This window comes from Falco peregrinus, chromosome Z (genome assembly GCF_023634155.1).
Source record: "Falco peregrinus isolate bFalPer1 chromosome Z, bFalPer1.pri, whole genome shotgun sequence".
Taxonomy (NCBI): Eukaryota; Metazoa; Chordata; class Aves; order Falconiformes; family Falconidae; genus Falco; species Falco peregrinus.
Window position 1 is genome coordinate 8,106,599 of NC_073739.1, and position 144,179 is coordinate 8,250,777.

The 144,179-nt window shown below is 42.9% G+C and overlaps 1 protein-coding gene across 1 annotated transcript; it reads right to left on the reverse strand.

Moving 5' to 3' along the window:
* Positions 1-7,235: 7,235 nt before the first annotated feature.
* On the reverse strand, positions 7,236-43,892 carry ELL2 (elongation factor for RNA polymerase II 2). The gene is made up of 12 exons (XM_055790995.1): positions 43,764-43,892; positions 36,071-36,118; positions 24,145-24,266; positions 21,965-22,128; positions 19,971-20,230; positions 17,106-17,230; positions 16,868-16,967; positions 14,492-15,053; positions 12,124-12,193; positions 8,571-8,742; positions 7,515-7,559; positions 7,236-7,376 (listed from the first exon to the last, which is right to left on the reverse strand). The coding sequence occupies exons 1-12, from the start codon at positions 43,890-43,892 to the stop codon at positions 7,236-7,238; spliced, it is 1,938 nt and encodes a 645-aa protein (XP_055646970.1).
* Positions 43,893-144,179: the final 100,287 nt, after the last annotated feature.

The following is a 144,179-nucleotide window of genomic DNA, read 5'->3' on the forward strand; positions in this document are numbered from 1 at the left end:
TTTGCCAATAAAAAGATAACATGTTCTTTAGAAATTTCTCGTGTGTGAACTGGAACTTCTCTGTCTTTCACAGATGATGGTGCTGTTGTGGTCCAGGCTTGTCCAGCTATTTGTTGATGTTAACAGAGCAAGGCCAGACCTTTAAAAGAATTTCTGTAGCTGTTGATTGTGCACTTACTGCCCATAGCAACCCCCCAAGACTTTATTCTGAGCAAAGAACAGTGAGAACTTCATGCGTTCATCTTCATCTTGGAGCTCCCAGGTAAATTTCCAGATCACATGAAAAATCTTTTTAGGTTACGGAACATTCAGCTTTCTCCCTGCCAGCCACAGAAGTCAGAATCAGGGCTGCCTTTCCTCCAGCCTCATCTACCTCCACAGGGACTCAGCCAGCAGCCTGCAGAAGATGGATGGAGGGATGCCTGTGTTAGGTTCAGCCATCATTTTTAGCTCTGCTGGTCGGGTGTCTTGCAGACCACAGCTCCACTGCTCCCCCTCCCTGTTGAAGGCTCTGTCCATCTCCAAGCATCCTTGTGAGTACACAGCTTCAGCTTTGAGAAGAAAAGCATCAAAACTCACTTGCACGTAACGCACTTCCTCAGCCTGTGCAGAGATGGAGACGTGCAATCCTGCAAGCTGTCTGCTGTGCTGGTCTGACAAAGATGACTGAAAATGCTCCACCTCAGACAAGCAGTTACTCTCTGTAGAAAGCTGCATGCCATGCTTGGTCCCAGCCCTGGCTGATGCTCTGGGTGCACCCAGCTCTCAGCGTTCCAGGTGCTCAGCAGGGATGGGGTGAGATAAATAGACCCTCTCCACTCTCCTTGGGTAGCTGTGCTTAGACAAGCAGCTGGGAGCAGAGCAGAACTGGGGAAAGCGAAGGGTCTCAGTACTGGAGGATGGTTTTTTTTCCCTCTCCATCACTAAGCCTGAACCTCCTCCTTCTTTCTGAATATGACAGCCATATGGACACACTGTGAACAGCTTTGAGACCCAACAAAATCCATGCTTTCAAAATAGCCATTTTTCTAGTAATAACATGGAATACTAAACACACACAGTAAAAAACTCTACAAGGACATTTCTTCACTGGAAAGCCAAAAATACTGACCTGGAGAGGAGGAATAACTGCAAGCCTTTTAAAAAGAAAGCCTGAACCAGAACTCAGCCTGTCACCCCAGACAACCCACTGTACTTGGGTCAAATGTCACTGCCTTGGGGGTTTGTCTTCCCTGTCTTGCAGTCAGAGGCTTATGGAACAGATCAGGACTGGTTGATCTGTCTGCCTTCATGCTGACACCACTTTCTGCAGCATTTTCTAAAAGAGACTGCAGTCTTCTAGATAAGACTGCTAAGGACAACAACTACTCTTTTACTTGCTGGCCACTAGTGGAGCTTTGCTTGCTGCTGCTGCTGTAGTGAAATGGGCACAAACTACCACCAGGTAACCCTTGATGGCTGAATACCATGTCACAACAACAGAAACAAGGTGCCAGCTGTTGTCACTGTGATCTGCAGCAAACCTAATGCCAATCCACTGCGCTTTCTAACCATCCATCCACCCATCCATCCATCCATCCACCCATCCATCCATCCATCCATCCACCCATCCATCCACCCATCCATCCACCCATCCATCCATCCACCCATCCATCCATCCATCCATCCATCCATCCACCCAACCATCCACCCACCCATCCATCCACCCCTCCATCCATCCACCCATCCATCCATCCATCCATCCATCCACCCAACCATCCACCCACCCATCCATCCACCCATCCATCCATCCACCCATCCATCCATCCACCCATCCATCCACCCAACCATCCACCCACCCATCCATCCATCCATCCATCCATCCATCCATCCATCCATCCATCCACCCATCCATCCATCCATCCATCCATCCACCCATCCATCCATCTATCCATCCATCCCTTCCCACAGTAAATTGCATGCAGTTGCTCTCATTGTACATGACCTGCTCATTTGCTCATAGTAGTAACTTAGCTGTGGCCATAGCCACACTCCTGTTGGAGTTACAAAATTCTTTAAAGTTTGCAAAAACAGAAGGATGCGGCCACGTATCATGCAGTCACAGGTCACCCAAAAGGATGTTCAGCATCCATTCCAGAGGCCAGACCTGAAGGACTGTGGGAATTTTAATGGTACAAAAATAAAGGAGACACGTGAGTTATTGATAAGAGAAACATAAAATTGTAGAAGCCTTCTGGTGATGCCAGCGGGGCTGCCAGCCTGCCATCACCGCCAGGGACACCATGCCCTGCCCCAGTCCCAAGGATCTCCAGCAGCCTCCTGGCCTTCAGGGATGTTCCTGGTTTGTTCCCCTGCTACTACCATGCATCAGCAGAGTCTGAGAGTTTGAAAAGTTAAGTCATTATAAAAATCCCACTAAACTCTTGATCACAGTTGTATCTTGCAGCATGATTCCCAGAGAATAATTTCACATTTACTTAACATCATATTTTCAACCAGGCTTTAGAGGAAGTACTCATGGAAATGCCTTTGGCACTGTAGGAGCTGATGCAAGCCCACCCATGCATCTCATTGGAAGCGCCCAGCTGGCCATCAAGTAAGTGAAAAACCAGAGGCAGGGATCTCTGCTCCAGAATATATGACCAGCACGGAGCTGGGCGGCCAGACACGGCCAAGGTACAACACTCATAGTGCTCCCAGCCCTCTGCTTTCTGCTGGGATGCTAATCTTTCTGCATACAGTTTGTCTAAATGAAAACAGGAATATTTCTGTATCAGTTCAATATCAAACTTTTGCATATAGCTTTCAGGAAAATGTAAACTTGCTCCAGGATTAGGGCTCAAATAGAAAACTGTATACAGGAGTACCTGGAGTTCAGAATCTGGAAGAGTTAGGTACAAGCCATTCTGAGCCTACTGAGATTATAGAATTATTTTTAACAGGGATGCACAGCAGCTTTCCACCCTTCAGGTGACTCTGAACGTGCTGGATTCATGACTTCTTCACTGAAAAATTTGGAAGAGTTTTCTGGTTTAGGGTTTGAAAGAGTGGTGATTTTTGTTTTCCCTGTTTGGGGGGTGGGTGGGTGGGTGTGTGTTGTTTTCTTTCTGGTTTGTGTTTTGGGGATCTGGATCGAAACGACAGCCAGAAATCACACAGGCATATTAAGTGTGTGGGAACCACATATCCTAAGGGCAGTTTACAGGCATGGTGAAACATGAAGCAGAGTAAGGATATCTGCTTGTTAAACCTTCATCCATCCACCAGTTTCATATTTATAACTAACAATTAACTGCTGAGAGTGATGCAACCATCTCAAACCAACACTCAGTGAGCAACAGATCAGTGATTTCTGTTGAAGAGAAAGCCCTGAAGATTCAGACAACAGCCTGACCCGAGGTCGCACTGCTTGCTTCCTTCCCTGCATGGTGCCGTTCGTGTTGGCAGAGGAAAAAAAAACCCTGGCCTGCAAATTTCCCAGATGCTTGAATTTGATGGATATAGAAGTGTTTTGCCAGGTCTATGTCCTGTGCTTTGTGGTGCAAGAAGCACAGACAGGAGCCTGAAAGTTGGAAAAGAGAGGAAAAATAAGAAATGCCATTTTAGCATGTGAACATTTTTCTTTTAGGTTAGAAATTGGTCCCAGCATCAGACAATAAGGAACAGGGCTCATCTGCCAGTGTAGGAAAGGGAAGTGGAAGAGACAGGATATTAAACTTGAGGCCCAAAGAAAGAAAGCAGTAAGAAACAGAGGACAAACCTGCAGGAAAACACCTACACACATTTGCTCTCGGCTCTAACCGAAGCCACACACTCACTCAAACGGGCCAGAGCCCATCATCTCCTGTTCACCAGCAGTATTGCAATGCACATCTTTTTCATTTCTCTATATATACTTGGCAGCAGCACCCCCGCAGGCTTCATAAGCTAGTGGCAGGATGCACGGCCCCTCACCGCATCAGCAGGATTTTCCCTGCAGCCCCACGGTAAAGGCAGCATTTATGTCACTGCTTGGTTGCGGAGATGCAGAAGGACACCCTCAGCCCCAGACAAGGAAAGACCAAAGTCTCAGGATTGCAAACTTAACATTTTATTGAACTTAAATTTATGTAGAACAGAAAGGCAACAATGGCCTAAGTGTTCATTAAGAAAATGCCTTAGGACGTTTCACATACAGTCTTAATACAGTTTGAAAAGAAACAATTTTAAAAAGATGTAAAATACTCTCAAAGTCAGAAAGGGGGATCCACAGCCCCATTTTAATCTTTCATGTTCACAAATATTGTCTTTTCTCAATCTGTTCCATATCCTTCCCCAAAAGGAGGTTATGGAACTGCTGGCCATGTCCGTCCCCCATCAGCTACAGAAACAAATGATAGTCAATTTATGAAAAGAACTATACTTCAAAGGAGCCATAGGTCTTCGCATGAATCAACATTTATGCATCTAGAAAGACTGGTTGTCACATTACTATTTAAAAAAAGGCTAACAAGTGAGCAGAGTTACAATTATCAACACTGTAAGCCAATTTCTGTTTAAAATCTGTTGAAGAAAAGCTACATCAAAACTTCTCTACATGTTCTACAAAACACTTCCAAAAGATTTGAAGATTACTGTTGTTTTTTTTGTTGTGTTTTGTTTTTGTTTTTGTTTTTTTTTAATATAACTGACAAGGTGAACTGAAAACTTAAAAGCAGGCAAGTCAGCTGTTTCAAGCGACAGTTTAGAGAATATCTACAATTACAAAAAAATAATTTACTTAGGCTGCAGTTTTTCTCCCTCAAATATCCCCAAGTTTTTCCAGCCAACTGGGAAGGGCTATCACCTCCCTTTCAATCAAGTGCTTTTATTTTTATAAACTGTAGTGACATTCACAATTTCCACGAAGGAGACATGCAGTTGCCCCTTCTCTACATCAATCATTTGCTTCAGATCTGTAGTAGTATAACCCCAGCCCAAATGCCACCACAGGCAATGTTTGTTTCTCTGAGTGAGCAGGCCAGTTCTACAGGAAAGGCAAACACACTGTCAGAGGCCTTACTCCAGCTTCAGCATTTGCTGAACAGGAATGTCAATGCCAAGGAAACAAGAGAAGTGTAGATTTACTGCACAATTTTGCAATACACAGGCTTTCAGGTATACTTGCAAGGCTTCAGAAATGCTCAAGGCAAATGGGCAAAACTTTCAATTAAGGCCTTTACAGTAGCTTGCCAGGTCTGATGATGATATGCAGTTCTGGACCTCTAAACTAACATCCAGCTGCAACACATACACAGCCTGTAAGCCAGATGATGCATGCAAATACAGGCCAATGGTAAAAGGTGTAAAGGTAAAAAAGAAAAGTCAATTAACTGCACTGAGTCTCAGTTATTGCAACACATTGAGACAGCTGTAGCAGCACTGTGTGTCCCATGATGGCAGTTGATGTCAGATCCAGGCACAGAGTTCAGATAAAGAGCACAGAACTGCCAAAATGGGTCCCAATAATGGGGAACTTCACACCGTTTTAATCTGAACAGCCACTTTATTTCTGGGTTGAAGGCTAACAACCCAGCGCAGCTGCATCCAGACCTGCAACGATTTGAATGCCCCCATGCTGACACCTGGGCACTACTGTGGGTGTACGCTCAGCACTGAATTCCAGCATTCAACCCAGATGAATGCAGAACGGGAAGCAAGAAACCTTCTCTTCATATTGCTGTTTGAAATGTGGAGTTGAAAACTACTGTGCTAATTTGAGAGACCCAAAGCCAACCTGGTCTCAAGGAGGTAACACAAGTATTGGACATGTAACAGAAAGGGAGGCACCTTGCTTGTCGTTCCATCATCATGAATGTGATGTCTTTGAACCAAGAAATTTAAGGCAAATACTCCATTGCTCCCGTTTACCTGAATGCATGTTTTCTGGCAATTGCACATTTTCTGGTTTACAGTGATACACAACATTTTTTGGATGCTGGATATAAAACGTATTAGCAATGCTACCAAAATTTTGGCAAAACCTCCAGATTTGTAAACATAATGCTTCCCTTTTCAATTGGCAGCATTTTGAAAAGAGAAACACATTAAGACACACAAAGGTTTTCCTCAGTTTTGACCAAATAACCTGTGTTTTCACATGATAAAGTAAGCGTGGTTTACATCAAAATAAACCTAAAAACTGCATGAAATGGAAGTTTGTGCTGTTTGATGATCACAGTATTTTAAAGTTAAATACATCTGTTCTTTGTTATATTCCTGGTATCCAGGACAAAAATCTTTAAATATATATCTTTCATGTAGGCAGTAGCTTCTTTGCATATCTCTCTTCAAAAAATACTTTGTAGTAGTATATAAATAGGTAACCTACATGTTTAATTTTATAATCTTGCCCCAAAACTGTATTTTATTTTAATAATCTCCCCAATATTATTAAAGCTGACAAACTATTGAAATGAAATGCTCTCATCTTCCACAATAGAAGGAGCATTTTTATAGGAAAAACCTATAGCAACACTGATCAGTTGTTTTAACCTAAGCGCCTACGTAAAGTAGCAGCTTTTTTTGTGTGTTTCTTTTATTTTCCCCATCACACATGCTCACACCCACACATTCTTACACACACACAGTAAACGCACACACTTCCAGACACTGGTAGGCCACACAGTGCTTCCCAGGTGCAAAGTGGGAAGCAGTGTAGCTGATAATTTAATGCATTAAATACACACAAACAAACACCTTAAGGCAACCACTGCAATGGATGGTTGAAGTTGCAGTGGTGAGTTTCTGTTGTAACAAAATGGGCTGTATACAGCACATACATATACATGCCTCTTTAACCCTCCAAAAAAATTTTTTTTTTTAACTTTGTGCAAATTTCTAAAGTTTCTACCATTTAAGGCAAAGAGTTTGCATTAACAAGGAAGGGCAGAAAACAGGCTTATACCTACCCAAACACATTTCAGTTTAAGACAATATTTTCTTAAAGTGTCACAATTTCATAGTAAAGGCACTGGGTCCCCAGCATCTACTGACAGAATTACTTCAATGGACAAACGTAACTCTTGAAGAAAAGGGACCAGAAAAAGCAGCTTCAAATATGAAAAAAAACCCAACAAACAAACAAACAATAAAACACCACCAACACCACAAGTAGTTAACTTAAGTCTACTAATACTGAAATTTATGTAATGCAGAGGTTTGATACTAACTTGGAGAATCTTTGAGCAACTAAGTTTTAAATAAACAGGCTTCATTCAACTGTGCTGGCCAAATAAGGCGTAGTGCCACGTCTCTGCCTGCTGTCTGTCGAATTCCACTACCATTCTCTTGATGTGAGACAGCTTCTTGTGGAGGTACTCACATCTGTGTTTCTCTTCATAGTAGCTGGGATAAGACTGTAAAGATGAGGTAAAATGAAAATCTGGGCATGAAAACATTTCTGCAGAGTTTAGTATTTCATCTTCTTTGCTTAAAAATAGCCTTGAGCCAGTCTTGGTGACTGCTACCTTCCACAAATCTGGTGTTACACATACCTCTTTTACCTTTTGATACTCTTCTAAGACTTCCTCACAAAAGACCTTCAAGGAAAAAAAAGTACATGAAGACAATATGAGGAACATTTCACCACTGTCAGAAAATGCAAATTTATGTAAAATGCTAAAAATATACTCAGTTTTCCTCTAGATATTTCGCTATCCATGAGCCACCACTCTCCTGGCACTGCAAAAATAAACCCTCAACTCCCCATATCACGCAAAATCTGCAATTAAACCTCTAAATAGACAACAAAGGGAGCATGTGTTTGAAGATTCCCTTTGAGCAGTCACTTAAGCTGCTGTGCATTCACAGACAGCTCAAATAGGTAGAGTTTCAGGGCTGAACAACTTTTTGCAGGGTTTCCTCAAACTTCAAAAATCAGAGCTAGCCCACGCAGGGCCCGAGCATGGTCTGGGTCTGAGCAGGGTCTACAAGACTTCCCTTTGTCTGATCGAGCAGTACCAGGGATTTTAAAATACTCCCTCTGCTCACAAACACATCTGCAATCTGGCCAAAAATGCAATAAAAGCCAACCCAAAATCCTCAGCGTGCACAGAGAATTAAAGAACCCTAATACCAAATATCTGAAATTTGTATGTCCAACACAGAGAAGTCCAGGTTGGAAAACCAGAATATCAGGTGTTTAACTCTCTTTGTGAAAACTGTAGCTAGGATCAGCCACCTGGGAGATGAGTAAGTTGTGGCAGTAGGTTTAGTTAAGTGTATAAAATCATGGGAAACAGAGGGGCAGGAAAGCTTTGGTATTATGGACGCTGGTTTCCATGTGCTTCCAATCCTCTCCCTACTCTGTGTAACAGCAACCACCTTGGAAGGATGCTAAGGCAGTCAGCAAAGTCTGAGCCACTCTGGTAATTCCAGCTACGTGACCTATTACTCAGTCTCAGACATTGAACCTGACAAGTCTTTTAAAATGATATTAATCTAATTTAATAGATTAATATACTGAAGAGTCTGCCCTGCTGAAAATGTGGGCTTTTGGAAGGGCTAAGAGAGCGATGAAACACAATCTTCACAGTTTTATCCTTCTTTACCTCATATTCTTTGGACCCTGGAGAAAGACTCTTCCGCAGTTCATCAAGCTGCGTGAATCTCTTGATGACACTGTCTATTCGAGCATGCAAAGTCCTGTATTCATCAAACTCCGCATTGAAGTCATCCTCGTAACTCTGGCGTTGATTGTATGAGCCTATAGCTGTGTATTTTCTAATGGAAAAATAAGTACATGTGAAATTTTACATCACGGTCAGTGAATATCAAGTGTAGATACCCAAAGCATTAAGTCAGTTAACTATGCGACTGACTGCTTCCACAGATAAGCACATGTGCTCCAAGAGAACATATTTATGTAATTACAGAAATCTACCATATTTTTATGACAGTTGCCAATATTGTACTTTTTAGAGTTTTTATTCAGAAGCTGGCAAAGAAAAATATATGTGGCATACTTAGAAAACATTAGCAATCATACAAATATAGAAGGACCAATAAACACATCAGCTTCACTGAGGGAGAGAAACTGCTAGATTATAAACTCCATGAAAGGACAGGTTAGTTAAGTAACATTTACTTTTGAAAATTCATTTTCATTATATTTTTGTAAGTGACTCCAATTATGGAGTTGGATGCAGCTAGGTTTTTGGCTACATTAGTGCCTAACAGCAAAGCCTAGTTAAGGATAAAATTAATTATTTTCATGAAAACCAGTTCCATTGCTGTCCACTCAACTAAGGCATTTGCAAAACAGCAACAGAAACAAACTGCAGACAAGTTGGGAACAAAAGAAAAAAAAAATCTCATCACCTCACCTCCTAAGGAGGGCAAATCCCATGACTGATGTGATTGAAACTTGCTTCATTCCCCTCTCCCTCAGGTCAACATGAGTGAATTTAACAAGCTCATTAGACAAATCCAGCACAAAGTGGCAATGTGAGTAACAGATACCACTTTGCACCGCCATCACACCAATACTTCTGGCTCCCCTAGCCAGAAGACCTGGTTCTCTTTGGATAACACAGGCACCTCCACACAGGGACAAATCCTTCAAACGACCCTTAGGTTGATTTTCATAAGCAATAAAAAATTAACAAGTTGAAAGTCTGTACCAATGCAGACAACGTTTTTTGTCAGTGATGTGTCCCAGGTCAGATGAACCTGATTAGAGCACTAGAGGGTTTTTAAAGGAAAACTGCAGGTGCCCTTCAACATTTTGGGAGGTACCTGTAAAGTGACAGGCGGACTACCGGCTACAGCCCACAGCAAGAGTCCTAGCATAGGGCAAGAGCCCAGCAAAGCACTTGCAATCGAAGTGTGTGGAGAGGGAAGAAATGAGTAGAAATGGAAAGAAACAGGAATCCATTTTTGTTTTCTTCTAAGCAAAGTTTAAGCAAAAAGAAAGCTTGAGTTCCTTTACTCTCATAATCTTTATATTAAGATGGAAAGTACCTTCACTCATGAATTATGCAGCATTTGAGAGACAGGAAGAGAAGCTGGAATAAACTACCAAAGTCCTTTAAACTGGATCAAATTGCAAGTCAGCTGCTCTCAGGTTTCAATCTTTCTGTAGTGATCAGGCAGATGTCTGAAACAGCTCGACCTCATTTTTTTCCAGGACACTACAGCCAGCTGATTATCTCTGAGATTGCTCCAGATGTTGCCCCTTTCACAGGGATTCTTCATTAAAGCTTTTAATCCCAATCAGAACTAAACCAACTTCATGAAAACTTGCATGAAGGCTTTTTTCTTTTCGTTTCTTTTTTTTTTTTTTTTTTAAGCTTGTAGCAATGGCTATTGACATGCAACTTTAATAGTAGATTACCAAAACCCACATACCTTACTCCTCAGTGTCACCGCCCTCAGCTGATTGAGAAGCGGACAGCAAAGAGCTGAATCTGCTCATTTTCACCCAGCAGAGGCTGGGAATTAAACACAGGTTTGAGTTCTTAGCTAATGCACGAAGGACTAGACTGCTTCCCTGCAGGACCAGACTAACTTTCAGTCTTTTCACAAAGCATCACTCACGGCATTAAATATGACGCAGGGTGCTACCACCCCATCTGCTCTAATGCAGATGGAAGATGCACCCAGGCGCTATGGGGAGGTCTGACCACCCTTGCTGACCTTACTCCTTGGGCAGAAGCTGGGGAACCTGGCAATGTGTAGCATTTTAACAGATAGACACGCTTCTCCCTCCACTCCTTCACTGCAAATACAACGAGGGGACTCAACAACGCTGCTTCTGCAGCTGGTGCCACACAACTGCACTGCCCGCAAGCGTCAGGCTCATCCTGGCTTTACCTATCATGGTGCTCGTTTCAGCTCTGAGCACTGAAGGCCCATCAAAACCTTCTCAATCTCATACTTCCAGCAAAGGAAAGAGGTGAGATTGCTCCCCACTGTGCCTATCCTCCCACTAGAAGAGCATTTTACTAGAAATTCAGGTTGCACTGACCAAGTTATTCCAGTTATTCTACTGCAGCCTCTTTCAACATTCACATTTTCAAAAAAGCCCACTGATAAAACAGTGAGGGAAAAGCCCAGACACTGGGCATTTGCGGAAGCTATTTCTCTTTTTACAACAGTAATGAAAACTCTTCCTGGTAGAAAAGTTTAAATATTCTAAAAAAGGATTTAGGCAACCAAATGATTCTGTTATTAGAGCTATTTAATTTTAAAGTTCTTTAATACTTGATATAGATTAAAAACTTTTTTATATAGAAGGAAAATTTTATCTTTTGGGAATTTTAATCTAATGTGTGCCAGCTTGTTAAGGAGTTAAAATTAAACTCACCAGGAAGCCCTTCTGTAATTCCATAGGCTGCAAAATGCCAGTCATTGTAGATATGTAACATTTGATGTGCAAGTCAAATAATGCATTTTTATCTTGCTTTGTAGTCAAAATTAAGCAGCTAAAATTTAAAATCTGAATTTGAGATTTTTCTGTTTGCTCTAGCTCTTCAGTCTGCAATTCTATGGTGTAATTGGACAATTTTCCTGTAACTTCAAGTTAGTCAGTGGCCATTCTACACCAAAGTTTTAGAAATAACTTTGATAGTTAACTCCTGTTAGCTCATATAAAGGCTTTGTAATGCTGGACTTCAATGTCTGCCATCTTCCCTCCCCAGCTTTCCAGCTTAGAAACACTAAGCAGTGAAAACACAGGAAAGATGTTCAAATTTACATATTCAGTATTTTGCATTCAGCTTTCCTCCTGTATTGCCTGACCTCTACAAAGAAAACAGCACAGGTTCGTTGTTTTTTTTAATTGTGTTCTTATAGAAGAATGTAATCAAGCATTTCAAATCTTCTTCTACAGTATAATCTTCTTCTACAGTATATCAAAAATTCTTTTTACACTTCTTTTCCCCTGCAATAATTAAGGGACAATCTCAGTGTTTAAAACTCACCAGTACTTGAATAAGGCAGCTGAGTGACTTAAAGAAACTTGTCATTATTCTAAAATTACATGTCATTCTTCTAAATTTACATTTTGGTAAATTTTTGATTTTGCAGCTAAATGAGAGTTTTTATATGTGATTTTTCAACTACTTCCATCTGTGGCAAGAGAGTTTTCATCATTTTACTCACAGGATGTAGTCTGGCTGTTCAGATGTTGAGGAAGGAGATTCTACAGAGGCAGTGCAAGTTTCTGTAAGTCCTACAGAAAAACAGAATTTTGATACTTGTGATAAAACAGATTTTTAATATAGCTGAACAATACTAACCTGACAGGCTTGAAAACATAATCCTTTAGAGTTTTATTCTCACAGTAAATTACTCTGAATAAGCACTGTAAGTTAATAATAGGGCTCACATGACCTTCTCCACAGTAGGCAGTCCCGGGGTTTAGAAAGAGGGCACGGCTACTTTATTCTACAGGTTCTGTGCTACCACAGTATTCATCCAAGGTCAGTTTTTCTTATTTGAAGACGTGATGTGGCATCTGCACAGCAATTCAAATTATGCAGCAACAAATGTAGCTGCACAAAAGACAACAGCTTGACACAGAGGTAGACAGATATGTATCTATTCCAACATGCGAGTTCCAGTGAGAAATAGAGTAGAAAGCTTAAGTTCTTTTCATGCCATGTTTTTTATTCCTCCTTCCTTGCCAATTACAGATATCCAAAGTTAGATTTAACTTCAGCACTCTTCGAAGTGGGAAAGTCAATACTATTGTATATGGGTTACTGGCACTCAGGCTTCAATAACCTGCAACAAAGACTTGCTCCTCATTAACATGGCAATACTGGGTTTGAAAGTTATTTGCACTTGTAAATTGCTCTTTAGCTCTTTTAAATGGCATTTAGAAAGCACAGTATGCTAAATCTCTAATCCCTGTTTTTAAAGGAATATTTCAGGAGCCTCCTATCTTTCTGATAAATAAGAACATTAGCTGCTGTAAGAAAAAGTTAGCTGGGACAAGGAGGAACACTCAAGTGTCCTGGTAATCTCTGCTTTTCATTTGGGGTTTTGCGGCGAGCTTAAAAAACACACAATCCTTTATATTCACTATTAACTTACATGGCCACTGTGTAAACACAGTATTTCTGCTAACACTCAACATTCTTGCCAATCTCTAAGCTATCTCAGCTTTAAGCCATGGGGGGAGAAAAGAGCTATCATGTGATGTTCTACTCAATTTTTCTGCTTTTAATATTACGATTATTACATGGCACAGCAGAGTATAAAGAGAAGGGCAGAAGTGGGAACAAAATTTGAGAAAAAAGCAAACAGTAATACTAATAGTCACAGTATGTAAAACCAACTTATGTGAACAGTTTTCCTGCAAGCATTTGATTTCCAAAAATTCAAGTTCATTCTGGCTTGGACCATTTGAAACCTTCAGGGTAAGCACTAACTTGAAACGCTGTACAGATTTTTTCCTTCCCTAGCTGTTCAAAATTTTGTTACCAGCTTCTGGAGAAAGACGGGTCAGATGTTTACGAATTCAAAGCAATCCCAAACCATGCAGGCACTTGAGGTATGTCCAGGCTAATGTGGAAAGACCATCCCAAAGCACACCATCAGTTCAAAGAGGCACCTTGCATACTCTAAAGATGCCTCCCAAGCTGTGACAGCAGAGAGCTAAACCTGACTTCTAATCTGCGAGTCAAACCACTGAAATTAGTTAACACGCAGATTTAACACAGGAGCTGAACTCTGCCCAATTTTGTGTGTGTGTGCATGTTAAGAAATCAAGTACTCTTTGTGCACTTCTGTTAAGCTTTTCAATGCCATTTTAAGCGTGTACCATTTCTACATCTTTTGAAGTAATAAATTCTGCAGCTAAGATGGAGAGGAGCCCACAGCCCAGTTCAAATCAGAACTCTAGTAAACCACATCAGTTTATGTAGGTTTTAGACTCTGAGAGTTTGATGAACCTTGTGTTGTGATACACAATGAAATACATTTACATCTGTGTGTTTAAGTAAACTAGTATGCTATAAATACGCATCACAGGTTTTTATTTTCAGCATACAGACTTTACAATTGGCTGATGGGAAAAAGTGGATTAAGCTTCAGTAAACTGTCAGTTTACTGGAAATCAAGCTAAACAAAAAAAAATCCATTCCTTGTGTTGTTCTAGCACCTAGCTCTTCCTCTTCACCAGTTTCTGCCCAACAGCAATCCATTTAATGTTTCTAATTATTTTTGTACTACACAGTGAGAATTCTTTAAAATGAACCTAAATTTAGATGAAGTTCCAGGAGGACAGATTCTGGGTTTTGTTGTGGTTTTTGTTGTTTGGGGTTTTTTTTCCTTCTTTTTTTCAAACTAACATTTACAAGGTAATGCAATGGCAAAAACAAAAAAATGATTCTTCATGACCATAAAGTAGGGATAATGGCAAAGCACTTAACATACAGCAAATGAAAAAACAGACCATTTTCTTGGCGGTCCCTTTTCACCAGGATTACCCATACAGCAGTTAGGAAAAGCAGTGTGTTAATACCATCACCTGAATCCAGATCGGAGGATTTTTTCCAGTTGCTAGTTTCTTCTTCACTAGCGTTTTTCTTCTCCTCACTTGCCCTAACATCCTGTGTATTGCTTTTGTTCTTCTCATGCTCTTTCACATTACAGGACTTTTTGTGCAACACCACAGGCTTCTTGCCGGCAGACACAGGAGGCTTCACCTGCACGGCGGGAGCCACTGGGGTTCCACAAGGAGTCAGAGAGGTATGTTTTTCCTGCTGCACTTCACAGGCGATACTTCCATTTTGACTGAAGGTGGCCACCGGCAGCTTTTGTGACCCCTGCCCCTTAGGGGTGCTGGGGGATTTGTACAAGGCAACTTGAGGAGTGCTGGAAATGAGGCATGTGGAAGGTAGCAACGCAGAAGAGGGAGTCAAGATGGTTGTGGTGGTGGTGGTGGACAGCAGAGGGGCAGTGGTGGCTTTTGCACTGAGGGCTGGCAGGTGGCTGCTGAGCAAGGGGTACATTCGATTGCTCTGATGAGCTATCCTCTGCTTTTTGCCCATGTGACGGACAGAAATGGGACTCGAATGCCGTTTCTGTAATAATTAAAAAAACACCAACAAACCAACCAAAAAAACAAGATCAGAATTAAGTTTTGCTGCCGTTCTGCAAAAGGAGCATTTCTTAACAGGCAATTGTTGAAAACACACATTCCCTAACAAGAGCTGTCAAACAAAGAAGTACTACAGCTAAATACATGGTGTATTACATCCCAGGTTTCTAATCTTATGACTTTGCAAGTTGCTCTTCAAATCTACAGCTAAAAGTCTTTGGGAGAAAGATGCTCTCTACAGCAGCTCTACTACCAAAGGCGTCACCGAAATGAGGTCAGGTGGTTATTGCTCAGGTACCAATCCCTGTTTGGAAACACCAGGTCAAGAGCCAGCCTTTGCTGTCACACAGCCACACAGCTGACTACAGCAGCCCCAAGAAGCATACGGCAGTGAGCTTACCAGGGTGTGTGAAGTGCAAAGCTGATAAGAACAGGTAAAGCCCCTGGTTCCCCTAAGCTGTCATCCCAGCTGTTCTCCAGGTGCAACGCTGGCTCACATCACCTTGCCTAGCAAACATATGCTGCTCAGGTTGATGTATAAGCGACAGCTTGGACCAGGAGTGCCAGACACAGCTCTGTGCCACCCTGCTGAAATAAATCCAGACTCCGTGTGTACAGAGGCAAGCGCACAGAGGTCGCTGGGACCTGTAGCATTTCATGCTCTGACTGGAAGAAAATCAGGGGGAAAAAACAGAGGTGTGCCCTCCCTCCTCCATTTAAATGTGGTTATCTCGGTGATAAAGGACTTTCTGTACCTCCCAGTTTACCCCTGTACACTGTGTGCACTGAAGTGTGCAGTTTTAGCCATAGAAGGTATCAAATTTCTCCTTAAAGTGGTGCCTTTTAAGCAAAATCTTCCAAACTTCTTCTAAAAGCGTTTGCCTCATCCTCTTGTATTGATAGGAAAACAGGACACGTGCATTTTAAGTCTGAAAAGGCTGTGGGGAGGCAGATGTACCTGCTGATTCAGATCTGCCTTTTCATACCTGGGCTACCCTAAATCAAAACAGGTGCTTAAATGATGCCTGTATGGAAAAATAATTAAAAACATATTCCTCCAAGTGGATCACCACTGTAATTTGTCTTTATTCTAGACCTTCCTAAGCTTTAAACAGTAGCACAAGGATGTTTGTGCATATTTTGTGTATTATTAACTACCATACCACAAAAACCTTGAACACATACAGCCATGTAACAAAAACATACATGTCTTGTCTTTAGAAGACCTTCAGGCACATCAAGATAAACAAGTTATGTGGCAATACAAAACAGTTTTAAGTATTTAACCATAGTACAGGGTTGTGTAACAGTAACGGTAACCAAGAAGTTCAGCAGGTGAGTTGAAACTCTACAAGGCTTCTGCAAGGTCAACATGCGATGCATGGTCAGTTGTGATTTAGGCCAAGGTGTTGGCTGTTCAAACATGACAAGGCTCATCTTTGTCAGAGACCTAGGTGTGTTTACAAAATACTGTGTAGAGAGCAATTGTTTATTTTCCCAAATATTTTAATAAACATTCTGAAATACAGAATGATAAATATAGCGGCCCTTAAGCTACGTGACTGTAAGGGTTTTGACATTTTGTCAAATCTCTCTGACAGTGCAAACCTCCCTCTATAAAAAAATAAACCAATTAGAAATAAAAGTTTCAGTTTTTCATGTGTTAAAAAGTCTGTTAGTGCTTCACAACTTTATATAGTGTTCTATAAAGTGTGATGAATCTTTATATAAAGTGTGCTAAATCTTAATACATTGTAAATAATGTTAAACACACACACACACACCCCAAAAACATACCTGAGTAGTTGATTTATCATTGTTCTTAGAAGTTGCAGCAGAGACCGAATCGCTGCTGGTAGTGGTGGCAGTGGCGGCACTCTGAGGTGGATTTAACTTCCTGTAAGGATGACCCAACATCAGGTTACAAGCAGAAATGTCTATGTCACAGTTATTTCATTATAGGGAAGACAGACATTCATCTCCCAGAGAAAGTTTTTTAGAAGGCTATTTTCCTTCCCCTGGAAACTGAGCTTACTTTGAAAGTATTAACTCCAATGACTGTCTTTCTTCTTCAGTGTATCCAGGCCAATCTTTCTGAATGTCTTTAAATAAGTAATCCCTCAGAACGTAGCAGTTATCCTTTGGATTCAAGCTGGCTACCTACAGGCAGACATTTAAGAAAATAAACACTCATTATACCTAAACGCGAACTACAGAAATAAGACTGGTACTGCAAAGCTAAATCAAAGCTGAAAAGGCAATCATACACCAGTTTTCCAGGTTTGTCAGATGTGAAGGTCAAAAGTGGCTCTCACGTAATGAGCACCAATTTAAAAAAAATGCGACCCATTTGAGAGGTAGGAATTTGGATGTAAGAAAATCCCACACTGCTGCTGTATGAAACATACTCCATGAAAACCTCTCTCCTCACCATATTGTCTTTAATACAGCCAATACTACGCCAAAACTTTACATTAAGAGGCCTAGTTGTTTATTTATGTTTCTTTTTTTAACAACTGAAGAATGCTATCTCCACATACAAATTCAGATTTGTTCAACTGCAGGAGGAAACCTGCTGTTCTTTCGTTTTGCACAGCTATACTGGGATGGCAGAGCAGACTATCCATGGAACAATGCATTTTTTCCATCATCCAATTAATGACCACAGTATGTCATCATTTGGCTTGAGAAAGAAAAGCAATTCTGTTTAAAAGCCACACAAAAGCTTTCTACTGCACAGTGTTTTGCGATAACCCAACTAGCCCTGAACTACTTCAAGTACAAAGATTAATTATTTAATCTATGCCATTAGTTTTAAGCCATATCAATGTTTTGCCAATTGGGGAAAAAAAGTAACTCTACTCATATCTAGCAAGTTACTTTTTGAAAACAAGGTTTAGTGCTAAAACATTTAAGGAGTGCTAAAAATTAAGGAGAAGCACTCTTAATTTTGCAGACACAGGATTCGTTACAGCAAAGTATTGTCGCGAGAAGGCTGCGTGCATGCCTTGCTGTACACTTTTGAAAATAAAATGGGTTTATATCTTCCTCATAATCAAAAAGTTAAAATGAGTTAGTAAAACCCTGAGACTGCTGACCACTAAAGTGGTGGTTTAGACTTCATCACTTGACACCTGTTCAGAGTTTCAGAGAAAACCTCAAAGAAAAGCTCTCCATTAATACAAAATGCCGAATAACTCGCCTTTTCACAGCTTTGCCTATTTTTTCCTCCAAAACATGAAAAGTGATAAATACTAATTCATGTCTGTCTGTGTGCCTGTCTGTTCCCAGCTTAAAACTAACAAACAAACCAACCCAAAGTAACCAAGATACCCTGAAACAGTAATTCACTCATTAAAAAGAGAACGAAGGCTAGATTCTAAGAGAAGCAAATCTGTGTGTATTAGATCTTACCAAGTTCTGGCTGCTGCTTTTAGATCTGTACAAAAAAACACACACACAGCTTCCCCCCCCGCCTCCCCCCACCCCCCCCAAAAAAAAAAAAAAAAGCCCCAAACCCCCTAAAACCCCTTATTACGAAGCTGGAAAAAAGAGTCAGCAAGGCTTTTCAGGGTTTAGTGCTGCTAACACAACCATTTCTGAGTGCAAACCAACAGCCTGGGGTAGTCTACTCCACATAAAGGGAACAGACTCCAAGAAAGTGTCCTTAAACATTGCCAAGAGAAACAGGACACAAAGTTTTTGCACCTTTTACCCTCTTGAGAACTGATCTTTTGGAATTTTATAATTGACTTAATAAATTGACTGCTTCAATCTGTATGTAAGAACACGGATCTCGTTCAATTGTGTATGTCTTCAGGGTAAAAAAACCACTATTGCACCGTGTAAACAAAGCAACAACACTTGACATATTCAAGGAATGAGTTTCTAAAATTCAGTGTAGGATCAAAGCTGCATAAATGTAGAATTTTACTCACTTTAATAGGTTCTAAAACACTTCTTTCCCTTGATAAATGAGAAATATTCCTTCTTTATATATTAATTCATGCACAATTCAGCCACAGTCTACTGATACAGCAAATATTTAAAAAGTAAGGGAGAAGCCACTGCCATCTTATACATCAAAAAGCCTTTTCTGAACGGTTGTTGTAGAAAATTACTAAGTGATGCTCTCAAACACACAGCTTAAAACTTTCACCTGTACCACATTATAGGCTTACCAATACCACATTATAAGCTTACCAATAATTTTGATGGATGTGATAAAGAAATACAAGTGGAACTTAATGGAGCACTGGAAAAGTCACTGAATATAAAAAAAGGTTTAAAGTAAGATAAAGACAAAATCCACATGACACCAAAGAAAGGCTATGCTCAAAATTGGACCACCACCACCTATTTCATTTATGATTTGGCTGTAACACCCTTCCCTGCATCACAATTCTAACAGTTCCCAAGAGAAGCCAAGTACCTTTACAGGTCACCAGCTACATTCAATTGAAATTCTAACCTATGCAATTACCAAACTTCTCTCCTCATAAACTTGTCACAAGAAATACTAAATACTATGACAAACTACTTCACAGAATTGAGAGTACATGTGGTCAGTTTCTCTCAATTGAGCAGCTGAACAGTCCAAGTAAGAGCTAGGAAAAACTAAGACATCAGGACGAACAGAGCTAGAAATAGTTAATTATTGCCTGCCATTCTAGCAAAACAAAACCACTCCACAAAATTTTTTTAATTTGCCCTTCCCCTCATCATGCTGACTTGCAGTCTGGGGCATCTGTGTAAAGGTTACTGAAAAACTTAAAAACAGGGACAATTACCCAAGTTGTTTATTATTTTCTAATTTAAACACTGGAGTAACACAGCTCGAAACTCCAATTAAAAGAACAGCAGGAGGGAAAAACTGCTGGCACAAACTCTGTGACCTCACCTGCTTGAGGATAATTCCAAGGGAATTCCTGTCCTTTTGGTTGACACCATCTCGCTGCAAGCGAGCAAGTAGCTCTGGTTTCTTGTAATTCTTCAGTGCCAGTAAGTGAACCACCCTGTCCTTGTATGGTCTGTGGGAAACACTACTGTGTTTTTGAGACCTCCGTGATGTTTTGCCGCAGTTTGTGGATGTCACTTTATTCCGCACTAGCACAGGACTTGAACCACACCGTATTAGTTTTTTGATCGGTACTCTTCTGCCTAAAGTAAGGGTTAAGAAAAAAAAAAAAAGAAAGAAAAAACCAGGGTGACATGGGAGGTTAGAAGACAAGAAAGTTGATTTAAAAGAATTTACGAAACTAGATAAACTCTAAAAACTATTTAGATAGCATTTCAAGATCTATAAGAATACAGGTAGTAAAGATACATCAAGATAGACATTAACAAATATCCAATATTAAAAAATGCTAGTAAATGAGGGATACTAGTAAGAAGACTTTATTGATTATTTATATAGATGGTGCTGTTATTATTTTTCCAGTTTATAAGCTCAAGCACTGATACCGAAAATCTGGCATTTTTTTAGAAGTGCACTCTAAAGTGTGATGCAAAAGTCTTCCATATCATTAAAAGATTCCCCACTGATGTCTAGGGAGACCAAGTCTAAACCTTTACCTGCATCACTGCTTAAAGAAACTACCAACACTTGGTGTTAATCACTTGACTTACCATAAGTTACCCCACATTTTAAGCTGAAATGTTCCCCACTTAATTAATAAGCCCAGGTTTGTCAGAAACAATACACCAAGAATTCAACAGTTCTTGGGAGCCAGGCCAGAGAAGTTTTAAAACACAGCCTGCACAGCACTTTGGATCATACTCTACAAAAAATACACAACCCATCTTTCTCAGCTGGAGGAACAATGCAAGTGTTTGCCAGTGATGCGTTCAGAATTTTACAGTAATTCCACCCAACCTGAATCTCAGTTTTCCAGTGTTTTTAAACTGGAAACTTTTGTTTTCAACTCCCTTGTTTTTAAACTCCTCTGTATTTTTAGTCAGCATTTGCTGTTGGACAGAAAAAAAAAAAAATAAATCAGAATACTACAGAACATTATTCTAGTAAATACTGTTAGCAGTCCAACAGAGGATGTGACAGAAACCAGGCATTTTTCTGAAATCAACAGCTCATGTTTGGTACATGAGGGAGCCTTAATGAGTACTGATGACACAATCTGGAGCTTGCTCTCTTCTATCAAAAACACAGACTGAGCTGTGCTTACGTACTGCTTGTCCTCCGGAATAGCAAAAATTTGTTTCCATCTTGCAGTGGAGGCCAAATCTTTCCCACCTCAACTGCTCCCCCAGAGTCTGTCCTTCTGGTTTCCAAGAACAAATCCAATCATGCAAACACACACAAATTTTTTTTACAACAGTATGAACTTGCCAGTCTATTAAACACATTACAAACTTTCTGACAAGGTAAATTCAATGTAGATACACACCCCTCCTCCACAGATGATACTGTAAGCATTTAAATCAGCATTAGCAAGTGTGAAAAGCAAAGTCTTTCACATTAAGCTATGAATTTGCATATAAGACCTTCTCAATGTTAAATTTTTTAGATTACAAATTAAGGTTAATAGTTTAGCACAGTATTCAGGGACTCAAAACTGCTGTTACACAAACAAAGCATTAGCTAGTAAACCAGAGAATTTAGGTGCGTGGGGTGGTAAAACCCCTTAGCTCAATGGCCAAAATTTCAACCAGTCAAGCAATATGGAACAAGGAAGGACTGGCAGGTTTCTGGGAGTGAAAAAGAATGTCTGAACGCAGCAACAGGAGACTGCAAACCTGTCACATGAGAGGCAAGCTATGTACAACCAAGACCTTACCCAAGGTAACAACCACTTTACCCAAGAATATGCTGAAAAGACAAACTACTGCATTTAAAAATCTTACAGACATCTAGTAGAAAATGAAATACAACCATACCTAGAAATGGTCCACCAGCTTTAATGACCTTTAGATTTCTATTGCATGACTCCTCTTCTACCTGGGTCAAGCGTGCTTTAGTCGTCTGACAGGAATCACTAGTTGCACGTACGGCGATTTTATTCTGTGTAACTCCCAGGCTAGTGAGTTTTGAGTCTCCGGAACTATAAAAACATTGAAAAAGGTTAAGCCCAAGCACTAGTTCAGGTTTATAAATATGGTTGTATCAGGAACTTTAAAACCTGTCTTTATAGGTGAAGAAAAACATTTTCAGGTTCTGACAGCTAGCTAGGGCACACATATATTTCAAATTGTCTCTACACGTCCAAATTGCATCAGTTTTGCCAGCAGTGCACCCCAACTAACAGCGGCTTTGTTTAAGCTGTCCTATCATCACCCTTAACAAGTACCCTGCATGGCACCCGCCATGGCAACAGCTCCACCAAAGAAAGGACACTGGCTCCAGCTAACCCGAAATGCCTTAAGTGCTCTAAAACTCCCCCTCAATGCTCCAAGAAGGGTCAAGAATCCCACATTCCCAATTTATTGCATTGTTTCCGAAGTCAAAGCTGGACCAAGCCACTGACCAAATACTGCAAGATGATACAGCTACAGTTTTGCCCATAGCCTAGAGCTACATATTGATTCCTTTCCGAAATCACCACATTTACAACAGGACAAAAAGGTCCTTACTGCCATCTAAAGCACAGCTTTTACCCATTGCCCATTTTCTTGAACATCACTGCCTTTATGTGTTTTGTCACCATGAGAAGAGCCAAGGACTGACCGAAACACTGTTATCCCATCCTCTAGCTAGGCATTTTCAAAATCCGAGCCAGTTTTGAAGACAGACCTGCCTTAAGCACAAAATTACAGGTAGAGGCTCTGAGGAGGTCCTTTCTGGTGTTGTTTTTTGTTTTTTGTTTATTTTTTTAATTAACTGTCTGTAACATGTCACAAATTTTGCATTAACTTTGCCAGTTAATTAATTTAGCACAAACAAAGCTGGCTAGCTAGTCTGGATTAGATTTTGAAGAAGGTTGGTAAAATCACATTAAAACTACCTAGGCATGTTATTTGGAATTATTCACAGTTAAAGCTGCATAAATTTAATCTTACTTTAAAAATACTGTTTAATTCAACTGAAGGTGCTCCTTACCGAATAGAAGAGCTCTTAGAGGTGCTTGGGAGAGACAAGTCAGGAGCGGAGGCAGAACCTCTTACCCCAGCTTGCACTCCTGTCGCTTGCTTTCTGCCAGCCATGGCAGCTGCCCGGCCCCTTTCAGACATATTTTAGTAATAATAAAAAAAAAAAAAAAGCCAAACAAAACCAAGAAAACCCCAAAGCCACACTGCCTCAGGCTCCCCCAGGAGGGAGAAAGAGGAGGATGATGAGAGATCTCCTGTTAGGCAAAAAGCTATTATATTAGCAGTTTTCTTATTGCTCCAAAAGCCCGCTATCTAGACACATCTCTGTTTTGAAATTGAGAGCAGCAGCTCTCCTGTAACCTAGAACCTGAGCAGCGCCTTTTGGAGACGTCTGTTGGTGTGCCTGCCCACTACCAGCTTCCCATATCAACACACAAGCTCTGCCTGTGACGTCATAGTAACGGCGCAGTTACCCAGCACCACGGTTACTATGCAGAAGGAAGAGTCTAGAACCTGAAGCAAACAATGCAAAACACAGAACCTTCCCAACTTCCGCAGACATTAACACTGTCCACTGACTTAAAGGACCAGAACAAGGTGCTGCTGTATTACTTCTGGGTTCTGAAACAGCACAGTCATGCAATTATGAATAAGGTCACTGATTTATGTGGCTCTTGAAGTAAGACAAATCCATCATGACCAGCATGCTTGCATGCTGCAAGCCATAATCATATTTACATATTGTTGCAGAATGGATGTGGTCTAGCTCAGGTGATGCTGAGCTCAAAATGCTTTTAAAAATAGCACCAAGAGGTAAGAAAGTACTCAAAAGGTTACTCTTTAAAGAGCAAAACCCAAAAGAATTCTATGTAAAAGTCAGTATTTACAATTAGCAAGAAACCACACTGTTGCTAGAAATTTTCTACTGCAACTCATCACTAGGAGCACGCTTCTGTTACAAGTTTTTGCTATATGCTCAAAGCCACAGACTCTAAAATTTGCCGTTAAAGAAAATGTCAAGCAAAACTTACCTTGAGTTCATTTGCTGGACACAGTCTAAGCTTCCCTGAGGATTATCTTTGCCAACATTTGACGAGCTGAAGCTAAATGTCTTCACTTCATTTGAGGAATCAACTTTGGGAATTTTAACATGCTAAAAGGGAAGAAAAAGTTTACATAAAAACTTCAATCTACATTCTTTTGCTTGCAATTAACTAGGTCCAAGCTGTTAAATGAGAAACTATTTTCACAAGTTTTGATATGATTTTAGTCATATCACAAAAAAAGGCTCCTTTGGCACAATTCTCCTGCTGAAAGCAGCTCTGGCTACATGTCTGCCACAGCAGTACCTGCACTGGAAAAGCTACAGTCCCTCAGCCTCCAATTCAGCAAAGCATTCAAGTAGCAAGTAATCTCGTCCCATTTGGCGGAATCAGCATAATGTGCTTGACTTTAAATGCAAGCACCTGAGTACAATAAAAAGGACCAAAGCCCATCTAACAAAACAGATGATAGCATTTCACACAGACCACAGCGGACACTGCCCCAAATTTTGTCATTTATTTGGTCCTAATGAAGCACATACAGGAGTCAGCTCCAAGAAGGAAAAAACCAGCAACCCCTAAATTACAAGAGTAAAACTTCCTAAACTGTAAAAGATTAATTTCAACTCCAGCAGGCACTAAAAGCCTTCATCTTTTACTCAGCTCTAGATGTGACTATTTGCATAAATGTGAAATGTAAATAGTTACATCTGACTAAACTTACAAAAAACAAAACTTGATTTCCTTGGCCGAACTAATAGTTTAGTACAGAACGTGCTGCATTCTGCTAGAGCTTAAAAATGTAAATATGAGAAATCATTCCAATGTGTATTGGCACAAGGACATATTTCAGTGTGCTGCTACACAAAACAATACTGAAGCACAACAAAACTACTGCCAGCCAACTACTTTATTCCGAAGGTGAAACTAGCTTGCAGTAAATCTAAAAAGCTATTCTTCTGAGATTTGCTTGAATTTTTAATGGAGTATTAAACACAACTGACAAAGATATGTAAAAGCAATATCCAACTGCCTCTTAGAAATCTTTCTCTCAATATTTCGCTTGTGAGATTGGCCAGTCTTCATAAATCCCAATGTCATTTGCACAAAGTGATACTACAACACCATTGCATTACGATTTATATTTTAATCATCAGTACCTGGCAGAGCTTCCCAGCAGCTTGGGACAGTGGCTTGTCTGTCTGAAGGAGAAAGACAAGTCATCTTAACACCATATTCTTTTACTTACTTTAAGCCACTAGTATGCTTAAAAGAGCAATCTGTGCATTTTGTATAAGAATGGAAATAAATTGTTTAAGTTACCAAACACGTGAACTTGGATTATATACTCACCTTTTAATTATTATGAAGGTTACTACAGAGAAGCCATCAACCTACGAAGACCATAGGGGCCCAAATGACACTAAAATTCATCTACACTCTGTAACAAATTAAGTACCACTGACTGAATGTTTCAGCATACTGATTTTACTGTAAATACAGCAGGTGTGTATGTATTTGACAATTTGAATTCAACTCACTGTAGAAGAGGTAATGCTTTTCAGTCTGACAGACTTTTTGGAAAGCCAACAAATATACACTATGATCAATCTAAGGCTGGCTCTCAAGAAATAACAGCAGAGCAGAGGGAAGCAGGTGACTGTTGCTTCATTCTCTAGGCTTATTTTGAGAAAGTCTTCATTTTCCATTAATCAGTCTACAGAATGTACGTGCATAAAGTCACCTTACACATCAGGAATTTCTATAACCTAATATTTATAATTCAAATTCTGGTAGAATTGCTGTGGTTATTAAACCATGGAGTGGCTCGATGCATTTTCACACAGTAACATGAAGGCAGAAGCTGGCGTCAGAGCACATTTAAAAATATGTTTGTTGCTGTTCCACTCTCATCAACAAGGTCCCATTTACCACAAATACTGAAAAAGACGCTGATGAAAGTATGGGGAAAGACAAGACTGCCTCCACAGGCAAATGCCTGTGAAGTTTAATATCAACAATGATTTCCAAGGATCAGTCTCAAATGGAAAAAACAAAAATGTTTTACAGCTCCATTCCTCCACCCAACAAACTTGGCAAGAAAGAGACCTGAGGTCTAGAAATGTACTTGCATTCTCAAATTTTTTAATGGAAATTTTCAGGTACATTTTTCACGCACTTCAGAAGAACTAGATGACTGTTCCTTGGGTATTCATTAATTTAGATTAAGAGAATGCAGGAATGGTGGGGGAATATTGCTCTGCTAGTCAAAAGTGGCAGTGCAACTAACCTGAGGATAGAATTTAACTCTTTCATCCCTGGTTCCAAAGTTTTATTATGCAATTTGTTGTAATGCAGCAGACACAAGCCTTTGATTTTTGTCAACTTTTTTGGGGAACCCATTCAGAGTATCCACACAACCAAAAGCTGTGTCCCTCAAACAAGCAAATGTACTTGTCTGTAGTAATTCAGATAATCCAGTCTAAAAAACTTGGGACAAGGTCCAACGGAAAAAAACAAGTTTTTTAAAGTTGTATCAAATGTAATTAAATCAGATAAGCCCATTTCCCATATTATGGATCAAAACTGAAAGCCTAAACACTTATGAAATGGAATGGAGTACAATTATTGAATCTGTGGGTAATACGAAGCTGTCAGGGACAAAATGCATGAGGATGGAGTAAAATTCACAGCAGCCTTGAAAAACTGGAATGGAGTCTGGGAACAGGTGTATAATACCCTTTGACAGAGGCTTTGCAAGGTACCTTATCTGAAGTAAACCAAACATGGGGCAGCAGGTGTACAGAAAATTACCTGCGGATTACAGTCAAATGTCCCACCAACACAAGTGTACCATATCATGCTTTTGCAGTACTGGCATGCACCAAGGTGACTACAGCAACAAGAAAGAGCAGGTTAAACACCAGGATGATGATGCAAGACTTGCAACTGGGAGCTGCCACTCTTGATCCACTTGCCAGCTCACCGGAGGTTTCCACCACGTTTGCCCCCTCCCACTACTGCTCCAGAGAAGGACAATGCTTCAGCAGCCTGCCATGCAGAGCAAACCCCACCCTGGTGCACTGTCCTCTACCAAATGCCACCCACCAGCTTCGGCCTGAAGAGATTTCAAGGCTTCCCCCCTGCTTCTTTGCAAAAATGATCTCATCCCTTGATAAATCAAGTAAACATCTTGCAGGCGCACACTTGTATAGCACAGGGTTTTTGCTAGGCAATACGCAGTGTAGAAACTGTTTCTCAGATATTAATACATTTCCAGTAACCTAGAGAAAGCAGTACTTCATCTGGATAAACGTGCTGACAATACCTACGTTTGCAAAAGGCTACTGTCACCCCCAACCCTTAAGAACAAGTTTTACTGCTGTTGACATATCTGCCATTTCTTTCTTTACCTTGAAAGAAAAAATAACACTTTCAAGTAGTTTACAGACTCAGAAACTTCTGAAAATAAGCCTTCTGTTTCGAATAAACAGTCCTGGTTTTACACTGTATACTTATATTGCACAGTTCTGAAAAGCTCAATAGGCAGTTCAAGAATTTTTGACTTAATTAATCAACGGAATTAAGATACTGCATTCAGTTTGAGACAAGCATAGTGACAAAAAGTTTGGTTTTCCTATTTGAGTGATACTTGGAGAAGGTCGAGGGAGCCCTTACTAAGAATACACATTGCAACTACATTAATCCATAATAGAAAATAAACTTCTGCTTGCATCAGAAAGTAGCACTGTGAGGCCACTGTGAGCATGTTCATTTCGGACAAGCTGCTTTTGATCTGTATTCAACCTTCTAAACATAAAAGAGCATCCTGGCTGGTACATAGCATGTAATACACTGACAAGAAATTTGTTATATTCTTTTACAGCAAAAAGGGGGATTTCTCAACAGCAAACTGACCATCGTTTGTAGCTGATACACATGGTTCTTCCAGAAACAGCAAGGTCCTTGCCATAATCCTTTGTTAGATCTACCAGATCCTTACCAGCAGCCAACCAAATCAGGCAATGAGAGGAGATGAGAGAGCCCTGAAGAGAAGCTCCACGTTTGCACATCTTACCTGAAGAGCTGCCCCAGTCGTGTTCAGACAAGGGAAGATGCCACCTTGAAAATGGATGTATATGAACACAACACCTTTCACAACAACCTTTCCCCCTGTTCTAGGCACCATCCTTATACAATGAACCCTGCAGCCTTCCCCTAACACTGCCTGACTTCAAACACCTTAACTAAGGGGTCTGAGTTGGCAAGTCCACTGCCTATATACTTCCCAGAAGAGGTACTAGCATAGAAAGGCAAGGCATCATTTTTCTTTTCACATGCCCAAGCACATTTATCCTTGCACATGCTTCCTTCCCCACTTAAGCAAGAAGGCTGTCACATGAAAGACTCTCCCTGAAGCCAGAAGATGCATCCATGCAAGCAGCTGCTCTACGCCTTGCGCCAGCTCCCCTGTACATCCTACCCAACACGCACAGCCCTCACTGCTCTTCCCACTGCTTGGCAGCCTTCAGGCAAGTGACCCAGTTTCAGCTAACACCCAGGTCAGCCCTTAATACCCCTCTTAGCCACTAGCTTCTAGCTAAGCCCACAACTGATAAACACCTGAAGAATATCACCAGTCTGTTTCATATGATAACCCAATTAGTTTGCGATGGATGAGGATTTACAAAGCAGTAAACTACATCCATTCATGCTTAAAAGCCTTAGCATCCCTGGGATGCTATCAGTACCACCAGCAGGTGTTTCTCCTGCATGGCCAGGAAACAATCACAACAATGCAGGCACTGAAGTGTGGAAAAAAAGACACAAGCCAAGATGCACCTAAGGCACAGACAGGTAAACACTCTGTTTTCCCCGCCAGGTTTGACCACATTTTCTGCTCTGTAGTGACCAGCTGTTTGTTTCAATCCCTTCCCTTCTGCATTCCCTCTCTGCTTTACTTCACAGCTGCCTTCTCACACCACTTTACCATCTGTGCCATCATCCTTCTTCTTTCCTTTTTTTTAAAAAAAATATATTTAAAAAAACCCTCTATCTTTGATGAATCCACTGATTAATACTTTGTCAAAGGTGACATGAAAAAGGTAGTGTCAGAAGCCACTTCAGGAGAGTTATTTTCCAGTTCTGGAAATTGAGTAATTGCTTGTTTAGGCTACAGAATTTGCGTTATTTTAACAGAAGCATGCAGGAATTCTTGCCATTAATGTCAAAAGCTTCCCCCTAGGCTAATGGAGATGCAGAAAACCTATATTCTAGATCCACTCTGAAAAGACAGGAGTGGCTGATCATCCTTAATTGACAGCAGCTGCAGGAAATTTGCTCCTACTGCCTCTGCTCTAAGGGTCCATAAAGAAAATAACTTTGTCTATGTTTGCATACAATTCAAAGAAAAATTTAATCAACCCTCAGAATCTTCCCTCACTGGCACATTTTTTGCCTGAATTATGTAGTGGATGATGGGATAACAGATGTCCTGCTTTCAAGCATCCAAATCTCCAGTACTGAGGTGACTTTAGGACACAAATATTAGCAGAGACTTTAACAATGCTAGTGTTGGTTTCATGTGATATGGCGTGCTCTTAAAACACAGCGAAGCCAACCTAACAGGCAGCTGCCACCAAGAAGTCTGGCTCCATGAGCATGCTCCTACTGCTTTCCCCAGGCCAGCCAGGGCATTTGACTGTGTCAGTCCCACAGGGGTGCAGAGAGCTATCCTTGCAGAAAACTACATAAGAAATTTTAAAAAAAGTTTTCTTCTAGGCCATCTTCATGAACATCACTGCTGCAGCAAATGCACAGTGACAGCATTCACAGCAGGGTCCTCCTTTCCTAGAGCATCACTACCTGAAACACAAACCGACAACCGCTTTGTTGCAGTTAGATTGAGCACCAGAGGGCAGAGAGTGTTGGTAAGTATAGCAGTGCACAGGACAGTAAGGACACCAAATCTGTTTATCTATAGGTAAACACAGTGAAATTTGTAAAGATGCCAGCTTGTATATGCTAAAGGAAATCTCAGGAAGGAAGGACTGAGTTGGTACAGGGTCCTCTTCAATTAAAAATAACAAGTCTTAGCACAGGATATAGAAAACAAAAGTGGAAGAACAGATGTTCTGTAGAGATTGAGTCTTCTAATTTTTATGCTTTTGAAATTTGAGACTTTAGGATAAAATTGTAAAGTTTTCTTATCCAAGCTGCCTGGAAACAAAAGAATGCAGAGAAGACTTCAAATCTTCTCAAATGAAAACAAGCTTCTACTTTTAACTGAAAAGAAGGGGAAAAAAAAGGAAGAAAAAAACCTTCAAGACTTAAAACAAACTCAGATGAACTCTGGCAAGCTCCAGTCAAGCATGTGTGCAACCTGGGGAGAGCCAGGAGGTGAGGGTACCAACAGAAGTGTGCTTTGTGGCACAAAGGGGTACCCTGTTCCTGCCTCCTGCCTTTCACTCCTTTACTGGAGGAGGTTCCCCAGCAAAGCCCACAGCTGCAGACCCTTACGCATGCACCAGCACACTGGACCAACACATACACAGAGCAGGGTTCTGTGCTTTGACCTGGTCCCAGTGTTGCTACTGCCCCAGCTGGAGCACTTCAGGACAAGTATGAAGTCCTCTTGACCCTCTGCAGCCTACTTCAAAATCACAGAATCACAGAATGGTTTGCACTGGGGGGGGGGGGGGGGATGAAAAACTCCCCCCAGTCCCACCCCCGTCCCCCCAGCCCAGGCTGCTCCCAGCCCCGTCCAGCCTGGCCTTGAGCCCTGCCAGGGATGGGGCACCCACAGCTGCTCTGGGCAGCCTGGGCCAGCGCCTCGCCGCCCTCACAGGGAGAATTTCTTCCTAATTTTAATTTAAATTCTACACCCTCAAACTGGCTTGCCATTTCTTACTAAAGCACTTAGTAATAGAGAATACATACTAGAACAACTCAGACTCTTGACTTTAATCCCTTCCTCTCGGTGACTGATTTCCGGATCTATCATTACCCTCTCTCACTCTGACATATCATCCTCACTGCCTCTCCAACGCAGAAGTAGTTCTCATAATTCTCTCCTGAAGCTCTTGTGTGGACTCACTGCAATTTTTCTGGCTTGTAGTTTTTGCCACTTCTATCCTCCTCTTTTCCATCATTCTCACTGATACTGTGTGCTGTTAAGAATACTCCTCAATTCAGGCTTGACGTATTTCGCTCTCCAAGTCCGAGTCACTTAATCTCTTCTCTTTCTAAACACATCTACCCACTCCTCTTGTTCTTCCACTGTACAGCATCACATCATCAGGCTAATATGAGCACTGGTTTCTTAGGTGCCTGCTCAGCAGCTGTGTTAAACCCTCTTTCTCCTTTGCCTCTTCTCAGAATCATTTCAATCTTGCCATCGCACAAGTGGTTTTCCCCCACAGCCTTTCCTTTAAGGATAAGATTTGGCTGCTCCCAAGCCTGAGCTGGAATCTGCTTCCAGCCCTATATGGGCAGCCATGCCAGCACCCAGCTCACGCCACAAGCCTCTAGAACAGGACTAAAGGATTTTTTAAAAATAAAATTTGCAGGGCCCTCCAAGTCAGGCTCCGACTACTTTTTTGAGAGACATTTCCAATTAATCCATTTCTAAGCTGAAGTTTGTTCACAGTTTCTTTGGAGCAATGCCAAAAGGCAAACCCCTGCTACTGGCGAAAGGCACTCTTCTGCTCAGCCCGGACACTCTGCCATGTTTCATCTAACTTCCACTTTTACAAATCCCCAAAGGAACGATTTTTGCCATAGCATCATTTGGATCTTTGCTGCAGTGTCTTCTGCCCAGTTAAGCTTGCTCCTGACCCTAAACCTTGCTCCTCTGCGTTACAGCAGAAGGGTCCAGCCTGCACCTTCAAGGAGACAAAAGTGCTCCAGAAACTTATTTGACCAATTTGAAACTCTGAAAAACTGCTCTTAAACATGAGAAAAATCTCAGTGCTGATTTCTTGTGTGTTCATTTCAATAAGTGACAATCTTTTTGCAAAATGCTGTTTCCTTCAAGTACTAAACGTCCTCCTCCTCTGTTAAATTCACACTACAGGACATAAACGGCCAATATGCCTTTCAAAAAGGAAATAAAGATGCCTTTTTACAGAAAAAATGTGACTACACACGGCTGCCTTGCAAAAAGAAATATTTTGCTACATAAAAAAACACTGCAATTGTATATGTTTTACCTATTATGCTGACCTGTAGACAACTGGACAACCTTCAGGGGAAGGACTTTCTTTTAGTTTCAGTTCTTCTGCCTCTTTCCTTCCTATTTTTCTGCTGGCCTTTTTTCCCAAGAAATTAACATTTGCTCCCCCAAATCCATGCAGTTCGCCTTTATGCATCAGTTTACCAGTGTGAACCCACGTGCTGGCCACCCTGGTGGTTTCATTGCCAACCAGCAGGAATCTGTCACCACCCTGCTGCAGAAAAGCGGGGGCTGCAACAGCTGTCGCTGACACCCATGCTGCTGCACCCTCCTCCAGGGCAGGGACCAAAGGTTTGCAACAACTGTCCCTAAACTGGAGCTGGAGGATTCAGCAGGCTGCTGAATTTCCCTAACTGGGCGACTGGTTTTGTACACTCACTGTTGGAAGGAGAGATTGCGGCGGCTGCCCCACAGCAGCCTGGATACCTGTACATCGCAGGAGCAGATCGAGGATGTTACCAGCTGTGAGTATGGTACATGCTTCACAAAGCTTGTCTCTATATCAGAAATGTATTTGCAATCTGCAGGACATGGCAAAGTTAAAAATACAGGTCACAAGCCATAGCAGGGAAAGTGCAGTTGTTTGAAGTATCACTGCAGAAGTACACTGGAGTATAAGTAGCCTTTTTTTTTTCTTTTTCTTTTCTGTACGTATATGCCTACTGCATGACAATTCAATTGCTAATATTCAGGTTCCTCAGGGCTATTGTATCTAGCAACACAGCTGCTATGTTCTGCAGGATGCCTAGATGTACTCCAAAATGTTTAATTTCAAGGTATTTCTTAAAAATTAATCTGTATCACCGTAACGGTCCGTTTCTTGCAGTCCCTCGGTATCCTCCAGCTATCCTGGCTATCTGCAGACATTACTGTGCATACAGTTTGGGAGTAAGATGTTCCAGGAGGAAAAGTTCTCCTTCTCAGGGTCTGACTTGTGCTCTGGTGCAAATGTTTTTTTCAACAATCACTGATATTTTATAAATACACAAATCACGGAGTTCTTAGCCATGTTTTGTGCAAACTGTTCCAGCACGGTTTCAGTGGTTCTTGTACTGAAGACCATCTAAAGGATAACTATGCAGCACGCAGAGATAATTTATTATCATACCAAATGCAAACCATCTTACCACCACATTCGATTTGCTATTGTGCCCTCCTGAGACCATCTATATACTTCCAACACTTTTCAGATCTCTTCAGAACAGCATTACTGTACAACAGAAATAAATTTGGCTTGCCTTTTTTTTTTTTTTTTGTGCAAAGTGACTGTTGAGCCCATTTGACACCAATCTCGTCTTCTTGTTAAACACACACATGAAATAAAAGCTCCTCCCTTGCCTCTGCTAGTGTAAGGCTCTTTTCTCAATTCCCACATCTAACGCAAAACTCTAGACCACTCCAAGCCAGAAAACTGGAAAGCTACCTCTATTTCTCCACTCCAGCTCTTCCCAACATCCACAGATGACTGCGACTAGAATGTGTAGAGATGGAATATCTTTTTTTTTTAAAAAAAAAAAAAAAAAAAAAAGCAGCCTTCCCCCCACTACTGTTTTATCCTCACCTGGGAGTTAGATAGCTGCCTGAATTGCAGAGGAAGTACTCTCAAGAGACAAATAAAATCACTATTTGTTTTCAGCAGCATTTAAGGAAATGTCTTGCAGTCAGAGGTAACCTGCAAAGCCTTGGCACTGACAAACACACCTTGAAAGCTCTTCACTCTGGAAAGCACCAAATGGAAACCAGTCCAGAAGAGGAAGGAAGGCCTTTCAAAGGGCCAGGTCAGTCCTCCACCATGCAGTTTGTGTACTATGGGAATACTCAGAACATGGTGCACAATATACAGAAATAACAAGTTAACCATTTCCCTCCTGCTCTATGTACAGTAGTACGTGCCCTGTTTTAATTTAACATCTATGTTAATGACCTTAAATTCCTCTCCCTATTGCAGAGACTTGGGATATAGGAACCTCCTGCAATAAATTCCTTGGTTTGCATTTCCTTAATTATGGACAGACTGGAAAAGTACCGTAAGAGGTTATTGCTTCTGCAGCAAGCAGCAAAGTCCCTGCAGATGTTTCCATCTTATAGAGCATGGGAACAGATTTTACTGTTGAGTTTCATCGTGAAAAAGCACAGACCTGAATTAACTGTTTAACAAAAACAAGGGCGACACCATTGTGAGTTAACATTTGGCTCTTCAGCAGTCTTGTGCCCCCCAGATTGTGACACCTTTTGATAAAATCCCGACTTTTTAAATCAGAAAAAGAAGGTCTCTCCCAGCCTAGTAACACCTCAAGCCTCATACACCACTGCTTTAAAGCTGCTACTAGAGACACGGGGGAAAGCAGCACATGAATTTTTGCAGAGAGAGGGTTCAGAGTAGATAAAGTATGCTGGTAATTATTCTTTCACAGCATACTACTTGCAGAACTTCACATTAACAGCTAGGTTAATTACTTATACTCCCAGAGCTTATTTTGGAGTGGGCTCCGGATCCATCCCTTGCAGTGCTCGCACACCTGCTCCCATGGCTGGTGGGTCAGGAAGCTGGCCAGAAGGGCTGCACAGGCCATTTTACTGGACCACTTCCCAGCCAAATTGGCAAGTATGACTTCCCTCTTGATGGCAGCAGGGATTCAAACTTATCTGTGCTCCCAGCCACTCTTTTCTCGTACAGCTATTTTGGCTGACTCTCTTAGCTAAGATGGTTATTCATTCTAGCAAGGAAATCCTTTTGCCCCTATAGTTGAAATATTTGCCAGTATAGTTTAAACTATGAATAAGCTATAAGGAGAAAGGTTTTTCTAACAAGTGCAGTGTTAAAGAGACTTTTGTCTACACATGTAGCTTTGTTATAGATATGACTCTCCCAGCATCTGAGCACCCTTCAGCCAAACTGGATGCTGGACCAGGGCTGTAGTTTCACACCTGTGGGCAGGAGTACCTCCTCACAGATTTACCTATCCTTCTCTCATCCGTTCCTGGCCATCTCTACACAATCACCATGCAGCTGCATGGAAAACTGGATCAGTTAATGGATCTGAATTAAGCACAAAAGGCACAATCCATACCTTAGCGTTTAAAAATGAGTCTTTAGCCATCTTTTAAAATCCAAATATTAAACCCAAAATCATTTGATTTATAGAGACCCCACAGCCTGTATCAAATTTTACCTTCAGCTTTAGTTCTGCGGTTTGCACTCCTGATTGCTTAACAGGACCTGTGGCCTTTAGGAAGCCACATTTCCTTGTATTTTCCTTCAATAGGCTTGAAATATTCTGTTTTATTAGAGTTTCAGAAAAGGGTCAAGAACCATCAGTAGTCTGTGGTATACAAAACCCTGCCCCACCAGAACTGCAGTCCTACCTCATACCTCGAAACCAACCACCTGAAGTCCATTTTAAAATATTAAATCTGCACCGCTCAGTTGATGACTTACAAGTTATTCCCACAGCTTTCACGTTTAAGCTAAATGATGACAAAAGATAACAAAGCATACCTAAAGCATGACTCTCTTCAACTTTCAGCTACAGCTCTTAAGTAAATATAGACCAAAACATATCCAGCATTAAGCAGATCTTAAGAACATCTGTAGGATTTTTTTTAATAGGATTTTTTTTTTAAAGAAGTGGTTAATCTACACTGCATTTATTTTCCTATATAAGACTACAAAATACTCACTCCTTGAGATCCTTGGAAACAAACTGAAGGTTGAGAAGAAGTACGGTCCTACAAAAGAAAGAAAATAAGTATAAGTAAAATGACAAACCTCCACACTTGTGCAGAAGTTTTTTGGCTGCAGAAAGAGAAGGTGATGTGCCCACAGCAAGTCGGAGGGCTCCTCCCAGTTGTACCATGGTGCAGACCCATCAGGTCAGGGCTCCTCGCAGCACCTGCGATTTCTTCTCTTCTAGGTGAGAAGCCCAAGAGCCTGTGTTTTATCCTGGCCAGCAAGGACACTGGGGGACCATGGGAGTCTGAGAAAATGCCACAGAGTGCACAGTATCTGCTGGCACTGAAAGGAAAAACAACCCCTTCTCTGCCCAAAGTATCACTGAAACATGGGAGTCCCAAGCAGTGTGCTTCCCCCACCTGCCCCCTTGTCTCAGTTACGGATTGGGGTTGGCTTTGTTTCTGGAGACACAACTCAGGAACGAATTAAGTGATTAACACAGGCAACCAGCCTACTTGAAAGGTCTTGGTAACAACGGCTTTCCTCATTAGGACAATGCTCAGGCCTCCATCGCTTCCCACTCTCTCAGATGACTGCTCTCTGCCTGGCCCCCCATGCACGCACCAGTCCTGCCAGTGGAAACCAGGCTTCCCACCACGGCACCAGTGTGTGCTCCCCGCAGCGCTGACAGCCCTGCTGACCTCAGGAAGGCAGGGGATAACACCCCTCTTCTTCTTCTTCTACACTCTTAAGCTAATTAACCTCAGCTACTAAGTGTCTTACTGGTGAAAAAGAGATTCAGTACAATCAAACTGGCCCTAAAAAACTTCAGATCTCACCCAAACAATCCTCACCTCTTCAGCTACTTACCTGCCACGGGAAGCATGGCTGAAAATAATGAAAGCCACCTGCACCCTGTCTCTATAATTGCACAGCACCAAGTGCAGTCTGTTCCTGACCTGCAAGGCTGGAAGTGACCTGCACTGCTGCTATGCTGACACCACAGCCCATGAAGACATAAAAAGTAAAAATCAAGGAGCTTGCCAGTTGGAAACTACTTTTCTCTCTCACAAGCTGGCTCCTGGTCACATCTGCTCCTTGGCACAGCCCAAACAGCAACACCACCAGTGCCAGCAGGAGCTCACTGATAAGAATATCCCATTTTAGCAGCAATGCTGACTTTGCTCAGCTTTACTGAATCCTGAAATTATGCTGCTGGACACAAAAACGTAGGGCAGCTATGCTGACTAGCTCAATTTGCGCGGCTTTGTCCACAGAGTGTTACAGGGAGTTTGCCAACCCTCTGCAAACACTTACACTAAACAAGCTGCACCAAAAGATTAAATCCTAATGAATACAGACTTTATTCCAGCAAAAGAAGTGCTTATGGATTAACATTTAGGTGCTATTCAGGACTCGGCATCACTGGAAAGGTGAGCTAGATCCAGCCCCTGTTGTCCCCTCCCTCCAGCCACAGGTTCCTCCTCCTTGACTTGCACTTGCCTCGCCCTTTTGCAGTAATACCTCTCACTCGTCCAGCAGAAAACTGCCCCCGCTGGGCTGCGCGACAAGTTGATGGCGCTCACACGGGTGCCAGCAAGCGCTGGAGCCTGCAGAGAGGGGGCAGCAGGAGCGCACAACGAAGTGGAGCCTCACCGGTGCTCCATGTCACCTGCGAGCATCACCCAATGCTGCAAAACCCCAGAGCGGGGCTCAGGCAGAAATAATACCACTGGAGAGCTGCAGTCCCCACACGAGTTGGCAGTGGGGTCTTCAAAAATCCCTATGCATGACTTGCAGTGATTGGAGGCTTACACGCTATCTCAAGCTATGCAGCAGCTGATAACACAGACAACCTTAAGCCCTGAAGCGGCTTGCTGCAAATTTGTCTGCTCCGCAATACCTCCTGACTTAAAGCCAGGAAGTTTTAGAAGTGAGCAGAATTTGACCTGTCTGCTTAACTAGCACATACAAGTAAACTCCCTTTACAAATGCCATGGGTTACACGTGCAAAGTCTGGCACACAGTTATAAGTCCTAAACATTGTCTGAGGTTTTCCAGAACAAAGTTTAATGTTCCACACAGAAATGAACATATGAAGGCACTTCACAAAACACTGAGGCAGACAGGTGATGCAGCGGTTGCATAGGACCACACAGCAGCCATCACCTTCTTACAGCAGCTCACAGAATTTGACACAAGCTGGTTTTTGACCTGGAGAAACTGTGCTGGTGTAACCAGCTGCCTCCCCTGCTTCAGTGTGAGAAAATGCCTTTTAAAAAAATAATCTGAATTTAGCAGGGCATCAGGCAGAAAGGTCTCACCTACCCGCTGGCAGGTAAGCAGAAAACAGCTCTCTTCCCTTGCATCCCTCACAAACCAGGACTGTACAGGGGACTCAAAACGTGGGGGCCCAAGAGCTTTACACAGCACCAAAGCGACCCTCTCCATCACTCAGCACCCCCCCAGATGGTGCCTGGCTCTCTGCTAGCTTTTCTGGCTAGTGATGCACACCGAACAAACAAGTTCCAAGGACTGGAAACAGCAACTCCAGGATCTCTCAGCCTGTAATTGCAATTGCCCATTCCAAGTTTCATGTTATACAGAGCTTATTTTCCCCCTGCATGTTACTTTACCTAAGGTGAAAACCATATGCCACCTTTTTTGCCACTGATCCAGATTGGCAAGGTCTTTCTGGAGCTCCTCAGTATCACTTTCTGATCACCTGAAAAATCCAAGTATCACCTCCAAGCTGTGACATCTCAGTACCTTCTCCAAGCCACACCTGAAACTTTAGGTGAAACTGGCTCCAGAACTGACTCAACCGGGGAAATCAGAGGTGGGCTCACTTCCACCACTGCTAAGCCAGACCCCTTTCTGCACATCATTCCTCTCACCTAACATGTCAGCTGACAACTTTTCCCAATCCACTCTCACCAGTTTGGCCAGGTGAGCCCAACACTTCTGAAACACTGCGAACTTGAAAACCCTGTGATCCCACACCTGGGGCATAAACTCCAGAGTCCCACCCAGTTAGCCCAAGGAAGTGATCATGGAAAAAACTGTTAGCCCCCTTAACAGCTGGAGCAACATCCACATTGGAGGGCTAAGGAGTAGCAATAATCAGGTATCAACTCAGCTGAAAACCAAGTTACAGCTCCAGGCACACTTCACTTAAGTAACTACTCTTTATTTGCCTCTGAAGATTTTATTTAAGATAACAAATGTTCTCCTACACAAGACTGGTTAAAAAAAAAAACACATTACAAGAGGAGCTGCGACAGTCAGGTCTTGAATCTCAAATTGTGGAGGGCAAGAACTCAAGACCTAGCCAGCTTTCTTATCCAAATCCACTATTTTGCTTAATAGTCTTTGGGCAGGGACTGCATCTGCTCACAAGACTCAAGATCTGCACGCACACACCGCACACGGCAAATAACTTCAATATTTGTAAGGCATCACTCTTGCATATAAATACTGCTTTTCAGGCATGCTGACTCCGAGTGAGCAGAAGATGCCTTCATATCAGCACATTAGACACTGTGATGTATAATAAAACTTTTCATATGCTTCAATAATTTTTAAAGAGCTATGTATTACATAGGAGGAGGCGAGAACAAGGTACTGGTGCTCCCTGGCAATGCCATCCTAAGGATTTTCCTGCTCCCCTCCTCCTCTTTTCAGCCTCGGCGTTTACAGCCACCCTCTGAGCCCAAAAAAGTTATCTGTCAGTTTGGAGCACTGTTGTGTCAACGAGCGCAACTTAAGCTGAGGAACTCCTCACAAGCAGAAGAAAAAATAGGGAAGAAAGACTACCTGCACTGAAAAAGTCCACTGAATTACTACAGACAGTGTTATCACTGCCACAGAGGATCCCTCCTTACGTAAACACTGCAGCGAGCACATCGGTCACATCAGGCCTGCCAACAGCTGCAAGGACCAAGGAGCCAAAGCAGCCAGCAAGGCTGCACTTAATGAAGTTCAGATCACCAGCTCTGACCTCCAAATGCATAGTATATTGAAACAACCATGCTGTGGGGTGGCACAGTCATTCTGATACATGGATATGGATATGTAATGGGAATTTAGCCTGCTTTGGTGGCTCTTGATTAGTTTTGATTCATCTCCTTAGGTGGCTCCTAATCCTCCCAATTAGTTTTGAAGTTTTGTTTTGTTGGTGTGGTTTTTTGTTGTGTAGGTTTTTGGGGTTTTTTTTAATACACCATGTCTTCATACAATCTAGACAGTATTAAGTGAGCAGGAAAACCCAAAACACTGTAAAAAACTTAGCACATGGCTGTGCAACCAGCGCTCATCATTACACAGAGAGTGCTTCACAAATACCAGTGCATTTATCCTCTATTCACCATAAGCAGGCATTACGACCATCTAACAAGCAGTAAAAGAGAGACAGGATTATGATCTGTGGTACCTGCCAGTTTTGGGGGTCAACTGTGAAAAGTCAAAAGTTCTGATCTTCACTGAGACTCACTGGCACTTGATATTCTCACCTGTAGCTCCTGGTTCCCTCCACTTTACCCACAACCAGTGCGCAGCAGCAGCAGTTTGCATGAAGGATGCTGCCAAAGGGAGCACTCGATCGCCTGGTGCCAAAATCAGACTGCCAGCACCAGCAGCAGCACCAGGTGACCAGAAGCAGCGTGCAGAGGCAGACGGGAACGGGACTCCCTGGTGCACCTCATCAGTTCACCCCATCTCCTGGAGCCACAGCTCTGATGTTGCAGCCCTGGGGCTCAACAGGTGCAGCCTTGGGAGAGGGAAATTGCTTGGAGATGCTGGCTCCGAAGGCAGGATTGCCTCTCGTAGGGAAGCTGACAAATAGATTTACTTAGCTGTATTGGATAACAAAGTTGTACTCTTGTCACATGGCCATCAGCTGCTAAACAGCTCACGTGTCTGAAAAAGCAAGGTCAAGCTCCTTTCTCTACCCATTTCCTCCAGCACTTGTGTGTCTCTTCCGGACCCTCATTCAGCTTGCTAACCTAGAAGATGATGTTCCCCAAAAAATAGTTAAATGGGTATTTTGCTCCAGTGGAAAGAAGTGGAATAGGACTTTCCCCTTTCAGGAGTCAGGAAACCTCAAACCTGTCCAAGCCATCTCAAAATCCCACTCTGGACTTTCACAGCTCAGTTGTGTCTCTGCTGATCACCTGTGCAGGGTGCAGGTGAAGCACTATGATCAGGCCATCATATTTGCTATGACAGAATTTAGCTGCCCTAAGTTTTTCCTGCAGTCTGGTGTCTTGTTAGCCATGACCCCCTGACATCTGAAACAGGATACACATCTTAGTCACTTCATACCAGACCTCTGACTTGTCCAGGGCAGTCCTGTGCCCTAGAGGAGGTTGGAATTCCGCAGGAAGGTAATGCAGTTGACTGCTCACTCATTCTCTCTCCCAGTCTTCTCCATCACTCCCAGTTAACTCCAGTCTGCTCTTCTGTTTCCCTAGGGCTTATCTTCCCATCTTCTCCAGCCAAGTCTCACATCATGAACTTCCCAGCTGCCCATCATCAATCACCCCACCACAGGTGCCAAAGCCCATACTTGTATACCTTAATCAAAATTAATAGTGCCACAGACGATGCTCTGGGATCTTGAAGCATGCTGGTCACTATGGTTGAAGGAAATCTAGTCAAGAATGTCCTGTCACCTGAATGTGGTCAACCCCAGACCAAGATGATGGAGCACATAAAATGAGCAGGAGATCAGGGTTTGTTCTCACCTACACTAAGCTGCAGAGATCAGGTCTGCCAAAGAGATAAAATTTCTATCCTGTGTTTCTGAAGGTGGAGGTGAAGTTAGATGTTTTCAATGTAAGAATTTAATTGCCTCTCAAGTTTTAACTGACACACAAGCCAAGAAAATTCTTAGCAGAGTTAACAACAAGAAGCAAGCACTTAGTTTTTTATGCAGACTGTTTAAATTTGAGCCTTAAGTGATTAAGTATACAGACCCTGATTACATGCTCCCTAGGTTCTACAGGTTATGGGGTAAGCAGGTCATCAGAGGGTTATCCTGACACACACTTTTTGCGATATTACTTGTGTTACACAGATAAGATCACCCAGCACAGAACAGAGGCAGCAGTGGAGCTGTATGTTACCTTCCTTGCATTCCCTTCACTGCGTCCACCATTATCACTAATTGCTGATTTTAAGTCTTCATTGCAAATTTTTCAGTTGCACCATCAGAACTGAAATGGGTCTGCAAGGTAGCTGAACATTAAGGTAGTGAGAGGGAAGGTATCACCAGATACGGACCATCAATCCTGTCCTCCTCCGGCATCTGGCACCGCACAAACACGGTGAGCTAGCAGATCGCACCCAGACCTACCTAAAATGGAGACAACAGAAAGAGACAATTTCTTCTCCTTCCTCCCCCTGATGCCAACGTTCTCGTCAACTATTAATAAAACAAACCAAAAAAGCATCTGCAATGAGGTGACTGAGGATCACATCCTGAATAGTTCTGCGGGAGGTTTTTCTGTCAGTGCAAAAGTTAGCAATGTGTGATTTGGTTGAAGAGTTTAAAAGACGACCCTTTCTAAACCCAGAAATTCCAGAAGCTAGAGTAAGAAAGCTCGAAGTTTTTATGTCCCATTATTCTTCCACTTGTCGCTGCTCAAATGGCACATTCAAACTCCAGCAGGGCGAGATTACGGAAAGCAGACCTGCAGGAAGAATCACAGCGTCATTGACCGTCAGGGAGATGAAGAAATAGTCAAATAGGGAAAAGAATTTTAGTTGTTTTCTTTTATCATAATGACCACCAATAGCTCTTTATTTAGTTTGCAATATCCTGATGATTAGGCATGTATTGCTCATTTTTCATGCAAAATTACATTAACTTGGAAATTTATCCTGGTTTGGAAAGAGAAAAACGCAGGGCAATAATTAAGTTGTTTCATAAATCAGAAATAATTAAACCTCTTCCGAGACACATATACCTGCAAGTAAAGAAAATACTTTTACTACAGGCAGCACAATTTCCAACTCGTCAAGTGCTGAAAGGCGCAGAAGTGTTGGGACGTCAAACCGCAGCCTCGCGTGTGGCACCTGCTCTCCGCTGCCACCGGCGGAGCGCGAGGGATGCGCTCCGGTCCCGGGCGCGCCGGTCGCACCTGCACCCCGCTGCCGGCGGGAGAGCATCCCCTCCCGGGAGCACGGAGCTCGCCTGTCCTAGTGACTTCCAGGCTCTCTGCGCGGACGCCGGCACCACGAGCAAACGCCAAATCGCCCGAGTCACTTCCAAAGGACGGCACCTGGCGCACGCGGCTCCACGGCGGGGCAGCCCAACGGGCACCCGTCCCCGCCGTGGGGATGCTGCACCCGCCGGGACAGCCCCGCGGCGCGGGGACGCGGGCTCGGGTCCGTCAGGTATAACGACAAAGCAGCTGATGCTCGCCGGGCGGCACGCCAAAGGGCTGCGGAAAGTTTACCAAGTGTCACGCAGCGCGGAGAAGGTGCGACGACCTCCAACTTCCACCGGGCGCTCCGCACCCGTTCCCCGCCGGCGGCGGCTGCGTCCCGGGGCGCCCACGGAGCACGACGCGCGGGGATCGGTCCCCACGGCACCTGCCCGCCGCCACCGCCGGCGGGAGGCAGGAGCGCCGGGATGCGCACCGAGCACGGGCGGCGTAACGACGCGAACCCGCGGGGCTCGGCAGCCGCCGCGCTCACCTTGCCACCCGGGCAGCTCTCCAGCGCTCGCTGGGCCGTCTCGGTCAGCTTGACGTGCGGCACCTTGACATTCGGTCTCCCCGTCCCGCAGGACACGCCGTGCCTCGCCCCGTCCCTCAGTCCCGCCATCTTACACGCCCCTCAACTGCCGCCGCCGCCGGCCGCTCCGGCCACTCGCGCGCTACAGCCATGCCCGCGCAGCCGCGCCGCGCCCATTGGCCGGGCCGGGCGGAGCCCCCCGCTGAGGGGCGGGGCGGGGCGGGGCCGCGGGGCCGGCGCGCGCTGCGCGCCAGTCTCGGTAAACGGCCGTTGGGCCGGGCCGCGCCGGGCCGTCGTCTTAGCGCAGAGAGCGGGGTGAGGGCCCGGCTGGCCGCGTCCCGCCGAGGCTGCGCCTCCCGCCGGGCCTGAGGGGGAGCACGGGGAGCGCCGCCGCGCCCTGTGCCGGGAGGAGCCGGCCTCGGGCGGGGAAAGTGAGGCGGCGCAGGTGCGGACACCGGGAGGCACGGTGCCCTGCGCGCTCCGGACGCGTCACCGTGCCCCGGGCGGTGCTGGTCCCGCAGGCCGGTTGGCCGGTTCACCTGCCGCACCGCCACCGCTAAGTAGTGTTTTTTTAAAAAACAAAAAAGGAGGGCGCTGGCCGTTGGAGCTGCGGAAGCAGCGGTGCAGCGCGAACCAGGGCTCACCGGGTGCTGCCGCAGACAGCTGCCCGCCTTCGCTGCCTCACCGGTGGCGGAGCAGCTGCAACGCCGGGCGCGGCCGCGGCGCGCTGCCCCTGGCACGGCTGGCCCGGCGCCGGGCGCTCAGCCCGCAAGGGTGCTGCGGGGCCGCGGCTGTGCGGGAACTGTCCGAGGAGCCCCCGGGCCTTCCGGCACCCCACGGCTCCCTAAAAAGAGGCGAGCCGACAGCATCCAGGGGCTCCCGTGTGCTCCGCGCTGACGTGCAAGGGTGATCAGTTTTGCGCTGGCCAAAATTACAGGCTGATAGTTCTGCTGACTGCAGGTTGCCATTTAAGTTACTTACATGCGTGCGAAATACTTTATAGGCAGCTTAAAATCGTTGTGCTTTCATTTTCCCCATACCCAATCTTACTCCTGGTTCCACAATTCATCTCAGTCAGCCGGCACACAAAAAACCCCCGTGACCCAAAACCTTGTCCATTCTTTACAGAGTGAAGGTTTAAAAGCAAACTAGTTAAAATGCATTGACTGTTATCTTCCAAAGCACATTCTTAATGTCACAAATTAAAATCTTGTCTTTACCTTCAAGAGCATGTCCGTATCTGCCCTGATCTGGTCTTCTGACTGCCATGCTGAGATTGTAATTTGCTGTTTTGGTTTTCTTCTCCACCAATATTGTTCTTTTCTTCCACTAGTAGTTGCTCTTTGTTCTGTACTGCCCTGGACCAAAACAACTTTCTGATATATGTATATACACATATATATATACACACACACCCCTATATGCATGTATATGTATATATACACACATATATACATGCATATACAAATAGATACACACACACATACCCTCATAGAGACCCCTTTCTTCAGGTCATTTCTTACCTGTTTGGCTTCACCTTTTTATGGTTGTTATTTCCTGGCCAAACTAAGTAAACAAAATGCGTAATAATAAGAGAACTAAATGGTAATCTCTTGACCATATAATGCATAATTCTATCTATATTGTATCATTTCGTGTTTAGGGAAGGCTTAATTAAGTCCTATAACTGTAATAGGTGTGTCTATGCAGTGTTCTGTTGCAATCAAGGTTGCCTGTATAAGTTTCTTTGCAAGACTGGTTCTCTGGAATGTGAATCTTTCTTAACTTTTTTATAACTTTATAACTACTTTATTATATAAATAATAACATCTCAGGGACCAATAGGGTATGGAGAGTAGACATCAGTGATTTCTTCAAAATGTCCTGAAGTTCTCACCAGGTCATAATATGTACAGCAAAGTCGTAACACAGAGTCTGTACAAAAACAAAGTAGAAGGCAAAATGTTTGTGTGAGCACCTTGAAGAGAGCTCATGGTATTAGTGAGGCAGTACCTTCATTCTCATCCTCCTCTGAGCTTGCAGTTCCTGTAATATGTTCTGCCATTGCTCAGCCCTTTAGAGAGTTTTCTGCTTTTTGCTTTCCTTCTGTTTGGTTGGTTGGGGTTTTTTTTGTTTGGGGGGTGTGTGTGAGGTGTATAATAATTTTCTCTGTATTTCTAGATACCAGGTGAATTAAAAACTGAGAATAGAACTGTCTGCTTCAGCTCCTGACTTTGAGACTTTCCCATCCATTTCCCCTATATTAAGCTCCCAAACATCACTGCAGGAAGAAGGCAGCAGATCTTCTTCCCCCTGCCAACAGCCCCAGGAAAAGCAGAGAGAACCTCAGCTGTAAGACACACAGCCAGGAGCTTTAGTAAAGCAAGCCAAAGCTTTACAGTGGAAAAAATAAACACCTTTCAGCAACTGCAGAAACAAAGCTTAATTTATGCTCATTTTGCCTGCTTGCAGATTTTCTTTCTGCTGTTAGTTTTCATGTGTTACAATATGGAGAATGTAAATAATCTTTGGTAGGAAATGAAACATTTCTGGTTATTCAGTTAATTTAGGATCTAGTCCAGCTCCTGTTATCAGGATCGAAGTGAACAAGGATACAATACGAGACTCGCAAAAAAATAATGGACAGCTTACCAGGTTGATAATGGTCCCGCAGCTCACTCCTTGGTTTCACAAAATGAGTTCACAGGCCCTGCTCCTGAAAACAGCCCCCAGAAGAAAACCCTGTGTGCATTCCACAGGAGTCAGAAGCCTTGCATTCCCCACACTGCAGTATTTTTTGCTTTTTAGGGCTTGCCTGTGTAGGGAAGAACCTGTGGTCTTGCCAATGTATGGAGTTGAACCTTTTTAATTAAAGGTGTGATTGCATGCTGAGCTACTTAAACCAGTGCAGCTTTGTAAGTGGACACCTTTGGGCTAATGAGAGAGGCTTCTTTCACAGTAAATCGTTTTAAGCTTATCTTGCAGAAGTGAATTAAGAAATGTTGACACAACCTGCTTTGGTGGCAAGTAACAAGTGATATAATTTCTTCCACCAGCGCAGGTAGATATGGAAGAAGGCTTTTTTTCTTTCTCTTCCTTGTTTTAAATGCAAATTCCATGCATGGATGAGCTTTAACATTTGTGCAGTTTCTAGATCTTCTGATGATTAGATTTTTTTTCATACAGATTCTGCAATTGTCAAGGTGAGAAATATAATTTCATCTTAAAATGCTGAAACTATTGCTTCTTCCTGACAGCGGCTTTCTATAGGCAGAGGCTAGTACATGTATGTGAAGTTTGGGAGGTATTTTTGTTACTGTTTGAACTGGAGAGTGTGTGAAGGAGAGGAGCTGACTATACTGGTAGTTTTGTATGCTGTTTCCTCTTCCATAGTCTGCTTTGCCGTAGAAGAGCTGCTTGGAGAAAGGAGCTGTAAAATAAGAAGCTTGGTAGCTGGGCAACAGTGTTATTCATCCCTTGCCTAGTGAGGTGTGACAGAGCAGCCTATGTGCCGAAAGGAGTCAGGGTTGCATATGGAAAAAAACTGATGTGATTCAGAGGTGCACCATTATGCTTATAGAAAACACAACAACCAAAGGGAAGTGACAGATAAAAGCAGACCATTTTCTTTCCTTCTACTGCTTTGCCTACATTTCATTCCATACTGAAATGAGCACAAATGCTTTGCGGTTTCTTAGTGCTGTAGTGCAGTTACATGCATGCACACATGCACAAAATTGGAGAACACTCATTACCAATGTTTTTAAGGTATATGGTGCGTTAGCTTGCACGCTACTGTGACACATGGTTTAGCTGACCAGTAGTAGGAATTGGGCTGTTGCTCCTGTGATGCTGTTGCTGAAAATCAGCAGTGCTTTGCTCTCTGTTCAGGAAGGGAGGAAGGAGATAGCGATGCTTTGGAAACCCTTCCATTTCTGACAAGGGTTCCTCCGGACCCCTGTGCGGATGAGCAGACGGTGGCTCAGCACACCTGAAGTGCCACTGTGGAGCACTAGGCAGGGCAGGCTGCTTGGAGCCTGAGGAAGGCAACTAACTGCAAAGGACTTTCACAACTACAAGTTTTTGACATGAACTTCCTCTCGCTAATGTCACTGGTAGGACATCCCCATGCTCCTGTTCAGTAAGACTGGGTCTCCCAGGTGGTTGCCATGACCCAGCTTGTGGGTTTTGGGGGTTTTCTTTGTTTATGCTTGGTAACTGATGTTACTATAACCAGAGTTTAGATGGCTTCAGTCCTGCACACTCCTGCTGTAAAATTGAACCTACTGAAACACGTGGCTCACTTGGATAAACAGGACTCCTCAAGGTCTTAACATCTAGCACTTCCTCTAACAATTGTACTTAAAAACACATAAAGTAGCCAGCATTTGGGGAAAAACATCCAATTACTGCTGCGAAGCAGCCGTTCACGTTATTTGTTCTTTCTTTAATGCGTAGTGAGTTCTTTGTAGTTTATGGGGCAATGGAGGCTACAGTGGCACTTGATGCTGCTGGAAGAGAGGTGAATGTTTTAGGCCCATTTTGTGGTCTGCCAAGAAAAATCACCATTTCCTCATTATGAAGGCTAAAAATATACTTCCAGAGATAGTGGGAACAAAATCTTTAAGTGTACCTGAGAAATGGTTGTATTTAGTTTTCAGTAGTCTTCAACAGTAAATTAGTTACAAGAACGTCAAAAGGTTGCTTTCAGATTCAGTGCAGTGTTGAGTTATTAATCTGCTTAACCACTTAAGTGGTTCTTTCCCTACATTCATAAAACATTAGTGTCAATTAGTGAAATACTGTCTGTCATACAGGCTATGTCAAATTACATGTTATATATGTATGTGTGTATAAAAACATGCATGTTTTTATAGCTGTATCCCTTACCCCTGTTCTACACAGGATCACTGTGTCAAAAAGTGAAACCTCATCCCTTCTCATGAACCCCACAACAGGTATCATATAGGGTCCAGTGCATAATTCCTGTGCAATCCTAGTCCTTTGTACAGCAGCCTTCTGCATCTGCCTAGTGCCAAGGTTGAGTTGGCAAATTTTTATTTTTTACTATTACTCACTGCCTGTGTGAGACTGAGAGGTGTACCATTTTCAAATTGCCCAAACAAATTATTTAGGTATATTATTGGTCTATATGAGGCACAGGAAAGATCAGGAAGTGTTTAGAAAGTAGAATTATTTTGTGTAACCTCTATGCAGTCTTAAGCTAATGGCTGTTTTCTGTTGGTCCTAAAGCTATGCTTTTGCCTGTGTGTTTGTGTGCGCATATATATGTATGTATGTATATGTGTATGTATGTATGTATAATCATAGAATGGTTTGGGTTGAAAACAACCTTAAAGACCACCCAGTCCCACCCCCTTGCTATGGGCAGGGACACTTTCCACTACCTCAGGTCACTCCCAGCCCCGTCCAGCCTGGCCTTGAGCCCTGCCAGGGATGGGGCACCCACAGCTGCTCTGGGCAGCCTGGGCCAGCGCCTTGCCGCCCTCACAGTAAAAAAAAAAAAAAAAAAAAAAAAAGTATTAAATATATATATACACACACACACACATATACATACACACACATGTATGGTCTTTATTTTATATATGCATGTAAATATATATATGGTATTTATTTCTGTGGCATATGTATCAAAGCATAGGCAAGATTTCTGTTTTCAAAATGCTGTTGAAAATATAGAAGCATGTAAAAATGTTTTGTGATAACTTAAATCTACTAATCATCACTGTTACTTTTCCCCCTGAAATTCAGCAGAATTGTGAAACAGAGATATACCTGCACAATGTATGCTGTAGTTATTCTTGACTCCTGCAGTCTTCCCTGCCTGTAAACACAATCCTTTCTTTATCCTGCTTAAAGAAAAAAACATATTATAGGCAAAGAACTAGTTGGATAGACACTGTCCATGTATTGGCAACATGCCATGCAGGCATGGAAGCACCCACCGCATACAGCACAGCATGCTGCCTTTGTTTTATCAGAAGTTGCATGGCTGTGATGTGTTTTAAATTCCCCTGGATAACAGGAAGTTGCTAAGGTAACTGAGATTTGGATGAAGATGTAGGAGAACGAGTTAGTAATTTATTTGGCTGAAGGACATTATCCACTTCTGTAATCAATTATACAGAAATGTAATCATGTCATGACAGTCTGACATTTCTGAAGCAAATGCTGTACTTCTGTTAAGGCATAGCTTCAGATGCAAAAGGATGAATGTGTATGCTTCTCTGAAATTTTCTAGTGATTTTAAACCAAATTACTGCTTATTATGAGATAGAAGGGATGACGCTAGCATAATTATTCTGTATACAGCCAAGATAGGAAGAAACTATGATTTGACTTAATATCAATATTAAAAAAATTGACTTTGCAACTTTGTTGACTTTATGATTAATGTTTGAAGGAGGTGAATAGAGTGACAGAGTAGTACACAGAAAGGTCTGTAAGATTTTTTGTTGTTGTTGCTGCTCTGTTTTATATATGTTTGTGTGTTTTAGTCCATGACTCCAAAAGACCATTTCTGCTGATAGTTCAATATGCATGTAAGGGTTTGTGGGATGAAAGGTAAACCAAAGTCATGTATGTCTAAAGCAGAATCACTATCAAGTGCTTGCTCTCTGCTGTGAAAAATTAGTTTAATTAGTCCGGCGTTGGTAATGTTAACATGCTGTTTCCAAATCTCATTCATTTTCTTGGTCAGTCATCAAGGCATGAAATCTGTTTCCCTGGCTGGTTAAGGTGTTTTTACTGGGTAAAATGATGCACGGGCTTTTTTCATAGTCAACAAAATGGTCCAGAGCCATGGTGGATGCTTTGAATGGCAAATGCTTTGGATGGCAGATGCTTTGGGTGCCATCAGAGGGGTCCTCTGCTCTTCAGGCTGTTGTCTGAGTGTCTCGTCCCTGTGCAGGGCCCACGTGGGAGCCCCAGCCTCAGCTCCCAGTCCTGAAGCGGGCAGGCATTGTGGGGGGACCTGCCTGTGACATGAGGGGCTCTGCGCGCCACATCAGCACCTGAAACTGAAGCTGATAACAGGTGGTTTTCCCACACCTGAACTCTGCCTGCCTCACTCACTGTTGCAAAGGGTTAAAATGCAAAAACAAAAAGCACCATCTAAAGTCCCTCCAACATTAGTGGGGCTTGTCTGGCTACCTGTCTCTTTCCTGCTCCCTTCCCTCTTTCCTTCTTTGAACAAAATCTGGCAGTAGGGACAGTTATTGATGTGTTTGCCCAAAATTAAGTTTTTTTAATGGTCCTGCCTGGACTGAGGTCATTTTCCTGTTTCTCAAAGAGAAGGAGGTTGGGTGTCCCTCCCTGCTTTCCAGGCGCGGTGCTGTTGGAGGAGCATCACTTCAGAGCAGCCAGCCATCTAGGAGGTGGCTCTCCCTCTGTGCAGCTGCAATAGGAAGAAGAGCTCATGTGCCACACTCTGTGGTTTAGAAACCTTGTGCATTTGCAATGAAAATTCATCTCATTTGGTACATTAATTGCTGTCGAAATAAATATAATTAAAACAAGCGTGTCCCAGTCCTAGAGGTTTACAGCAGTTCAGCTGAATTACTCCATGGCTCTGCGCAATACTACATCCACTGAACCAAAACCACTTTGCCTCCCTGGTGAAATACACTAAACCCAAACATTAAATCACTGTGATGATTTGAGGGAAATAAAATCTGGAAACAATGTAGGAAAGAGGTGTTTTCTTTCTGTAGGACAGCCAGCTGGGGAGTCCAGCAGCCAGCGCAGAGCCAGTGCCAGCACAGCGCGGTGTCTGCTGGCTGTGTGTCCGTATGGTGGTGCCAGCACCCTGGCACTTGCATGGGGAGGAAAAGTGAACAATACAAACTGCTGAATACAAGCTGGCCTGTGCTCTGAAATTACCTAGTGATTTTTAACTAAGTTATTGCTTAATATTAGATAGAAGGGATAGCGCTGGGACAGCATTGCTCCAGGCTGAGCAGTGAGACTACTACAAACATTCCTTTTTGTGTTTTCTTGGCTATACTTCTGCTTAACCCAGACCAAGTTTAAAGGGTCAGCTTGTCCACGAATGCACCAGTGTGACTACATGGGAGTGCACAAGCACGGGCCATGCTACCTGCTGCAGATTTTCCCACTGAGTGGAAGAGAGCTCACCCTAAGAGTCTCTTCACATCCTCAGTCCTTCAAACAGCTCTGATCATCTTCCCGGCATCCCTGGATCCTGTCTAGTATTTCCAGACTTAAAAATAAGCATAAAATTAAATCAGAAGCTGTCTTGTTGATTCATGAAAAGCAGTAGAAAGAATGGACCTAAACTTTGGTTTCCATTCCCTTTAAAAGTGTGAGTAATAATCTGTAATATGCTTGGTTTCTCTCATGAATGAACTCTTGGTGATTATACTTTCTGTAAATAGCTAAGTACAAGGCAAATGTTCTTAGAAGAAAATAAACACAACTTTTGCTTTCTCTACTTGCTTTTGTCTTTAGAGATGAAAAGAGACTGTAATTGTGTACTTTTCCCAAAATGGGGAAAACAGGACTGAGAAAGCAAACTGTAAGAAGTAAAACTTTGTTACTCATGAGAACGACACCTGCTTTCCTCATGAGAACGACACCTGCTTTCCAAATTTTCCTCTTTATTTTGAGGTTATAAAACGATTAAAAGCTTTCAGATTTCATGAAATTTCTTTTTATGTCATTTTTTATCATACTTCATATCAGGTATCTTTTGTTTCATTGCTTGAGTAAAATATAGAGAATTATGAATGTGAAGGATTTTTTACTCTGCACTACTTTTGCATAGTTTGACAGACACCAGCCTTGATGTGCTTTCTTATGGAAGAGTTCAGCTGCTAAACTCCTTATTAAAGCATATGATTGAGCCCTTATTGTAGTTTTAGCCCTTATTGTAATTTTATTCTATAAATAGAAATACAGCCTCTTTCCAATATAATACATGTCTTATATGCCTCTGTTATGACAGAGAATCATTAAACCAATTAGAGCCATGTTTTTGCTGACTATAATTTCTTTGAGACTTGCAACCATAAATTTATATGTAACATAGTATGTAGCAAGATGTTTAGGGTTTTTTTTTACCTTCTTTATCACTGCACCATTCTTAAAAGTATAATTGTCCCGGATGTTTAGATACAGCTCTTGGAATAGGTACATGCATGCAGCACTGGCTTTCTTTACAAATAGCACTGTTAAATGCTGTAGTAATAAGATTTGTTTACCCTATTTGCTAGAAATAGTCACAGTCACCATTCAGACACCTTCAGCTCTGTCAAAATACCACAGTTACTGTAATTTTGACAATTAGCCTTGTGCATCCCACTTTGCTATTGTTTATACTATCAAGTAATTGTTAGCTAGTCACCCCTTCCAATTTTACATTGCACAGTTTAAAATGTTTTTTTCCTTTCTTGTATTTTAAACTTGGCCCCCCTCCCCCCCCCCCCTTTTTTGTTTGGTTTGGTTTGGGGTTTTTTTTCGTCTTTTAATTGCAAGCTTGGAGTTTTTTCTACTTCATTGAAGAGAAGTTTAAATTTAGATGTAGGCTGGAACTGCTGGAAGCAGCTTATTTATGTTCAGTTAGTTTTGTTTTACATTTGCTCTGTAAAGCTTATTCATTCATTCAGAACAGTTAAGTATGACTTGGAATGTTTGCCTTCCACATTAGTTTCCAGTCTTTAAATTTCTGTCATGCATTTGAAATGAAGACATGAGTTTTGGTGGAGAAATCAGGTACTCCATGTGATCCACTGCATTAGACAGTGGATTACACTATACTGTATAAATAAAAAATAAATTAATGTCCACACTCAAAAACAAGAAAGGAAGGGGAAAAGTGCCATATACCAGTACCGCTATTATTTGCTGTTGGCTGGAATTAATGATTCCACTTAAACTGTTGTGAAAGCTGCTGTTGACTGCATAGGAACAGATATCACCCTAGGGACCCTAAGGACATTGCAAAAGAAAACAAAACCAGCTCATTTCACTGTGATCTTTTTTCCTGCCACCCCCTGACCCACTGAAAAAAATGCTTTTTGGCTCAGACTGAAGCAGAGGCAAAGGCAATTCAGTTTCATGGCAAAAAGAAACAAAATGCCAGATTTGGGACTAGGGGTTCAGTGATGTTCAGTGTGAGGGAAAACTGGCTTATGACTAGGAGCTGGTAGATGCTACAATAATACAAGTATATAATAGCAAAAAGATCGGGGCTTTGTTCCTGCTCCTGGCAGTAACTTGAAAGAAACATAATTTTTTGGCGCGTAATACTGATTTAGCTACCTTTGCAGTGTCTTGAATTCCTATAATGGAAGTTACTCTGTAAATGCAAAAATGCAACTACTATACAATGTCTCTCTTACTATGAAGCAAAACTGGAGAACAAGAAGTTAGGATTAACAGTATTCTTGTGCCTGGCAATAATTAATTTAGCCTTAATCCTGAAAACTTTTTCACACATGATTTATCTTTTCTGGGAGTAGTTTTCTTGCTGGAAAGCCACCAAATTGAAGACCGCACTGGGATTAATTAGTAATTATTTCTCCAGACAGTGTGAGATGATCATGAAGAAACGACCAGTCCTCAGAAGGGGAATTTCTCGCAATGATATTGTTCATGAGTGATGCGTGTTGCCCAGGTGGTGTGTATGCTGGGGCAGAAGGAGGGCTGTTTCACCAGGGAAGACTGAAATGTTCACAAGTGGCCTGAGGTTTTATTTTGCAAATAATTCCAAGAAAGAAAAATACACAAGCCCTTTCCTGTTATAAGACATCCCTTTTAGGCCACTCCACAGCTTACACTGCTGGATGTCATTGCTACAGCGCTGCAGGAACTAAAAAGCAGCTTCTTGGGGAGCTTCCAAAATGAATAGAGTAGAAAAATTAATAAGCGGCTGCCACTAAGTCATCCTGTCAGCTAGCGCTTCTTTAGTATCCTGAGGCAAATTCTCCATCAGACTATTAGACTGATACAGTCCCCAGAAGTCTGTTGGACCGCTTCCTTGGATATATCTATGTATAGAAATATCAAGCGTGCAGGCTCTCATTTAAAAGCCAACACACACACGCACGCACACATGCACACATATATGCTGTCTATTTCCTGGACAACCCAGAAATAAATCTCACAGCTTTGGTTGCATAGTAGGTCCCTGTGGCATCTCATTAGCATCTTTCTGAGTCACTTACTGTCATCAAAACCCTTAATGACTTTGCTCAGGATTTCATTAAGTTAGGAGCAAATCTAATTAGCTCCTTGGTGTTAACCAGAAGGGCTGTGTAGCTCTTTCTCTGGACCAAAGACTTCACTGACAAGATAAAATTAATGTCCTCACCTTTCAAGGGCACCTGGCATGCGGGGGATGCAAATGCTGCCAGGCACTGTTCTGAAGGGATCCTTGCAGGGAGCCCCAATTCCTAGCGGGATCCTCCCATCGCTCTCAATGCCTGTTCCAGGCACACATGGCCTGATTTCTCAGTCTGAAGCTTTTCTGTGTGGAGCAGAGTCTCCAGTCCCTTTAAGGGTCGCTCAGCCATCCCACCCATGTGAGCAGGCGTGCAACAAATCTCCCAGCTCATTCCTCAGAGGAAGCAGGGGTTCAAACGCCAGAAAGGGTTCCTTTTTTAAAGTTTGGGGTGGTTTGGTGACATTTTCTTTTTCTTTCTGAGCAGCATTTTATTGCTCCTAGCACTACATAAGGCTCAGGGGGCACCTTCTCATTCTCTTTGACTACCTCACAGGAGCTGTAGGCAGCTGCGGGTTGGTCTCTTCTCCCAAGTAACAAGCAACAGGACAAGAGGAAATGGCCTCAAGTTGCTCCAGGGGAGGTTTAGGTTGGGTATTAGGAAAAAATTCTTCATGGAAAGGGTGGTCAGGCTTCAGCACAGGCTGCCTGGGGTGGTGATGGAGTCACCATCCCTGGGGGAGTTTAAAAAAAATGCATAGATGTGCTTAGGGACAGGGTTTAGTGATGGACTTGGGAGTGCTGGGTTAACGGTTGGACTTACAAGTCTTTACCAACCTAAATGATTCTATAACCTTCTTATAATAAAAGTTTTCTTTCTGGATACTGTTCAGCTACTCCTAGAAAGGCTGCCATGGGGCCAGCCCTGCTAGGATGTGCAGCTGCCAGGATTTGGCCTGACCTGGACTGTTATGAAACAGTTTGGTGATGCCCACATTGTCAGAGAAAAGTCACCTGTTGTTGACTGAATGCTATGACCTCTTGCCAGCACCTGAGATTTGATTTTTGCATGGTGGTAGGATGCAACAACAGCTGCTGCAATGGCACAGGCATGCTTGCAATGATCCATGCCTAGCCGTGCATTTCTGCTGGGTGCACAGCAGATGCACAAACACTGTTGTGACTTTCCATGTGAGTCTGGGTGTTGCAGAGCATGGCGGTGTGAGCCAACGTTCATGTATTCTCTTAGGAGAGATGCATTTTTCCTGTCCTGACTCTGATGGTTGCTAGCATTGGCTCTGCCACCTGCCCAGCCAGAGCGATGGAGTATGTGAAGCTGCAAAGTACAACCTCATGTTAGTGATGCTGTATATGACAAGAGCAGATATAGATATAGATATATAGATATATACACACACACACATATACAGACACCTAATTAACTTTTACCTGAAAAACGTGGAGGAAACATGAATTACTAGTCACCAGCTGTTCTCTAGCCACTTACATCTGGTGCCTCCAAGGGAAATGCAAACACATGTTCTCAGGGTTGGTTTAGACACATTGATCCTCCTCCACTCCTTTGAACAGCACATTGCTTGTGCCTCAGTAATGGTGTGTGTGACTGCGTGATTATCCAGATCAGTTCACCAACCCCACTGAAAACTTGCCTTTCCAAAAGTTCTAGTTTCCACCTCAGTCAGGAAGCTGAGCTGTGTCACTGTGACAGTAAATGATTGCTAATGCAATACCAGGCAAAAGAGTTGCAATTTACAGCTGGAGACTGAGCAGAAAAACGCATCCAGACCTTTTCTAAAAGTCCTTATTTGGTTTAGGTTGAGGTAGTGGACAAACCTCAGCCACAAGAAGAAGCAGGTAGAAATGATAACTACAACACTTAACGTGAAAGTAGGTCTCAAGTAAATGAGATTGAGCTTTTGTACTTTCTCCCATGATGTCACTTCACTTTCTTTTCCTTGTGTTGCTACTCTATACAAAAAATGAGCTTCCAGACTTACAAAAGAGCTTTTGCAGAGCCCTCTGGATCTTTTTATATGAAAGAACTAAGGTGAATGTCTGTGGGAGAATAATAAGTCTAAGTTATAGAGTGGTGTGAGTAGACACACAAATTTTTGGGGAGTCACGGCAAGAGAATTGGTAGAGATAAAGTGTAAGTCCTACATTGCTTGTAGTGAGTGCCAAGTCTGGGTGCAATACGCTTGCCAAACCAGAGTGGTTTGTAAGCCAAAGTTTTTTCTGATGCTCTGGCAAGCTTGCATCTAGCTAATCACTGGCAATTGCATCAATAGGGACTAGGTTAAGAGAACACCTCAAAAATTACTATTGCTGCCCAGAAATATGTATTTGGCAGAGAGCTGGTAAGACACTTGTTATCTTTTCAGCTGATTACTTGTGCAAGACCCCCTGTAAAACATCTGGTGCAACCAGTTTTGGAGGTTGTATGAGATACTCTGGCAGGTGGCTTGCTGTAGTCAGAGTGACCATTGCTTTGGAATGGCATCCTTAAGGGTTTCCTAGGGTCTTTGCATAGGGTTGAGACCACAAGGTGCATAAGAGCCACTTTGGGAACAGCTCAGAAGGAGACAAAATTGGTTCCTACTCCATGGTGGGAAGGGACTGTGCTGGCTGTGCTCCTGGGTAAGCTGTTGATGCTGAAAGGAGCTTCCTCCCCGAGCTGGGGTGTGCTGTATCCAAGAGTCCCCAGTGATCTCGTGCCATGACACCATCTGAACTACTAATGAGCTCCATAAAGCTCAGAAACCTGCCAGTGCACCAAACTGTATATTTTTATGTATATATTATATAAAGTCTCTAGGTCAGCATCTAAGTTCCTAGACAAACTCCTCTGCACTTTTTCCAGAGAATACCAACCTGAATGCAGTTATGGTGACAATGAAGTCAGACTCTTGCTAGTCCACCACCATTTGATTAATTGCAATAGTTTCAGGTGTTTGCAGCTGTAGGCGATGTCTGTCTTTTGGCTTAGGCTTTGTAAGATTAATTGCAGTGAAATTCTGTCAGGAGAGGGCTGATGTGTCAGAGTAATTCAGCAAAACTTGGCAATATTTTTAATAAGGACAGTGTTCTTTCTCTAGAAAATTCAGTCACCTGGGTGCTCAGACACTCACAACTGCCAGCTAGGTATTAGCATTTTTAACAACCAAGTCCTTTTTGTGTTAGGAAGCCTTCCTTCCATTAGCTATAGAGAGCATTCTACACATTGTGATTGCATGATAATAATAAATATCAGTTTAAAAAGATGGCCATTGTTTGCAAGTACAGAAAATACATGATTATAAACCTTTCAGCTATAATGTCCTCATTTTGGGATCTGGTGCATAACCATAGCTGAGTGATGTCAAAATAGCTGTTGCTTGGAAATCTGCACTAGGTTCCATGTTCCTTTGTGGATGCTCCTCAGTGGAACTTACAGTAGCTTTATTGCAATCAAATTCCTGCATGACAGTTTGTAGGCTGAGCCTTTGGCCGAGTATGAAAACATCTTGAGTGTTAGACCAAATCTGTCTTCTAATTTTGGCCTCGAGATTACAGGTCACTTTGACAGCAAATTATAAACCAGTTAATGATGTTCCAGTTAGTAGGCTGAAAGTTAAGGCATCAATTTCTTGATGTTTCAAATAAACTTGAATAACACATCAGGTAACAGAGGTGGAATTGGACAGTGCAACAAGTTGACAAGTGAGACACCTCTGAAAAAATGCACGTCTTAGGGAGTGTCATATCTCCTTACATGAGTTAGAGCACAGCTCCTCTGCTCATTTGCTCTGAGCAGGAGAAGAGGAACCTCCCCTGCCCTGCTAACCCACATGTGCACAAGCCCACCACCTCCCACGATGCCCACATGTCTTGAATCCTGAATCCTCCAATCTCTGTGCAGGGGTGAGTAGCATATACCTCAGTTTATGACCTTTCATCTTTGTTTTCCCTGTGACCTGTACTAAAATCCACATATTGGTACCTTTTCAAATGAAAGGACCACCACAACTGATTTAGGTGTCTCCAGCCCTAACAAATGCACACTGGTTCTGGAACAGAGTTGAGCTGTGAAACAGTTAACGTTATTGCCAATTAAGCTGTCATGATTAGACTTCAGAGCTGAGATCCCACGTATGGGAGCAATCCACACAATTTGCTGCTGTTGTTTCAATCGGCTGGATTGCCAGATGAAAAGACAACAGTGCTTCAATCTGCATTGCCATCAGGGACGGGCTCTGGTGCTGGAGGCAAAGGGCTTCCAGAGGGAAGTTGCCCAAATATCTGTGGCGGAGCTGCCAGATAAAGGCCGTTTTCCCAGCAGCTGGTCCAGTAATGTGTCACATTATTACGGCTTGGTTTGAGGTATGGGAGAATTTTTATGGCTTGCCACTGGGGATTGCTGAGGGCTATTGTATTAGCAGCTCTGTGCTGAGGGATTATTGAACTAGCACTGTGCGAACAGGTAATGGACCATAGCCCATGGTTTTTGTGCTCTAAACACAAGACACAATGAGGAGTTATTATTATTATTAATATTAATATTATTATTATTAATGTTAATATAAAATATTATTAATATTAATATTGGTTTTTTAATGGGAGGGATGGTGGATTATTTTGCAGACATGCTGCTACCTCTCCCATGAAGTAAGCTCTGGTTAGAAAATAGTAAGTTCTTCACCTCTTTACCCAGCCATGGGCTGCTCCCCAGCCAGCTCCCTGCAGCCCTCCCCAGATTTCTCATGCAGGATGACATCATGGGACCCAGTCCAGGGGTGTAACTTCACTCTGTACACACATCTCTTTCTTTCTGTGCTGAATGACAGAGATCAGTGTGACTGAGGGTTGTTTCGGTCATGTGTAAAGGTGACGCCTCGCCAGCTAACTGGCGATTCAAAACTGTTACGGATATCAAGTAAGCAAATCTGTTGTTTATAACAGAAAAAGTAGTTACTTTTTAAATTACCCAGCAGCATAACCATATAGGAATAAATTCTAAGCACCCTGTCTGTCTCCCAAGGGTTACTATTATACTGATATTGTATTATTACTCTTTATTAATCTTGGAAACATTTCCATGTTGACAATCTGCACGTTGCCAGAGTGTCTGTTGCTGTCCCTCATTCTGGGATACTTGCCACTCTGCAGTTAGATTGTGCCTATGGCGAAAAATCCCCCATCCAAGAGTGAAGGGCTTTTTGCAGATGGGGAGGATGCCGTTGGTGTGGACATCTCCCCAGCCCCAGTGCTGCAGCTTTGGGGCACTTGGAGGCACAGGAGGGCTGCGGGGGGATGGGCACAGGACTGTCCACATGGCCCTCCCTGGTTCATGGTGCAGGGTAGGTATCAGAGAAGCATCTGTCTTGGCAAGGAAAGGCAGTGGAAGAGTGGCTGGCGGATGCCCAGCAGCCCAGGCAGGTGACTGTCAGCAGGAGCAACCCTGGAGTGGGCATGGGGATGTGCTGTGGACCACTGCTCCTGGCAAGTGGGTGGGATGCAGGGTAGAACATCCCCAACTCCCTGCTGATCCCCTGCCCTCGTTGGGCACGTGCCTCCTCACATGCTCATAACTTTGGTAAAAACCTCCATGTTTTTCCACCGCCATTCCCTCCCATTTGCTTGAAATACCAAGGCAAGTGGCTGGGTGTACCGTACATAAGTACATACACACGTCAAGTCCCATAACTTCACTGATTGACAAGTCAGTTTCTAAGCTGTGTGTACCAGCTGCAATTCCTTTGCACATCACAAACTGTGAGCTGTGCAAGGAGTGGGGTCTGTATCAGCACATGCAGGACAAACTAGCCAGCTAAGAGTAGATGCAGTATGTGGAAGAGCAGGTAGCATGGGAAACGAGTAAAAGTTTAACTGACATATTTTGGGGTATAGAAGAGTTACAGATACATGAAAACTGTATGTCAGAGCTAAACAGAGCACATTAGATCTCATCTATCAGCTATATCTGTTTAGAATGGATTTTTAAAACAAAAATTGAAAAATAACAAAGAAAATGTATGCAAAAAATTTGCTAAACAACTTCATTGGCTTAATCTAGAACAGTAAAGGAGCCAGAGTTAAAATTAACTCATTTTGTTTGGGCTGGAGATTTCAGTAGTCTCCAAACAGCAGGACATCTCACATACCACGTACTTCATGCTGCAGCAATTAGAGACACAGAGCTAAGGAGGGAATTTCAGCCTCTTATTGAAAAAAAGAAAGAAAAAAGGAAAAAAGAATAAAGAAAAAACTGACTTCTCTGCTAGTTATGCTTTTAATGATGTACTGTGGCTTTTTCAAGTATTGGCATTGTGCTGGTATGGTCCCTGATGATAGATATGATTTACGGTTCATTTGGAAGAAGCGTAAAATATTAATTTAGGTAGCCACCTTGCTATGTTAAAGTTTTGATTAGCTTTTTAAAGGCTCCTGTTGCTTTAAACCGTTTCACACATCATCTTTTAAAAACATTCTGTGTAAAGGAATTTATTCCAGCTGCTCATGAGGGTTTGGCTTGCAGTATGTGTAGCAGCTTCAGAAATCCTCATTCAGTTTGTGTCACAACATGCACAGGAAAAAAGTAGCAGCTGTACTGCAGTCTGGTGAAAAACTGGACAGCAGCACACTGGAAAAAATAATTGCTAAATATAAGATTAAGCAATATTATTTGTATTTTTATTCCTTTCAGCAGGAAAAATGGTGATGGGTTTGCTGGAAGGATGTTTGTATTATGTTAGCTTTTGCCAGGACCTTTACACACCTAAGCAGTGATTTGTGACTGGGCTGTGTGTGAGCTGGATGCCTGCAGCACAGGGAAGAGTGTCAGGGCTGCTTCTCCAAAAACGATCCTTCATGTTGAAAACAGGGGGTAGGCATGGCCACAGTGGTCCCGCTCCCCCCGGGCTGGGGAGAGCAAACAGGATGAGGCAGAGCAAAGCAAAGACTCACAGAGAACTCTGCCTGGTGCTGCCATTCTTTACATCTCTTTTGAAAGCTTTTAAGAGTTGCAAGACTTTTCATTTTGCATTGGAAGAACGCATCCCACTCCATCCTTCCACGGTCTTGTTTGTGAGGGTAGAGGAGCAGCTCTGGGGAAAAGTGATGGAATGAAAGCAGTAATTGTCAATAATGATGTGCATCTGAGAAGAGAAAGAAATAGCAATCAGAAAGAGAAAAAAAAAAGTTGCTATGCTACATACTCTATGCAAATGAACTAACCTGTTTATATGTAAATTATATTAATTTACACCCCATTTTATTTTTTCACAGCATTGCTGAAACTGGCAGAAGTTGCTAGGAGAATTCATGTTTACTTTCCAAATACAAAGTAAGGTATTCAAGGAGAATTTTGATTTTTCAGACAAATTGTGCTGTTAGGCTGTATCCCATTGTCCAGCAGAACAACGCACCATGAAGACCAAAGCCAGGCTTCCTGCTGATTGTGTCAAGTGGAATGTGGGACTCATCTTGAACCAGTGACAGTTCTCTGTGCTGGCTTGCCAGCTGAAAAAATATAGCAGATAGATGCTGTTTGATCACTGCCAAATACCAGCCTGAGATTTACAGCAGCCAGGATCAAGGATTAACAAGCAGCACTCAGCCTGCTTACCTGTCTGTGGCACCATCGATGCGGTGATGGAGGTGGAATTCCCCACTAACGTCAGTGGATTACCAGAACCTTACAGGACATTCTAAATAAAGGATTAGGGACAGTTTGTGCGGTAGAAGTAAATGGGAAGGCATTACAGTGCATAGGACTTCAATTAGCACAATTTCATCTGGCTATTTGAAAGGTCATATGTTTGGTTCATGTTTAATATTCATCCAGTTGTTGCTTTGTTGTCGTGTGATCATTTGTCTTGTGCCAACTTGCATGGATCACCGTGCAGTGACGTTGCTGCCTTCATAATTCCCTGTATTAAGACAAGAAACCAAATAAAGCTGTATTATTTTTCTTTTTGCTTTATACTGAAAAACACAAATACTTTTTTCACTTCCCACCCCCGACACTCACAGGTGGGGGCACCTTCCTTTAAGGTAACTTAAGTGGCTCCCACTCGGTTGCTGGGGAGTTGGTTTAGCAGCTTTGTATTTTTGTTTTTTTTATATTTTTTAATCCTTGAGTCAGAATTTTTCCTAAGTCACCAGCCCTGAGGGATGCCACAGACTTCAAAATGAACCTCTTGATGTTGTTAAGATCCTTTTAAACTAGAAATTTAGGGTGTTGTCAAGAATAGTTTTAAAAATGTAATACCGTTTATTTTGCTTCAAAAACATTCCAGCATTCAGCAGCAGAGAGCAGCCCCTGAGCTGCTGTAGTTTTCAGACTAATGTGTTAATTGTTTTTAGGGTAGGCTGTAATTTGCATGACTTCAGTAGCTGCAGGTGACTCATCCCCATAGGAGGAGCAGAGACAGGGAGATGTTGGGAAGAGGATCGACAATACAGTAAACGTGGACTGTAAAAGCAGAGCCATGAGAGTCTGTGCCCTCTTCCCATCCACCCAGAATGGGAGGGGGGAGCCCGACAAACTGAGATGGCTCTGTAGCCTAATCTAGAAGGTTTTAGCTTATTTTTTTTGTTGATTTATTGTGTCCTTTATGCTTCTTAGCAGAACACAAATATAAACACTTATGCTGAATCTTTTGAAAGATTGTGTATTTATTTTATGCGTGACCATGCCGGGAGAAGGATAGCCAGTGGAGTGGTACTGATAGTTCCAGAGCCTGAGAGGCATCCTGTGAGATTATAGCTTTATAAATACAGAAACATAACAAACAACATAATAAATGTTATTACATTTTTGATAATAAAAGTAGTGTTGTCAGCCATCAAGAAAAGCTTAAAAGTAAATAAAAATAGAAGTAAAAATTAAAAAAAATAAAGTACAAATTGCTGGCTGCACAGAAGAGTTTGTTCTATATTACCAAGATTTTTTTTGTTGATTTATTGTGTCCTTTATGCTTCTTAGCAGAACACAAATATAAACACTTATGCTGAATCTTTTGAAAGATTGTGTATTTATTTTATGCGTGACCATGCCGGGAGAAGGATAGCCAGTGGAGTGGTACTGATAGTTCCAGAGCCTGAGAGAAACCCTGGTTTCTTTGTGGGGTTGCAGCAGGACTGAGGGCGGCTCTTCTTAAAGGCAAGCTGAGGAGTCCTCAGCCCCAGGGCATATGCGAGTGAGTGGTGAAGCCTCCTTATCTCAGTGCTGAAACCTGCCAGCTCAGGGAGGGTGACCAAAGGAACACTGTATTCTTTCACTTTGGGAGACCTTGGGCAGCTTCTGGAGACATTATCTGTTGCCTGTGCCAGTGCCTTAAACTGTGCAGCTTTCTCCCAGAGCAGACCAGATCTGGAAGGCTGGTCTGCCAAAATTTCTTTTTTCCAGGTACAAATCAGAATTTTGTCTTCCAAAAGTGGCTTGTGAGTGAAAGGGTTAAAACCACTTGTCTTTATGCTCCTCTTTTTAGTGTAACATACGTCTTTGAAAGACTTCTGGTAGGCTTATTTTTCATCTAAAATCTCTGAAGAAAGATCACCAGTGTTAGTCCTACCTGCCATAGCTGAAGGACCTGGGTCTGGAGGGCAGAGGAATATCTGAGACCTGCCCCGGGGGACTTCTACTCCCCCACGCAGGGACCATGGTGTCTTTGAAGAAAATATAATTATCTGGGGTTTCCTCCTCATCTTTTTCTCTTGCTTTTTCTCCAAGTAATTCATTAGGCACTGGGGTTTAATATGTGCTAGAAAGAAAGGGCAAGATTAGAACAGCAGCTGAAAGTCTTCCTTTAACTAATCAACTTCTATGAACCATCTCTGGGGATGTTCTGCAGGTTTGGCCCTGTCCTGTCATTTCTAAGGTGACTAACATGTATACAGTTGGTGAGCTAAACATGGTGAAAAAGCTGGTCATCTTGTAAAGATTTTATTTATTTGTTTGTTTGTTTAGTTATTTATTTCCAGCTAGCCCTTTCACAGTGTAAAACTGAAATGTTGCTTCAAACAGTTGCATTTTTTTGACTGGTTATTAAGGGTGCTTAAAAGTCTGGTCTACAGGAAGCACATCTTCCTGTCTTAGCTTATACACCTGAAAAAATAAGTGACCACCACAGACCCAGAGGCAGCATGTGCTTGCACACTCAGCCTTGCCAGCCAGCTTTTTATTTCTAAGGTTTAACAGGCAAAGTGGGGTCCAAAACATGTAATTTTTTTAGACACATGAGGTGCCTGCTGCCTTACTCAAATTCCTTAGCCAAAAATGATCCGGATGCTCACCTGCCTTCACTGCATCAGAAACCCAGGCATCCTTGATTTAGAGTGCCCTTGTTCAGGGCAAAACTTTCTACCCATCAAATCTGGCAGAGGGTTTTCAAGAGCTGTATGTCCTTCCTGTGCAAGCAGGCTGTGCTGCACCTTGCAGACAGCGAGGCAGAAGGACAAGTTTATAAAGCTGGGTGGCAAAATTTTGGCAGTAATTAGCAAGTGCTTTTTGTAACAGAAAATCTTATCCGTTCATTTGAGCATATTGATGTACCTTGGTTGTACATCCTGCCCAGGGAAAAATGATCTGTACAAGCCAAGTAGTCACATACAGCCAGGTCATAGCCTTAGCTCTGTTGTACTTCTGTTACAGCTAGGTTGTATATAGTGCACAAATTTGGAATATTAAGCATTTGATTTTTCTTTTACAGCGTTGGTTCATTCTTAATATGACACAGCTGGATTCATTTTAGCACAATACTTTATTAAGCCCTCAGATCAGGCTGGTTTCCTGGAAGAAGGACACCTAGTACAGGTGTGGAGAGTTCAATAAAGCTTGAACACACTATTTAATTAATTGCTGTGTCACATATTGCATATTTTTATGGTCTAATAAACCCAGTGATCTGTCAACCAGGATGCTCTGATGTTTTTTTTCAGCTTTCTAAAAACTTACTGCTCTTTACCCTGTGTTTTATTCCTTAGTGTTTTAATGTCAGGCATACCTAGCTGACTTAATTGGGAAATGGGTTTGCATCTCTCCATGCGATTATAGAGCCTGAAGGATATTACTGTGAAGTGAAAGCCCTGAAGCCAATGCTCTGACCTGTCCATCTTCCTCTGGGAATGAAGATGATGGAAGGATGAGAATGTGGTTCCTTGTGGACTTTCTGCAAACCAAGCTGATCTGGGTCTTTTACAAGGGCATTACTAGAAAAGCCTGAATAAATCAAATTTAAGCCCCCCAAATTTATAAAAAATACCTATTTTCAAATAATGTGTCTATTTAGGAGGAAGGGGAAGGACCCTCAAGCAGGTGAATGTGTGCTAGAAGAGAAAAAGCACAATTGCAAAAGCTGAAATTCTTGGAAACCACTGCTTTCTAGTGCCTAGAAGATGTGTTCCTTCAGCAGTGTTATTCCTGCCTGGGAGACTTGTTTTTCCTTGACATTTGTTTGCACAATATCCACTAAGATGGGGTCAAGATTGCTGTGTGCCTGTGGCTTGCTGTTTTCAGTAGTTTTGTATTTTCTCGGTGTGAAGGAGACAGGAAAGTTTTTCTGAACCTTGTTAGGGCTATGCAGGATTTTTGAGTCCTGCAAACTATGTTCTTCAGCTGGGGCATTAGTTTTTTTTTAGTTGGAATTTAGAATTAGATGTCTTAAAAGAAATTTTATTCTCAAAAGAGGTTTATGGAAAGTGTTCCATCAGAACAGTTTTCTCCAGAGAAAACACTGATTTTTCAACAAAGTTAGGAGAAAAAAGTACTGACTAGCCCTCAAAATATTTTGATTTGGCGTAAAAAATCAGATAACGTCATACCTCTGTGTTTCAGTAAGCCAGCTGCCCTGATCTACTAAGCTAAGACCTTCCAGATTTCTTGCAGCGAGGTCACAGCCTGTTATGGGTGATATGAGGCGTTAGGGAATCTGGCCTGGAGATAGCAGGATCAAGAGACATAAGGCTGTGCTTCTGGTGAGTCATGGTTTCAAGATCAGCTCCTTTGGTTTCAAATTGAAATGTTTTGCTTTTCACTGCAAAGGAAAACTGTTCATTGGAAAGCATTCTACTTGTCAAGTGATTCTTTCGCCTGAGATCCTTTCCTAAAAATGCTGCTGAAGAAATCAAGGCTTGCATAGGCATGTGCTAAGGTTTGTAGCAATGCCTCCTCGATGTTAACCCATTTTGTGTATTTTTCCTGAATGTTGATTGGCATGATGAATACTGACCTCTGTGTTAGTAATCATCATCTCACACTACATTTGCAAAAAACAGTTTCTAGGATTGTTGCCCAGCTGTCTAGTAATTTAAGGAGCCTTGAAAAATGTTTCCTGAACCTGAGATGATTCCAGTTTGGGAATAGTTAGATAGGAGATTTCTGTCTGGAACTGTTTCTAGACTTAAGATGCTCAACTAACTGTGTACAAAACATTTGTTGCTCAAAAAAGTGAGATTAAAAAAAGGATGGAGGAGCCTTGTAGTGTCACAGTAAAACACAGGCAGTATGGTTGTTTCATAGTGGTATCTGATGATGTCTTTTGTGGTGTCAGCTGGTATCATTTACAAAGCATAGCTCGTTTTCAGTGGGATTGGACACTGTCTAAGATGTTTGGTTCCCACTGATTATGCAAAGTCAATAAACATGAAGGTAACAAGAAAAAGAACAGCTAAACCTTGTACTTTTCTTTTTGCTAAGAATACCTGAAAATATCTGTGAATTTAACTCCTTTGTTTAAATTCTTAGCTAGAGGCTCAAGCCTTAGAGAAGCATAAGGCTTGTGACCTTGTACATACCCGGGAAGTACATGAACATCCCCATGATGAGACTGAAAGTTAAAGATTACAATATTTGCAGACCCTGGAGTGACACTGCTTTGCCTCCTAGGACAGTGAAGGATTTTTAGCATGTGAAACTGCAGGACCCGTGATGCTGAGACAGGTGTGAAATGAGGAGCGATGCTTTGTGGCTGCAGAAACTGTCTGTCAGTTTATCAAAGCAATCACTGGCAACAGTGCTGATAGTACGCTGGAGCTAGAAAACAAGTAGCAAGGCATGGAATTACATAAAAAACTATGCAAGTGGCATGGTTTTACTGTATGATCGATTATGCCAAGCTTACCTGACAGCCTTCCCTGATAGAAATGTTCATGTTTTATGTAAAAGATAGGCAGTTGATCTAACCTGTTCGGGCTTAGATAAAATGCTGGCTATCATAATACATTGAACATCAGACATAATAAATACACAACAAACTGGTCAGTGCAAAGATTAGTAGAAAAAGCTGTAAATTGGGAAAGAGATAGGTTAAAAAAGACATGACAATGCTTTGCACTGAAGGAACTATTGAGCTGAAGATTTGCCACTGGCAAAGCTGCACAGGCATTGGTTTTTGGAAGCAGTGTTATTTAATACTTTCATTAGTGACCTTGGCACAAAAAAAAAAAGGAAGAATGGAATGAAGAAATTTGGTGATCGTGATACTGCAAAATTAGAAGTTACTGTCATTTTAGAGAGCATTGCTGCAAGTATCATGCAAGTGAGGTGAGTGGGTTTGAAGGACTGGAGCAACAGGTACAGAAAAATGCCCTAAACAACCTGGTTGCCCATGATAAGAGGATGCAAATGTCACATCAGGATAGATGCGTGGAAAGGTTCAGTGTGGAATGAAAATTACTTCTGTGAAGCACAGTGGTTGCCTTGTGAAAGAAATTGCTTGCTTAGCTGAGCACAGTGCAAGGGGATCATGCCCTATAAATTCATCAGTGCCGATGTCCAGGAGGAAAAAAAGCTGTTTAAATGAATGGGCATTGTTGGCAAAAGAACAAATGGCTTTAAATTAGCTGTGATAAATTTCATTTGGAAACACTGAGAAAGCAAAAACCCATTTATATTTTATTTTGGGTCAACTTGAACTGTAAACATGCAGAAAGGCTTTTCTAGTGACCTTGGATATTAAAAAAAAAACCTGAGGCTCAGCTGTTCATGCAGCATGTTGTATTCTTATTACTCTTATGGTTCCCTGAAGCAGCTCCAATAATTGCAGGAGTGGAGTCCAGCATCCCCAGTGCAAACAATAAATGCTCTACTAAAAACAATACCTTTGTTAATACTTACAGATTCACAGAATCATAGAATCGTTTAGGTTGGAAAATTCCTGAAATGGAAACTTTAAGATCATGTACTGGTTGGCTTTGGTCACTATGTTTTGTAGAAGTTGTGAAACATACCTTGGCTAAAAAGAAAACATCCAAAAAGTCTCTGTGAGAAGCTCATATACATTTTGGGTTAGGTTGCCCAAGGAGCTTGGCAGTAGGGTAGTAGCAGCCTCAGCTGCTGGGTTTAACTCCGTTCAAAACCAGCTGCAGGAGCACCAGTGAGCTCCACAGAGAGCTCAGGGGAGTGAACATGGGGCTGTGTTAGCTGCCTTTGGTGGTTCAGGAGAACATGCTGGGATTTTGTCTGTGTGGGGTAAACTGCCTGGACAAGTCCCATAATTTAGCTGGACCTGCTTGGGAGCAGGAGGTTGGACCATATGACTTACAAGGATCCCTCCCAGCCTCAATTGTTCAGTGATTTTAAATAATGGATTGGTTTTTGCAGGTGGCAACTGTACTTTTTTCCTGTGCTGATGCCTTTTCCCCCAAGGACAGATTTACACTGGTTTGAATATTTCCACATGCCAAGCAAGGTGGTGTGCTAATATAAGTATTGCAGCTTAAAAACGAAATCATTCTGTTGTCCTAAATAATTGTGTTTGTACAAATGCCATGCGCCTGAGTTGTTCCTCATGCTATCTGAGGGCTCTTTGCAAATTCCAGCCTTAAGCTGCTCCTTTTCTTTCTCCAGTCTGCACTGAACTTGCTGACACCACGAAGATGTTCCCCAGCAGCAGCACAGTTACAGAGTGGACATCATTAGCAAAGACTAGGCAAAAACTGAAATGTAACTTGTGTTGTGACTGGGGACAAATCTTTGCAATTAATTGCTTTGATTATGGAGAATTACAGTCAATAAGCATTGTTTCTGAAGCCAAAGGCTTGTTCTTCAAACCCCTATGAGTCTACTAACACTACTTCTGATTTTTTGGTGCTTATTTTTGGTCGGTTGCTTCAAGATAACTCCCAAAGCCAGCCCAGTCAATGTTAAGTGATTTTTTTGAAGTCGTCCAGAAGTGATCTGTGGAATGCCACATTTTGCTTTTCAGTGCTGCCTCCATCTCCTCTCAGAATGGTATTTCATGGTGCAAGGACAGAAGTAGATATGTGGTAGAAATCAGACACCATTGTGATAAGATAAATATGCTTTGCAGAAGTAAGCTAGAGTTGTGGCCATGATGCTGTTGCAGTTTTTTTACTAACTTATTAACCAAGCTGTGAAATTAAGAAGTAAGCAGAGGCCACATGTTTCCCACAGGCTCATAAACAGAAAGATTGGGAAGTTTATGTGTTAATTAGGCAGCCTGCAGTATGTTTATCTATTTTTTAAACTGTCCTTCAAAACTTGGAGATGTTTATGACCATTTACTGCCTCTGAAAATGTGTCAGCTGACTACTGTGAACCTACTGAGTGTTGTAAAATTCAACTGAATTAGGAAAAGAGGCTAAATCTCAGTTAGAGTAGTAAGGGATGGTTTTTCTTCAGTGTAGAAGTCAAAAACGTTTATCCTAAGCTTAAATGATTGTGGCTAATTCTGATGGAGATAGGCACAGAATAAAACACTGACCCACACAGCATCTGTTTTCTGCTGTCAAGCTCCTGGTGCCTTTTCTGCGGCCAGACCCTGCGGCATGAGACCTGCACTGTTGCTTTGCGGCACCTCTGAGCCCATGCCTGCCTCCACTCAGGAGGGAACCAGGCTTCATCCTCTGGCCGGCTGGGGCTGGGATGCCAGATGGGTTTTGTAATCTGCCTTTGGCCAGGCTGACCATCTCTGATGGCAGGATGATGAGCATGAGGTTATGGCAAGAAAGGGCAACCCTGACAGCTTGCAAGAGGGCAGGTTGATTGCTGTCATCGGTGGCAACTGCAAGGATCCAATGCAAAGCCAGACTCCAGAGGCAACAAAAAAGGCCCCAAAAGAGGGGACATGAAGGAGTCTGGGTGCAGAGGTGAGGGAAAGTTCCCTGCAAGTACCCGTACCCACAGTGTCATTGGCAGAGTGCAGTGCATCCCTGTGCGCATCCCCATGCTGGCATGAACCAGCATATTTTTAGTGACTGCTGCCCCAGCAGTCTGCCCTGCCCCACTTTTTTAGGGGTCCAAGCGTGACCAGAGTGCATGCATGTGAACTATCATCTACCCAAATCCACATGGCACTGCTGTGGGTTGGTGGGTAGCAATGCTAAGTCCATCAGCAATTTAGTACCCGCCTTCACAGGGTGTTTTTTTCCAGTGAAATTAGAAACGGTATTTTAAAATCTATTAAATCACTGAGAGGAGAGGTGCCCCTTCTGTTTTGAGCATGCTGCAATGAGGATGGTTGGCAATAGGGACCATGAGCTGCTGTGCCTTAAAGTCAAGTGGGTGTTTGCCAAGTGCACATGAAACAAATCTGTAAGGTGTGATGCTGTTTGAACTAGGTGCTAATTAATGCTCAAAGCCATGACTCAGATGGAGTTAAATCCCTGGCTGAAGTCACATCAACAGATAAGGATCATGCACTTTACTAATTAGCAGGCTGTGAATAAACTGCTGCAGGTAGAATTTAGCCAAGATCAGCTACATAGTGATGGAATAACTTGACCATTTCTTCTCTGAATGGCAGGTTCACAATTGAAAGTGGATTAATTTCCAGCTCCTAAGGGAGGTATTTTTTCTGGTTAAAGCGAGTCCCTACATCAAAAAGGATTAACTGACCCCAGCAGTCTCATTACTTATAAACATTTGCTCCCACCTTTAGTTTTTACTTTCAGGCTGTTTGGGTCTGTTAACACATCTGTGCTAATGTGGGCCATATCTTGAGCAGTGACTATTGGAAGTTGTAGAAAGAGCCACTCTTTGGCCCAAAATTCTAAGAAATGTAACGATCTATTCCCAAGATATCCACAAAATAATTGCAGTGAGCTCTGTTCGCATCACCTTTTACGCTGAAAGTGCAGCAGCACAGAACATGATGTTCTTACCAGGGAGAAGCTATGCTAAAAATGCACATCTTTCTGTAATGGCAGGTTTCTTATCTGTGATTAAGTCATTGTGAGGCTTGTGTTCAAACTCTGACTTTTGATGATTAATTGCTCTTAATCAGTCTGGATATGAACAATGTCATCTGTGCTTGCTAGTGGGAAGTGATGTAAACAGTATTTGTGGACAAAACTTTGCACTGCTTCTCAGTGGAATTGTTATATATGGCTGAACAGCAATTAAGATATGATTTGAAGTAGCTAAAAGGTGTCTGTTTAGCAATCTGCTTAAATAAGGTTGAGATGAGAGCTTCACCAACAGAGAAAACAAAAACTGTCTTGAATTTCAAGTGTAACCACTGTTGCGTCCACGTTTATGGTTTATGTCTGTCTCAAGTCCCAGCAGTGAATTTTGTCACTGTCTCATTCACTCACATCAGTGAAGAGTACAGCTTTGTGGGGCTGAATCTGTTCTCACTTTCCCTTTCCTCACGTGCAGCTAGGAGGTGGATCCCATTCATCTGCCTGCTGCCCCCTTCTGAATGGCAACTTCACAGTGTGCTCACCGGTTGTAAAACAGCGGCACCTCCTGAAGCTTAGGTGATTTCACGCACACAAAAAGAATTTTGTGTAGCAATTCAGAGAAATTACAGTTTTAGACTCCTGGTTTGGGGAAAAAAATGCCTTGTCTGAAACTAACTGCCTTAATGCGTTTTTCAGTGAGCAGCACCACTTGCCATTTTTCAGGGGCGGAGAGGGGACCGGGGCAGCAGTCAGATGCAGCTATTTTACTTTATTTTCATAGACTGCTGTATGTCAAGGCAGCTTTCACGTGCAGAGACGTCTGTAGGCTCTGCTGCCTGCTGCTCAGAGAGGATACTGGCACGTGGGTGGGTTACTAGTACAAAAGTTAACAGCTTGTGTTCTAGCAAACAAGCTGCTCCAAGAACCACCTCTGGCATTCTCCTACTGTGGTAATTTACAGGGTAGCTTATCCCTCTTTTAGGTAGGAGCGTGTTACCATGTGCTGCCATGGAAGGGCATCTGCAGGGGAAGCTGCAGCAGTGCAGCTTTGGTCCGGAGCATCCATCCCCGGTTCGCCTGACGATAACCTGCGCTGTGCTCGTAATCCCAGTGATCGTGGTGCTGGGACCCTCTTCAGTCATAGATCAACCCTTGCTGGAAAACAGCACGTTACAGATCTGGACATCCACTGTCATGGAAAGTGTGATGCACACACAGAAGCTGTACCATCACTCGTGCCTGTCCCTGGGGGAGGGCAAAAATCACCACATCAAAACTGCTGTGTTTTGTGTTCAGCCTATTAATGGATGAACATTCTGCAGGGAGATGAATTAAAAGAGTCTCTCCTCCTTCATCTTTCTCCTTTTGGTTGTTCCTGTCCCATGTGAGTGGCTCAGTTTTGCTGTTACATTTGCTTATGGGCTGCACAAGGTCAGGCCCTGTTCACTGGCAAAACCAGTTATTTTTTACCTAAATCAGCTGCTTGTGTAGTCAAACAAATGGCTGCTTAAGGAGGCAGCAGCTCCATAAGAGACGTGTTAGATTTCACTAATGCTTTGTCTTGAGCAAAGTATCCTCAGAAAGCAGAAAATGGAAGAGAACCAGATCCTCCATGGTGTATCTGAGCTACCAGCAGTGGCATTGCTGTCCCATAGTTTGCTGCCCGGTGCACAGCACCAATTCACACACTGAGTTGAAGCATTCCTTATTTCTTCTAGTTTGTGCAAAGAAGGGAACAAGGTGGTAACCCACAAATGCCTAGCTCTCTGACTGTCAAAACTTTACACTGTTTTTACCATTTAGCACACAAAGGCATCACCCCTCGTTTGTTACAGGTTACCCAACTCCTTCATTCCTTAGTACTCTGTTTCCCATTTGTTAAATAATTCTATCACTTCTTGTGTTAATTAGTTCACATGCTCAGTCTCAGCTTCTTTGGGGTCTGGGGGATTCCTGGAGTTGGTGGTCAATGAGTCTCAGTGGTCAATGGGTCGGTGGTTACCATCTCCCCCTGCCAGAATTACCTTTCCCCTAGTTGTGCTGAGCTCATTGCCCATGATGAATTTCCAATCAGCCTGTCTATCCAGTGGAGGTGCTTCCCTTGTAAAGTTCCTTTTCTGAACAAAAGGATTTGTGCTAAGCAGAACTTGCAAAGTGCTTGTTACCTGAATTAACCCTTAACAACTTGTTCCCTCCAACTGTCTCAAAGTCACCAACACATTCAATTCCGTCAGCCACCTGATATCAGCATGCACAACCCAACAACAGCATGCAGGCAGATGGGAAGATACTTTATGCTGGTGAATGTGTATCAAAACTCCCGCGGAGTTCTTTCCCTGACTGTAAGCCAGACAGTTTAAAAATAGGTGGAAAAGGAAGCTGAAGGTCTGAAGGGTTGTGAGGCTTCCAAAGGATGCTGGGAGCACGCAATACCTACTTGAGCTATCAATAATAGACACTCTCAGGCAGGATAGAAGCTGGTTACAGTGATTTTCCTAAGAAAATAAGTAAAAAGCAGGGCATGCAAAAGTTTCTCTTATTTAAGGAAATGAAATCACGGCTGTTAAAAACTTAGTATGTACTAGCCTGTACCAGAGTGGTTGCAAAAGACCTACACAGGAGTGCTGTGCTGCTGCTGCAGCAGCAGAGATTTTTTTTCTTGGCGGAGTTTCATACCTGTGACCTTGTGCCTGTGGCTTGCTCCTGGGCCAGCCCCAGGCAGGCAGTAGAAAGGGAGCTGGGGCATCACTGAACATGTACAGCAGGGAGAAATGGGCAGAAAAATAAGGCAAAACCAGTGAAGGGAACACATAGCTGTACAGGCTTGTTACTACACCAGCCCAGATACATGGTTGAGTCTTTTTACATGTGCAGTGCAAGACTCAAATATCCTTTCTAGCCATCTACAGAGTACCGGGAGAAGTTCTGGCATTGCTCATTTTCCTTTTCACACCTCCCCAAAGGACTGCCTGCCTGTGAGGTCTCTGATGGAGATTCCTCACCAAGCCCGGGGTTTGTGCCATGGTGGTTCTGTCCAAGATAAGTAGTTATCACAGGTGCCCGGCGGGTCCCCTTGCCCTGTCTAACAGCAGATACCAGCCCAGCAGAGCCACAACTGGCGCATCACAGCAGGGACTGTGCAAAAACCGGACCCTGTTCCTCAGCTGCTGCCCAACCGATGGGTACCGCTGCGCAACAAGGTCACTGCCCTTGTTTTGCACTAATTGTCCCCAAAAACCTCCAAAATTTCAAGGCTGCTAAATATTTTTTCTTTGACATTTTGGTGTGGGGACACAGGGTACTCCAGCCCTCATCCCCAGCACAGTGTATGCTACAGCCATCTTTGCACAGCCCCGCACCAGCCTTATCTGCCCCTTCCCAAAAGCACCACTGGCCACAGGCTATGCAAGGGATGACCCCAATGATGGTTTATTTAATCTGGGTAACACAGGTTTAGTAAGGTTATGCTTTCTTCTAAAGAAGTCTTTCAAACTTTCTGCTGCATTCACCAATTATACTATTTCAAATGTTTCTTTTTTTTGTGTGTTTTGGTGTTTATGTTTTGGGGTTTTTTTTACTGGACCTGGATGACGGTACATTTCAAATAGTATTTGCTTTGGATGTTGAGCTGTATGACTCAGTGCAGCTGAAACCCTTCCTATATGAAAAGACACCTGTGATCTGCTTATGTCACACAGGCCTGCAGCAGCTTACAGATGGGGTTTCACTGCTTGTTAGCAGGTGTGCAGCTGAAGCAAAAGCAAAGGTGCAAAGGAAAATCTCAGCTGCAGCAAGTTAAAATGTGCCCAAAAATTTACCCACCTCTTCCAGGAGCTCTCATTCACTGGCAGCAAGAAGTGAAGTGTGTACGCCTTGCATTCATAACTGCAAAACCTTCTTGCTGCAAGAGATCCTTTGCCTGAAAGGGATTAAGTTCCATTACAGCAGTGCTCAGAGATGCAAACCCACATCAGAACCTCTTTGTGGTGGGTGCTGCCGTAACCCCTGTGAAGGCATGTGTCCAGGCGCTGACAATAAATATGTTTCATAAGCCCCATTCTGCAACTTTTTGGTGAATGCTATAGAAATAGTGTTAGCAACCCCAAAACTGGATTTTCACATTGAAAACCTGCTGATAGTGGAAAAAGATAAACCCCTCAAATATAAATTTGAGAGCTAATTTTAATACCCTGGAAATAGGCTGGGTCATCAGGGTGTCAGACAAGAGATACAAGGGTCCCGACACGAGAGGACACTTAATTTTTTTATAAAGCAGCTGGTTTTGCTGAAGTGGATTGTGAGCGGTCCCTGCATTTTTGGTTCCTATTCTGAACCTGGGATTTTAGGGTCAGTTATGCACTTTGTCCAGAAGCATGTCTCAGCAACCCTTCTCTATTCCTGGGTGACTTAGGAGCCCATCTGGGGCTACGGGACTGCTTTCACTGTTTGTTTTCTGTGAAGATTCTCATGGAATTAATCTTAAAAATTGTTTGAGAGCAAAACTGTTGTATGATGGATTTGGGACTGGTCATTCTTCCTTTGCTTACCTCCTTTTGCTGGGAACCCACAGATTTTCATCTCCATACTGCTGTAATATTTTGCAAACTGCAGGCTATAGGAGTTGCAGTGCATGTTACAGTTTGTATGCAGCTTTCCATTCCCACTGCAGTATGACAGGTTCATAATAACTTGCTCTTTAGGTATTTTCTTTTTTTAGTGTTACCTAATCTATCTTATTTTTTTAAAAATGTTTTATTTTTAAGACATCTCTGTGGTGGTACATTTTCCCCTGCTTCACTGGGCTGCTCTACAACCTGCAGGAATCCCTGTTAAGCTCTGGGCTCTGTGTAATAAGCTGGGTGGTTAAACGCCCCACGCTCACACAGCAGCTGTGGGGAACGGCACGGACTGTACTGGGAACTCCTGCTGCCTGGCCAAGGTGGGAATGAGAGCAGGGATAATCAGTCACCCCCTGACAGCCTTGGAACATGCCTTACCTGAGTCATAGCCTGAGTGGAACGCTACCATTGTTATTGGAATTTTGAAAAATTACCGATCCAGATTGTGGCCAGAATTGAAATTTCCAGATGACTAAACCAAATCATTTTGCAACCCTATAAACAGCAGTGGCAAAGTGGGACCCTCTGAGTGCTTTTGGACCACAGTGGGCAACAACCACTCTCTCTTTCTGAGTGGGACTCCTCTCAGAGCTCCTTAGCTCCGTTCACCTGTGTGTGTGTGAACTGATTTAGACACCCCAAAGCAAGCATACTGTAAGTTACCATCTCAGATCCATAATTAAATCACTGTTGTGATTGCAGTCAATCCTATTGATCTAATGTAGTCAATGCAAAATTAGCCAATGCCTAACTACTGCTAAAATGTGATCATTCTTAGAACTGTGAATAAACCTTTGATATCCTTTAGCTAGAAACCATTGACCAAGTCTGAGACTAAGAGTGGATCTAATGGCACCTAAGCTCCATCAGGCATTTAGGAAGCAAGGGGGTCCACTCTGAGCCTTGTGACACAATGGGAGAGTCCACCTTACCCTTTTGCATCTCCCGTCTTTGTGTAAATCATTCTGTCTCAGTTTTCCTTTGCACATTTCATACACGTAGGAAGTAATAGAGTGAACATTGCCATCAAACACTTAAGTCACACTCCCACAAATTCCTATTCAACCTACTTTTGCTAATACATTTGATGGTGATTCTTACAGCCACCTGAATGACTCAGTCACAACAATCTTAGAAAGAAGTGGAATCCAAATTTGCCTGTGGAATTTCCACAGAAAGTCACACTGCCTTGAAATAGAAAAAAAGGGCTTGTGTTCTCTCTTTCTGCCAAACTAGTGGGTTCTGTTGAAATGTACTTGTGCCTCAAGAAGGAATAAAAAAATTAAAAAGGAATAAAAATGGGGGGAAAAAGGTAAGACAGGATCAATTTTTAAATGGTTAAATGGTTTTGGAGGGAGGACAGAACATTCTCTATCAGGCATTACCTGTTCACATGCAGCTTTGAACCTTTTCTGATGTACATATGTCAGGAACAATCATGCAATTGTTTACATAGCCTTTAAGGCAGCAGAAACTTCTGCTGCTGCTCTTTAATCAGTTTTTTCCTTTACACTGCTTCAGTTTCTCCTGGACTGCTGTTCACAATAGAACTCAATTGGTGATAACAACTTGTTCTTCCTATCTCAAAGCACTACTTTATAGCCTCCAGAGTTTTCCTCTGCAAATGTGCCACAGCAAGAACACCAATTCCACCTTCACACTGGCTACACCGCAGGCACCAGGCAGAGTGAGGAGGGCTTGATCATCACTCAGTACGTTCCTTTAATTACCTGTAATCCTGGAGCCAGCAAGGCTGGTGCAGCAGGGCTACTGAAATGCAAGGGGGATAAGGGTGCTGGCAACCATCTCCCCTCTCTCTCCCTGGCTCCCATCAGGGCTGTCACCTTTCTGTCTGTTAAACACAAGATGGTCCCTCAAATCCTCTCTCTGACACTGTGCTAGCTGCTGTGAGAGATACCTGGTTTATACTTTCTTTTTTTTTAAAGTTGCTGTGGTTCAAAAAGAAATACCTATTTTCTGCTCTGTCCCTCTGCACCTGGGAGAGGGGAGAAATGCAATATTTGCTAGGACAGTTGTTTCTTACTGAAAATGTGAATGCAGTGCAAGTATGGCAGGTTCTTCCTGGCTAGCCTCAGAGGCACTTTTGTGTCCTTAGTGTCCTTTAACTGAGCATGAGAATTAATAGGAAAGCAGCTGAGTGGTATGTTTATTCTTTGTCATCTTCCAGAAATCCAACCGTTGGCTTAGGGTTTTCTCAAAAAATAAAGCTCAGCTCCTTAGTAACTCTGTGCCATGCTGTGCATTTTTCCTGTAAGGTTCCAGTGTTGTGTGCTTATATCCTGTCATTCTCCACCACTTCTCATCTTTAGACTGTTGCCAAAAAAGAGAAATCAAACAATTCCCATAAAAATGCCATTAAGATGGAAGGGGCATGCATATGTGGCAGAAAATGTGGCAGAGAGGACAGCACATGTTTTAGTATTTTGCAGCTGGCCTTGAATACTTGCCAAAGCCCAAACTGGCAGATTGTGTGATTTAATGCCACCAAAGTAAAACACTTTGGGCTGACTTCCAGGGAGCAGAATAAACAAGCGTTTTATCAGCACTCCACTAAAGCTCATTTGCTTCTAAGAGGCTACTGATGTGAGCACCTACCTTCCAAACAATACTGCTTTTGAAATAACTGTTCTGAACTTAATTATGGCATGTGCATTGCCTTGGTCGGTCCTCCCTCAGGACCACAAATGGCCCCAGAGAAGAAACATCCTCCAGACTACATCCCTTACTCTGCTGACCTGTCAAATTTAGGAAGAGCAGTCAACAAGTACCAGCAATTTCTCTGCTGTTTCTTTACATTTTTGGGAGTGATAGCCAGTTTATAATATGGGCACAGACTCTGCAAAACGTTACTGAGAGTAGTCCAAAGTTTGTGGCATTTTGCTACTCTTTTTTTTTTTAAGAGAATGCATTACTTCATGACTCTTGACATTTCCCCCCTTTAAAAATTGTTTGTCTGCTGCCAGAGAGAAGCTCTGTGTGTCCAGATCTTGTCCTTTCATTGGATTTTCAATAGGAAAGCCCTTATTCCTGACTTTTTGAGAAATGCTGCATCGGATTTAAAGCAGTGTGATCAGCAAACATGTCCTTCAGAAAGCTGCAGTGCAAGGAGCCGGGTCCTGCTTTTGCACTTGGGCCATGCACTAATGTGCATCTTGAGTCCAAAAATGTTGCTTTTTCCTGTAAAGTAACTGCACATCCTGGGTGGTCTGAAGCTTCTGGGGAAGACAGGAGAACAGGTCACCTCTGAGTCCCCTCCAGCTAACTCCCAGAAGAGAGATAAACCTCTGTAATCACAAAGGGGATGTGGTCATGGATGCTCTGAAGGGGATGCTGAAGCATGCAGCTCTGTGTAGGGCCAGGGGAAGGTGGCCTGTGTGACATTTGTTACGACTTTTCTGAACTTCACAGCCTTTGCTTCTTGTCTTCTGCTCAGGAGCAGGTATTTCCCAACAGCTCCCTGCAGCCTTTGAAGCTGTCCCAAGGGCTGGCCAATTTGGCTGTTCTCTTCAACAAAGAATTTTCAATTTTATTTTGTTTGTTTAAAAAAATTTGTTTAAAAAGGTACTCATATGAAAGTCTAAAGACTTACAAGCAGGTAGCAATGATGATGATTTCAAAGACAGGCTCTCGAGTCATGGGTTAGTATACGCCAAAATGTAGCTGATATCTACTGGGGCTATTAATAGCCAATTCTGATAAAGCCTGGAGGTGGTGGGATGGCCCCACCTCTGTCTTGTACAGCAGCAGTAGTTTTCTCTGTCTAGTGAGCAATAACATAAAATAAAATCTCTGGTAAATTTATACAATGGGATACAAGCACAATCAATTGTCTTTGTGTAGCATAGCAGCATTTTTTTTAGAGGTACCCACTTCAGAGTGCTGGGTAGGAGGCATTGCTACAGCAAAATACTGCTGTGTTGGTTGAATATCACACAGCTTTGGGCAAGGTGGGAATCTGTCATGACCCCCGACGCAGAGCCAGGAGACCACCTGCCCCCAATGCCATAAAACATCACAAATGCATAAAGAATGGAAAACAGGGAAGATGTAGCCTAGATGCATAGCTTTAGCAAGAGCTAGTGGCATAGAGCATCCTCATGAGTGAGGTTTTAGCTGGAAACATACCAGAACAAAGAACAGCATAATGTTTGGCACAAGGTTCATCTTTTCTCACTTGTTTCTGGCAAGTTAATATTTGCATACGGCTGACACTTCTTTGAGAGCAGCTACTGAAGTGTAAAGGAAAAAAAAACCAGCCCACTGTTTCAAACTTCTTGGCAACATGCTTCATGCTCTGCTTGACAGCTGTGAAATGCTGTTGAGCTGGAAATGACACACAGAGCAATCAAACAGCCCTGTGGTTTTACAGCTGCTCAGGAACAGCAAGATGTGAGGTGCAGATGTGTGAGCACAGCGCGTCCGTGGACGGCTCTGGTTGCTCTGGGCTTGGGATTGCCGGCATCGCTACAGCTGCAGGAGTCCTCTGCAAAGCATGGGACTTGCGTGGCACGTGCCAAACCCATCCTGCTGTTGGGCTGCCCCAGGCAGGAGAACCTGCAAGGAGCCGTGTCCCATGCATCTTGCTGCTTCTGAAAGGCCACCTACAGCCTCAAGTGAGCATGTTCAAGCAGATAGCAACGACCTTCCTCTCCCTCAGGAGATGTGAGGAGTTGGTAGATACTGGCTGTTGTAATCTCAGTCCTACGTTTGAGCTGCTCAAGATTACTACTGATTACAATTACTGCTGTTGTGGTCTGAGAATCATCGCTGGGTTAGGCATAAAGCAACACTTCTCGATGAAATGCATCCTTGCACCCCCATGTTTGCCCATGGGCTTTCCTTGGTTGTTTTTCTTAGCATCCTGTACAAAAGAACCATTGGGAGAGCAAGGACTGACTAGCTGGTGAAGCATCTGTAGGCAGCAGCAACACTTAGAGAAAACAGAATGTGCTTACTAGATTGGGTAAAATACACAGGAAAAAAAAAAAAAAAAGCTAAAGAAGACAGGCTGAGCTGCACATTAGTATTCACCTGGCAAGAACGAACTGCTTGGAAATCACCCTGCAGTCTGCTTTGTCCTTTTTTTTACTTATTACTACAGCTATTCTGACCGTTGCGATTGTTGTTGCTGTGAAATAACGATCTGCGACTCTTGGATAATACCATTTCTTCCCTTCTCAGAGAGCTTAAATCGGGATTTAAATGGTGGTTGCCGAACTCTTGCATGAATATGGACTCGGTGATGGACTGAAAAAACTTGGAAGTGCTTTTTATCCAACAATATAAATACTGGCATTTTTGTCTTCCTAGGAAGGACAGATACCACTGATTGCTCCTACTTTTCTTGGGTGAGTATTCTGGTCAAAATATGTTTTAATTAACTTTATGACCTGTTTTTTTAGAATTGTATCTGTGTTAGTAGTATAGCTGGCACAATGTCTTGTCTGTAGCACCAGTTTTTTAAGCTGACATTAATGTCCAAACAGACTGCTAATGAAGACTGATGTCCTGAAAGTGTTACAATGCTTAAAATAAAAATCCTGGCGTTCACTTTCCAGTTTCTTCTGTCATCTTCTCTCGCTTGTCTGCACAGGTTGATAGCAGAAGAACAAGGGCTGTAACCAAGTTTAACAAGAGCATGAAGGGGCCATTTCTGTGCTTATCAGGAGACATCTCACACAGTGTGACAGTCTTTAATCATCATCATCATCCTAGGCATGATAAACTGGAAAATAACGGGGGGCAGGGAGAGGTGATGAAGGGTGGTGTGTCTGGGTCAGGGCTGCTATAAGTATGCAGCAGTATTTCAGGACCTTGTTCTCCTAACAGGGAACTACAGGACAACTCCTCCACCCCACTGTCCTCCTCCTCTTCCTCCTCCTCCTCCTCCTCCTCCTCCTCCTCCTTCTCCTTCTCCTCCTCCTCTTTCCTCCCTTAGTTTAGGGAGCTACACACACACACACAGACACAGAGACAGAGAGACAGAGAGACACAGAGACACAGAGACACAGAGACACAGAGACACAGACACACACACAGACACACAGACACAGACACACAGACACACACAGACACACATGCGTATTTCCCTTTGCCCAAGCCCACTGTCTCATCTCTGCACTTAACGTTTGTTTGCATTTTCTTTCTTGCCTTTTCAGTGACTAGTGGCAGCAGCTGATGTTGAAGCCAAATGCTAATAAGGCTATGTTAAGTACAGCTCCAGGCATCTGTTGTACTGGTAAGAGCCAGCACAGACTTTACTGGCTGGAGCACTGGTGAGGTTGCTGAGATACCCTTGGAGATTGGAGTGGCAGCAGTCAGGCTCGGTTAATGAACCGCCTTGCATGGCTGAACACTTACAACAAACTGCATGAACTGAATTTTGTCTGACACGTCTGCAAATTGTCTGTGGAGAAGCAGAGGAACTACCAGGATGTGTGAAGCAATAATGTGTTAAATTCAGCCTCCTGTCCTGGATTACGGGCTCATGTCAGCTGCTTCTGAGGAAGGTAGAAGTAGCAAGGGGCTGGAAGATTGAGATGATGATCTGCTTGTGAGCCAGTGCTGGGCTGAACTGGGGCTAGCTTGTCAGTAAGGACCTGAGGGGCAGGAAAATGCAGAATTTTCAGACAGAAATGTCAGACTTGCTTGAAAGCCAGGCAACAACTTTCATTACCTTCTTATTCTTCTGTGTTACAGAACAGAGCTGAGAAATTTCCAGAGAAGAGAAGAGCCAAGAAATGTTTCTACCTTCTTTCTTGATCATTTTAAACATAAGGTGTTTCTCTTCCTCTTTTAGCCCTACCAAACTCTCACTGAGGTCACTGGAAAGGGTGGGAAGACTTCTGCAGAGGTACCTGGACCAGCTTCTACCTCTGCTTTAGACAAGTTACACATGATTTGCTTCCAGTGGCAGAGAGGGGCATTTGGTATCGTTTTTCTCCACTGCTTATATCCGAGTATGCATTTATAATCAGCAGCATTTCTAAAGACTGTGATCTGCTGTGATCAGCCAACAGAAGATTTGCAGAGCTGCAGGCACCTGCATTGCACTCCGTGGAAAGAGCCCTCCTGTCCTCACACCATGCAAGGGAGGAGACATGAGAGCAGACTGGGTAGCTCGAGCACCAGTTTGGATGCAGCAAACTGGCATGCCTCTCCATGCTTGACTCCAGCCCTAAGCCTGAACAAACATCTTGATCTCATGTATTTTACGGGTGCTGTTCTGCTGATTAAAGTAATGAGTGGTTTAAAGCAAGGGCACATGGGCAGGTACAGCCCCTAGCGCAATGTATTCCTGACCTCTGCTTCATGAACTACAACACTGTGCACACCAGTAGTTATGCAGAGCAAAAGCTGTCAGAGCATGACTTAGGCTGCAGCTGCATGTTTTACCCATTTTCTCAATGGATTTTTTAAAGTCAAGTCTAGGTCTTTAGCAGGTTTTGTGTTTTGATTGTATTTCGTATTCCGATTGTATTTCGGTTATCGATGGTTATTCTTTGTTGTAGACTTTTCTTTCCCATGGGGGAAAAAAACCCCCATGTTCTGCTTTAAATAGCTGTCCAAGAACAGGCACCTGGGGATGCTTTCTGATGAGGCGACTGCCGTAGCCACACACTCACCAGCTCGGTCCTTCCCCACGCTCCCCACGCCTGCCTGTGCTGTTGGGCCGATCTCACCGGCGCCAGTGCTGGCTCGCATCCCTGCAGAAGGGAAATGTCTTTCAGCAGGATGCTCTCTGAAAGGAGCAGGTCTGTGTGCAGGTGTCTGGCAAAATACTCTGCAGGTTTTGCTTTTTCCCGGCATGCATTTCACCCCTCCGACAGCACTGAGGGTCAGACCTGTTCATCGGAGGGTACCGTGATCCCATCAGAGACCGGCTCTGCAGGGCATCCCTGCCTGTTGGCATGGTTGTTGCTCCTGGGCTTTATTTTTATTCCTACCTTTCTGAGCTTTAGAGAATTTGATGTCAGGGTAACACTAGCATTTTGCACATCTGGCTGGGAATAACAACTGAAGAGATTGTTTTGGGGAGTTCCTCTCAGACTGCACCTTGACAATCACAGCTGTGCATCCCACAGTGAGCCCCCCCACTGTGAGGCTGTGCTGGGGGTCTGACCTTGCCAGACCTGTGTGTCTCCAGCAGTGTCTTCTTCATGTTCCTCAGTCAACACATTAAAAGACATGAGGGCAGCGTGGGTTTTGCCCAGGTCCATGCACTGGGAGTGAGTGCGTGGTGCTGTGACAGATACAAGCTAGCAGTTTTGACCACCAGCCCTGTCAAATCATTGCTAAAATACGCTTTACTTCATGGGCATCCTGACTTGTCTGGAACAGGCAGCTGCTGGAAATTTGTTGAAGAACTTGTTCTCACAGGTTTTTTTAAACTGCTGTTTATTTTTATCTAAGTGGTGATGCTAAATTTGGACATGTTATTGATAAGCATCTCCATTGGTAGATTTATCTGATCTGGACCTTTGAACCTGCTGAGGGGTAGCACCTCTACTGAGTTTTCATTGTAAAAATGAAATAAATCAGCAAGTTTCCAGCCATAAAAAGAGGCAGTACATTGTGTTACCGCCAGTTTGCAGAGAAAGTTTTTGCTGTTCTTTTCAGAATGAAACGGTGAGGAGACATCGCTTCATTTTTTCCCCTTAACCCAATTAGATGATTTGTGTATATTATCGGGTGTGTTTTTCCCCATGAATTCTTGTCATTGATGCTATAGACAGTTTGTATTTTAATGGAAATTAATGGCTTTTGCGATAGCCGACCAGGACACCTCAACAGAAGGGGAAGCCAGGAGAGTTTACATGTTCTGCCTAGGAAAAGGCAGACTGGGAGGATGTCTGCTTGCTTTCTCTAAATATACATGGTTATATGCCAGGAAGGTAAAAGCTTAAAGGGACATGGTTTAGTGGTGGGCATGGCAGCACTGGGTTAATGGTTGGACTCGATGACTTGTTCTTAAAGGTTTTTTCCAACCTAAACGCTTCTATGATTCTGTAATTCTATGACATGTAGAGACAGTGGAATGCCTTTGGGCTGGGAGCCAGAAGTGGTTCCCAAGCATCTGCCCATCATGGCTCTGAGGCTGTGTGGCAGTTGGGATGCTGCATAATAACCTCGGAGAGCATCCAGAGGATGTGAACGGTCCAAGGCGGTGTCTGCCAGCGACGGAAGAAACCTCTGCTGTCTCCAATTTTTTATTATTTTTTTTTTTATGTTATAATCCTCCTTACCACTGCTGCCAAATGCTGGTGGAAAAAGCTTGCTCAAAGAGCTGTGAGCTGGAGACAGGTAAAGCCGCCTCCAGGTTTTATGTAGAAATTAAAGGAATAAATCTTACACCAGAGTGGTAGACAGCTCAGGTGAAATATAGGCAGGGCTTGGCAATTACTTGGTATTTCTTCCCTCTCAGGCAGAAATCTGTAGAAATTTTCATTCTTTAATGAGTTTAACTGATCTCTCAGAGTAAATTATGCAGCTAACACTTGATTATGCACCTCCTCAGCACTTCATTTGAGTAGGACAAAAAAAAAAAAAAAGAATGTTTGGAAGTGAAGCTGGTGACATGAGACTTAACCTCCAGCACCTGAAAATACTGCAAATACAGAGCTGCCTGACCCACTAAACCCACAACAACAACAACATTCAAAAACAACAAAAAAACCCAAACCACCAAAGGCATGATTAATGGGGGGAAAAATAAGAAAAAGAAAAAAAAGTGTGTCATCATTCAGAGGAAATAACAAAGTATCTAATTTTAATTCTCATTCATAAAACAATGCTTCTGAGACTGTAAAGGTTCTAAGTCATATTAGTCATCATTTGTAATCCTAGAAGCCTCCTGAGGGATTAATAAAGTATGTTTTGAGCACAGCTGAATCTCTTCCTTCCCCAAAAGAGCAGCAGCTCTGGGCATGTGGGCTATCCCACTCGTCTGTGCTCCACAGTGACTTGCTTGTCAAAACAACAAGTGGAGGGGAGTGAGGTGAGGTGGGGGAGTCCCTGCCCAGGGATGTGGGAGCCTCATACTCTGGACATGCGGCTGAGCCTGCATCAGACATATTTGTGGCTTCAGCTTGTGCTGCACAGATGTGCAGCTCCTGAACACCAGCGGTTCAGCATCCCTGGGTTTCTGGTTAAATTTGGAGTTGTAAATTGCAGCTCATCGTTGTCAGAAGCTGGGGCTGGGGGTTCAGCCAGGCAGGTCTGCATCAAAACTGGCTGTGCTAAGGGCTTGTTCTGCCTAGGCTCTGCCTATCTGCTCCTTGTGAAAACTATGCTACAGTTCACCAGCCGGCATGGTGCTGGAGGAGATGTTGTACAGCTGTACACCTTCTCTGAGGACCTTCTGCAAAATCACTTTTCCCACACACTGTGTGTGGTTTTATAAGTGTTTGCTTCACAATTTCTATTAAAAGCAAAAGAGGAAAGATGGTGCTGGAGGTTGTGAGCTGCAGACTGGGTGACCCAAGTCCTTGCTCCACAGAAGACATCTTCACAAGTACAGGTACGTTATTTAGACCACAGGAGAATGACAGTGCCACATTTTTGAACAGGGATGGATAGGGTCCCTTCAGACCAAATTCCCTGTCTGTGGACAGCGAAATTAGGCTCCAGGTGTAGCTGGCAGTACCTTACGAATTGATGGGACCCTCCTTGCCCCAGGACTGCAGGCCTTTTACCACACCTCCATGTAGCCCTGGACAAGGTGTCCATGATGCAGCCATGAGTGCCATGGGCTGCTGTCCCCGCAGTCACTTTTAGGTCTGCTGTTAAACACAGTGGTTTTTATTCTTCACCTGCAAAGTGCAGACATAAGGACATCCATTTTTCTTGACCTGCAGCGAGGAAAAAGTGGAAGCGATTAACTACTGGGCTAAGGTGACTTTAGCAAGCCACATGGAGTTCTGGGGTGGTGACGTGGAGCTGGTCATGCTGTATTGCATCTGTTCCCTGTCTAGGTAGTGGGCAACTGTGCTAGTGTGGCTGTGTGAGTCTTTCAGGCTTGATAAACATGGTTACCCACCCAGCATTCAATAACACTCACAAATTGTACCTCACAGCCATTATTTCCTTTTTTCACTCTCCTGTGCATTTTTTTATGGACTGTACAAGACTCTTCACCCAGATTATGCTCTGCAAATCCTAGTTGTAAACATTTTTAGAAACTGAGTGATGTTCTGTGTTGTTCCCACCTCTTGGCCATGGTACCCACAAGAGGTGTGGGGGCTGCCGGTCTCTCTGCCAACGGCCAGCACAACTGGAAGGCAGAAAAGTGCACGCTGCATGCCCCAGATTTTCCTGAAAATGTCCTGGATGGATTCTCTCTGACTGACCACTAAATAGTCATCCTTTCCTTATCATTAAATCAGGGTGTACTGGGTTTTCAACACTGTAAGCAAGTACAAAATCAGTTAAACAAAGCAGAAAGTTCTCGGATCCATGATACCTTAACATCTCTGTTAAAGTATCTTTTGATACTAAACTATGTTCTAAATAACCATGGCTTACATTTTGACTATTTCAGTGAAAATATTTGCAAAGCTGTGTCACAGCAGGGACCGACTTTCTGTTAGTAGCACTCTGTTCTCTGCCTCCAAGTGAACCATGTGCGTGTGCTTGAACAGCAAGTATGGAGATGAGAAGAGATCCTCAGAAAAAAACATTTGTCATACTGTAGTGATGAAATCTTGTTTTCAGCCTATCTTGGCCTATGATAGATGTAAGCATCTAGCAAATCTTTATGGTCCCCTGAAGTTTTACATCTGTTTTGTTTCATAAGATTTGGTACTGGCAGTGTTTCATTTTTCTGTTACTTTTCTGTGCTGTCCTATATGCAGAGAACTGGAATTGCAATAACGTTTCCTTCTGAATGCAGCAAAGATTTTTCGTAAGAGAACAAGACAGTTTTGTTACCTGACAGAAACGTTTAAGGGAATATTAATTAAAGCTGCCTGGAACTTAATTAATGTACTCAGAGTTGCCCTCCCAGCATCCTTTCATTTACTGTGGGCTGAGTCTCAAGTCCTCTAAATGTAGTGCAGATGAGATGTGCTAAAGGAGCTGGAGAGAAGTTCCTGTTGTTGGACCAAACCATACTTTCCCACCACATATGAGGGCAAAGTCAACATTTGACCCTTAGTGCAGGAAAGCAGGGAAACAGAGGAATTGGGGAAGCTGTGATGCTTCGTTGTTCAGTTCCAATAAGGGCCTAAAGTTAAACTGTAAGCGTTGAGAAAGCTCATGTTTAACAAATTAACTGAATTAACTTTTGCATTATTTCTGAAACACAAAAGCTCTCCTGTACATGCCTGAAATAAACTAAATAAGCACCATACCAGGATTTGAAACCCTTTCTAAAAAGACACTAAAATTCTTCAGAGGGACAGAATTTTTTCTCTTGGGCTGATTTGAGGTGATAATTAAACAGTGCATGAAACACAAACTGTGTTTTCTGTTTTGGGGGCTGATTGCGAGCTGGTTTTGGCTCATCTTTTATTGTCTTTGCGGTTCTTAAGATCCCAACAAATTCTCACAAGCATGAAATGAAGTCTGTCTCTTAAATTTATGATAGGGAGGGCTGCAAGGAAACGAATGAGTATACACATTTGGAACTCAAACAGTTCCAGTACAACGCATATCCACCCAACTCTAAAACTGAAAAATGAACACAATTCTTATTTAATCTCTTGACTGCTTGACGCAAGAGACATCCCGTTCAGAAAATAACACCTTGCTTTCACTCTGCATTAGCACTGTGTTATATTCCAGATCCACAGTTTCTAACCTTTGGGAACAGTCTTGGCTGGCTTTCAAGTATTTGTGTCTGTGCAAGTGGAGGAGACAAGAAGCAGGACAAATTGAATTACATTTCTTCTCTGATCCAGACACCTCTGCAAAGGAGGGGGGTGGGTGGGTGGGGTGGATGAAGCATCCAGGCATTCTGGACAAGGAAGACAAGAGGTTACGTCTTTGGTGATCGGATTAAACTGGGTCAAAACATTGTTTTGGGAGGACAGAGGATGCAAACCAGCTGTCAGCGGGGAGCAGTGTGTTTCGCACCTTGGAGCTGAACACCCGTAATACAATCCTCCTTGTGTTTGGGGCTAGTAAAGCAGAGGAGCCAGGTTTTTCAAATGTCAGAGACAGCTTACACCTTAAAGATGGGAAAACATTTGGTGATGCTTCCTGTTGCATACCTCAGCCTTACAGGAGCCCACAGCAGCTGGAGCTGCTGATGGGATTTTTTTACATTGGACTGCCCAGCAGGACACAAAAGGCTTCCCTATGGACCAGGCAGGAGTAGGCTCCTTTCCACGACACACCTGGCTTGGCCTGTGCATGCATCTGCTTTTCTCAGCTGACAGTGCAGGGAATCACACATGTCTGGCATCAGAGAGTTTGCTCAGAACAGCTGCACTTCACCTGCGTGGCACAGTGGTGGCATTTCAGAGCAGTTGGGGACAAAAAAAAAGATTTCCTGGGGAAAACAATCTGCAGAGTTCAGGGAGCATAGGTCTATGTTTATGGGTTGCATGAAGCAACCTAAGATCCAGAAGACACCGAACATGAACAGGAGGACTGAGGTTGGCCTTGCAGTGGGGCAGCTGCCTTCAACAGCATCCTAGGACCCAAGAAGGAGAGCACAGCAAAAGGAACTGCTCCCACCTGGCATCTATACGGGCTCCTACACCTCTGCAGAGAAATCTGAGTCTCTGCTTGCCTCTGTCCTGTCCTGCAGGTGGTCTCACTGAAGACAGTGTATCACCAGAGGGACTGAAGTGTGAGTTGGGAAGAAGTGGCGGAGTGTTTGGCTGTCCCATCTTAGGTGGACCACGCGCATCCCTGGGAATCAGGAAGGAGCACATGAGAAAAGTCATCCATTACTTTCTGAGCCAGCAACCATGTACCAAATGGCATTCTGCAAACATAATAAAACAGAGAATTTGCAGAAGTTAACTTTTTTCCTAAAGCAGGACTTGTTCAGTGCCTGGTCAGCAGTCTCCTGGGACCAATGGACTACTTTTAATGGATTTATGAAATACAACTAAGTAAGAAAGGCTGTCACCAGTAGATTTAACTTGCTGTGCAAGGTTCCATAGCACCAGCAGAAGATTTTTAAGGATCTTCAGACTGAAAAAGGCTGAAACCCATGATCCTAAGGTAGTAGGGGCCAGAGCCTGCAGGGGCTCACTGTGACACTTGCCACGCTGTCTGCACTGTACAGGACGGCTGCCGGTGGCTGGCATTTGCAAGCAGCAGCAACCGGGAGCCTTTGTGAATCTTTGCCAGGACAAAACCTGCAGCAGCAATCACTGAAGAAAGCATAGCATCACCTGAACAGGAACAAATCAATATCATTAGCAGATTCATTGTAATAACCCATTCATGGTAGATAATAGAATATATAGAGTATGTATGTGTATAAACATCAGTGTGTATGAGTATTACCTTCTTAATTTAAGGATAGCACTGGTTTTGTCTGTGAATATGTAGAAACCTGCCAAATGTATAGCTGACATTCCCTAAGGACATATTGCAGGTCGCCCAGTGCAGCGGTTTTGTGCCCACCAGAGGGAATACAGGAATGCGCTGTGCTGCTGCTCAACTGGAGAGGGGTCTGGAGCACCCAGCAACTGTGCTGTGTTGGGAGGTGCAGGAGTTCCTCGGTGCATGGGAGATGAAGTGGCAGTGATTATCGCAGGTTTGCAGTGTATTTATCAGGATATATGAGTCCTCTTAATGTCATACTTCTCAACAGGCCTTTTGTTAATTTCCCTCTCAAATGCAAACCACAGAAAAAAAGAAAAAAAATCAAGTGCTTGTGGCACTTCCAACATACTCTATTGTAAATATTTTTAACCTCTTCCTTTGATCAAGGTTTTTTTCTTCCATTTTCTCTGTCTTTTAGGGGATCTCAGTGAAAGGCTTATTGTAAAAAAAATTTTTAGTAGTGGCATGGAAGTAAACGTGCTGGCACAGATTTTACCGTTGGACAGTAATGTCATGTTCTTGATAGAAGGGCAAGGATCCACTAACATCCCTTATGGCTGTAATATCATTGCCATAGCCTTAGTCCTGCAGTGATGGCAGACTACCAAGATCCTAACCTCTTCTCCTTGCTGACTTCTGATGTTGTGGTGGTGGTGTTTGGTTTTTTTTTTTTTTAATTTATTTAGTACCCTGAGGAGTGGTTATTTAATTTGACTCCAGTGCCTAGGTCTCAAAAGGCTGACTTGGATGTGGAAGCATTGCAATGTAATGTTTTCAGCAAAATCATGCATACGTTCAGACTTTGCTAATATTCTTTAAGTAACCGGTAACTACTTATAAAAAGATACCTAGTAGTAAGGCTGATTACAGTCTTTTAAATTAATTCAGGCTATGCAAAAAAGGCAATATTAAAACAGGCTCAGAGTGATGGGAAGCCACCACTGCTAACATGAAAGGCAGTGGTTTCTGTGCTGTCCATAAAGCATTGACGTTTTCATAGTAAATAGCTTTTTACTGGGGATAGAGGGAGCAATAGCACTTCCTATGGAGCAGAGCGTCGGCTGGCATAGGTCTTCTTAGATACTCTCAAAGGCTGGCAATGGCTTACCTTCAGCTGATGGCTTAGCTTTATTAGTGTCTTTAGCCATGTGCCTTCCTGAAACAGCACTATGCAAAAAGCAAGCCCAGAGAAGACAGGCGACCCTGGGGAACGGTGGCAGAGAATCAGGCTCAGATCTTTCTCTCCATTCTCACCTATTGTTGCAAACAGTGAGTGCATTTCCAATGGATGTTACAGAAGACCTGGGGCTTAAGAGATTAAGCAATTTCTTAATGAACTGAGGTTGAGAACGTTCTCTAGACAGATGAAGGTACCAGCAGTTTACTTTCAAGTGTAGCTTAAGTAAAATTGTATCACCTTACCGATTATGATTTATCTCACATTTGTATAACATACATGCAGACTCCATCATCCCACAAAAGAATACTCAGAAGCTGTCAGTAAAACACAGTGTGTCATGCAGGTATTTTGCTGTGTGCGCAGTTTGCCCATTACTTACTGACAATTATTTCATATGATGTGCTAACAATGTAAAACATTTTGCCTAAGCATAGTATGCAGTCAGTGGAGCATACTTCTGACAGAAGACTTCATGGGAGACAAGAGTATCATTATCACAGGAGGGGGGTACTTTCTGGTCCCTATGCAGAAATTCATGCAGATAAAAGATCGGTGCAAAATAGACCCCTTCTCGACAGATGAACTTTACTAATCAGTGCCACTCCTACCTTCCTGCACACGTGTACCTATATACAAGCAAATTACATGCGCTTTAGAAATGCCTTGCTTAACCATGATATAATCACACCTCAGGCACTTTGAAATATGTCTGAAGAAAAACGTTTGGGTATGTGAGTGAAGGGAGGAAATTTCTTATTCTCTGTTACTTATATAAACACAAGCCAAGGTTCCTTCATTTTTCAGGTGATGTAATAGATACACAAAGGCAGGTGAAGGGAATCATTGTCTAATTCACCGATGGGGTGCAGGAGCAGATGAGCTGAGGCAGACTCAGCTGGGCTGTGTGTCAGGGCTGCGCCCAATGGAATGAGCTCAATGGATGCACAGGGTGGGTAATGAAGGGGATCGTCACTCAGCTGGCTGGAATGGCAGTGCCTCTGATCTCAGTGTCTGACTCACAGCTCAGGCTGGGAAAGAAGAGCAAGGAAGGGCAAAGGCAGAAATCCCTTCCTGCCTTCCAGCATCTTCTGCCTGCACTTCTGCAAGTTCTATATGAACATGCCATACGGAAGTCAGTCGTGGGGAGCTCCAGGTCCATCACCTTGTCCAAATCCCTTGGTACCCATCTTCCTCAGAAATGGGGCAATGTTTGAAATAGGTTGGAAGGAGTCACATGGACTAATGCTATGTTAAGCATAACTTGTGCTCCATATAGATAGGAGTGATGGGAACACTGGGAGAGATGTTACATGTCTACATGTCCTAACTTCAGACACTCTGCTTCAGGTTGAGATATCTGCTCTGCAGTTGGTAAGCAGGGAAAGGCAGCCTTCCAAATGAACTCTTTTGAATCCCTTTACAGAGAGTCTACAGGTGTCTAGCCTCCAAGTTCAGATACTTCATGTAGGTCATGTAGGTGGCTAAGGCAATGGTCACACATGTCCATTCATCATCTGATCACATGATTTTTGGGGTTTTTTTTAGAGTGGTACCTTGTAGCAGAAGATACTTAGAGCAATTTCCCTATCTCCACTGGCTGAGAATAAGTCAGATCAAGTACACTGTTCAGAACAGTTGAGCCAGTGCACCAGAAATTCACATATCATGGACTCAGCAGCCAAGTGAAGGACATGCAGGGCCACCACATTGGGTCTCTGGACTAGACCAGGAGGTTCAGTGATCAGCTGGATGCTGTCAACTTCCCCATTCACTTCACTGGACTTCTGTAAGGAGGTATGGGGTTTTTTTCTCAGATGGCTGAACAACAGATCTCACTTTGGGAGTGGGCAGGTGTCATGTCTCCTTCACAGGAAGTCATGAATGCACAGACAGAGGGTCACAGAGACTTGCCAAGTGTCTTTAACCAACCCTTCTTGCAGATGGCATGATGTTACCCAAAGGCACAAGCATCAGGGGTCTACAATATGATATCTTGCTGTGAGCACTACCTGTCCAACACGAGGTGCAATTTTACTATTTTAGAAAGTACTCTTCTCTACTGGCAGCAGGTCAGTTAAGGTTCCACAAAATAATGTCTACGAGTAGCAACAAGTAATGCAAAACTCCTTGTGTACTTCTCCAGCATGACAAAAAATGCTATATGAAATAAGATTACAAGAAACAGGAGAAATACAACTTGACCCCAGTTCTTGGTCAATAGGATATACTACATCCTTGTTTTCATCTAAGGGAACAATGGTTGTCCCTACAATTGGCCTTGGAAAGATCACAACTTGTGGCCTAAATGAGGCAACAATAACTCACTTATCATCACTAAGTTGCTCAGGAGCAATGAATGGGATAGGCAAAGAAGTCAAAAGCCCATTCATGAGCCTCCACAATCTCATCCCAGTTGTCTTTATTTAACTCTGCATGCACTTCTACCTTTCTTTAGTCTATCTCCAATAATGCTTTTGCTCTACATGTGTCAAAAGGTGTACCTCTGCTCATCAAGGTGGGATGTTTTTTACTAGGTTGACAGGATAGCCAGGGTACATATAAACAAAACTAATGGAAATTTTTTATTGGGTCAAGTAAAATAAATGGTTATGTTGCTGTGACAGCTCTGGTTCTGCTTGATAAGCATTATAACTGCAAAGCATGCTCCTAATAGGAAAAGGTTAAGAGTGGTGTAAAATGAGCCAAGTTTTCTTGCCTTTTGACAAAACAGCAGTTAAAATCTGGTGAAGCCAACCTGGTGAGTACAAGTCATGTTCTTTGATGTGACACAGCCTGCTGTGTCCCCAGCCTGCAACAAGGACAGAGACCAAAGGGACATTCCACATCAGTAGGTCTGATCTGCCCCCTTACCAGATCCAGGGAGCAGATGCTCAGTTCGGATGGTGACTGCTGGTTACCAAACAGCCCTGGTCACTTGGTGACATGTACTAACTGGGATCATCAAAACACCTTCTCTTGAGGACAATCTGCTGATCTTCAGAGGAAGACAAAGAAATCTTTACAGAGAGGGAGAAATTATTTTCTGGCAGCAGGCATGAAAATCTGTTGGGGAAAAAACCACAATGATCATGTTTTCAGCACATCTCCAACAAACTCTATGCGCTTGACAAAAGATGCATTGAATGGATTCAGAGGCAGACTCAGGACTGCTCTTGAAATGCAGCACAAAAAGACTGGATGCAAAGAAGATCCTCAGCTCATGTCTCTTAACTTGTAAACTCCTACATGTGCACAGTATAGATGAGTGTTTGTTATCAAAAGACAGCTTCTGACTGAATTCTACACCCTTCTGTGTTGTTTCTTCTTCTTCTTTTTTTTTTTTTTTCACTTTAGATCTGAACACTGTGTTAAAATAGGGACTGCATTGCTGCATTGCACATTGTAGTTTCTTAGTTTCCTAGTTTCTGGAAAAAAGTATGTTCAGCTAAAGTAAAATATAAGAAAAAAAAATCAGGGGGTTTATTTACATATATATATATATACACACACACACATATATATATATAGCGTATCTGGTTTGTTTGGTTGGTAAGAGTAGAAATATATTCCTATTTGTTTTGTTGAAATTGTTCCATATTTGGGGAATTTTTTCATCAAATGACTGTGAGCTTCTTTCTAAATGGTGTGCCCCTTCATGTCAGTGGTAATTACTTTTCCTCATGAGAACCCCCAGTTTTCTTTTAAACAGGGATAAGTCAGTGGCTGTAGTTAAGTTTATGTGTTGAACGTAGCTAGTGCTCACATAAAAGACATGTTCTCACATGCTCCTCAGGAATGACAAAAAAGGTTTATAAAAGCAACAGGAGCTGATGGATGCTGTCACAGGTAAGACTTTACATCTAGTTTGAAATACAGATACGTAGCTCAATAGACATGATTTTTAGAATTTACTTTAAAACGCAAGTGTTTGAAAATGAGGTTGATACCATAAAGCATTTGTGCAAAAAGAAATACCTCCAGTCTGTTAGTAATGTGTATGGCATTATACGCACATAGTGTTTATCTTCTAGGCAACCTGGTTGATTTTTATTGTACTATTAGGTAAATCCCATTGCCAATTTTTTCAGGAGCATGACAAAGATGCATTGTATTATGATAGAAACTTTCACTGCATATTTTTCTAGTACATGGGGTTTTTACTTGACTCTCATGCTTAAATTTTTGGAGGTCATCCTTCAGAGGATAACAGAAAAGTCTAGGAAAGATGCTTATTATTTATGTCTGTTTGGACACCCAGAAGATGGCAAACACACACTTAACATCTTGTAAAGTGTTTGGTGTCTCTACCTTACCTGGAATCACAAAGAAAATTTCCTCTTAATATAAGACAGCAGCCACTCAGACCTGGTCTCCCTACAGCACACGTGAATGCCCCTTTAAGAAGTTACTGGTAACTTCAGGGAGCCTTTTTTCTCTCCCTTGCCTCCCCAGATGTTCTTCCTATTATTGAATAACCTCTCCCAGAACAGGTCTTGCTGAAGTTGTTGTATTTCTGCATTTTTTTTTTTTGAAGAATCTGCACTTCCTTATGGGATGAAAAATTCCCACCAGCTTAATTCTCAAGTTTCTTAGGAAAGTTAAGTAAAATTCTCAGAGGGTGAAGCACATATATATAGTGTGAATTAATAGTCATGGTGATGCAGATGGGAAAACAGCAGTGTCCTGTTTTCTTGCTTAAACTATGTCAGTTATTAAATAATACAGCAGAAGCAACACAGTATATTGAATAGCCTACACTGAAGAAGCGGAAAATGCTTAAAATAACAGCTTGTAAATAGCCCAGAAATAGAAAAAATTTTGCCCAAATTATTTCATTAAATCCTATGACCAATGAATGTATGAGGTGAGATTGCAGCACTTTCCTGAACAATTCAAAGTTTTAGAAGAATAATGGCTAATGGTACCAGATCTGTTTGTCTCTGGCTTTCATCTGCACTTCTTTCAAATTAAAAGAAAAGCAAACAGAAGATTTTTTGCATTCCTGTATTTACATCTGGCAGAGAGGAAACCATTAAAAAGTCAAGTGCCTGCTCTCCTACTTTCCTCGTTATTCTACCTTCTCGCACCACAACCCTGGAAAACCCAATCCACAGCAAATTTTTAGTCCGTCCATCATCAGCACAGATTTTGAGTTTCCAAGGATTCCTGCTGACATCTGTGTTGATGAAATCAACTCCTCTCAAACTTGGAGGCAGACTGGTGTCTACAGCGCAACCAGGCAAGCAGAGCAATGATCTTCAGGCATTCAGGGTTTGCCACTGAAAATTCTCAGCCCTGATTTTTACTGAGAAACCTGTCTCTTCATTCAGCTGCAAAATGTAGGAGGCCTTCTTCTCAATGCACATCTGATGATAAACATCTCATTTTAAACCCACTTAAAAAATATAATAATAATCGGAATTGGACCCAGCTGCTTGTTTATCATACTGAAACACGGAAATTTCCATGTGGATTTCAGGCAGCAGCTAGTTGTGGCCCTGCCTTGTCATGTATTTAGACTTGATAACACACAGGTACAAAACAAATCAGTAAATGCAGCAACCTCCTCCTAAACCAGCCATGAAACCTCATCTGCACAGGACAATACCTTCAACCTTATCTTAATGGTTTTAGACGTAATCCATCTTGCATCATCAGCACACAAATGACCTGCTCTCCCACACTTCTCCTTGCCTTGTTGAAGTTAATCTGCTTTGGAAGGGACATTACTCTGTTCGAAACAAGCTATGACTCTGTAAGTTCAGTATGGGCTTTGACGAACTGCACCGTTTCTGGTGATCAATCCCATTGCCTTGTGTTGGCCTGTGTAGTTGCCTCAGGGCTTTCCCCTCATGTGTAATATCTCCTCTCATTTGAAAGACAGGGAAGAACCAAGGCTTGGTGTCCCTGTGGCTGTGAAGGACCTGGCCCTGGCACCTTGCCCCTTGTCTTTTCATTCTAGCATGGACATACCAGGAAGCCAGGGTTCCCTGATGCTAGCAGGAAAGGTGTATGCTCCGTCTCCTCTTCCCAAAAGTCACTGGAATATATTATTAAATGTGTGTAGCTACCAGGAGCTACACACAGAAGAGATGACGTCCAACAGAAGCGTTTCTTGTCGCAGAGGCCTGACTTGATGCTAGGTGCTTAGCTGCCCCATCAGAGGAGGTGATCTCTTCTGGAAGTCTTTGTGTCACCTGGTTGTTCCCTACTCTCAAAAGTGATGTGAGGAAATGGAATATGCTCCTTCCCTAAACAGGGCAAGGAGGTCTTGGATCTCCTGACATGACCATGCAGAAACACAGTTCAGTAACAGACTTGGTGCTTGTGACATGGGTATGCTGTTACTCAAACGGATGGGCTTGTTAAAAAACATCTTCAGCACTCTAATTTGAAATGGCTAGCACTGGAAAGAAAGACTGTATGTCTTGAAGTTGTAAAAGTTGAAGTGGCTTAAAAGTGAACTAAGTTAGTCAAAACAAGCAACATTTTAGTTCCTTGTGCCTTAGCAGGATTAAGGATGAAATAAGAAATTATGAACAAGTATATTTGTACATTATTCAAGTTGATGCAAAGTATCAAAATAGCAAGACAGAAGCGACTTTCATCTCAGTGCCACTGGCAACCTCTTACATCCCACTTTAGCTAGCTACTTGGACTAATCTTGCCAAGGTCAAAGGAACCATGTGTTTTAGACAGAAAAAATATTTTTTTTGCTTTTCACTTCTTTTTGAGTGGAAGGATAACTCTTTATCTTTACAGCTACTAAGTAATGAGGTTTACTGTTCTAGCACAGAGAAAGCTTCAGCAAGTGCAAAGATGATCCAGCTTTGGCCCACACAATGCTTTCCTAGATTCCCATAAAGTTTTAATGCAAGTGCTTTGTTAAGTGTCATAGGAAACAGCCTCACTCACAGAACTGTCTTAAGCTGTGTTTGCATGGCAAATGGTGATGAAATTCCAGCAGTGAAATGCAGAAGAATGTTGTTATCAATGTGGAGCAACAAGCAACGTGTCAGCCTGGGATGTGCAGGCCAGCTATTTCTGCACTGCTTTCATTGCTGCTATTTCCTATGCTGTCAACGTTAGAGTTGACTTGGGTACACTCACCTGTATGTTCATCACAACTGCATTTGGCGGAGCTCCTGAAAAATGTAATCACATGTGTAAGATAATTTAAACTTTGATCATACATCAGGGAAAGTTATGGAAAGGTGGGTTTAAGATTTTTATCTGTGAAATATCTGTGCAAATCTTTGGGTATTTCTAAGAGATGCACAGAAGCTGAGTAGGTGAAGTTGAGCTAGAAAACAGTATAAAGATAAGAGAGGTCATTTAGCAACTTAAATATGCAAAATTGAACACTGGCATTGCGTAAGATTCAGTAGCCCCCAGTGGCAGAGACTGATCCAGTCCCACATTCTGTTGAGAACACTTGGTAATGAAGACATCCGAAACTAGTAAACACAAAATAGAAAGACCCTAACTTTACGACCCCTGTCTAGTGATAGACCTTTGGGTCCCCTTGGACACACTCAGAAATGAACCACCTCACACTGCTCTAGTAAATCTGTAAGGCCAAGTAGCTTTTTCTTAGGAATAATGACTGCAGTTTGTAGCATTACAGAATACATGTAATTTTTATCTTTTGTTGTTAAAATGTGGACTTAGATTTTATTTTACACCGCAGAAACTATTCCCTTGTCTGAAAAATAGACATTCCTAAGGACATCTTTCTCAGCCGCCACATTGTAGTTGCATAACAGTAAACACAGAACTTACTTCTGGAAAACAGAACATTTCTGGGAAAAGTTCTGGTGTCATGCAGAAACAAGTATGTGATATAAGAGGCTAGGTTATTATTAAGTATGTGCGCACAATGAGAACTTGTTGTTCCAATAACCTGTTTTACCAACATCCAGATTTCAAAACAGATTATTCACTTGAATTCTTTCATGATGTCTGCATCTGGCAAACAAATTGTTTTGCTATTTATTCTGTTTCTGTTGTTGTTGCCACTAGGTGCATGGAGGATTTCAATGTCTCCTTATTCTGATAATGAGCCAACTTCTCTGCCAAATATGTAAACAACAGCTTTGGGGTACAGGACAGATGATGGGAGGAGAAGGAGGAGTAAGAAGCCCTTGGGTCACCCAGTTCCAGCATTTCATCTTAAATCTCCACATTGTTCTCCTTTAGAGGGGACAAGTATCACCAACTTACTTCTCAGATGCCAAAATGCCTTTTCCCCTGCCAGACAGATGTAGAAGAGATTTTACATGGGGATATGGACATACAGAGCTCCAGACCAATTGCCCACCCTCCATTTTGGGTGAACTCCATTCACAACCCATCACCCATGAACTCATCAGAACGGTTTCTCTGCCTTTCTGTCAGTTTATGTGACATGAACAAAATACCTCTTCCCTTAACAGTGGTTTGGGTGTCCACATGCTGCCCTCTTTGCTTCAGACTGTGCAAACATTTTTCTGTGATTTAGAGCCCACCCTCCATCCCCCACCCCCCCTTTAAAACAACAGTTCCTAGCTTTGACTTTTCATAGCCAAATTAATCATTATGCAACCTGGTAATTAACCCTGAAGAAGAACCATGTACAAGTAGCAAGGGGCTGCAGGAGCAGACCTCTTTCATCCTCATGTGAAGGTTATCTGGAAGACCACCTATACCTTGATGGCTTAAAGGCTCCTCAAAAGTCACTTCTAAAGGGCATCAAAGTCTAACACAGCATTCATGTGGTGAGTGAAACATGGCAAGAGGGGAATATTGCAGGAACTACTGCTTAGGAAAGCATTGCTGAGTTTGAGTTACTCTGAGCTTGTGGGAAAAAACATTTTTTGCATATGCCAGGAATGTTTCCTAAGAATATACTAGACAGGTTTGAAATATTTACACTCTCCCTCCAATGAATGAATGTCTAGCTTCAGTTTTTACAGATTCAGTAATCTGAATTTAATTGTGAAATTTAACCACCCAAAGAGTTTGTTGAACACCTGGAATTAATTGACAAACTGACAAATACTAGGGGAGATACTAGTAAAATTATTTTTTCTCTGCAATCATCTGCTTTGCACAGTCTTCCAGATGCAAGCCAAATACAAGCACCATTTTCTTTATTGTTTTCCATTGCAATTCTGGCAAATTTTTTTGCAGATCTGGAGCAAAAGTTACTGAAAATAATACTGAAAATTGAAAAAAATCTTATTAAAATTGAGAGAAAAACCTAGCATTGATTGTAGCCAAGAGCGCAGCTGTGGGCATGCTCAGTCTCCCAGTGAAAGCAGCTGGCTGAGGCCAGGACATCAGCTGCTGAGACCACTCCTCACCTCAAGCGCATCCTTCACCATGGGCTGGAGAACTTCAGGCCTTCTGGAAACACCTGGCAGCCCACCCATGGCGGATGCTCCCTGGCCTAAATCAACTAGTTTGAAACCTCTTTGGGTGTTTAGGTGAATTGCAGGTTGCTCCAGAGGTCTGCTGACCCAAGTCCTTCTCTTCACTACAAAAAGTCAAACTCCAGCAGGTGATTTTACAGTTAAGTTAGCCTATACAGTTTGCAAAATAACATTTACCCCTTGTCTATTTCCTAGAAGTAATTCTCTGCGGCAGAGGTGCTGTAGCAACACAACCTCTGCAGCATCTGCAGGAGAAGAGAACTTTATTTCTGAAAGCTCAGATGTGAAATTATTTTTATTATTTCACTCCTGGCATACATGAATCAAACCATTCAGAATGAAAGAGAGATGTCTTCAAATAGAGCTGAAAAAGAGTACATTCTTTCCACTTCTTTTAGAAATAATGCTTGTATTAATATGGGGGATTTGACTGTTATTTTTGTGGAGCAAGGTTTGATAGTATCATGGTATCACTAGAAAATTCACTGTAAGGTTCCATGCATTCGTACTGTCGCAGAAATAGTACTTAATATCACACACTATTAGTAAGGTAGATAAAGCAACACTCCTATCAAATTCTGCTAAATTGCTTTCAGGAATACGTGGTCTGAGTGGTGATGCATGCCTAAGTCCAGTCTACAGCTCATCTCCAGAACTGTTCTGCCAAGTTACAGGAAACTGCAAACTTCAGCAGTGGGGCTATGCTGAGATCAAAAGGTTCTCCTTGGCTTCAGTGAGACTTGAATGAGGCCGTATCTCTGGCTTTTTCAGTCCTGTGATCTGAAGTTAACATTGATTAGAGTAACTTTACCCATAAGCAAATGAACTCATTACTTTTAACCATGCTGAATGACTATCACTGAAAAAATTTGCAGTTACAATGTGCATACATGTTTTGCCCTGTTTGTGACATTTTGTGATCACATCCAGAATTCTTCTTACAGGTGGTATAAAAATCTGCTTGAGAGAGAAAATGAAATTAAATATTTTGCCTCTAGATTTTTCGCTCTCTTTTTGTATATGCTGACATGCTCCTATTTTATTTTCCTGTGCCATCACAATCCCCCACACCTTTATGGTTAAGGAGGTTGTTGGCACCTGTGGTTCTTATTGGCATAATGCACCTTTACAATATTTGCAGTCTCTTTTAAACTTCAAGAAGGGGGGTTAAAAGAAATCCTCACTGTTGCAAAAAGCCACTCACCTAATGGTAAATGCATTATAATTTGATACTGTGGCGGATTAACCAGATCAAGCTGGGCATAGAGGACTGAGGGAGGGAAAGCTGCAGCCCATGGGGAGAGCGTGGATGCCCTGGAGAACTGAGTGAGTCTGAGAGGGACTGTGTCCTGCACCCCGATCCTGCCATCTGCTGTGCAGGATTTGTGCAAAGACAGTTACAGAATAAATTCTCCCTTGAATGGAGCTTCATCCCTGTGCTGTTTAATGGCTATTTCATGATGTGAGGCATCATTCACTTTTGTGCATTATAACTATGGATGGAGTGCACTCCTTTTACAGATTACTTGAAAGCACTTCACAGCGCCATGTGTTTTGGCATGTAATTGTACATACTCCTACTGTACACATATACTAACATCACTGCTGATGCACTGGCAAACATCCACTTCTCTTTATCGCCTTGAGGCAAGAGCAGGCTGGCCCAGAAGGCTTTCTTTTCTGGAGAGAAAAGCGTTATTCTCTGAGCCCTAACAATCTGTAACATGCCATTTTTTTTTATCCTTTTGAAGCCCGTGAATAGCAATAATCCCACTTCTCCTTAAAGAGGGCTGGATGTTCCCTGAGGAGTTTGAAAAAAGATTAGCGATGAATGATAGGGGGTGACCTGACAAATGCATTTCATACCCGTAGCTGGGCTGAGAATCAGAGAAAAGGTCTGGGATTGTTTCTGGGATGGATCAAGCTACTTGGACTCTGTTGGAATAAATTCCCTATTCCCTCCCAAACAAGAATACAAAATACTGACACAGTACACAGAATTCAAAATGTCTTCTTCATAATCAGCATTTTAATAACCACATTGCACTGTCATAATTGTGTAAAGTCAGGCACCAGTCTTTAGCGTAGTTTTAGGTACAGAAGTGCGTATCTTAGCACAAAATTGATGGAAAGCAATGAAAAGTACTTAGGCACAGTTTTTCTTTTCAGATGAGTTTTCACAAGTTAATTGAGTCAGGTGTATGCTCAAAAGGTGGTTTACAAAATGTTAATACATGAGAATTTATATGTGCAAATTCAAGTATATGAAGTTAAATCCCTGGTAGGTGTATGAGTTTCTTATGAATGTGCATTCACCTCAATATTTTTTTTAACTACATGGGATAACAGCAATGTGCACATTATTTTTCACAATATACTGATCTAAGTTCCTTTTTCTTTTTTTTTTTCCTTCCTTTTTTTATTTTTTCCCATGTGTAACATATGGCAGAAAATTCTTTGCCCTGATTTCTGAAGTACACCTGCACCCACTTACATTGGTAGTCAAGCTGTTGTTAGAACATTTTTCTTCTCCAGGTATGCCTGCTTGGCATTTATCTACCTAGATTGCTGGCTGATAGAAAGGGAATACAATCAATGGGGCTTCTTTGTTTTTCTGCTTTTTTTTTTTTTTTTTTTTTTTGGAGGACACTGCACTATCTACAGGTAGACTTACATATTGCTAATAAAAAGTGAAATCTCATAGAACTGGAAAATAGTTTTGAGTTCTGCATTGCATTAACTGTTCAGTAAAATGTGCAGAGAAAAAGAATTTTTTTGTACGCTTTCTTCTACTCACTTTGCTTTATGGAGTGATGATAGAATAGAAACGTCTTAAAAGAAACACTAATCACCCTCTTTACTTGCTTTTCATGTACACCACAGGGCATTTGACAGATAATGCATTAGAGCAATAGCGCTCTAGAAATGTAAACGTGAGCAGTGCTAAAGCATCTTCTGCAACAGTTAGAACAGGTTAATACCTAATTTAATAAAATTAATTTGGGGCTATTCCCAATAAAAATTAAAACAATGCTGAGCAACTAAAAAATTAATCTCCTGTTTTAAAGAAATCAAGCAAAACCAGAAAAGCCCCTTGCCTCTTGCTGATTGCCATGTTGACATGTGCAGGACAGGGGGTTGGGGCCAAGGCTTTTCTTGTCAATGCCGGTGAAGATGCAGTTGCTAGCAGGCCAGAGTGAGTTAGGGATGAGCCAGAACTATGCTGCTATGACCACAGGCATGGCACGCAGGGTTGCCCTGGCAGTGTGAGTCGAGACAGGATGGCTTTGCACAGCCCTCTGCCAGCATGGTCATGACCATGCCAGGGAGCTGTGTATCTGGTGGGCACCTCCATGAGCCCGTATTAGGACACGCCAGTGTTAGGCATCCTGGGTGAAGGATGACTGGCCTGATTTCCTCCTACAGCAGAGGCCCTACCCATCTGGGGACACCAAATCAAAGAATCATTTACATTGGACAAGACCTTTAAGACCATTGAGCCCAACCATTAACCCAGCACTTCCAAGGCCACCGCTAAACCACATCCCTAAGCACCACAGCTACATGTCTGTTAAATACCCCCAGGGATGGTGACGCTACCACCTCCCTGGGCAGCCTGTTCCACTGCCTGACCACTGTTTCTGTGAAGAAATGATTCTGAATACCCAACCTAAACCACCCTGGTGCAGTTTGAGGCTGTTTCCTCTTGTCCTGTTGCTTGTTACTTGGGAGAAGGAAAGAGTGCTTAGGCTGGAGGGGACCCACAGGTCCAGCTTTCCCCTGGCTGGTGGGAGCAGCAAAACAACTCGGTCCTCTCTGACCTACTGTTGAAGAGGTTTCACTGCATGTCTTGCCCGTAGAAAGCTTTTCTTAATGTTTGACCTGAATCTCCTTGACCCTAAATCCAATGTTTTTTATCCTGCCCACCACAGAGAGAGAAGTCTCATTGCTGTCTTCTTCTTTGTAACAGGCTTGGAGGGTTTAGAAGTTTCTAACCATTTCTCCTTTCTCTTTCCTCCAGGATAGACAGTCCTATTTCTTCCAGTCTTTCCTTCTAAGTCGTGTTTCCCATATTTCTGACTGTGCTTGCAGTGAGACTTCTTCAGCTGGCTTGTGATACGCTTGAGATGCAGAAATAAAACTACAGAGGGTTCTCCAGGGGAGGAAGGATCACTCCAGGTACCTTGCAGATTATGTCCCAATCTTTAGAGTTCGATGAGGACAGCCATGGTTTTTCATGCCCAGTCAGGCAGCAGTCTTCAAATGGCCTGGTAGCCACCATATCCGCCTCCAAATAAGCACGTTCCTGCCAGGACAGAAGAACCCCTGCTGCCAGCTCTCCTGGGACTCACTAGCTGTAAAAAAACCCTAAATACATGTGGTAGGCATCACCCTGGCTTACCCAGTGCTGTCATCACTGACAGCCTTAGGGTCAGCCCCAGTCAGGTTGGGGCATCTCCATTCTTGGAGATGTCCAAACCTTGATGGACACATCCCTGAGCAACCTGCTGGAGGTGGCCCTGCCCTGAGTGCTGGCCATCTCCAGTGATCCCTGCCGAAATAAGCACTATATAGTCCAGGATCTCAACAGGCAGCATCTCATCCTGGTGAGCTGACAGGGAGACAGCTGCCTTGCTTGGGTGACATGTGAAATCACAGCCCTTTTGCTTATCTGAAGATGCTGGAGAAGACCAAAAAAAAAAAAGAAACAAACAAAAAAGTACCTTCACTCAGGCAGCATGCAGCATGTGCCACCACTTCTCCGAACAACTGCAAAACACATTCTTGCAGATCTGGCATGATGCTTCAGGTTTAAGAATCACAGAATGGTCTGGGTTGGAAGGGACTTTGTAGACTGTTTAGTTCCAACCCCCACTCTCATGGGCAGGGACATCTCCCACCAGCCCAGGTTGCTCCAAGCCTCATTCAGCCTGGCTCTGAGCACTGCCAGGGATGGGGCACCCACAGCTTCTCCAGGCAACCTGTGCCAGTGGCTAACCACCCTCACAGGGGAGAATTCCTTCCTTACACCTGATCTCAGTCTCCCCTCTTTCAGTGTAAAGCCATTCCCCTTGTCCTATCCCTACATGCCCTCATAAAATGTCCCTCTCCAGCTTTGTTTTTGGCCCCTTTAGCTACTAGAAGGCCACTATAAGGTCTCCTCAGAGCCTTCTCTTCTCCAGGCTGATCAACCCCAGCTCTCTCAGCCTGTCTTCATAGGAGAGGTGCTCCAGCCTCTGATCATCTTCATGGCCTCCTCTGGACTTCCCCCAACAGGTCCATGTCCTTCTTATGGTGTGGGCCCCAGAGCTGGATGCAGCACTGCATGTGGGGTCTCACCAGAGCAGAGGGGCAGAAAGCCCCTCCCTTGACCTGCTGGCCATGCTGCTGGTGATGCAGCCTAGGGTATGGCTGGCTTTCTGGGTTGCAAGCACACATTGCTGAGTTGTGTTGAGCTTCTTGCCAACCAACACCCTCAAGTCTTTCTCCTCAGGGTTCATTCCATTCTCCTCTCAGACTGTATTTGTGCTTGGGATTGCCTTGATCTCCATGCATGTCCCTGCACTTGGCCTTGTTGACCTTCATGAGGTTTGCACAGGCTCACCTTTCAAGCCTTCAGTTTAAAGACAAGGATGCCATGCAGGACAGTGGCACATGCTCTGCACAAGTCCAGGTAGATTATTTCAGTTGCTTTTCCCTTACCCACCAATGCTGTAACCCTGTTATAGAAGACCACCAGATTTGTCAGGCAAATTTGCCCTTCATGAAGCCACGTTGGCTGTCACCAATCACCTCTTTATTTTCCATGTGCCTTAGCATAGTTTCCAGGAGGATCTGCTCAATGATCTTGCTGGGCACAGAGGTGAGACTGGCCGGCCTATAGTTCCCCAGGTCTTCCTTCCTTTTCTCCCTTTTTTAAAATGGGGGTTACATTTCCCCTGTTCCAGTCTGTGGGAACTTCACTGGACTGCCACAGTTTCTCAGATATGATGGATATTAGCCACTTCATCTGCTATTTCCCTCAGGACCCATGGATGCATCTCATTAGGTCCCATGGACCTGTGCACCTTCAGGTTACTTAGACAGTCTCAAATCTCATCTTCTCTTACAGTGCACAGTTCTTCATTCTCCCAGTCCCAGTCCTTGCTTTCTGTGCCTTGGGTGGCATGGTTAAGGCACTTGCCAGAGAAGACTGAGGCAAAAATGTTGTTGAGTATCTCAGCTTTCATGTCCCATGTAACCAAGTTTGCTGTTTCCTACTGGAGAGGGCCCCACATTTTCCTCTTGCCTTCCTCTTATTACTGACATACCTATAGAAGCTTTTCTTGTTGTCCCTGATGTCCCTGGCCTGATTTAATTCTGTCAGGGCTTTTGCTTTCCTAACCTGATCCCTGGAGACTTGGACAATGTCTCTGTATTCCTCCCAGGCTACTTGTCCTTGCTTCCACCCTCTGTAGGCTTCCTTTCCACGTCTGAGTTTGTCCAGGAGCTCCTTGTTCACCCATGCAGCCTTCTGGTGCTTTTGCCCTTCCTCTTTGTTGGGACGCATCACTCCTGAGCTTGGAGGAGGTGATCCTTGAATATCAACAAGATGCCTTGGGCCCTTCAGCTCTTCAGGGCTTTACCTCATGGGACTCTACCAAGCAGATCCCTGAAGAGGCCAGACTCTGCTCTCCTGAAGACCAGGGTAGGGACCTTGCTGTGTGCCCTCTTCGCTGTCCTTAAGCATCTTGAACTCCACCATTTCATGGCTACTGCAGCCAAGGCTGCCCTTGAATTTCACATCCCCCACCAGCCCCTCCTTGCTGGTAAGAACAAGGTCCAGCATGACACCTCTCTTCATTGGCTCCTCTAAGGAGAAGGAAGCTATTGTCAACACATTTCAAGAACCTTTTAGATTGCTATGCCCTGCTATGTTGCCCCTCCAACAGATACCGGGGTGGCTGAAGTCCCCCATGAGGACCAGGGCTTGTGAACGTGAGGCTGCTCCTGTCTGTCTATAGAGGGCTTCATCTGCTCAGTTTTCCTGATCAGGTAGATCTTCCCTGGCTGGGAAGATAAAGCATAGGATCAGGTGGAGGCCACACCAAGAAATGCTTGCAAGAATTTTTTAAGTTTTCTTTTTTGCTATTGTGTGGAAAAACAGATGTATAGGCATGGAGGATCTGAGCCATTGCTGGCTACATAAAAACATTATCTTTATTTTTCTGCTAGCACACTAGTTAAGATGTTAGATATGACACCTCTATACATTTCTACACAGCAGGAGCTTTTGCCTGACTTCTCTTGTGCATGATGTTAAACTTGTGCATATTTGTAGATTCTGTACTTTATCTTGTAAATTGCTCTGACATACGCTGAAGGACACAAGATGGAAGTTGCAATGCATTATTCATATAAGCAAAACAAACTTGATCTGCAGTTACAAAGATGGAACCCAAAAGATGGAAAACTTTTCATTAGACAGTTCAGTGCAAGAGTATGGAATGATCCATGTAAGCTCTGTGCCAGCCTTCACTGAGTGAATGATATACCAACAAACCACTTAAAAATCTAGTTCACATGACAGCTTTTAAAGATAAAGCAACCACACTGGAAAAATAAATATTTAAATATTCAAAACCAGCATTTCTATACTCAAGAAGTTTTACTCTAAGAAATTTTTGTAACATACTCTAAATAAACTACCTAATTTTCAAAGCTTTACCTAACCAGTGTTTGCTAACACCACTGCTTACTGTCATTTTGTGATCATATTTGAGTCAGATTTTTCAAAGAATTATACCTTACTATTTTTGGGGGTACATTTTATTCCTTTTATTTTCAGGATATGTAGAAGTATCTAAGACTGATACTAACATCAAGGAGCTGCAACTGAACATAACTGAAACGAAGGCGCAGCTCACAATTTCTTGATATATGCAAAATGACAAAGGTTTGCTAAAGTTACTGTGCACTTGTAGAGAATGTTTGTGAAACATTTGTCTGATAGGAATATATAAGGTAGGAATATGTAAGGCCTTATATAATTGGTTTGAAAATCTTGCTTTCTGTTTGTTTTTTTGTACTTTGCGCAAAAAATTATAAATGGGCCTAATTCTGACATCCCTGTTGCAGCCAAAACTGTGCTAAAAATCTTTGTAAGAAAATTTGCCCAGATGTATAACGGCTGCAATTCAGATTGGCTCACCCATTTTGCAAGGCATCTTTGTTCCTGACAGAAAAAGCAATCCATGATTTGAGCACCAGGATAGAAACCCAGCAGCAGAAGGCTAGGCTTGGGCAAATCCGATCTTCTGCCTTGAATCTTCAAGATTCATATAATCTGCATGTTTTCATCCTAATATAAATGCTAATATACTACTATATACATAGTATTTTCCTCCTTCTTGAAGGTTTTTTCTTGATTGATATCTTGTGGTAATTAACTTCATAGTTTATTTGTTGATTGCTTTAAAAGATGTTTACTTCTTTACTGTAAAGCATCTTTTCCTTTGCAATTTATTTGAAAATCTCTAGGTTTTGAAATACAAGAAAACATAAAATGAACTATCTGATATGCTTTTTCTTTGACATTCCTTATATTTTTCTGTCTCCTATCCTGTCTGCTCAGTTTTTAATCACCTGTTTCTCAACGAAAACCTTTTGGAGTAATTTCCACACTGAAATATCTGGCATATTATGTGCTGGGTAGGTCTAAGGACAAAGACCAAAGGCAGTCCTGCTTCCACATTTACTGAATAAAGATTTCTCTTCCCTGTAGCTTACTCCAGCTTTGTAATTTTTTTCATTCTAAGTATATCTACCACTTTTTTTCCAATTACTTACTATAAAAATGAAGCTGGAGAAGCCTGCAAGATCTCTTGTCTTGGAAACTTATACTCCATTTTGTAGAAATGCTTGTACTTTCTTTTCTTCCTGTGCCTGCAGCATTGTCACATCTAAGCATTACACCTAATTAAAACAGAGCAGTTCAGGAAAAGGTTGGAAACGTGTTTAGCATGACACAAGAGAGTGTTAATTTCACACTTTGGAATTAAGCCTGGTGAGAGGTTGTTCCTGTGAGAGTGAAGGGTTCATGCCCCTTGTGCACCATGCATGTTATTATTTCCATAAGCAGCTTTTTTCACTACATTTCCCATGGCTGAACCTGTGATCCTTCCAGAAATTCCCAGGTTTCTCCTGGCTGTTGGATCTCTCACAACACACTTTGCTGAAGTAGCTTTTGCTGTAGAAGGTAGGATATGGTAACTGCGGACAACACGCATTGTCAACTCCTAAATAGGTGATTTCAAATGATACTCTAATGCTATTGCTGCTGAGGCATTCTTGAATATTGATAGAAAAAGATGATGTGAGATATATGGGAATGAGTTGTGCCTTGATAGTGGAATGCATGGACGGATGCGTTTTCTGTAGCGTATGAAGAGATTATTTGATCTCATTGGAGCTCAAGCACTGTATTTTGGGCAGCAAATGCAAGAAGGATATGGACCATAAGAAGAGACTTCTCACAGCGTCAATGAGGACGGTCAGAGGTTCACAAAACACGGACCTTTCCTGTGCTTATCTTCAGAGCACCATGTCTACAGCAGCCCCTGTGGGAGAGGCATCCTGCTGGGAAGCCAGGTTTGGGAGACCTCTCGAGGTTTTCCCTAACTGTATTCCCTAGTATTTCTCTCGTACAAGTGATATTTCAATGAAAAGATGAATTCATTTATTTAAATGTTAAGACAGATATATCATTGTATAATTCATTACCTTCACTGTTTGTATAAACAAATGTGTTGAAGATAAACTCTGACACTGAATTTTAAGTCTGGGTGCCATGAAGGATCAGTCCTTGAATTGCAGCAGCCCCCAGGAATTAAATGGTTTTTGTTACGGTTGGTATAGCGTTAAAATCATAGTAAAGCACCCTTGGCCTGCCATGTACTAATCTTATATGGAGACTAAGAACGTATAAAAATCTTAAAGTTTTTTTCAAAGAGTGTTAGAAGGTGGCAAAGATATATTTTTAAGAGTCTCATCATTCCCAAATAATACATGCTTTTGTGCACTAAAATCTTTTTTCTCCTAAAGTTTTCTATTTCTTCCAATGTGGTTGTAGTTTTGGGCTAAATCCAAGTGGGACATGGAATTTCTGCCCCCAAATACAGAGAGAAATGTCAGATTAAATTCACAACCCCAATGCCTTTTTTCCCTCTTTATCAGGAATTTCATGCTGGTTGCAGACCACATACTTCAGGGAGTGATCCCAGTATGTTTTCACAATTAAGCAAATAATTTTTCCTGGGCAAATTGTGGGTTAATCTTTCACAGGCAGAAGATACTCTCTGCTGCATGGAGGACTGCATTCAGCCCTGCACACCTCCAGCTTTGCAGACCCCTTGCACTTGGGTAACATCTTGTGGGCAGGCATCTGTACTACAGGTTACCTCCTACGTGATCACAGGTAATGAAAAAAACACCCCAGGGACCTAAGTCATCCAATTAATATAGAGGGAATAAAAATTAACTATTAAATCATTAAGACAGGTTGTCGTTTTCATCCCTTGTTATTGACTTGAATTGCCTGAGACTGCAGCCTAAATTCCAAATAGATCTTCTGGGTATTTATTGGAGAGAAAAAAACCCAGATTATTAAACATGTTCTGAAATGAACACTTTAAAATGTCATCCAGTCCTGTGGTGTTAATGCCTAAGTAAGTATAGTGTTAATAATAGGTAAACAACTCAATTGGAAAAGTAATTTTTGTCACAAAATCATTATTAAATAGACAAGCCAAATTATTTTAAATGAAGGTACACAGGTATTATTGCAAACTTGCCTCTCAGGGACTTTTCTTCAGTCTATAGACACTGATCTTTGAAGATTATGACACAGATAACATGTATCATCAGAAAGCACAGACTTGGGGAAAGAACTGCATTTTATCTTGTTCCAGAATGCCATTTAACATTTGTAGGGAGCAAAGGAGCGTTGCACTACAAGGTGCATGTACATTGTACAAGGTTATACACATGTGCCTCGCACCTGGGTGTCAGTTCATGTTGCTGTCAAGTTAAATGTGTTTTTTTTTTAAATGAGTGAAGCATAGAATTGCTGTTTCCAAAAAGGACAGCTGTCGGAGACTGGTAGAGGTTGGTGTGCAGTAGAATTTGCATTGATGGCAACGCAGAGCTGCTCATACCGTTTGCATTTTTTAGCTTTGTGGGTCTACAGATCTCTTCTAATATTTGTGTTGGCTTCAGGCCACATTAATTATGTTAAATACCATCATTTATTTATTCATTCCTGAAGCAAAATTGACCTCGAAGTTGCTTAAAATTCTTGTCAGTACTTAAAGACACAGAAATTCTGCTGCAAAGGGGCAGCTTGGGTAGCTGGACCGGGAAGCAGGAGGTGTGCTCTCAGAAGTGATGGCTGCAGTGGTGGGTGGCAGGCAGTCCATCCTATGGGAGGTGTGCCAACACCGAGCTCAGCAGTGGTGCCGCATCACAATGCTAGGGCAGCCAGAGACCCTGCTTTGGTAGATGAGTTGTGGAGCACAAGATACTGTCCCAGACTTACAGAAACACTTTCAGCATCAGTTCCTCATGGATTTTCACTAGGTTCAGTATGCAGCAGTTGCCCTTCCTAAACCTGGGACTTATGAACTTTTTTCCTTCCCATTGATTCATGCCTTTGCATTGAAATGCATCACCCAAAGCTGCTGTGGTCTGACTCGGTGCAAGCAGCCACAAGCTGATATTGATGCTTTTTCCTTTTAGCTGCCCATGACAAAGTGGCAGCTCGGAGGAAGCCCAGGGTGTCCCGATGGAGAAGAGGAAAGTGGACAGTCAGTGCCCATGGTGTGGTGGCCAGATGGCTCCTTTGAGCTGGCGTGGCCACCTTCATGCCACTCCACGTGAGCTGCATGGCAGCATCTCCAGGGGTGAGATACCGTCATCGGAGGAGAGGATTTGCAGCACACATATAGCTGTTTTGTGCCATCCCTCACAGGCTACCCAAGGAACAGATGACAATTTACACAAAAGTGTAGCCAAAACATCATCTCCCTCCAACACCAGCACTAAAGGAGAAAAGGAGGACAGGTTCACTAGCAGATGTGTGCTTCCTAATACGGCTCTGGTAGCACAAGCCATGAGCAACCCACCGAGGCATCTTGCAGGAAAAGCAGATTAATGCCTGACCTCCCACAATGCCCGGGAAGGATGCAGCAGTCAGCCACTGCCAAGCTGCATCCAGAGGGGATGGCAAGGACTGTGGGTGGTATGGCATATCTCCACATGTTCAGGCAGCCATGCCTCCCTGCATGAGTAGAAGGAGGTTACCCACCTACCTTGAGGAATATTTTCTAATATCACATTCAATCTGACCACTTCTGATTGAGCACATCAGTTACCACTCAGAAGTCACGGTACCAAGATCTGGCACAGGTTAATTCCAACAGCCTCTACGATCAGCTCACATCCTCTGCTGGGGTTTCCCTAGCCCTTCCAGTTGTCTATCACTAAATAAAGATGTCACCATCCCACACAGAATATGTGGCTACCTGTCTCATGCCGAGATCAACAGGGTGATTCATTTGTGCGATATATATTGCAAGTATTTGTCAATATCCATCTCTCTCTTTTGGGAGAATTTGGTGCAAAAGGTAAATACTGAAGGTGACCAGAGTGGCTAGAAACCAGCTGTGAAACATGAGAAAGCCAAGCTGCAGACCCAGCGTCCTGTACAGGACTTTCTGATATACTGAATTTTCTGTTATGTTTTGTTTTGGGGTTTTTTTGAAGATGCAGTGCATCTACAGCTGGCTAGCATGAAGCAGGAGAGGCTCTAGGAGTATTTGCACCTGCTCAGTAGTTACAGCACCCACAGAGTGCAAAGCCTGCCATTCACAAAACCAAGTCTGTAGACTGGGCGGGAAAGGGTGGTAAAGGAGATGCCTCCTGGTGTGCCTGGCAAAGGACTGGCCGTTTATAGCTTCATATGTTCTGTGCACAAGGTGTCAGTATCTCTGTTCAGCTGGGAGTTTGCTTCAAGGTTTCTTGTGTTGCTGTTTTATCTTCATTACGCCTACAATGACACTATGTCTATGCCATGGTAAGCCGGTATTTTAAAAATTACTTGTTTCCACTGTACTCCCTACCTTGGACATGGAGAGGAGATATATAGCAGCTCAGGACTCTTAACTCCTAGATCCATAAGAGCAGTGTTTGTTTAGCACACAGGGAATAAATTGTATGCATACTCAGAGATATCAGTGTTTGCTTTACATGTAATGTAATGTACTGGATAAAAACAGGCTGCTAAAGAATGGGTGCTCCAACAGCTGATGTTTCATCTCAGGATGAGGACAAACCTCTTCACACATAGCTCAGCTGGAGAGAGGTTAGCATGGTCTGTTTGGCTAATGAAAGTCCTAAGAAAGGCAAAAATGTGCAAAAGTGTATCATTCTTGAACAAAAAACATGTGATGCTTAATATTGATTTGAATTTAGTGAAACTGGTTCTTGCTTAGGGACTGTAGCACTAACTGGCATTAACTGAGCCAACTGCTTTAAAAACTCTTGGCTATGTAGTAAATTGGTTTGGGTTTAACATGATGGCAATTTAATTTTTCTGGTCCTTGTGGCTGAGGCATTTAGTAGAGAAGATGTTGCCTTTCAGAAGTCTATTGTCAGACTGCATTATATGCTGCATAGCTGAGGAAGGTTTCATATATGTTCAATAACAGTAATTAGCTGGAGACTACCTGCCATGTGTGGTTTATGAAAGCAGACAGCAACACACAAAAGTAATAGAATAAATGCTCTTTGCCAACCTCATCTGCTAGCCAACATACATTGTTTTTCGCAGAGGAAAACATATCCAAAGAGAAAGCTCTTGAGCAGAGAACAAAGTTAAATCCTTGGCAGCTTTTACTTTAAGAATGTTTGCTTTAATAATTAAGCAATTAGTCTGATTTAATAGTGACCTGCTATCTATAGCAAACCACCAAAGCTGTAGTTGTTAACAAAGAAGCTGAGGGACATGGAGCCATGTTAATGGTAGCTTTGATCTGCCGACAAAAATGCAAAGTCCAGGGCTGGTGCGGAAATGAAATACTGGCTCCTTCAAACATGTACAAGTGTATCTGAATGATAGGCTGTATTTCACCATTTGGGTTCTACTTTCCTGCCATGAAGGACAGGTCTGATTCCAACAGGTTTTGTGTGTCCTTGCATCAGGAGTCAGCAGGGGAAGCCTCAGGTGCAGAGCATCTAGGCAAAGACTCAAAAAGGAGAGGTTGTGTATCTGTTTGCTTTTTTCCTTGGAAAATAAATCTGCCTGTAAGCATTTATTTCTGGGAGATAGTCTAAAAGAATCATACACACAACTCCCTGCCAGCAACAGGATTGTCTAGCATGACCTGATGCCTTTCTCTCCCCATTGCCTGTTGTTATTCCAATGCACTGGCATGACCTGACAGCCACTGATGGAGCAGTTGATGAAAACCCATTGTCTCGAAGAGATGGGAATGAAAAGGCTGCACTGCAGAGGTACACACCATTGACAACATGGGAAGCTGGAATAAAAGTCAAACAAGTGTCTTTATGGAGCCACTGTGTGAATTATGATTCTGAAGTGGGGGAAAAATGAGGCTGGTTGTGGTTTTCAGAGGAGAAAGCACCTCTTATCTTGGGTCAGCTGTTCTACATTTGATAAAGATGTATTATGGGTGGGGCTATGGTCTGCAAGTAGGCAAGTTTTGGTTACTGCTTTAATTTTTTATGTTTTTGCTGAAACTATCTATCAGATCAGAGAAGCAGAGGATTTTAGATACAGGACAGACAAAAGACCATTTCCAAAAAGCTGGCATTACCAGCAAGTGTTTAAAAACACCTGCCTGGCAAGTAGTAGAAAAAACATAAAGTAGCAAATGAAGCAGACCTGAGGACAACATTCATACTTACACAACAAAACCATGCAGGTTGGTTTCCAGGCCGTGATACTGGATGGAGCAGAGCAGCTGTCCCCTTGTTCCTGTGCTGGGAACGGGCCAGCCAGGATGCTTTGGACCTGCCCAGGGGCAGCTGTTTGCCACAGGCAGCGCCAACTCAAGCAGCTTCACAGCATCTGCCACAGAGCTCTGGCATGTGGAAATATTCCTCAAGACTCTTCATTTGACAGGTGCAATCACAGCTCAACTGTCAGAGATGTGGTGGGGGACCAGGCAGTGGGGTCCATGTCCCCATCCACAGGGTGTCCGTCAGATGGGGCTGGCTCTCAACATACACCAGCTTGCAGGAGGCACAAGGAACGCTCAGCCTCTCCTGGTTTTATCTGCAGCCCAGGGGTCTCCAGCTGCAACGTCACATACGCTCATATTTTGCATAAGCTAGCAGTGCTGCATGAAGAAATCCTGCTGCTGGGTCCCGCATCTTGTACCTCTGATGCTGACACCAGGATTGTTGTGAACACTGAGCAAATCACTCAAAGAAGCGGTACAGGTTCAGATGGACCCTTTTGCTTGTTTGTTTTCTGCTTGATCAGTCTCTTTGCCGGGTTGACTGCATGACAAGAGGCTTCAGGGCAGGCAGGAGTGCATCTTTTGATAGAAATGTTGGCACATGTTGGTTTCAAGTGTGCAGATAATGAGAGTCAGAATGACCTGAATCACAGAGCAAGCTTTGCTGGGCTACCGTGGAAGTGGGGAGAACCAGGAACTCTCTATTTATATTTTTTTCTCTTTCCTGCACAGTTCCAGCCCCGTAAGACACATCCAAGATCTCTCAAGGATGTTGCAGTAGACACCATCCTGCAATTCAGGGGAGAATTTGGCCCTAAATTTCCCCCTTCACCTCCTTTGCTATTCTGTTGTATCAGTTTAATATGAACACACTTGGCAGACATAGAAAAGCACTCCTTATCCTCAGCTCCTCCAGCTGCAGTTTTCTTTTGTTTGCCATCTGTTCATGTTTCAACTTTGAACTTGTTTCCTGGTGCTGGTTACTTACCTCCTGCAAACCACCACTGAAGAATTCAAGCATCACGGGATAGCCAGAGGATTCTTTCCCAAAAGACTTTTGAAAATGGACTAGGCTCATGAATATTGATACCTGAGGGATCAGCACAGCTTAGATAGGTTTGGTCCAGGTTGGCTCCAGGGACTGACAGTTGGATGCAAGTGCCTGTCATGTGCAGGTCACCACCTTAGAAATGAGTGCCTATCTTCAAAACTGATTCAGACAATGTACATTTACTCACAAATATTAAGTACATTTGATTGCTACAGCCATGCAATCACTAAAAACATGAAACAACGTTTTGTGCGCTGGACTAGTGTTTCAAAGCTTGCACAGTTAAACTTCAGCTTGCCTGCTGTATTGAAACAGAAGGGCAGTCAGCTTCAGTTGCCTCCAGACACGATCAGTATGCACTTTTTATTAAGAGAAGGACCTCTGGGAATTTAAGGTCACTTTTGTGGATGGATTATATGATTTGCTGCAGTGCTGCATTTGCCAAGGTGAATCCAATCACTGAAAACTGTCCCTGGCTCCAACACTGCCAGTGCCTGATGGAGATGCAGAAGGGTGCAGCCCTCTTCAGAGCAGCCCTCACGCTTGCTTGGTGCTGCAGGAGAGGGGAGACCATATCCGATTCTGTGGTGCAGTAACTCTGACCATGGATGGCCAGTGATAGGGAACTTGTTTGCTTTTGTGAAGTGTCAAGATGGAAACCAGCTACGTATTAAGCAGTCTAATTCCTTTCTTTAAAGTTACCCTCACCAACGAAGAGGAGTAAGCCCCAGGTGCCTCTTCACTGACCTTGTGCTGTGGTGTACTCCATGTTCGCTGAGCATTTCAAATGCACAGCATGACACAAGAGCCAGTTCTTTCCTTTGGCAATTTTCTGCAGCTGATTCTTTAGTAAACAACACACAGGGAAAATGCAATGGGGCCATGTGATGAAGGTGCAATGTTCACTATTTCGCTACCAGAAGATTGCTAGACTTTGGAGTAAAAGGCGGGGGGGGGGGGGGGGGGGGGGGGCGGGGGAAGTGGGGACTGAGCCCTGTGTAGTTAAATTTCTGGGGCACAGCAGGAAGAAGCCCTGTGTAAACCATGATGCAGCAAACCCTCCCACGGTGGAGCATGACTCAGCAACCCCCACTCAGGCAGTCAGGCGCAGACCCATGGTGGGTTCGCCCCACAGATAATCACTGTCTTCATTTCCCAACCCCAGCCTCAGCAAATGTCTGAAGTCCCACTTGTGGTCACCAGCCTTTGTAGCTGATACAGTTGCCTGCCACGGCAGCTGATTTATTTCCCTGTTCCCCCATTTCAGCTCTCTTGTATTTTTTGGTGCTGATGTCATGAGGCGGCTTTCTGCCGATGCTTTGTGCCACCTCCACTTGATAGTGGGAAAGCAGACCCAAGCACTCAGAAACCATCGCTGGGTAGATATGCCTTGCCAAGTCAAATAAATAATCTTTTTTCTTGTTGTTTGCTCATCCTTTCTTCCAAAGGCAAGGAGAAGAGCTCTGTGCAAGAACAGCATCTCAATGTGTCTTAGAAAAGTTGCCCACCACTGCAACAAGACCTCCAGAATAGGAAGCTGATGATATTTATCACTTTGCAGAGTCTGGGGAAGAAAAACACATAAGCAAAGCTCAGGGAGGCAGCTAGCCTCTTCTCTTTCCTAAATAAAAACCAAAGGTCTCTTTGATGAGGGATCATGTAGTGATCTGCTTGTGGTGCAGTGGGAAGGCAGAGGCCTGAGTGTCTGCATATTTGGCTTCTTTTTCTACCTTGTTGAGCTACTAAGAGACTTCAGGAAAGTCACTTTTCATCTTTATGTTATTTGCCTGGAAATAATATTTGGAACAGGGTCTCTCTTAATGCAGTTGTGGTTTGCTCTCTATCAGGATGAAGGAACCATAATGGCAGTGACGTTATAAAATGAAGACTGTCATCAACTCTGCTGGTTTTATATCTGAGTTCATAATATTATTTTTTTTTTCTTGGAGGTATATGATTAATTTAAAAAAAAATCTAACTTGAATTTATTTATTTTTTTGACCTCATAGTTACGAACAAGTAGGCTGCAACAAGTCATGTCAGGAGATAGTAGAACTCCTGCTTTCAAAGAAGGGGAGAAAAGCAGAGAGGGAGAAATACTTTTCATGCAGCATTTTCATGGTGGCATCTGGCTCTCTTTGCTTCTGAGAACTTGGGGATGATGACGCTTTGTGCAGGAGCTGGGTGAGCAGAGAGCCCTTCTCCCCTGGGCTCGCCGGCGCTGCTGCAGAGCCATGGCTGGAGCTGCCGGGGCCGGGAGCCCAGCCAGAGAACTTGCAGGAGTAGGTACGTGAGGCTTCCCTTTCTGAGCTGCCGGAGACCAAGGTCTGAACACCAGGGACAACAGGCTCCCTTGAAGTGCTCCAGCAGATTGCTTCTGGCTGGAGCTCAGCATCACAAACAGACATGAAGAAAAAAAAAAAAAAGTGGTGGTGGTGGGAAATTAGCCAGATTATCCCAAGCCTTAAAAGTTTGATCTTTGGTTGAGCTTGGGTGTGAAGACGGAAGGGAAGGGGACTTGTTATTTGTCCAGAGCACTTTTCCCATTGCTTTGTGACCAGGTGTGCCAAGTCATGTGGCTTGTCACTGCCTTGTGCAATGCCCGACTGCCAGGTTTAGATAATCTCCCATGGCCAGGATGGGGATGGGGACTGGGAGACCAGCAGCGAATGGGATGAGCCCACAGCAGCAATTGCATCAGCTGGCGGGAGCGCCTGGGATGGAAAGGTCTGGCTGCTGTTCCCTGGTTTTGTCCAGAGGCAGTTGTTGCTGTCTGGGGCTTTCATCCCAGGCTCTGTCGTCAGCTCTTGGTGGTGGACCTCTGAACTTGGCAGACGTGAGTGTTCACAAGCTCTGAGAGGCATCCAGGTGAGACGGTGACACTGGTCACATCCTGCTGCAGTCTGTGACAGCACAAAGGACCACTGTTGATAGGTTCTAGTCATCTATAAATTTCCATTCTGGCCACAATCCTGGTAAATAATTTTTCAAAATTCCAATGACAATGGTACCATTTCACTCAGGTAAGGCATGTTCCAAGGCTGTCAGGGGATGACTGATTATCCCCACTCTCATTCCCACCTTGGCCAGGCAACAGGAGTTCCTGGTACGGTCTGTGCCACTCCCCACCTCAGCTGTGCAAGAGTTGCTTGTATATTAAGGGATGCTTAAACGCCCAGCTCATTACACAGCGTTTAACAGGGATTCCTGTGGTCCTAGAGCAGCTCAGGGAAGTGGGGGAAAATGCATCACCACACACACACACAACTTTGGTAAAATAATTGGGAACCACTGCCTCCCCACACTGAGAAGCTTGACAAACCCATTCTGACGAGGCAGAGCATGGGACAACCACTTCTCAGTGCACTACGCTGCATGGCGCAGCTGCAGCCCCCAAATATTCCCGCACTGGTGGCTGCATAACCTGTCCTTACAAACCGCGTTTGGGCACCTTCTAAGAGCACAAACCCCCTAACCTGGGTTTTTGCAAACTTCATGGACAGGCACCATGTGCAGTTATAGCATCATGCTCGATCTGGGTTCAGGGAAGTGTCCATCTACACTTAAATCTCACCCTGTGCAGAGGAACACTTCAGCATCACTGTGTAATCCCGAACTCAGTTGTTTTCCTAACTCAGTGCCAAGAGATTCATATATTCAGTCATTCATTTATTGCTGGGTTAAAGGAATGAAAGCATGGAGAAATTAGTTTTTTGAATCAAAGTGTCAAAATGTCAATTTTATTTTTTATTTTATTATTCTGTTATGGTATTTTGTGCATTTTTTCTCCTGGTTTTAGTGATCTCTTCTGGTAGTATATTTTGATTTCTGCACCATATTCAATTCAGATTCATAGTGTTTTTATTTTGTTCTTTTTAGAAGTACCTTCCACATGATAGTATGCAGGTGTTCTTTAGAAGAGTACTAAAGAGATATGCAATTTCAAAACCTTTAGAAGGATGGAGAAAAGCATACTGAATCTGCTTTAATAACTCTAATTTCAAAATGTTTAACAGAATGGAGAAAGCAGGACTGAATCTGCCTTAATACCTCATTGAATGCATTGAACTGTAATTATACAATCATTTTGGGAACAGTTTGGCACGTACAGTTCTTGTGTGTCTCTGCTCCCATACAGGCTGATACTGCTCTCACGCTTTAGTGGAAAGTCTCCAGGTTGGGGCACACTTGCCTGTTCCTGGTAGCAGAATCAGGCTCGGCAAATACTGTCCTTTTCTATCCCTCATCGGTTTGTTTCTGCCTTGCTTGTCTTCTCCCCCAACCCCTTTCTATTATTTTAGGTGGCAGCTGGCTGAATAACAGCTTAGCCATAAGAAAAGTAATTTTAAATGTTGTTTTTTGGACCAAGAAAGCTCCATGTGCAGCTCTGTTCTTGTTTAAATTGCTTTGGGAATAACCTTAGTTGTCTTCGTATCAAAGTGGATTATTGAAACTGTTCCCACAGTTGTGTGTGGCACCCTCCCAAGCTGTTGAGACATAATTTCCACACCATTCGTGCTTCACCTGTGAGTGTTGTGGCTTGGGAAGTCAAAACAAAAGCTACTCCAGCAGGAGTACTACCAGTGTTGCCTGCATGTGTAACAACCGGTTTCTTCTGTACACTTCGTTGTGGCAAGCCAGGAAGATCTAGAAGCGGGTGAAGATTCTGCATTTTGGACAGTTAGAGTGCAAGGCTCCCATCCACTCCATTTTCTGCTGGCAGCAACTCAAAACTGCTCTGGTGGAGGCGGGGGGAAAGGATAATTGGGGTAACTGGGCTAGTGCAGTTCTCTTTCTAAAGGGAATCTGTCTGGTTTCTTTTTTACATTAGAAATACAGGCTCTTCTAGGATACAATTTCCTGTATTACCTACAACAGCACTGCAACCTGATGGTGCAAGGGATGAGAGTCAAGAGGGAACAACATAGAAGGGAAAGGATTTTTAGTTACCAGTTCAGCTTTGTATCTGATTTCTTTTCCTGAAATATCTGTTCAAACTGTACGCTGTCAAGTGGTGTTACATAAAGGATTTCTTTTTTCAGAGATACAATTCTGCTATCTCTTGCTGAAGTGCTAATAATAATTACCCAGTGTTGCTGCAGCTAAGGGAGGTCCAGGCTTCAAGTTTTTAGTACTTTTGTGTTGAAAAGAGAAAAAACAAACAACGAAACAACTCCAGCCATATAATTAGTCTTTTCCTTTAAACAAATTAGGGGCGGGGGTGGGGTGGGTGGGTGGGTGGGTGGAAAGTAAGGAGGAAAACCAATTAATTTAACATGTGCCTTAACCATAGGTTTCCTTAAAAAGGCATAATTGTATTAACAACCCAATTCCTCAGCAAGGAATCTTGCAAGGAAATGTATATGTTTCTATGCAGTTTCATTTCCTGTACTTGCAGTACACGTTCTGAAGCTGTGTGTATGGGAAAGACATCATTAGAGTCCAGAGTTTTTCAAGTTGCATGAATGGTTTTTGTATTCCAGAAATGGTACTTTTCCAGATCATTTCCACCTGAAATGATTAAATTGTCAGCAGCGGCAGTGCAAGACATTCATCTAGCCATAAGGTCAGGCCTGAATTAATTCTAAGATCTCACTTGTCCATTTACATCGGTCTCCCCTATAGACAACACATGCTCGTGTGAAAATGACACATGCTGCACCAAAGCATCTTCTGACCTTTTAATTTCACAGGTTAAAGGCAGGTTATGCTAATCTACCACCTTCCTTAATCCCCTCCTAATCTTGTTGAATCATTGTTGGACTAAAAGGTCTTAAATGTTTTTTCTGACCTAAAGGATTCTATCATTCCATGATTGATTCTACCTGGAGCTGTGTTGGCACTCCTAGCAATGAACAGCTCCCTGTGATAAGGCATGTTCCCACAAGCCACAGACCAGTTCATTCCTGAAGCAGATGTTGCAGCCTGGAAAACATTCTCAGCTTTGTTTTTTGAGGAACCAGATCACTACATTTGCAAAGAAATTGCAAGAAATAATTCATGAGATAATAGAAGCAATTGATAACTGTTCTGGGACCATTAAACCCTTTTCATTTACTACACTATAGGCAAGATTTTAACTTCTCTTTAGATGTTCAAAGCCTATTCACTGACACACTGAGTCACTAATTGCCCTTAAAGATTCATTAAAAACAGATGCCCTGCTAAAGAGCAAATATTAGTCACACTCCCATAAAGGTGCAGCTAGACATTTTGAGCAAGATATGATAGCACAGCTAATGATGTAGGAAAACAGCTGCTAATGCTGGGATTGCATTCTCCTCTGTGCGGTTACAATTAATATTGATAAACGTAAAGTGCCTCGTGGAAATGCATCCTCTTGGCTGGGTAATCAGAATACTAATGAGGAGGAAAGGAAGGATGGATCCAAACATGAACCCTTGCCTTTGAGCCAGTTTTCTTCTTTCCTGCTTCTAATATGCATCTGCCATTCATGTATGCACGCTATTTAAGATTTGCAAACTATTTTAGGTTAGGCAATATTCTACACAAACTGATAGTGATAAGTAGTAGGATGGAAGACCTGGCATAATCAAAGGATTCTGTTGTTACCTTGTTGTGTGTTTTGCTTTATCGAACTGAGTTTGTGCAACTAAGTACTTCAAGCAATACATTTCCAGCAGTCTAATTGCTTCCACTGGACACAGGCTTTCTAGAGTGATTTTAAGCAAGAACGCTTATGTAGCTTTTGCCAATTTGTCACAGCCTGATTTCAAATCAGTATTTTCTGGTGCAGCTAGTTAATTCATGTGGTAATGACAAGTTACATGCAGATGAGAAGAGCATCACATCAGATATCACAGAGAATGAGCAAGGTACCTGTCCTCAGGAGGCCAGAGACAGGGTCCAGGGAACACACCTTGGGGCAGGTGAGGTCTATGTGTTTTGAAAAGAGACATAGCCACTATTCCAGGATAATTTCTTCTTAATCTTCTGTCCTTTTCCCATTTTATTCAATCTTCTTTGCAATGAACTTCTTCTTTTAAGATGAACTGTAATAACACAAAGTCAAAGCAAACTAATCTTTGATGGGTAGTGTAAAATGTAACTTCCCAGGATATCAGCTACCCTGCAGTAACTACCTGTGTTCTTTGCTAAGGGAAATATCAGGAGCTTTCTTCATTATATTCCATTTACCGAGTACTAAAAGTGTGTGCACAGCTGATTTTGGAGAAGGGGAGATTTGCTGGTAGGTGTTGCTCCAGTTTATCCTAGGACAGCTTGTGTGCGGGCATATCTGAAGTAAACTTGCGACCAGAATAATTCAGGAGTGATTCATGCACAGGCAGCGTAGACAAGCTGCTAAAGACCATGTGAACATAAGCCTTTTCTCTGTCCCCACAATCATTTAATTTCACTTTTTTCAGATAGTATAGAGAATAACCTGTTGTTTGTAAATGATGGCTTGACAAACTGTTTTCTGGGAGGCAGATGCTACAAACAGGTCATTTTGATGGAGAAATTTATCCACTTTTGCCCTTAGCTTTATCTTTACAAAAAATCTACATCTTTTATGTGGGGTTGTTATTTATTTTTTTTACATCACTCTTCTACACCTGCCCAGGTCAAAATTCTGCAATTCAGTGAAAAATTCAGTGCAATTCAGATCCAAAGATGTTGAGGCATTTCAAAATCAGACTGCATTGACCCATGATGCTGTAGTGCTTCCTAACAGGCACAATTGATGGAGTCTCTGCCTCACCTCTTCCTGCGCTTTGACTAACAGGACTCCCAGACCTCTTCTGTGGGAGGATTAGTTTGGTAGGATGAAACGCAGGTGGTGCTGATACAAATAGTGCAGCTCTCAAGAGAGAGACAGAGGGAAACGCAATCTAATAGTGATTTGATAGAAATTAAGTTTCTCAGTGCAGTTGATTATCCTATCAAATAGAAGTCAACATTTTTATTTTTATTATATTATGTATTTTCACTGAGGTGGAGAGAAATATAGAAGTTAAAATACAGAATCTTCATAGGGTAGTAATGTCAAGTGTCATTCAGCATGTTCTGAAACTCTTATCACCTGTATTTTGAAGACAGTTCAGACTGCAGTTTTTGACAGAATTAATGTTAGGTAGGTACAGAAATCAACAAAAAGTACTTTAAGAAATAACCCTTACCTTTTAGATCTGTATGACAGGAATTATCTGAAATCACCCAATTCACTGCTTGTATCTTGACAATCTTTTGGAGGCATCGTGCTGAGCACCTATTGAAGAATTTGAGTCTTTTCACTTCAGAGGTTTTTGAAGATATCTTTGCTTCATCATGTTCAGTGATCACTGGAACTAAAATGAAGCTCGAAACATTTCCACAGAAGAAATGAAGTTAAAAAATTATCTTTTTTGTTTATTTATTTATTTATTTTATTGCTTTTCCACAATATTGTGGAAATTGCTTTCAGCCTTTTAGTTCTAATTACGGTCATTGCTCACTGCTCTTCAAGACAGAAAATCTGAATATCCAAATATACACAGGAAAAAATAATCTCCATTTACTCTGTATCTATGCCTTAAGCTCCATGTTGCCCAACTCAGCTTTAAAAAACAGGAGTAGACAGTACTTAGGAGATGTCCTTGAAAGCCTCTTCCTAAAACCCATAGATTTTCTATGGTTTTTGTTTATACCTATTGGCAAGAACAATGTGGGGAGAAAAGGGATGAGAGGATAACATCTGAAAAACAGATTATTTTCTATTGCCAAAACAGTTTCATGAAATGCCAGTAGAAGAAAACCACACAGAAAAAATCCATCTTATTTAATTATAAGTTATTTCCTGCCCTTGCTGCAGAGACTCTGAATTCCCACAAAACCAAAACTTATTAAAATCTCTTTTTCTCATGGTGATTATTCAAGCTAGTGGATGGATATTGTAGCTCACAGTCCTTAGTAAATCTCTTACTGGTGTAATGAATCATGCAGACCAAAAGAAAAAATTTACCATTGACTAGGACTATTTTAGGTGCGCTAGCTACAAGGGTGCTGCTTTTCACCAAGACCTCACAGGATCACTCTAAGCTGAACTCCAGCTCTTCGGAAGGAAAATGCTGGTGTCTCTTCCTCTGATCATAAAACAACAACAAAAATAAACCCAAACTCAAAGGATTTGGCAGAATTCCTTGATGTGAAGACACCAGCTGGACATTCACATATAAGTATATTTTTTTCAGAGTAAGATCTCTGTGGGGCTTTGCTGATAGAGAAGGAGGGCTGTATTATCACTGCATACCCTCCAGTTTTGGAAAAACAGGTGTTCACATTTCTAGGGGGCTGGAAAAAAATATTGCACCAGTAAGGAACCATATATAAACTATAAAAAACAGAAAACTCTTCTGGAAGAAACACCACCAATCCCATGGCCCTCACAGAGGTGGCTTCCAGAAAGGCAGCATCAGGGCCGAATGTCCCTTCCTCAGATGGTCAAGATTCAAGAGGACAAGTGACTTTGTGATGGGGGTAAGGGAAACGGAAGCTCTGCAGTTGGACCAGAGGTGCACATCACACGCTCAGGACCATGTCATTGTTTATTCTCTTGCTGACTCAGCTTCCCTGCCTACATGTCAGAATATTTCTAATGGCCTTCTGCTTATTTGCATTTGGACTAGATGATCATTGAAGGTCCCTTCTAACTGAAATATTCTATTCTGTTCTGTTCTGTTCTATTCTATTCTATTCTATTCTGTTCTATTCTATTCTATTCTGTTCTATTCTATTCTATTCTGTTCTATTCTATTCTATTCTATTCTGTTCTATTCTATTCTATTCTATTCTGTTCTATTCTATTCTATTCTATTCTATTCTATTCTATTCTGTTCTGTTCTATTCTATTCTATTCTATTCTATTCTGTTCTATTCTATTCTATTCTATTCTATTCTATTCTATTCTATTCTATTCTATTCTATTCTGTTCTATTCTATTCTATTCTGTTCTATTCTATTCTATTCTGTTCTATTCTATTCTATTCTATTCTGTTCTATTCTATTCTATTCTATTCTGTTCTATTCTATTCTATTCTATTCTATTCTATTCTATTCTGTTCTATTCTATTCTATTCTATTCTATTCTGTTCTATTCTATTCTATTCTGTTCTGTTCTATTCTATTCTATTCTATTCTATTCTATTCTGTTCTATTCTATTCTGTTCTGTTCTGTTCTATTCTATTCTGTTCTGTTCTGTTCTATTCTATTCTATTCTATTCTGTTCTATTCTATTCTATTCTATTCTATTCTATTCTATTCTATTCTATTCTATTCTATTCTATTCTATTCTATTCTTCTGTTCTATTCTATTCTATTTCTATTTCTGTTTCCGCACTGTTTTGTTCTGTGCTATGCTCTGCAATTCTATACTCTGTTCTACATTGCCAAATTGAGGTGAAGTTCTTCAGTATTTCCAAGTGTTCAGGTACTTTGCTAAGACACGTCATTTAGAAGATATATGGGTTGGGATGACCAAGTTCTGCATGCCTACCATCTGTTATTTATCCCTGGTTTGACTTATATTCCAGTGAGAAGAGACATGAGAAGCTTCCTCCATCATAGGACTGTTTAGGAGAAAGGGCCAGTATAGCAGTCTGGTTCCTTTTCCTGAGGCGTAGTCAGCATCCTTTCGTACCCCACAGCAGAAAAAGCAGGCCCTTTAAAATATATTTTTTTTAATATGAAGCAGTGAAAGATGTTTCTTTGGGTTATTTGCACAGCAAACAATTTAGTAATACCCGAAGGATTTATTACTGCACAAAGGGTGAGCAAAACTGAGACTCATCCAGAACCAACGTGTCTAATTTATTGTGCTTCTGCTCCCTTTGTGCACCAGCCACACACATTGTATTGACTGAACACAGTGCATCACCAAGGACCAAACCCAGACCTGGAATCCCCCTGCCATTTCGAAAGGCACATACTGTGTGCTGAAAGGTCTATAGACAGCCCTGCCAGTTGCATACAAAGCCATTTTGTTAACCCAAAGAGAATTCAACCAAGTTGGATTTACATGTGTAGTGTGTACATTGTTTCTACAGATTGCATAGGGGAGCATGAGTGACCGACGATAGCTGAGCTGTGCTTGGGTCTCGGCCTGTGCTGTTCCTTGCTGCAGAGCCACCACTGGGTGCTGGCAGAGCCATGGGATGCCTGGGGAGGCAAGCGGCTGCATCAGTCAGAGCATTGCAGTTGTGGCTCCTTGCAGACGCGGCATTGTCCTCTGCACCGGGCTCCCAAGCTCTTGCCTTTTCTTTCCTCCAGTGAGGGATTTGAGCCACAACGCAACTTCTTAATTACATCAAAGCATGCTAGCAGAACCCCACCACATCTGAAGCAATGAAGGTCCACAGAGGGACCTGCTCTCCTCCTCACCACCCACCATCCACTTCCAGTGAGATTTCAGTCCAGGAATTAAAACATCTGGGGAGATCATAACCAGATCAAGCTGACTGATGGTAGGTCCCTCAGGCTTAAGTAAGAAAAAGGTTTCTTGGTGGGAATAAAAGCAAGCCAGCACAAGCACCTGACTTGCAGCTGTGACTAGCAGAACTGCATTTGCATGAGCACAGTCTTTCCAGTTATCACTTTGCATGTTGGGAACAGCCCCATTAAATCCTTTAGATACTCCTGCACATGAAAGGCCAGTAGAGCTATAGGGTATGTCACTGGGAGACAAACCTATGAAGACACATTTGCAGAATTAAATATTTTCCCTCTTTGCTCTTCTGCAGAGCCATTCATTGTAGATAGTAATAGCAATGAATGCTTGCAAGCCAAGAGGGAAGCAGTAATTATTCCTCCACTTGGGGAAACTCAGGCACTGAGGGTCAAACAGACTATTTATTTCATGAGACCACATCATAAATAAGATCAGCATATAGTCACAATTAGGCCAGCATTGAGTCCAAGCCAAGGGGAAAGCAAGAAGTAGAAACTGGAGTGACTCCTCCGTCACTCACGGTTCAGTGATAGCCTGGTCTCTTAAACCAGAACTGTCCTGGGTTTGCAGAGGTATTCCTCTTCCCAAGGGCCCTCCAGGAAGAACCTCAAAATCTTTGAGTTGCTCTCGCCTGACTCATCCCATACTCCAGTGCAGGAATGCAGACTCAAGAATACGCCATCTGAAAAGAAAATGTTACACAAACAATTCCACATTTAGTCGTAGATGTTGGTGAAGCAATGACATCACCTATTAGAATTACTTTGCAAAAATTCAGTGGCTTCAGTGGTTGTAAGTTCTTGGCACAAGCAAAATGCATTATGAATCTGGGCTGTGACTCACCTTCCTAAACTTCATCTGAAGCTTAAATAAACCCAGAATTTCGAGGTCTGGAAGCTTAGCAGAACTTTTTTATTAATTCATATGACTGTGTCCTTACTCCAGCTTCCTCCGTGCTGGAAAGAACATTAAAATTAGCAAGATAGCTTCACCTGCTGCAAGTTTCAGGCAGCTGAGGCAAAATGGGCCCAGCATCTCTACAGCATCAGGTTTCTACACCACAGAAAGAGTTCTGGGTAAGCATGTGTGTTGATCATTATTGACTGCTATCTCCTCTCCTGTAACAACAGTTTGTGATAATACAGAACTGAACACATAGAGCAACTCACAAGAAAGATGAATGATGTGCATGTGCATTACTCCATAGGTCTAGGTGGATCAGTGCTAGCTAAACCCTGTCAGGTGAGGTGCTACCTGCAACAAGAAGAAACTGTCCCTTTTAGCACTATTCACTTCACCTCTGCACAGCATCATGCTCGCGATTTTCATCCCTTTATATAGCCAAGTACATACCATGTGCACTTGCTGGGCAGTGATGGAGACCATGGGTTGTCCTGCTGAAATACGTGCTTCTCCTTAAATGCACAGTCTGCCTTTATTAGTTTGCAAAAGTCTGGGTCTGCACTCTTGATAAAGGAAGGTGACCGAGTCTCTTGCATGACTGCTGAAGAATTAGTGTTGATGAAGTTAATTAGTAAACATGATAACCTGCACTTTTTTTGTGGACATCCTCTGATTTTACCTTTTTGCATTTCTATGCAGTTTGCTGGGTAAACCTACTGAAAAATTGGCAAATACCTTGGTAATTATACACAACTAAAGCAGAGCTTTGGGGTCATCCACTAGATAAATCAAGTGATGAATTACTATATGCCACGAAAAAGGGGCTCTGATTGACAGAAATGGGACATAAAGTTCATGCTTGTTATTAGAAATCAAAGGTAAAGAAGCAGAAAATGTGGCTGAAAGTTAAGCTTTTAATGAGCAGCAGTATTTCATTAACTAACACACACACAAAAACATTAGTTGCCTGGCACTTACAAGATGTCTCTAAACTGAATTTCACCATCTGTGGCAGCCTATGCATTCTGTAATCACCTACAAATATTGATGAACATGAGCTGGGTATTAAAAGGTGCTCTCATTTTTTTACAGATGGTGAAACCTGAGGTTCTCAGTTTGCTAAAAGTAATCATGGAAATCTCTTTCCAAGGCAGGAAGGGTTCCACTCGTGTCTCCACTTGAAGGCCCTGAACATCTCTGGTGGACATGCCCTGCACTGGGCCATGACAGGACAAGACATCATTGCTTTAAGGAATACAAAGATTTGCAGCTTTTCGGACATTCTGGGACCATGATATCTGACCTTACACCCAAGGGTCCAGCACCATTTTTCCTCCTCTCATGCATCTAGTTTTATTCCTGAGTCCATGATGAGATATGGCTGGACTATGGTTCTGGGTTTGTTCAGTCTTTGCATTTATGAGACTGAGTTTTGAAATTGCAGCTGACTCCTCTGCAGGGGAAGAGACCTTCCCTTTAAAGCCCATGCTCAGATCAGGTGTAGCCTGGTGTTTCTGCACAATAACCATGTTATATGGTTATAACCAAGCCTTTCAACAGTTTTAGCAACAAACTTTGGGTCTCATTAATTGGTGTATATTACTATATATTCAACAGATCACCTGAGTGGGGAAAAACAATGTAGTTATTACATCATAGTTTTGAAATGACTAGTAATTATTTTGGAAGGAGCTATTCCAAGTTGGGTTGACTTTTCAACCCTCTGCCTGGGGACATGAAAACATTTCTGTACCTTTCTTTTTTGTTTGGTTTTTTTTTGACTACCTGTAAGGAATTCTGCTTTTAGATAGATTAATGAGGAGGATTCTTGTTGACAGCTTTTTTTTTTTGCTTTTTTTTTTTTTTTTCTTCTTTTAAGTAGACTTAATTTCCTGCCCTTCTCTCACTTTTCTGCCATGGGGAAGGGCTGCCCAAGGCTTATAGGAATCACCAGTAACAAAGAGAGACATGAATGCTGATTTCGTCAGTTCTCAGAGTTGGTGAAAGAAGGTGTTTTAAATAGGCTGGATGTCACTTTCATGCTGCTGCTCAAAGGAGCTAATGATTAGGTTTGCAAATATAAATTATAGGATTTCTAGCTTCACTTCCCCACCATCCCTATCAAATTGCTTTAGGTGCAAACTCAATGCCAGATGGCTCCTCACATGTGTCAGATGTCCATGCAGAAAATTCATTTCAGGGTTACTTCTTTGTTTCGTTTCCCTGAAAGCTATTGATTCCTGCTCCCCATGGAGAAGCATTTTATTGAGCTCTTGGGAAAGGGACTGGAGCAAACACAGCTAAACCAGACATGCAACATGCAAGAGTTGGGGGTTGAGGGTGGGGGGTGAAGTATTCCAGTTACATTCCAATTTACATTCCTTTAAATTGGTTTAATGTTAACGAAACCCAATTGAGACTTAAGAACTTAAACTTAATTTGCACTAAAGCTCTTTTGCCATCGCCAGAACTGTTCAGAAGGGTCATGAGGCTTTCCTGCAGTGTTAAGACTGAAGGTGATTTAATTAAACTAGGGTAAACTTCTGTGTGAATATCTAGGTGAAATTGGCCATAGGAGTCTGGCTTGTGCTTGTGAAACTAATGATGTAAGCTAGACTGATATAAAAGGTTTAAACTGCAAAAAGGATGTTCACTCAGGGATTTCTAAGGTTCAACTTTAAAACTAAATTTAAAATTAAACAAATCTAAAATTTTACAGTAACAAACTGTGTTTACAGGTCAAACGTTAGCATAGGAAAACTTGGCTATAAAAATTGTTATGTTGCCCTCTCTGATGATGGGGCCACCCTCTAGATGCAAATGGAAAAGGTAGTTTCCAAAATCATATAATGCCACGATCTGCAAATATTGGCTGTCCAGCTGTGAGCGACTCACATGATCAGGATGTGGCACTTCTCCCTCCTGCACTGTGGTGGCTTCAGCTCTTCATCCTTGCAACAGCATCTTCCTCTGCCTACCAGTGAGTATGCACATGCAAGGGCCTGCCAAAGCACACTTGTCACTGCAGGATCGTTAGATGAAGAACCCAGAACCTGGAAGTTGCCTGGAGCAGACAGGTTCAAATACAGCTGCAGAAGATTAAAGGATCCTGGAATCATTCTGTGCAATCAATCTTTTCTCTGCATATCCTGCAGAAAGTTTGGTGTTGCCTGGAGCACGCTGCAGGTCAACACACCAGCTCCAGTGTTAAGACTATGGAATTACACTTGCATGACAGGCTGGAAACCATCCTTTGAAATTTGCTTTCACACCAGATTGGATTTACACCTAATAAGTCCACTGAAAGCAGGAGGATCTCCAGATGATCAGCACTGCTGCCAGTTTTGAAAGGCATGGTCAAATAAGTTCTAATTGCCCTCTGCTTTATTTTAAATTTAAGGGTTTTTTAACAGACAGAGTTGCAGACTAAGTTGTGGAAAAAAATTGTGTTTGTATTTGCCATGGGATATGGTTATTATTGAAGAACATGGCACTAAAGGTTATTTCTGAAAAAACGCGTCTATATTTGTATGTCTATTTGCCTATATATATTTATGTACCTATATATCTATATATCTATACCTGTATCTATATAGTTATCTATATACAGATATACAGATATATGTAGCTATGTAGATGTGTATGTGAATAACAGAAAGACTATTGCCAGTTTACTGCTTGCATTACCCTAAATTAACTGTGTCAACAACTTCCTTGGCATTGCATTAATTTTACTTTTTGTTTAAGTATTAGAAGAATAAAAGGCTGCACTGAAATTTCTCCACCCATTAATTATTTATTTATCTGCTTTTGTGTTTTAAATACTGGAACTTTTGCTTAAATAGGAAACTTTAAAAAAATTGTCAGAAACATCATTTCTGGTAAGTAAAATTATTTATGGCAATGAGATGATGCAGTATGTATGCTGCATCAGGAATAATAGTGTATTAAGGATGTCGGGGCTGCGTCTACAGAAAGGGATATTAAAAACTGAAATCCTGCTGTCAGCAACTTTAGGAGCCCTGATATAGGCAGGATGCTGTGACACTGTTTTAAGCACTGTGTAATTAGTCTTGTCCTCAGCAGAATTCAATCAACTCGATGCTTCCAGCCCACCGGCTGTTACTCTGTCTTCTAATATTAACACTAAAAGAGCTGAATCTGGTTCGAGCCATGGGAGGCAGGCACCAGGATGAAGTAAGGTCTCTCCCTGCACTCCCCTCCCTCTCAAAGGGCCTTTGCTCTGACCAACAGTTGCATGAAAATACCTTGCAAAATAATGACAACTCATTATAATTAGGAGCTATTATACATACATATAGAGCTTTGTGATATTTGTGCAATGGCAGCATTATTCTTCATAGGCAGTATACAGTGTAATGCCTCTTCTGGAACCAATGTTTTGTGCTGTGAAAGCAGGCTAGCAATAATGCCAACTGTGCTACAGGCCTATAAAACTTTTCGCAAAGTAAAAATCCTCCAGAAAAGTAGGCAGAGAGCACATGGTTAATGCAATTAATCACAGCTGCTTGTCATACAGGCTTTTCAGATATAGAAGCACAGTCCTTAAAAACAACAGTTGCAAGGCCACTAACTTTTAAATGCGTCTTTACTATGTTTCTCTTTCCCCCTTAAATTCTTCTGTATTATTTTAGCTAAAGATTGAGGTAGATGTGATCAAGTGCTGCGCACTGATAAAGTCACCATGTGTTTGGATTTCTATCTATTGGTGGAAGGGGGTGTTCTCCTGACACCACAGTTCCTAAAAGGCATGCTGTCTGGAAAATGGGACATGGCACACTCTCAATGCATTATATGAAGCTGGTTAGAGCCCAGCTTTCTGAGAGTTTGGGGGTTTTGTTGGGTTTTTTTTAACAGCTAGTTTCAGAAAAGCTGCTGTCACAGTCCAAAACTAATCAAGTTAGGTACAGTAAAACAGAGTATGAAACCTGAAATAGAAGATACCGCACACATGTCCCAGCTCAGCAGCCTCATGTAGTCATCAGTCACCCCCAAACCAAATGCCAAATTCTTCTGGGAGCATGAGTCAGGCATTGGAAATCACACTTGGTGAAAAGGATGCAGGGTGATACTGGGTGGGATGCAGGCGAGCACAACTGAAGGATGCCCTCCGGCAGACACGCACCAGCCAGGCTGGCATCACCCAGGATGTTCAGTGTAACACTGCAGGATGCAATCCAGCCAAATCTGTGAGGCTGGCACGGAGAGCTCTGACCTGCTCCTTCTCACTGCTCACAGCTGCTCCCACTCCCCTGCCTGGCCATCAGCAGCCTTTGTTGGAGGGGTCCCCACTCACACTGCTCCCCTCAGGCAGGAGGAGCTCGCACAGCTGCCAGCCCAGGGAACAGGAGAAGGAGCAGGAGCCTTAGGAGATAAGAAGGTCCTGCCCCATCCCAGCCTCCATCCTGCTGCCAGGGAGAGTGGTGGCAGTGGCAGATCCCTCCCAGAAATTTGTCTCCAAGTTGATTTTCCAATTAGAAGTTATTGATCTGTTTTTAAGGACTCTTAAGGTAAGACCCTGGTAAGAAGTAAGGATATGCATGTCTCTTATGAGGCAGTTTGTAAAGCAGCTGCAAAAAAATCTCAGAAATTCAGATTACAAAACCACCTTAATGCTCTGCTGTGTTTTTCCCCTCTCCTCAAGAAGCCAGTCACGTGCTGCCTCACCATCTGCAGCAGAGAAACACTGAAGTGAAGGACTTTTCTCCTGAATCGATGCAGCTAAGATGAGGCCATCTGAAAGCTCCTTAAGATCACAAAGGAGTACTGGCTGCTCTCCGAACCTGTCCTCCAGTGGCTGAGCGAATGGTTCTCCACTGCCCACAGCCACCACTCCATACAAGTGTTCCCCAAATGCAGAGAAGTAAGGAGACTTTTTACTGCCTGCAGCAAACCATCCTTTGCCTCTGTGGGAGGCAAGTGAGCTCAGATCACATGAAGGCAAGACAGGGGTCCCAGATGATTCCCTGCAGAAAATCAAGAACTTTAGAAGGTCTGTGGCCAGCTCTAGCTGTCTAGTTGTGCTCCTAGTTACCTTTAAAGGTATCCACAGCAAGAATAAATGAATAAACACTGAAGCTTGCACAGCTTTGCCTGGAAGAAGTGACATTCTGGACACAAGATGACTTCTGTGAGAAAGGTACACACAAAGGCAGGTGTAACACCAATGTAAGAGCCTAAATACCGTGAATGAGGCTTTCTGTTGGTACTCACAGTCAAAAGTGGATAGACCCAAAGAAAAGGCATGGGCTTCACATGGCACTGATGTTCCTGTGAACAGTTTGTTCTTGGGTTAGTGACAAGGAGAGGATGGTCTTGGGCATCGGGTGCATGCATCAGAGGCAACAGGCTAAATTCTTCCCATGGGATACCCATCTAACCTTGCTCAGGGTGAAACAGACCTCAGTTCTGTCATTGTAAAATGAGGAAAACACTCCTAAATGGGTTAATGACTCTGTGAGATGCAATGGTGGTGGACATGCTACTTTGAAATAGGGTGAAGTCAGACTCCAGTTATATACAACTGAATTCAGAGCCAAAAGATTTATTGCTGGTGTGAAGGGGGTGGTAGGAACTGAGATTAAGCGTGAAAATGAACCAACAGAGATGATAGACTGGACTGACAAAAAGTTTGAAAATGTAACATGAAGATCCTGGAAGTGTTTATTTCAGGCTCTTGGGTGTTGAAGGTTTCCTTGTCCACAAACCCCTCAGAAACCACCTCTCAATCACTCTAAGCACCCAGCCAGCCCTCTTAGCCTGGACCCTGGGTATGACCCACCATCTTTACCAAACCCATATGAATCTACATCAGTTCTGCTGATCCTGCTTGTGTGCTTCAAGATGTACATGTACCCTGAGCACTTGTTGAACCAAGACTTCTGTGGGGCAGTTTTGTGTTAAGAAGAAACATCTGCTCACAGGTGGCTGTATGGAGCTGCAGATGCAACAGGATGGATCTGTCAAAGCAGATCTCTCACACAAACCTACCTGTGTTCAATCTCTAATTCAAAACCCAGTGGAAAGGCTCAGCTCAATTTATTTTTTTTCTTAGTGGATAAGGGTTTTGCTGTAAGGTATACCTAAGCACAGAATATGTTGCATAGTCCATGAAGCTGGTTCATTTAAAGAAAAAGAGAGTTTCAGCAGCACCAGAACTAATGGGGCCAAAATTTGCTGCAGATTTGCATCTCCTGCACAATGGAACTTGATGTCTAAAGGAGGCAAAGGCTTCATTTGAAATTTGCCCTGTCATTAGAGAATTCATAATGTCTTTTTTTTTTGCACAAATTCTCCGGGATATTAGAAAATACCATTTGGTATTATGTCTTCTGTAGTAACTTCACTCTGAAAGGCTTTTCTGCTTGGTTGTTTCTCTCAACCACCCTGTAGGAACTTTGCAACATCCATATTTTTATAATTGAAGCTGCCTAAGGGAGCTGAACGTTGAGTTGGGATCTTGACATGTATGATCACTGTGTCTATGCATAAGCTTGGTTCCTGTTGGATGGCTCAACACCTGCAACTTTCAGTATCAGCCTTTTCTTCATTCCTATAGAGATATGAGCAAGATGGCTATCTCCCAAAAAGTCCTTTATATACCTGCCTATTACCTGAACAAGGGGGTGACTTTCCAGTAGAACAGGCTTAGTACTTCTGTGTGTTCTTTGCTGGAGAATGGGAGAATCAAAGACAAACTGCTGGCTAACTTCTCAAATTTTATCTTGCCAGGGTTATGTTTTTCTTTCCCGGGGTTTCTGACTTTATTTGGATTAATGCTGGATTAGTGCATTCATCTGACTCAAAGCCAAAGGAGACCAAGAATATCCAGTCTAACTTGCAGGCTGATCCATCCAGTTACTCCTATGCTGAGGGAGATAATTACATTTCTGCAAGTTACCTGTGTCCCAAAAACGTGATCCCACCTTTACTTGAGGACTTCAGGGGAATGCCATTTTCTGGATGTTTTACTGCGGCTATTCTTTGCCTCACTGTTTACCCATATATGACATGCAGCTTCATGTCACACCTCTGCCCACGACACTAACGAATCCTTCAACATCTGTTTTCCTCCCTTATCAGTACTCTTCAATTATAATCAAATCATGTCTTAACCTTCTCTTTGACAAACCTTTAATGCATTGAGCAGTACAAATGTTTGCCTGGGCAAACAAATAATCTCTTCCTCTAAAGCTTTGGCCAACATTTGGGCGAGCTCTGAGTGCATGCTCAGGATTCAGGCAGAGACCCTCACCTGCCTGTGGCTGCCTGAATTATCCCTGGTTATCCCCTTCCAGCTGCTGCTGGCTGTGTTGCCACACTTTGTCGGTCACTGCCAGAGTTAACCGTGTTAATGTCAGTGGTTTAAATGGTGCCTCTGCTTTAACCTGCCACGGGCTAGGGAAGGTGCAGCCAGGGGACCATCACTTAAGGTTTCTGTTGCTGGTGATGAGCTCTCACCCTGAAGCAGCTCAGCTGGTTCCTGCTTCATCCATCACCTACTTCAACCGGTCCACGGAAGGATTTTGGTGACTTTTGTGTGTGCACACAAACCCAACAGCTGCTGATTCTGACACTGGTCACCTATAGAAGAAAACCCACTTCTCTACTGTTTTTTTTATCCTTCCTTGGCCTATAACTCTACCATTGTCCCTTAATGGCACTGTGCTGCATTACCTCCACCATAACACCTACATCTGTCTCTGCCAGCACACTGCAGTCAGCATCTGCCCAGCATTGCCTGTGCAGCACTGCCTGCCCTGGGGGTACAGCTGATTCAGGATTTCTTATTGCATGTTCTCTCACTGTCCAGAAAATTTTCAGTTAGCAGTCATTGCCTAGGCTCTGTTCTGCTCTTCCCAGAAAACTTCAAAGTCACCGTTAAAGCTTTACCCCATCCAATCAGCAAATTATATGGATTCATCCCAGCAAATTGGTTTTAAAGACAATGGGATCATGGGCCATAATATATATTATTTATATTATATATAATAAATATTATTTATAAATAAAGCTGTCTGTATTTATAAGGTTTGTTTAGATTTTAAATGATAAGCTTTGAGATGAAACCTGTACTTTGTGGATACATGATCAAACTCACATTAGCCTCAGTTACTCATTTCATTGGCTTTGTGTCTAGACCTCACCTCATTCAGTCAACAAGCACCAGCAAACGTCCAGCTGTTACTTAATTGGGAGTAATAAAACCGTCTCTTACACAAAGCTTCTAGTACTCCACTGACCAGACTAAGCCAGAATGCCTCTCCACCAGCCATGGACCTATGGAATGGCCAAAACCAGTTCTCCTGCATTATTTCCCTTGGCATTGCCCGTGCCTTCATAGGACCAAGACCAAACAAAGCAGTATCTGTGGAGGGCAGTCAGTGCATCACAGGGAGAGGAAGCCTGATCTCGGGGCCAGACCACGGGGTGGGCAGCTGGGTGGCCATCCTCCTGCTGGAACTGGCTGCCTGCCAGACCGCAGGCAACCCCACCAGTCTTTATCTCCCACCTTTGTGAAAAATTCTGCTTCAAAGACCTAAATTCAGCAAGTGTTTATTTGGACTGCAGTTACTAATGATGGTAAGTTGGGCTAATGGTGTGTGTTACGGCAACTCATTTAAATCTCTTGCTCGCAGCAGTCCCTGGGCAGGGGTGGGTGCAGTGGGGTGGGTGAGGGCTGCAAAGGCCATCACTGATGAAAGAGGAAGCATGCCCACAGCATGCTCTCCAGCTCTGCCTGGCTTGGGGCCACATCAGCCCAGGAACACCCACAGCCCCCTACGGTCAGCGTGAGGTCCCTGACGGATCAGGTGTTCTGCAGCATGCTGTAGCACATGGAGAGGGATAGGGTTGGTGGAGGGTCACTGACTGCCTACAATGTCCCTTCAGGAACTGCTTTTTTAAAAAAAGCATGTACTTTAGCAGAAATAAATTATCGTCACAGATACAAATGGTGGCACATCACAGAGGCGCACTGATTTTTCTGGGATGTCTTTTATTTCTCCTCACTCCTACTTCCCTTTCAAGCACTCTCATTCTCCCTAACCAGCTTTTCAGTTCCCACTAGCTGGGGAGAAAAAGGTATATTCAACTTGTTTGTCTGTAAAACTCGGAAGGTTACCAGGATTTTCCAAGAGGTGAAACCGCCATCTAAAGCTCCATTCTTCTTCCTGCCCTAAGAAGGTCTCCCATGGGGCAGTCTACCACCTCCTAGACACAGAGAGTTTCACCTGTCATTTGATTTACCTGGCACTATGTCTAACAAATCTACCTCTTAGAATTAGCTTCCTGCTAATTATTGTTGTTTCAGATGCTGCCAGAGAAAGAAATAGGCACTTCAGGGAAGAAATTACAGGAACTGAAGAGAGAATTCAGCCTAGGGTAAACCCTCAGGCACTCCAGATTGCATTGAAGCCAAGCAAGACAGCCTTAACTGTGTCAGAATGCCACTATCAGGAACAATGCACCTGCTGTTACCGAATCAACGGGAAATGACAGCTCCTACAAGTCAATAGTTCAACTATGGGCCAAATAGCAGAAAATTATGTGGACTCTAATAATAACGTCAGAGACGTTTTCATAACATGTTCCCTCTTTAACCCATAATTCCAATCCCAAAGGAGCTTTCAAAGCAACCAACTGACTTCAGATGCTTGTCTAAATAAATCTGGTGGCAGCTGGAAACTTTTTTGCTGTCTGGACTTCCATCTTCTCTGAGATTCAGAAACAAAACCTCAGCACTTCACCTGCTCGTTGCCTTCTGCCAGCTGCAGAGCACAGAACTCATGTCTGCATCACAGAGAAATAACACAGACTATTTTTAATTAAATTACTCCGGAGGTGTGTATGCGTGTGTGTGTGTGTGTGTTACTGCCAAAGTGAGGAGAGAAGTGATAAAGAGAGATATAGCATGAAAATACTGTTTGAAGCCCTGTTGATAGTGCTTCTTCCCAGCTGTAATTTGGAGGCAGTGTTGTTGAGGTATGAACAGAGGAAGGTCATTCAAACAGAAGGAGCCAACATTTCATTTCCCACTGAATTTAGATAAACCGTGATCAGGCAGAAGTCACTTCTGTAAGCGTAGTGTAGAAGTTACTGCTGGTACTTTCAGTCAAGGGCCTGGCTAGAGAAGAATATATGCAAAGAAAACAAAACTAAAGAGGAATGGGTCCTAAGATGCATCCAGCAGATTCCAGTTGCAACTTCCTTTGAGCTGGTCCTGCTTACACCCAGCTCAAGAGGCATCTCCTCCTTTGCCAGGCAAAGTGTAGACCTCTGGCACGTGCTGTGTGAGGGTGAGGGGGTGGGTGGGCACAGTGTGCGCACACGGAGATGGGAAGGTGTCCCAGCTGCAGGCAGTGGTCCACCCCAGAGACCACTCCTGCAGCTAGCTGATCACTTTTTCTTTCAGTAGCACACATCTGCACCAATGCAAAATCAGGTTTAGTGATAAAAGTAATAGCTGCTTCTGCTGTACTGCATGCCTTTTGACGACGTTAGTCACCCATGAGGAGCTGAAGTCTTTCAGGAGGAGGGACTAGTGCTGTCTCAGCAGTGGGGAATCTCCCCAGACACCCCGAATGAACAAATGCAATTTTAAAGGACAAGTTTTGCTGCCCAAGGGTCCCCTGCACAGGTGGCGACAAATGCAGAGGTACTCTATGAGCACGGTGCCCTCTAGAGCATTCAGCTGAAGAGTTTATGTCTGGCACAGACCACTCACCAACAACGTCCACGGTGAGTGGGTGATAGAAGGCAAAAAGTAATTTACCTATTGGGAATGCATCTGGGGCTTCTGCCCATCAATCACATTGCATTGCCACCCCAGTTTATTCTGGAGGTTGCATGTTGGCACTGGGGTTTGATGGGCTCTGCTAAAACAGCTGTTGGGCGCAGATATTTTTACTCCCAGATTGGTTCGATGCAGTTGAAGCAGGGATTGCAACCAGCCCGTGAAAACCTGACAGACAGCAGCGAGATGGCCTGGCCTGTCAGCTCCCTGCACCTGTCACCTTGCCCACCACCTTCTGTGGCTGAGGAGGTGGCCATTAAGAATTTCTCCCGCCACACAGGATTTTGTACATCAGTTCCGCTGTGTCAATTGATCATTAAGAGCAACCTGGAAAGGGTCCAGCTGGCTGTTCAGTAAGGGCTTTATTTAGTGCTTGGTCTGTAGCCATACACACCTCTACGATGTGGCAAAATGAGAGCTTTGCTTCCAGAGAGCACATGAGCTTTCGTGTGTGGACTCTACTCCAGTATCTTCTCCAAACTCTGTTGTCTCAAAGGCCCTTGTACCCAGGGAACTGCAATCGGACACTGCCAACTAGATCTGTCCTATGCATTTGCCATGAATCCATTTTTCCATTTAAAACGTTTAACTTCTGCATCCTTGTTAGTGCTGTAGAGGGATGGCTGCTTTTTTCCGTAAATAGTTTAATATGGATCTGTTTGAAGACTTCATAAAAGAACTACAACCCATTTTAGCCTTACTGCGCTTCAACAATAGGTAGTCACCTTGAAATATTTTCTGTTCAGAGCATTAAATTACATATTTTTTCCAGCGAAGGGTTTCCTCACTGTGGCCATAAAGCCTTGCCCCCCACCCTCCACCCCCCGCCCCCAATTCAGCATTACTTACCACTAGTTTTGTGTTTCTATCTTGAATATCAACTCACCCATTTACATCTCTTTTCATCAAAAGATTTCTTATGTCTACAGACTTCTGTTGTCATGCTCACCCACACTTCCTGGCACAAACTCAGCACATAAGTATGCTCTCTTTGCAAGTGTCCTCCCCTCATCCTGAGAGGCCTGACGACACAAGCATCCTTCCCTGGCTCCCCAGCCATTTGCAGCAGCGAACATCCCCAGGAGTCGGTGGTGCTACTCAGCAGTTGTCTGCACATCGGTGAGGGTGTGGGTGGGCTCTGCCAGGGCTGGCATTGCTTTCCGAGACACGCAGCAGAAGACGTGCATTAAGCCGTTCATTATGTGCTGCGTTTATTGGGCAGCCTACTGTTGCCTTCCTTCCCCATAGTTACTGATGCACACATATCTGGTAGAGACTTTTTCATACCTTGCAGTGACTTTGTCCTAGTTCTCTCTGAAGCAAATACTATAGATCATATGACACAACACTGATGTGTATGGTGGATTGTATTTAAATCATAGCTGACACGTGGACGCTGCGCATCTTTTAAAGGTCTTAGGCACCTGAACAGTCATCTCGAAGGATCAGGGCAGAATCTCAGCTTAAAGATGACAAATGCTGATACATTAACTATTTTAATTAGACAAAGAAACCCTGCTTTATGGCAGAGCAGAAAAAAATGAACAGACAAACCTCCAGGACTCAGAGGTAGGTCTATCCATTAACTCCAACACGCACATTTAAGATTGATTCAATAGCATGTGGACCGCATTATCAGCATTAAAAAGTAATCATAAAAAGATCGCTAAAAGCTGTGTCCCTTTCTCTGACAACCCGGTCCAGCTCCGGACACCGAGGAGGTTTGACGGACCTCAGCATCCCTGGGCAGTGGCCGCTGTCGCTGCCCAGCATCCACCAGGTGGAGCTCCAAACATTATGATGAGCCCTGTCTTGCACGGTATACTTGTTTTTTTCCCCTCCCTCCCAAAGAACTGTACAGCTGCGGGTATGTAATCCACTTTCTTATTAAATGACTGATTATTGCAAAAGTAAGCTTGAAGGGTTTTCTTTTCCATCTGTTTCTCTGAATTGACCTAGTGATGGTTTGCTCTCTTGCTCTGTCACCAGACCTCTTAGATGTGAAATACAAACCCAAGTGTCTCATTAGAAAATGGGGTATCATCGTGAGCAAAC

Coding starts and splice junctions, on each gene's coding strand:
- ELL2 (XM_055790995.1), bottom strand. CDS start 43,892: ATGGCGGGACTGAGGGACGGGGCGAGGCACGGCGTGTCCTGCGGGACG. Junction 15,054..16,867: donor ATGATAAATCAACTACTCAG/GTATGTTTTTGG, acceptor TAATTATTACAG/AAACGGCATTCGAGTCCCAT. Junction 7,377..7,514: donor AGTATCAAAAGGTAAAAGAG/GTATGTGTAACA, acceptor TCATCTTTACAG/TCTTATCCCAGCTACTATGA.